At 46.1% G+C, this 144179-nt stretch overlaps 1 long non-coding RNA gene across 1 annotated transcript; it reads left to right on the top strand.

Annotated features, from left to right (window-relative positions):
* Window positions 1–8165: 8165 nt before the first annotated feature.
* On the top strand, window positions 8166–110683 carry LOC146857203 (uncharacterized). The gene is made up of 6 exons (XR_014979550.1): window positions 8166–8321; window positions 21383–21472; window positions 25576–25638; window positions 26898–27008; window positions 76658–76737; window positions 110436–110683. It is a non-coding gene; the product is annotated as an uncharacterized LOC146857203 (long non-coding RNA).
* The last annotated feature ends 33496 nt before the right edge of the window (window positions 110684–144179 follow it).

The following is a 144179-nucleotide window of genomic DNA, read 5'->3' on the forward strand; positions in this document are numbered from 1 at the left end:
CTTGGGGGAGGGATGAATGGATTGGCCACAGGCCCTGGATATTTGACGGGTGAGATCCTCCCAATAGATTCGTATATGGGGGCAGTCCCAGAGTATGTGAGTGAAGGTGCGAGTCTGGTTGCTGTGTCGTAGGCAGAGTGCATTCGTCCTCCTACCCAACCGAAACAACAGTGGAGCATCAAAGTAGACCCTGTGGAGTACCTTTAGCTGAATCAATCGGAGTCTCTGTGGAATCGCCACTTCCCTGGGGGAGGCGAGCACCTCCCTCCAATCATCCTCTTCCAATGTACCCAGGTCACGCTCCCAGCTCGCTCTGAGTTTTAGCATCGGGTCCATCCGGTTATTCACTAATTTTTTATAGGTGAGGGATTTTGCTTTGTGGCCCATAGGAGCTAGTAACAGTCGGTCCTCCAGGGGATAGGAGTCTGGAAGGGGGCAATCCCGGGGGAGGGCTGAGTCAATCGCATGGCTAATTTGTAAATATCTAAAGGTCTCCGTGGGGGCGAGGTGGTATTTCGCTTGGAAGTCTGTGAACGTGGCTTTCTTACCCTTAACCCAAAGGTCCCCAACCCTGGAAATCCCGATCAGGTCCAATTTGTCGAATCCCGGGCATGTGCTAATGCGTCCTAAGAGATCATTCTCCCACAGCAGAGTAGCCCTTGTGAGACAGTTGTGCCACCCCAACTTGTGCTGTACCGTGTGCCAAACCTCAACCGTAAGGGCCGTGGGGCCTGTCAGTCGCAGTTTATGATGATTGGTATAGAGAGCCCTGTTGTAACCCCCCTTCCCCATCAGCCAGTGGTCTGTGTGGAAATTCGGGTCGTCATGAGGTCCAAATGCCCATCTGTTGATGGATGCCAATTGCGACGCCTGGTAGTAAAGGCGTAGGTCTGGCAAACCTATACCCCCGTTATACCACCCCATGGTAAGTTTAGTTATGGCTATTCTTGGGGGCCGACCGTCCCAGAGCAACTCCCGCACCACCCCTTTGATTTGAGAGAAATAGGAGTCAGGGATCAGGTATGGAGCGTTTTCCAGGGCATAAAGAAAGCACAGGAGAGTGAGCATCTTGAACAGGGAGGCACGCCCCAACAGAGTTAGGGGCAGTGACCTCCAATGCACGACGTCCGATCTCAGACGTTCCAGGGGCTTCTTAAGGTTCCGTTCATAAAAAAGATTCTCGTCAAGCGTGAGGAATATGCCTAAGTATATAAAATCCCGGTCCACCACTGGGAAGTCATACCTCCTTGGGCTGGGTGGGGGTTCACCCCAGAGGGCATACATTTGCGATTTGGACCAGTTGATCCGATATCCAGAGTGCGCCCTGAATATATGGAAAATATGAAGAGCCCGACGTAGAGATCGTGCCGGTGAGGCTAGATATAATAATATATCGTCCGCATAGAGCGATATACGATCCTCATAATCCTGGGTCCATTTGAGGCCCCTGATCTCGGGGTCACCCCTCACCCAGACTGCCAGGGGCTCCAGCACCATGACAAAAAGGAGTGGCGACAGTGGGCAACCCTGTCTCGTGCCCCGCTGGAGGGGGAAAGAGGTAGAGCGTGGTTATTGACTGAGACATGTGTCATGGGTTGCCTGTATAACAACCTGATCAACCCAATCAATTTGGGACCCAACCCCAACGAGTGAGCACTGCAAAGAGATATTCCCATTCAACTGTGTCAAACGCCATAGTGGCATTGAGCGACAGTAAGATTGTGTCTTCTTCGAGAGTGTCGACCCTTCCCTGCACCCCATGCGCGCGACGGAGATTCCTGGCGGTATTCCTACCTGGCATGAAGCCTGACTGATCCGGATGGAACAGGTCGGTAGATAGCGGAGCAGGCGATTGGCCAACAGTTTGGCAAGGATTTTCATTCTACTGGCAACAGCGAGATAGGATGGTACGATTTGCATTCTTCCGACGGTTTTTCGGGCTTATGCATCACCACAATCGCCGCATCACGGATTTCAGTCGGCAGATGGCCCAATTCGTACCACTCGTTATGTAAGTTCAGCAAGTGGGGCGCCACCTTCACAGCCAAAGGTTTGAGGAGTTCGATGGGCAACCCATTAGGACCCATCGCTTTGCCCGATCGGACGTCCGATATTGCTTTTTGGACTTTTGCCTCGGAGAGGTCAGCGTCAAGTGATTCGCTATCTTGCGGCAATATGCATGCCACCTTAATAGTGGCTAGGAGGTCTGCAGCCCACTGGGCCTGAGAATTTTGTGGGACCCGGTAGACACCTTCAAAATGAGCAGCAAACATGTCAGCAATCCCCTGGGGGTCTGTGATAAGCGTGTCATCCGGGCCCGTTATCGCTTTAACCCTCCTTACGCTCATATTTACGGTGTCGCAGAGTAGCGTCCTCTAGCAGAAGTTGTTTATCGTTGTGTCTCTTAAGGCCAATACAATGCTGCGTCGCGGGATTCGGGTCCATGGCTAGGGCCCTCTCTAATTGTAAAATGTCCGTTTCCAACTCGACCACCCTCTTGTTGTGTTCTCGTTTATGGCCCACCATCTGTGACAAAGCGCTCCCTTTAATTACCGCACCATATGCCCCCCAAAGTGTGACCACCGACTCGACCGACTCCACATTTTCTGTGAAGTAAAAGTCAGTGTCTTGTCGAAGACCCTCCCTGATGTGGGGAACCTACAAAGCCCACGGCTGTATTCTAATAGTACCAGGGCGTCTGACCTGTCGTGCACCAAAGACTGCCATCACCGGGGAGTGATCGGATATACCACGTGCCAGAGTTATAGGGTCCACGAAATCTTGTATATCTTGTGCATGTGTGAACAAGTAGTCGAGCCGGGATTGACTGCCATGTACTCCCAACTGGAGTGTATAGTGTGTGTGCTGAGGGTTCAACCATCTCCACACATCCACTTTTCCCAAAGCATCAGCGAACCTCTGGAGTTGAGAGCCCCGTGGTGGATCTTGTCTAGGCGGAAGTCTATCTCGGAGGCCATCCATAACTAAGTTGAAGTCCCCCTCCAATATCAAGGAGCCCACCGGCAGTGCCAAAACAAACGTTCCAATCTCCTGCAGGGTAAGGCGCTGCAAACCAGGCGGTGCATATACTGAGACAATATTGACTACTCTACCTTCCCAAAGTCCCAAGGTTGCTGCGTACCTGCCCTGCACATCAGTCCAGGAGCGTTGTATGATGTATGGACAACCCTTACGAAGAAGTATCCCCACTCCCCTGGAGCCTGTTGTGAACCCAGAATGAACGCTCATGCGGTATCCCTTCTTATTCAACACCAAGCACTTATTGCCTATCAAATGGGTCTCCTGCAGCAATACTATGTCAAGGGCCTGACGGTGAATATATTGTAGGACTACATCTCGTTTAATTTTGTTCCCCAGGCCGTTCACATTCCAGGTAGACACTCTAAGTCCCTGTCTGGGAGCCATCAAGACACAAAAACCCCCCTATGAACCAGAGAAGCCGGGAGACTGCACCCCAAGCGCTGCCATCTTCCTCCAGGGGCAGCCCAAAACGCTCCTCAACTCTGTACCCAATTTGAGATAAAGTACCACTGACCATCATACTAATGCCACATAGGATATTCGCAATCAAGAAAATGAGGCTGCCTAGTGAACACACCCAACAAAGAAAACCCAAACTTACCCCAACCCATGAAAACATACCCCCCTCCCTGCCTCCCTGCTCAGCGGAACTAGAACCACCCGCCACCCCCAGCATGCAGAGTGCCAGTCGCCCACCCATACACAACTTCAAGGAACGTGCGCTACCCCCCTTCCCATCCTTCCACTGTAAAACAGGAAAAACGATTTCCCCTCGGCCCGATCCTCCCTCAAAACATTATGCTACACAGAGGCCCAAAGCGGCCCTGGAACAGTCTTTTTGCAGTGCCCATATTATGGAGCATCAGTCCAGCATGCCCCTGAATCCAAATTACAATCGACCTATATCGGATTCCAAGTGGGCTAATATAGCAATGGAGATCACAAGTATGTCCATCGTTCGCCTTGATCAGGCCCTTGGACCAAGGTCTACAAAACCCCCACACGGATCACAATTCACTCCTCATTTGCCACCTACAGCGGCGCCCCAGCGATCCCAGCATCTGGAGGCCAAGTCCATGCAAACCATGCATGGTAAAGTTCCAGAGAACCCCAGTCGGCCAGGGCCCATTTCATGCAACCATACCATATCGCAGCTTAGCGTCTGCCTGTCAGTATCAGAGTTTGGAGGAGAACGTCTCTGTTGGCACCAGTCCGCTGCATCAGAGGCCGCTGAGAGTCCTCTCCTTGACTTCTTTTCGACCGCTCACCAACCCTCCAGCCAGTCCCAAGCGTCTTTGGATGAGTGAAGAACCACGTTTTCCCATTGGCTTCCACATTCAGGTTGGCGGGAAACATCATTGCATATTTAACTTCTTTGTCAAGGAGGGCCCGCTTCATGTCCAGGAAGCTACGGCGCTGTTTCTGTACGCGCAGCGTGACATCCGGGAAGAACATGACTTTGCTATTCTCAAGAGTTAGTGGTGGGGCTGCGCGCGTTGTCTGGAGTATAACGTCACGATCACGAAAGTTGAACACTGGAGCCAGGAGGGGATGGGGGGCGCACCTGGCCTCGGACGGCCCACCAGTACTCGATGAGCTCTTTCAATCGTAAAGCATTTGGAGAGGCCTCTGGGTTGGAGGTGTTTGAGGACCAGCTCCTCAACAAAAAGGTCCGCGCCTGCCCCTCCGCGTTCTCCAGGACTCCAATAATTCAGATGTTATTGCACCACATTTTCCCCTCATAATCGTCCAGTTGTATGGCCATCGCCTCGTGAGAGGCGCGCAGTTCAGTGACCTGGGTCTTGAGCAAGGCAGTGTCACTGACCAGATCCTTTGTAGTGCTCTCGACTGTAGCCACCCTCTCTACCACTTTCTTCATGTCTTCCCAAATCAGTCCCACATCCGTGGAGACTGTCAATTCTCACCTCGAGGGAGGTTTGTATCGCTGTGATTGCCTCGAGGAGATCCCTGTTCGAGGGGTCCATCACTTCTCCCGGGGTCACCGAAACCGTCCGGTCTTCAGTCTGCTGTTTCTGCCAAGCAAATTTCTCCAGCTTGGACTGGGCCGTCGGCCGGTTAGTACGTCCTGTGGCCATGCACCCTATCACAACAGCCCCACCCGAAGTCAGGGTGCGATCGCTACTCCCTGCCGCCTGCAGTGAAGATTTCAGCCGGCCTGTCGGTTTACATGAAGGGCACCCCACTCTGAGGAGTATAGTACAGGACTCACCGCACCGGTTGACTAGCTATGGAGACCTCAGACACCCAGCTCGTTGTGGTAGAATTCCTGCCCAGGAGCTGGCCTCCGCAGCCAGGGTACCCACCTCCCTTGTCCAGCTCCCGTGTCCAGTCCAAGCCCCGAGGTACCACCGCTTCTCCGTCAATACTGTCTATACTCAATGGGAGGGAGGCAGCAGTGATATGGCGTAGTTACTTTCTATGAAGACCTCAGGCGGTAAAATGTCGTACCTGGCAGTGTGCTCCTCCAAGCAACAAGGGCTCCTTAAGGACTCTCCAATGGACTGAGTCTGCCAGGGATACACAGGCCATTTACTGTGTCTGCACCAGAGCTCGTTAGGGCAGTCGTAAGCAAGGTGTCGGTCACAGGAAGCAGTGGGTAGGGCTGAGGACACGCGGCCCTCACATTTGAAACAGCCGGCCGCAATCAATACGCCCTCCAGAAGCAGCACCGCACCTTCAGGGCCGCCTTTGCCCTTGGCCCTCTCTCACATGTCTCTCAGGCCACTGTGGTGATCAGTACTTACTCCCCAAATCACGAGGCACCAGCAGGGGCCAGGCCCGATGGCGTGCACTCCAGGCCTCAAACGCTTTTCCCCAGGGCAGCGCGGAGCGCAGACGACAAGGTGCCGGGTCACAGGGGCCACCGCAGATAACAACAATAAAGGCCCCCCTCACTCTGGCCCCAGGGGACCCGCACCAGTCTCGGGAAATCCTCCGGTCCGGACACCGGAGCTGCACTCTTCACAATGATGAGGCCGCCTCCGGGGGCCTACACAGCAATTCCTAGGCTCCCGATCTTCCAAAGCTGCCCCGGCGTTCTCCGCCGCCGCACCCAGGCTCCAAGCGATGCGCCGTCACAGCCAAGACCAAATGCGGTGTGGTGGAAGGTAACCACTGAAGCAGGCCAAAGCCGCGGCCTCGCGTGATGAGGGCCCGCCGCGTAATTGCACTCTCAGCGGAGGGCCTCCCGGTCAAAGTCCGGTCCGTGGAGCTCACCCGAGATAGTAGCAGTGATTCGCCCCAAACTTGGCCAGAATGCCGCTGGGTACTTCCTCAGCCCCCCGAGGGCACTAGGGCAGGAATCCAGCCGGTGAAAGGTTTGAATTACAGGATGGTTCGGGAGTGGCGCATTGGAGCTAAGCTACCGAGCAGCCATTCCCTTTGGTGGTTAGCCCCCCCCCCATCCAGGCAACCACACTTGGCAAGATCATATACATCCTGCTTGAGACACCTTCCTCCCTCCACCTGCTAGGAGGTGATTTTAATGATGTTATGAACCTATCGCTAGAACGCCCTGGGACTGGCGTTCATACCGCTGGCAGGATTTGATTGTACACTTGGGCTGACCGACCTGTGAAGATACTGCCATAGCTAAGCTATACAATACTCCTACCACCCAGGGGCACATAATGTTTACTCCAAGCTAGACTATGTTTTTGTTCCTGGGGATGAAATAGGTGAGGTAGGGCAAGTGGAATACCTTGTGAGGAGCTTATCAAATCACTCACCACTATTGGTGCGGCTAGGGATCCGAGACCACAGCCATCGCAAGGAGTGGCGCCTCAATGCATGGGACCTACGGGAGAGCAAGGTGCTGAGAGGTATATGGGCGGGTACAAGAAATCTATTTTCTTTAAAACGAGAACTTAGTCTCCTCCGGGGTAATGGAATGGGAGGCCCATAAGACTATCCTACAGGACAAAGCCAAAAATTGAATCACATGGGAGAGGAAGAACAACACTAAACTACTGGAAGAACAAGGGGCTCGAACAACAGACAATACAGGATAGAGACCCCAAGCTATCCCGACAGCTCGATACACTGAGTCAAGAATAAGGAGACCTGGCCACGGAAAAGGCTAGGAAGCAGAGATTGGCAACTTTACATCGGCTCTATGAGGTCGTGGACAAGGCCGGGAAGCTATTGGCCTCGCTTAGTAAAAAGGAGGCACAGGCTCGATGGGTGCAGGACATCGTGGATGCTAGGGAGACAACCCATGCCACGGATACCCAGATTGCCAAAGCGTTCACTGTCTATCATAGGAACTCTTACGAAGCATGTCTTCTAAGCAAAGATGTGGAAATGAAGAAAACCTGGCAGTCATCCTAACCCCAGTGTTAAGCGATGAGGGAGCAGCAGAATAAGAAGCCGACCTGACAGCAGAAATACATGCGGCAGAGGCCAAGTTGAGGTATGGAACCCCCCCTGGTCCCAATGATATACAGGCAGAGTTGCATAAGAGGAGCATAGACCTATTAGGCTCTCACCAAGTGCAGCTCTACCAAGATGGGCACAAAGAAGGTTTCTCACCCTTAGATTTGCGGTCTGCTACAATAGTAGTGATGCATAAAGTAGGCAAACCCCATGATTGCTGCGACTCTTACCACCTCCACGGTTTGCAGCTGAATTAAGAGGATATTCTGAAAGCAAAATGAATCATGAACGCACAGTTCCTTCACAGCTAAATAAACATGTTTAGAATCAAGATTACAGATTGATTGATTGATTGACTGACTGAGTGATTGATTGATTAAGTGGTTGTTGTATTATGGGTCCTCTTTAGATTTGCGCAACTAGGTTAGTTAGCATAACTAGGCCGCACTAGGCAACACTAGAAAGAAGAACGCAACATACCAAGACAACTATAAACGTCATAAACAATAAAGTGGCTAGACTTGTCTGTGAGGATCGTGTGAGGATCCTGGTGCCTTGAATACCGTGCATGCCACCAAACAAAACTGTGAGCAGCCGAGAAACTAAACCTACTGCTCTGGCGTGGCATGTAAGTGAAGGAATCCTTATGTGTGCTTCCGCAATGTGTGTGTGTGGGTGGGAGGGGGGGGGGGGGGGGGTTCTATAACAACACATCTACCCTCTCATAACATCCACTGCTTTGCCCGCTCTGACCAGAGCTTCTCTGTCCCTCTGCCGAGGTAGATCGTGCCTCCTGCCGCAAGACATCCACTTCAGCACTCTTGACAGCCGCCTAGGACGCCCCCTCACTGTCCGGCATCAAGTCAGGCTACGTCACAGCGCAGGTACTACGTACGTACTTTACAGGTCGTTTCTGAGGTAGGTGCGGGATCAGTGCGTTCAGGCTGGGAGTGACGCAAACCGGCCAGGCCCCTACCTCTCTCAGCCTTGCGAGTCTCCGAGGAGAGTGAGAGCCCACAGAATCAGCTATTGCGCACCCGGTGCGACAATCATTTTAGGCGCCCCCCCTCCCATGGCCTCTTCCTCGAACTCCCTCACTACCACAGGCCAAAAGTGCCCCTCATCTTTCCATAGCCCCTCTCTCACATACATTTCATATCTTTTGAAGCACTGGTAAAGACTGGCTTTACTAATAAGAATATATATCCACCCAAACACACCCTTTTCAGCAACATCAGGAATGGATAACAAAAGACTTGGGGGAAAAACGTAACGTCCTATCATAGTTTATGCAGTTCGCATGCAGCTCTTTGATGACAGCTCGTATTAGTCACTGTTCTATATTAGGACTGTATTTTATGAACTGCGGTGACAAAAGGATCTCTGTGACAACAGCAGTAATCCACTCATCTATCCACATAAAATACAGTTCTGTGATCTGCACGGTATATGTTCCTTGCAGCCGGCATGTTAGCCCTCTGCACTTCATGACGAGTCAAAGCTGCCACTAGACAAAACTCTGATCTCCCTCTCTAGCAGGAACATTAATCACAAGATTTATCTTAACCTTTTTATTGCTGCCTGAAAGCTGGATGCACAAGAAACTCTGCAGCAGGTGTTTTTAAATCATAAGTTATTGCTAAACACAGCGCCCCCCTGAGGTCAGCCCCCCCCCCCCTCCGACCCAGGACAGCACCCAATGTGGCAACACCGCCCTGAAGCCGGCCCTGCAAGGTTTTGAAGAGCAACTCATTTGAAATAAATGCAGATTAAATATTTTTATAGAGCGAGGAATGCTTTCAGAGAGTTTTTCCATGTAGTCCAAGCGCGGCATTTTGCCTGTTTGGTGTGTGAAATGTGAACATGGGTGGAAGGAGGATAGCACCGCCCAAATGGGGATGGTTTGCGAGGTAGGCAGTCTTTATTCACGAGTACCTGTAATCCTGGGCTGGGTCAGACACATGATTAAAAGAACAAAGGAGCATATTATCAAGCACGGCGTTAAAATTATCGCCACTTTGGCGGCTGAAAACTGCCGCTAAAGCGGCGATAATGGGCTTGATAATATGCCGCAGAGAATTCCCATAGAGGCCCATGTTGACACCCGAACATGGGCTTCTATGGGAATTCTCTGCGGCACATTATCAAGCCCATTATGACCGCTTTAGCGATAATTTTTAACGCCTTTTCTTGATAATATGCCCCAAAATATTCCATAACTCCTTTGGCCTTTCTCCTACAGGGAACTACAGTGATATAAAGCACACACCGTAACTTAAATAAAAAAAATGCAAGTTAAATTAATCTGTGTGAAATGTACTGTTCTGGTGGGAAAGCTCTCTTGGTTAATGTGATCGCTTCAGATGTCTCAGTGTATAACCGGAGCGTCACTGATTTGAATCCTGGCTGGTGCCCTCAGGAGTGATGTGCATGTTCCCTTCATTGTCTCAGCGATCAGGCTAACAGTAAATAAAAATTGCAATTAAAAGCATTATTCATAAACACTTAAAGCATATATAGTACAATCAAATAACAGCATGATGGTATAGAGCCCATTCGTGCTGACGCCGATATTCTTAACTGCTGCAAACAATATCATGATAAAACATGGACAAGAGAGGATAAACTGTGCACACAGAAGGAGGAGCCGCTCACAAGTACTGCTTGTTAAAAACAATTAATTGATACATCAGCACAGAACTAGGCTGCATTAAAATGCATGTGCAAGTGAGCCTTAGATGGAGACCACAGAGAGCAAAAGACCTCCACAAGGGTTGGGCACATTGAAGGCAATTGATACCTCAGTGCAAGACACAGAATAAACAAATCTATAAAATACAAACTAACGAACAGGTCTTCAACCTTCAATACGGATCAGTAGTGCCGAAGGGTTTTGCATTTATAAACCGATATCCTACCAAAGGCAGTCGGGCGTAGAAACATTAAAATAATACAATATATAAAAACACACCAGGAGGCACATTCAACAGGATCTCAGCCATAGTAGATGCTCCAGGAAAATCAGTCAAGTAAGGTATCCACACAGTAAGTTAGGCAGAAGCAACGTCCTACTAAAAGTGCACGTGCGTGGAAGCATAGAGAACAGTCCCCCAGCAGCACAGGACCATCCGCAGTGGGTCACTTAGTTGATGCAATGCCTAAAACAACAGGCAGCTCTTTCAGACATTGCCAAGCAGCTCATGAATACGATGCTTCAGAATTGAGGGCATACTCATCATCAGTTCTAAGGCAGAGCAACAGCGGCACTTTAGCGCAAGTGACCCGTACAGTCTAAGGAGGGGAAGGAGCCAACACCTGCATACGGTGTCATATTTTGTACAAACCAGCAAGAAGTGTGGTAAATTGTCCTTCCCTCCAAATTTGCAGCTTCTAGCTAGGTATACCCTGGTTGAAAAGATACTCAGCATGGATTTTACATGCAATGATTGTTTAAGCTCAGGAAAAATCACATCCAGGTAGAACATGCATGGTGAGCCGTGGACACTGCTAGAACGATTACCTAATATAGACCCTGGTTTCTGTGATGTACGCTGCCTCATCTGCTTGTATTCATGGTAGTGGTCCTTAATCAGATCTACAGTATCTTGCCTTAATCTGCTCAGATCAGTCCATAAGAAGCCCACCTGTAGCTTAACATGGAACAACCAAGTGTTCCTTTCGGGAAACAGCGTTTACAACGCTGCTATTGCCACAGAGGTAGGTAACAACGCGGTCGTTACAACGACTGTATTGTTACCACGCATGGCTTTACATCGCAAGTCGTTTCTACGACATGCACTAGGTGGCGTGCAACACCAGGAAATGTGTTGGATTTTAAATCCAACACCTTCCCTGCTGTTGCGCTAACAGGAGTAGGAATAGTAATTCATACTATTCCTAAGTCCAGCGCGCCACCTAGCGCAAGTCGTAGAAACGACTTGCATTGCAGAGCCACACGTGATAACAGCGTGGTCATTGTAACGACCGCGTTGTAACCTACTGCGTGGTAATAGCACGTGTTGTAACGTGCTATATTCGTTCATTTCACAGCCCTCATCAGAGGTTGCAGCTTCCAAAGAATGTAAATATAATGCTGCCTTTGGGTTTCTCACCAGTCGGACCCAATATAAATAAGAGCCACTGCCTCATATTGAGGTGAAATTGAACTCTGTATAAAGTGCCGATAAGGGGATGCCTGCCTCAATCTCAGCAGAGGTCTTAAAAAGCTGTTCTGAGCCACTTGCAACAGGTGTAAATTCACCCCCCCCCCCACAGCTCAGCCCAGGGGCCCTGCCTTTTGTCTGTATATTTGTAACAAATAACTAATACTTCGAGCACCTGCCTTTTGTCTAAACTTCAGGACTGCCCCGGCCATTTATCTCAGGACTTCTGTTGCCTTAAAGATATGGTTTCCCCTTTGTAATTTTTCGGCAAACTAAGGGGCATATCATCAAGACAATTATCGCCGCCTTAGCGGCCGTTTTTGGCCTGAAAGCGGAGATAATTGTAACGTGGTATCAATAAGGACACGCTAACAGGCTTTAGTATGTGTTTCCTTGTATTATCACCCATTTCACTAACGCCTTGCATCTCATCACTAATGAGATGCAAGGTAGGCGTTCCCGACTGAAATTCAGTGAAAATAGTGGCTAACACAGTTCCTCACTATCAACAAGGATATCGCTAACCCGCCTAGCGACATGAAAAGTTGCGCTAACCGCGTATATCGCCGGTTTCTAACACCTGCTAATTTTCTGACTTACCTATATGTATCATGGGAGGTGGATTGTGAAGCTAAGTCCACATCTCCCTATCAACAATGTTTTCCCTATCGCTGTTTTTTATCGCTGGAAATCCAACAATATTGCTGCTTTTCGCCGCTATTGCCAGGTTTTCTATCGCCTCGGCGATGCGCGTTGTTAATAGTGCGCTAACTGGGTGATAGAATCCGCCACTAGAAATGTTCACGCTACGCGCGGCCAGCGATAATTATCGCTGCCGCTTGATGATATGCCCCTAAATCCCCAGAAAGTCGTTCTGCTTAACAGTCTCAATGAGCACACCGTCTATCAGAAGGTTTCGCTTAAAACTAGGAGACGGTCTCAGTATCATGCTCTTTGCTTTACTTCCAATGATGATCAGGGAATTCTTGTCACAGTAGTCTACAAAACGCTTTAATAACCTTTGAATTGGATTGCCTGTTGGCGCCTTCATTACTGCATTGTCAGGAAATAGTTATATCGGGACCCTTCTTCCAGCTATAATAGGGACACTTAGGGGTTCATCCAATAGATAGAGATTGCATCATTTATAAAAAGGCTGAAGAGTAGAGGCACCAGCACACAGCCATACTATAGACCCTTTCCTACTGGGAAAGTTTTAGTGCACTCACCTTCCAGCCCATACCTAGCTCTAGCGGTGTTGTCAGAGTGAAGAGCCATTATTGCCTGTACCAAGGTGAGATCAGCCCCCTGTTCGACCAGTGAGTTCCACAACTTCTCCTGATCTACTCTGTCAATAGCTGCTTTTAGATCCACAAATATTGGAAACACTGAAGATTTCCTTATGACTGTAAACTTGAATGAAATCATACAATCGAACTGCTTGGTCAATCGTAACTACCTGTGAACTGAAACAAGCGTGTGCCTCTGTCATAATATTGTGGCTATCGACCCAACCCTGTAGCCAATTAACCAGGACTTTCCCAAGGACTCTGCCTGCCTTTTCCAGGAGGGAGATTGGGTGATAGTTACGGGGTCTGTCCTGATCACCCTTCTTGAATATAGGTACAAGAATGGCTGAGCACCAGGAAGAAGGAACAATGTTCCCAGCAACAGCTGAATTGATTATTTTGGTGAGGAAACAAGCCCTCAACAAGTAGGGCTCCTCCTGATAAATATCAATAGGCACTAGGTCGTGCATTCAATACTTTCTTCACTTCCGCTACTAAGATGTTAATTGCAGTGACCCTTACTAGCATCCTCACACACTAATGGGGAGCCAGAGTGGCCTTTGGGATCAGCACGGTGTAAAGCACTGAAATGTTGTATCCACACTGTCGGGCTGATATGACATTCTAGCGTATTAACTACCCCCGCCTCTACCCGCATGACAAGTTCCGAAAACCTCTTCATGTTTTTATCAAAAGAGATCCCCTCAGATCCACCTATATTGAGTTTGGAGCTGCAATTTATTGACACTTAAAAGTTGTTTATATTCTTGCTTAGTCTTCGAAATAACGCTTCGCTCTTGGGGTTACAGTGGCGCCATATCAAAGCTTGTGAGACAACTCTCTTCATGCAGAAGTGTTCGCCGTCATATCAGCTACACCTTTTATTCAGCCTCCAACTAGTGTGGCCTACGGTTTTGGCCACAATCGGCTCAGACCACAAAAACTTCAACCCTTCTACCATGTCATTAAAGGCTGCTAAGATCCTTCCACTATCCTCGACTGGGGTATTCATGATCATAGGTCCTTACTTTGCCATCATATATTCAAGAATTGGGAGTTCTTGATGGTATTTCTCACTACTCCGTCTTATTCTGCTCCTGCTGTTAATTGGAACAGTCGCGTGGTCTTAATTCACCATGCTCATGCTCGCATTGTTGATGCTAGCAATCCACACGGGGCTCAACTTCATGTGGAGAACCACAGGATGGTGGTCACCCTCCACTCTTCTAACACCAGTCAGATCGCACACACATTCTCAACCCTCAATAATAACTATAATTTAATTGATTAGTGACGATCTTCTCCAGTTATTATACATCGCTTTGGATGTACTGTCCGAGGCAGTACGACCATTAATGAAGCGCAGTTGAAAATCTATCAAGAATTCAGCGAATGCGGCATCCTTCTTAGTTAATTTAAAACAACTCATTGCTGTCTCAGGGATGCCTGACCAAGGATCTTCCATTAGAACTTCGCTATTGACATGGCATCAGACAGTTGTGTATTAAAATCACCATAAATCAATAACAGATGCTTCCTTCTTTTACCCTTCTCAAACAACTTGCGGTCTGCAGTATCCCCCACGATGCATCCAATGTAGTAAACAAAATTCCCCCAAATCGACTGGACCTCAGGCAACCAGCCAGGTGGGATATAAACATTCAAGATATCAATCACACCACCTTCAGGGCCAGTGGGCCAGCCATACCCTCACATGGAGTACATTGGGAGGTAGGTAAGCTGCTCCTAATTGCTCTATTTTGCAGTTTACACGACACCCATACCACAAGCCTCCCCAATGGGCGCCTCTTTCTAGGGCGCTTGGCCGGTATCCTCATATCTAAAAACACATTCATGCCAGTTTCACATCAGGCCCTGAAAGCTGCATATGTGATGTTAGTCAATGAATTTTAGCCAGTCCTCATCTTCCATTTTGTTATCCAAAACCGCAATATCCCAGGATAAGATGTACAAGCAATCTTTGCTGACGCAGCTCATTTTATTAACCCTCAGTACTCTACTTAAATTCATAGCAACAGGTAGGGGAGATAGTCTCCACAATACTGAATTAGACTCCCCTCTGGAAGCAACTCTACTGCTGGAAGCTAAGACCAATCTCTGCAGTCTGTGTTGGCAACTTTGGTTCCCGAGTTAGGGAACTTGATTATCCTAGTCCTGTTAATTGTAGTAATACACAAGTTGTCATTAGGTCCCCCATTACCAACCTGGTGGTCCCTCTTTGCTGCCCCCATAAATGGGTGATGAGTGGGATGATTAAGAAGACCACAGAGCTCTTTATATGGCCAGCATTGCTATATATACCAGAACATAGCAGGATGTCTACACCAAAAACACGAAAGTTATCAGCATGACTAAGAACCAATCTAAAGATTCCTGGTACTGTAAACTCAACTTTAGATGAGTGGGCATTTCTCCCACCTGATCCTAGTCCCGATTGCTGGCTAATCAACTTTGCTACCTTTATATCTCCTGAGGAGACAACCCTTAGCTCGGGAACCGCATTAAAAAGAGCTAGGAGCCTTGAGCTGTTTATGGGATTCGTCAAGACTACGTCTGGAAAAAGATCAGTAAACTCCAGACAAAAATTGACTGCTTTTTGATCGGTTACGGTGATAGTGTCTAAGCAGGTACTATTATGTACAAATTTGCTTCTACTTCTTCTCTTGTTCTTAAAAATATCAGGGCATAGGGATTAAGGCTGTAGGCAGCTCCTGACTCCTCTGGTGAACTAATACCTGAGCTGCCAGTCTGGGCAACACTGCGACATTCTGTAGGAGCCATCAAACTTCGTGGCTCAGGGAGGGAGTCCTATTGCAATCTCTTGGTAGTTCTTCTCATGAATTGAGGTTTCTTTTTGTGTAACCTTTTTGTTTGAGCTGCACTTGATACCTTATCACTTCTTTATGATCATCTATGTCTTGACCCCCATTGCACTGCATAGTTATGGTGTTCCTAGGACACTTTGTGTCATTTGCATCATTTGTACCATCTGAGCATCCAATGGGGAAGATAGGGATTGAATCTTGGGCAACATTATTCTCTATTGTGTCAAAACTGGCCAGATTGCTTCAGAACTGTTCATACCCCCTTTGAATGGGAGAGCAGCCACTTTATTGAGTATACTGGGACGGTTGGGTCCTTCCTTGGCTTTTTTCTTGGTTTACTCTTCTTACCTTTGTTTGCAGATTCTTCTGTAATGCTTGCACCTTTCACCAGGTGTTATTAACAATGCAATACTCTCCATGTTGCAAACTGGGTCACCAGTGATACCTATTGCACCTGTTGCTCGGTTTCGAATTCCTTTCTATAAAACAGAAGACAAGAGGTGTTTGGCAAAACAGGAACAGTTTGTTTAATTAAACAGTTTGGCCAGGAGAACAATTACAGGCACAAAGTCTGAGGAATGCATCAATTTGCATTGGATTTGTGCTCTTCTTATATACAAAATTACAACAAGCAATAAAAGTTTCCAGCGTACCTTATATGGTGAGGAATGTTGGTTGCTGCCTTAGATTCATACATTATTGGTCAAATGGTAAATGGTTACTACAAGTGGGTCTCGACCTTGCGTGGATACAGTGTGGCCAGTGATGAACGTGTCCAGATGTCCGTCATGGGGAACGCGTGATCACTACGTGTGCTAGGTCCTGATTGGCTATGTGTTCCCAACTTATGTGGCATCTGACTTTATGGTGTTTTCAGAAGTGTGTGTACCCCCTCTGGCCATGTGTGCTTTATTGGAGCAATTTCCCCAGACCATTGTAATGTTGCTGTGTCTATCTGGGGGATTGATCCAGGAGAGTTTCCTGCCTGATTGTTTGCTTGCCAGTTGCACACCCTCCCACGTGTGACCCATCAATCAGTAATCCTGGAAGTAGGTCACAGGGTCTGCCTGACTACATACTTGCGTGTCGAGGTAGACGTGGAGTTCAGATTGGGTGATTCTATTAATAAGGAGGATAGTTCATTTTTATCGATATCCAAATTAACACTCCTACCGGAGATTGTATCTCGTTCTTTCTCTCACTGCTAGTAGATTTTGCCTTTGAGCATTTGGGATCAGTATTATGGGGGTTATTAGTTGTATTGGCCATACTGCCCTCATTGTTTACATCTTCCAACAATTGGACGGAGGGCCGAGATGGACAAGTACAGACAGAACATATGCTAGGCGTTATGTCAGATGATATAGCAGAAGTTGCATTTTGAGCCACCAGGTCTTTTCACTCACTTTGGATAGTTGTCTGAGTGGCTGCATCTGTTCTTCGGCCTACTGGCACTAAGGCTTGGAGTATTGCTGTCAATAATAATCCTATTTGTTCAGCCCCGATTAAGGGCTTCTCCAGTAACGAGGGAATCGAAGACAGAACTCTGTTTAAGGAGTTCATGGCTTCTGAAATAATACATCCTTGCGAAGCCTCTGGTTTGAAAGAGGTAATTTCAGTAAAATTGTTAGCTGGGATGATCAGAAAGATCAAATTGTCTATTTGAGAGCCTCAATGGAATTTCTACTACTTTCCACAGGCGTCTTGACGGGCTCCCCTAAGAACTCCTTTGAGTTGTAGAGTGTAGAAGGGCCGTCTAATTGCCCAACCCCCTTCTTTAGTCTTCCTAATAATGGTTATAGTATTTGCTGGTTCTTCAGGGAGGGTATAATTGAGAAACATTAAGGAGCTGGTGCTCAAACAATCATTTCCTGGGCACTTGTTTTCTGGTTGACCACAAGTCACTACACGCTCTTTGCTGTCACAATCCCAAATGATTTGCTTAATGGGATCAGAACGAGAAAAGTCATTGACCTCTCTGGACTTCTTTAAAACACAAGTACCAGGCTTAGCTAACTCTGCTCTCTCAAACAATGACCTATCCATTGCTCTTTGAGTATTATTCATATTACCATGGCCTCCTGCTTGAGCTTGTGCCTGGGACATTTGGTCAGCTGACTCAGCCTCCTACTTTCAGGCGTCTCCTTTTAAAACCTTTGCTCCCAGTTTATATACATTAAATAGCATGACAACATCACCTTGGGATATCACCATTCCTAAACCTTTAGTAGAACGTCTAACCTGGATTTCTTCCAGGATGCTAGTACTCAGAACTGTATGGGTACTTGGGATAGTTGCTGGCTTCTTCTCAACCTTCTCGATCTCCTTGAAGAAATATGGTATTAGATAGGGGGCGATGCTATTAGCAGTATTAGAAGCAGAGAGCACCACTGCAGATTCATCTGCTAGTTCTAAGGAACCCAATGGCAGAGTTATTGCATTCTTCTATAGAATCCTTTTTCCCTTTAGATGGGTAATGAGTAGTTTGTAGTACTCTCTTAATGAGTATCTCAGCACCACCTTCTGCCCATTAGTGCGCCTACTCGTTAACATCATGGCGCTACAGTGATGCTAAAGTAATAAATTTGTTCATGGTACTGTTTATTCCACAACAAGTAATGGTTCTCACCTTTATTCAAATACAATGTCTCCAGTTAATGCAGCCAATAATAATGTCAGACAGCTGCAGTATGGACAAACTGTATAAGATGATTAATAGGATGATGCGGGGAGATCAATAACTGTAGCGTCGCTTGACTTCCCAGCCCCTAGCACCTGTGTCCAATGCACTCACAAGGAAAACAGCACGAGCATGCTACATGGGGTGTAGCCTTCCACGATACAGGCAACAGACTATTCAGCAAACAAGCCGTACCAGCCTAACCCTGGCCACCTCCACTTGCATAGAGTGTCTGGCCTAGTGCCTATGCCCTTACTGCTGACTTGCTCCTACCCCTAAAACTCTAGATCCTTCCTTTTCTACAGCAAGCTCTACCCGCTATTCCATTCCGACTGACTGTCTATTTCCGTCGCTCCGTACAGCCACTTCCACGCCCCCAGACCCCTCGACCTCCTCCTTCCATACAACAGTAGCGAGGACTAATATAGGGGCATATTATCAAGGACGGCGTTAAAATTATCTCCGGTTTAGCGGCAGAAAACTGCCGCTAAAGCGGCGATAATGGGCTTGATAATATGCCGCAGAGAATCCAATAGAAGCCTATGTTGACACCAGAACATGGGCTTCTATGGGAATTCTCAAGGGCCGTCCTTGATAATATGCCCCATAGTACTTCTGGGACCTTCTGAGTCCTTCTGGCTGCTCAAACTGTGGCTTTGTCTGTTGCCTTGTCCATATCGTGCAAAAAGCACAGGCACAAGCGCTTGGGAGTGTACGGGAGGGGGCAGGTGAAGCAACGCAAAACGCAATGTATCCTCACTAAGTGCCACTAAGTGACACCAGGGGGCATATTATCAAGAACGGCGTTAGTTCTTTGGATATTAGCAGCATTGACTCCTGGCAGGCATTCAAGCGTGACGGCATATTTATCGGTTAAATAAATGTGGAAATATACACATTTTAGCTTCATTTTTCTATAAAACCCAAAATAAATATGGATAAATACAGATAAAATTAGCAAAAAATAAATATGGATAAATACAGATGGAAATGTCAAAACAGTAAATACCATAAAACCAGGAGCCCTAGTTAAAATGTGCAGTTATAGTGCTCTTAGATACCATCCTGTGACAAAAGCACTGGGAATATGTTATGTTATGAGTCTAAAAAATACAAATAGTTTGCACAATAAAATAAGCAATCATAGTTTTAAATTGTACTACACGCAGAATAAGAAATGCTTGATCCAGTCGAGAGAAGCTGCCACAAAATATGCAAAAAGATTATGTTCAAGTGTTTACACTGCTTTCAGCAGTCATATCTGTTCTTCAGCTGTCTATCCCTCCTCTCGCTTCTCAGTACAGGACCCGAGGCAACTCGAGGTCACATTCATTGTTCTGGGATGGATGTGTTTTTTAGCAAAATGTATGGGAACTGTTTTGAATTATTATATCCTGACCATTTCTACCTGTGTATAGGGGCAACTATGCCATTGTGCAAGGCTTACCCCATGCCACTGGTAATCACTTAATTCCTATAGGTCTAGTAACAGCAGTTACCTAGGATCCTGGTAGTTCTAAGGGCTGGAAATAACAGGGATTACACATTGTTGGGGCATATCATGCGGAAATCGTTTTATTCTGTGCATATGTTTGTGTGTTTTCCAACAGAAAGCAGCTGGAAACATAAGGTCAGATGTACTAAATTCTAACACAAAGCAGCACAGCACTGTTGCGTGGGAAGAAGAGAGCGGGAAAGTGCTATATCTACAGAGATATGGCTCTCTCTTCCCTTCTCCCCAGCGCCGGTGGAGAAATTTGCTGCCGAGCGGCACGCAAACACCTTTGCGCTACAGTGCAAGGGTGTGTTTGTGACGCACGCTGACACACATGGCAGCCCTATCATAGTACCCATAGTCACAGTATTTTGATCAAGCCATAGTATCAGACTCCACATGGACATTAGGTTTAAAGTCAATGAAGCCGGCAGTGGGGGTGTCTAGTAACAATGCGCAAGTTACACGGCCTTCAGTAGCTCACAACGATTTTCACTGATCAGAAGTAGCTCTCATTACAGAAAAGGTTGGAGTCCCCTGTTCTAACCTGAGGAGTCACTACTACACTCTAGAATCGGAGTGAGATTATACTGTGGGAATTAATCTTTACCTTTTCTGGAATCTAAAGCTGCATAAAATCTTTTAGTACCCAGATCTCTTGGCGCACAGCTCTCACAAAGCTGACGCGTTAGATTCAGAAATGGCTGCATGGGAGCGTATGATTCTACTTCCTTGAGGAGGTACTGAAGAGGAGGCTAGTATTCAGAGCATGGTGATGATCTGATGGGAGGAAAGGTTTGACCTGAGAGCCATTCTGTACTATTTTCCAACCAGGAGTAAAAGGCTTTGGCAAAAGGAGACAGCTGTCTGTTGCAGAGGGGCGCAACTAAGGATTTACTTTTTCGTTGTAGAGGGGCAGCAGAGGTTGATAGTCTGTACTTTTGCTCTTGGAGAGAGATGGGAATGATCAGTTTTATGACACTTTATCACGGTTGAAATTGTTGGCTAAAAATATTGCTTCCACTACATCACCTACCCCTCTATAGTCAAGGTAAGTGCATATTTACTATTAATACCTCCACATCTGTTTATACTTGCCTTTATATGTAGTAGTTAGTTGATGTAATGATTGCAATATTTTTGTCATGTGACATACTCTATGTGATACAGCAGGAGGGTACCAAATGATCAATATTCCTTTGAGTGTTTCGTTCCCCCTCAAGTGCCCAAGTTCCACTCGCTGCTTCTCAATTGCCTAGAGAGGAGCTGCCCCCAGCCTACGACAGAGTGAAGGACCACAGGCTTTGTCCCTCCAGGGTGCCGGAAGCTCTCCCAAGTCTATTGTTCCTTCAGGAAAATGGTGCCTTTTTCCTTTGTAGGGCTATTTATAGGGCATTGTGGTCAGACAGCAGATTGGAAGGCTCTGTTGGGTTCATCTGGAGATCTTGAGGGCTCTTTCTTTTTCTGCACAGGTTGTGGAGCGCGGCCAACACTCACCATGTGGAACCAGTGGAAGACCATTGTGATGCTGTTTCTCGTCTCTTCCAGCTCCCTTGTGGTCGGTAGGTGCCACTCACACACTTGCATAATTGGTCCAATTGTTAGTGGGTGAGATCCGTTTTACTGCGGTTAAACCTGAACATATCCTTTTCCTCTAGCATTTGTACTTGAGACTTACACCTATCCCAGTTATTTTTCAGGTCTAAGGTAGAATAGATATTTTGAAAAAAGGTTTGATAGATATTTTAAAAACAGTTTGGTAGAAATAATACAACAATGCCAGATATCCATACAGCAACTTGCAAATATTTTACCTCATAATGTTCTTGAATAGATTGCCATTTTAACTACAGGCCTTAATCATTTGTAGAAAATATCTTGAAGCTGTGTCTTTGCCACTTTGTGAGACACTTAGGAACTCTGGGATCCTCGTTCATCTGTATGCTGACGATACCCAGATCTACCTGAATGTCTCATCCCTGGAAGATACTACCCTTTCTCCAACACCTCGGCAAGAATTCAAGCCTGGATGTCAATGAAAACCTTAAACTTAACACTGCGAAAACAGAATTCCTTCTTTAGCTCTAAAGAAATCCAACCCACCTGCAGACGAATGAAAAGAATCCCTTTCTGCCCTGAAGTGCTAACTCACCACTGCTCGGAACACCAAAGCACTTGGCTACATCCTCGACAACCGGCTCAACCGCTAGAGTCAAATCACACCATTGCCAGGAGTGCCGGGTTCCACCTAAGGTTGTTCTGGGCATCAGGCAGCACAACTGTGACAGAACTTGAAATCAGTTGATCAGGAGTTGGTTCTCTCTAGACTAGAGTATGTGAACTCACTCCTCTCAGGCATCCCCAAAGGATAGTTAGCTCCACTCAGAAGAGTTCTACATGCTGTGGCCTGCTTTATTACTGGTCACAAGGAATTTGACCACATCATACTTATCGTGCTGTTCCTTCAATAGTTTCCTACTGAGGTGAGAGCTCAATTTAAAATTGCCTGCACCACACACAATGGCCCTGAATTCCTCTTTTCCAATCTACTTAGCTGGAAAATTGTATGTTTTAGGTGCTAAACGAGATTCAAGAAGCACACAATATCGTTTCTTTGCCCTTTCCACCTTCAAATGAGAATGGCATATGAACTAATCATTCTCGAGAAGCGGCACAAGAATCTGGAACTCCCTTCCTCTGACCCTTTGTATAGCAATCTATCTATCTATCTATCTATCTATCTATCTATCTATCTATCTATCTATCTATCTATCTATCTATCTATCTATCTATCTATCTATCTATCTATCTATCTATCTATCTATCTATCTATCTATCTATCTATCTATCTCTCATCTCTCTCTCTCTCTCTCTCTCTCTCTCTCTACATATATATATATTCACTGAAAAAACCATAGGTTTCAGGGGTGTTATAGTTAGCTGGACATTTCCCTCGTACAAAACCCTAAAAATTCCCCCGTTATAGTTAGTTCAGGCAACTATAACTCGTGCGCCCCCGCAATGCACTGCTGATGACGTCACATATTACATCATTCATGACATGGTCAGTGACATCAGTGATGACATCACTCTTGACATCTCAAATGACATCATTGATGACATCACTGAGTGATGTAATATGTGACATCATCAGCAGTGCATTGCGGGGGCGCACGAGTTATAGTTGCCTGAACTAACTATAACGGGGGAATTTCTAGGTTTTTGTACAAGGGAAATGTCCAGCTAACTATAACACCCCTGAAACCTATGGTTTTTTCAGTGAATTGCTAAGGTTTTTTAAATGCCAATTCCTAACTATAACGTGCATGAAACCTATGGTTTTTTCAGTGAATTTCAAAGGTTTTTTAAATGCTAATTCCTATCTATAATTTATCTCTAAACCTATGATGTTTAATAATTTTCATTGAATTTCTAAATTTTTCAATTCCTTCAATTATATTTTTTTAAAATACTTTTTAATCACCATTTTTTTAACTTATATTTTCAATTAATTATTTTAAAAATTAAAAACAAATGTAATTTTTTAAAATATTTTTTATATTTTTAAAATATTCTGTAAAGTATATTTTCAAAACGTTATTTTTTTTTTTTTCTATTTTTTTGGGATCCGCGCACCCTTTGCGCACCGTTCTTGTTCCGAACGCGATAGGATCCGCGCACCCAAAGCGCGAGGAACCGCATACCCTGGGCGCATTTCGCTGTTTTTTTTTTTTAAAAAAGGAGGCCCCAGAGGGTCCTTCTGGGACCCCCTAAGCAGATGTAGAGGGTCAGAGTATTTCCACTCTGCCCCCTTTATATGTTTCACACCCTTATTCCCCTTGCTTCTTCAGACTCGCTTCTACCGAGGCAGAAAATGGCCGCCAACAGTTCCTGGTTTCGAATGTAGAGAGACGCTCGACAGCCAATTAGCATTTAGCGCGTGATCGGGAGGGTGCGCGCTCGGTTTTGGGAGGGTGCGCTTACTATGCGGGTAGGGTGCGCGGATCCTCCCCGGCCATAGATACCACTAACTTTTTACCCTAATTTTCTCAGGAACTACTGAACAGATTTACACCATTTATGCAAAAGACATGAGTCTGAACTGAGGACTACCTCTGTGCCAAATTTGGTGTAATTCCGTTCAGCGGTTCGGGCTGTAGCTGCGACAACAGATCCTATGGGAAATTGCATGGAGAAAACGCGTTTTGGGACCCCCCTTTTTTCTCGGCCCCCGCTTGACGAATCACCACGAAACTTTCAGGGTAGGAGCAGAGCAGAGCTGGCCAAAGGTTTGGAAAATTTCGCGAAGATTCGTCAATCAGCGCCAAAGATATTCCCAATAGAATGTTGCGGATTTCCTATGGAAAATAGGTCCTAACTATAACTATCTACTGGCGACCGCCAGTAGATAATATATATATATATATATATATATATATTATCTACTGGCGGTCGCCAGTAGATAGTTATAGTTATGATCGTGTTTCCATAGGAAATCTGCAACATTCTATTTGGAATAACTTTTGCGCCGATTGATGAATCCTCGCGAAATTTTCAAAATAGGTGGGGCGCTCCGCTCCTACCGTGAAAGTCTCGGGGGGATTCGTCAAGCGGGGGCTGAGAAAAAAGGGGGGTCCCAAAACACGTTTTTCCCATGCAATTTTCCATAGGGACCTTTAGTCCAAGGTACAGCTCAAACGGCTGAACAGAATTACTTGAAATTTGGCAGAGAGGTAGTCCTTAGGTCGGGGATGTGCCTTTTGCAGGTCTGGTGTAAATCTGTTCAGTAGTTCCTGAGAAAATTGCAGTTAAAAGTACATATATATCTATAGGCGTGCACCGTGCTCGTACGGTAAGCATACCGTACGCGCACGGTGCCGTGCGCACGCAATTCTGATTGGTTGTTAGATGCCAGTAATCGGTCGAAATCAGGAAGTGTCGGACGCCATTTTCTCTCTCGTAGTCTGAGGCAGTGAAAAAAAGGTGGAAAACGTGAAAAGGGAGCAGGATGGACAGTTCCTGACCCCCTTGCCTTTGTCAGGGGGTCACTGAAGGACCCCCAAGGGTAAAAAAAAAATATTTTTTTTTTCGAAAAATCGCAGAGTGCATGCACCGTACGCGCACGGCAAGCTCCACTCATCGTGGGTGCTTGGTGCGCGCACGGTGAAAAACCTGAAAAAAATATTAATAAATACATAACTTAGCATTTAAAAAACCGTACAAATTCACTTAAAAAACCATAGGTTTCACCTCTGTTTCAAAAATAATCTTTAAGGCCCTGGACACGATAGAGTCCATATTATCATTTTGGGAGCACATTTTCATTTGCTTCTAAAACAGGATTACAGTGGAGGGTCGTTAATAGGTGGTAGTTGGTTCCGCGATTTGCGGCAGATGAAAACTAGAGCTAACCGCAGAAGTCACACTGGTATGTGGAATAACATGCACAGTTAGCATGTTATTCTCCATTCCAAGGTGGCCAACATGCAACTAGGCACACGCTGTGCACTCACCTAATTGAGAACCTAACTATTCTCAAATTAGCAGGTGTGTGCAATTTTGCCCATATTTTAGCAGGCCAACTGTGAAAAGGCCTTGAGTGGACTGTGATGGTAAAAGTGCAATTTTCAGTCACAAGCAGGTCTTTTTCTGTGTTCCTTTATAGCATCGGAGGAGGAGGAAGTCAGTTGGTTTTGGGATGTGTTTCCCACCATCATTGTGGGTGCAGGTAAGGTATTACCTCTATATTCTTTCTGCAAGTTCCCTTTATGACGTTCTTGCCAATGGCATAGGGCAACAAGTTGGTGGTTTTGTAGCATTTTAATATTAATATGGTCATCTGCATTTTGAGAGTCAAAGGCAGTTCATTTACTTTCAGGATCCTAGCCATGTTTATAAGGTGCATGGCCTAAGGAGTCAGGTAACCAGAGTGTAAGACCAGTGGGTGTAGCTGTAGGTGCCTAAAGGGGGGTTATATGTAAGGAAGACTCAGCTACTGAAGGGCTAGATGATAAAACTTTCTGCAGTCGTTGAAATGAGACAACAAGGCAAATGGTGGAACTTTGAGACAAAGACCACAGGGTGGGCAAGAGTCTGTATTTTGTGCCAAAGCTTTATCCTTAGAACAAAGCTAATGAACACTTATAGCAATAAATATTTAAACATAATTTCACTCTAACTTTCACTTTTCCAGCACAGGTTCGGCAGAGGAAGACTGCAGTGCATTGTCAGCTCTAAAGGGCAGATTTAAATGCCCCTTGCGTGACTTTTGCAGCGCCGTTGCGCCACTTTTGTGACGCAGCTGAGGCGGAAATGTTGCGCCCCTTTTACAACGTGACGCATCTAGGGAGATGCGTCACAGTGTAAAGCTCTGCGTCACATTATACCTGCGTCATGTATATTGTATGCAGGGTGGGCGTCCCACGCAAAAAGCCATGTAGAACGGACGCAGTGAAATTTACAAGATTTCACTGCGTCACTCTACACCTTCACTGCGTCAAAATCCCTACGCTTGCTCAGACCAGGCGTAAGGAATGGCGCATGGCTTTTTAAATGGGACTCACCCATCTATTGTGGCGCATTGCTGGAGTTGCTTCACTTTCATGAGCAACACCAGCAATGTGTCACTTTTGCACCAACAGATGCGTCAGAATTTCTGACGCATCTGTTAATCCTTGCGCTATGGAGCACTGTATTGTAAATACAGCGCATCCATAGTGGCGCAAGGACATTCGGCGCTGTTGCAAGGAAACTGACGCATCTATGCAGATGCGTCAGTTCCTTGTAAATCTGCCCCTATGTTTGTTGGTATCATTAGTGGAACGAATGTGAAGAGGGGCTGTAGGTCAGAGTTGAGCTAGGTTGACAAGTAGTTATATGTTTAGCCTGGAATAATGGAGAATTTGGGCACTTTGGCATAGTTCATTGTAAATGAGAGTGATGCTGAATGCTCGTGTATCATTCACCTCTGTCTCTTTTTCTGCGCAGGGATGGGTGGTGTTATTTGCCATTTCGCAATGATTGCAGCTGGTTTTCGGTCTGTTTTAAGACCTGTGGCCTTGGCAGGAACAATCATAAGGTCAACTCTCCTCATCTATGGTGAGTGCCAGCTGGATCAGTAGTCGCCATCCTGCGGAGCATGTGTAAGAGAAGCACGGGGTGAACTGGTGGAATGTCTAAGTGTATGAGGCACCCTTAGTCAGATTTGAGAGTCTTAAGGCAGCCTAATTCAAGAGGAAGTGTCTCACTACATGGAGCAAGTTGCCATTAAAGAAGGGATAGCACAGCGTTTATTTGTTTAATGATAATCTGCTGGCTGACTGGTTGTAAACCATGGTTATCACAATCTGGCATAAGGTAGGATGACCAGATTCTCAAAACAAAAAACCGGGACAGTTCAAAAACATAGAAGTAGGACTATAGTTTGCAGTAACAGTCGACATAAAAGTAGGACTATTCGACAGCTGTCATAGACATAGAAAAGGGACTAAAATGACAGCCGCCTCCACAGACACAGATGAAGAATTACAGACAAATCATATGTGTGACACAGACTTAGACGAGAGAGACGTTGAGGTTTTAGTGACCGTCACCCGGGAGACCCGCTAATTGCACGCTGTGGTATCCTTAATTGGTGACACTCATGGCACCATGTGGATTGCAAAGTATGACTCACTGCACAGCCTGGACAACACGGCCTGGAGGCGCGGATTGAGCAGCAAACCCGAATTGCCAGGGCCTGCCAGTACCTGCAGCCTGGCCAGCCTTAGCAGAGTGTGTTACAGCCCAAGTAAGTTTAACTTTTAAGCCTGGGTGCCAATGGCAGCGTGCAATCAGGCAGCTGCAGTGCCTGCGGTGTTACTCAAAATGGGGAAATGGGTTGCAAGACTGGCGCAGCGTGAAGTGTGTTTTATGTTGTTGGGGCCTCTCTGACATAGGTTCCCTGTTGGGCCGGGTCACTCACATGATGTCAGAGAGTGGCCCCGAGTCCTGATGTTCTCCTGACTTTAGTTTGCAGGGAAGGAGGGGGGCCACCACAAAGGCTGGCAATCTTTATGTTGTTTCTCTGCTGGCCTATCCAACAACAGTAGCCACCAGAGTGTTGTCAGCAGGGCCTCGCACATCCTGTTTGGGCTGGGTCCCAACTTGGAGAGAGGCCCTGGACTGAGTGATGCTCTATGCGCAGCATCATTAATTACGAGGGAGGAACCAGAGGGTCCATTATTAGTCATTAAAGGCTGAAGGTACAAGCCTCAAAAAACAAACAACCACAAAAAAAAAAACCAGCTCCTGTATTTGTACGATTTTAAGTATATTTACTTAGACATGAGTATAAATGAAAGTTGTTTAACCATTATTTCTTATGCTTTGCAGCAGCTAATGTAGGGTTTCTTTAAGTTCAAGAAAAGGTTTATTGAAAAGATTAATATGATCATAAGAACAATACTTTGTATATGCGGTTATTTGTTAATATATAGATACATAAAGGTACAATAAAGAATAATAATAATACATAATATCCGCTAAAATGGTAAAAGGATAATATATAAGATGATATGAAAACAAAGGTTCACAGAAATCTTAAATAACAATATATGTCAAAAATACACAATTAAAAATAAAATATTATAGAAGATGAAAAATCAAGCATAATTATAGACAAACAATAGGAGGTCAAGGAGGCTTGATAACTTCTTGTTGTGAGGGAGCGGGTAAAGAAGTTTTCTTCACGGTATCGTCTAGAAATAGTATGAATGGGCCCCAAAGGTGAGAACGTTTAGTAGCAAGAGAGATAGGATGAACGAGTGCTGTATGAAGGCGAGGATTGTGACATACAGCATACCACCAAGCTAGATAGGACAATTTAGAGGAATCCTTCCAGTTTTTTGATATTTGCTGAAAAGCTACAACTATTAACAAATCAATAAGTGGTAGCTGGGATTGACTCATTTTCCAATCTAATGTTAAACTTCCTAGGAAAATGTTTGTGGTGGAGAGGGAAATTGTGGTATGAAATATAGTGTTGATTTGGTGCCAGTCCTGTTTCCAAAATGTAAGAACATGTGTACATGTGAAAAGCATATGATGGAGATCGGCGTCAACCTGGGAACATGTCCAGCAAGTGTTGAGATTTGTGTTGTGTATTTTATATAAGTGTGTGGGGGTAAGAAATAATCTATTATAAATAAAGAAGAGTGTTTGTGTTGTGCTGGCGGCTCTGGATGGTTTCCTAAGTGTTGTCCAAATTCTATTCCAAAAAGAGATAGGCCAATTCATTCCCAAATCAGCTTCCCATGAGAGTTCCACTTTTGTTTTGTCTCGGATCACTGGGGGTATCATTATACGCCCAATAAATGGTGGACGCTTTGGGGTTTATGTGTAAAAGGTTATGCCATGGGAAAAGGGGGTGGGAGGGTGAGGAAGGTGAAGATTTGAGTTTAGCATAAGTATCAAGTATTGCGTTCTGCAAGGTCAAAAATTTATGTTTAATGGAAGAAGGCAAATGATAAAAGTTTGTAATTGCGTACATTGAATGGGTGTGCCCTGATCAAAAAATTGATGAACCCAGAGTAGGCTTTTGTTTCTCCAAACCTTCCAATATATAGGTTTCCTGCTGAGAATGATTTGTTTATTATGCCAAATTGTGGAGTTGAGAAAAGTGTCTAAATTATGTACCACTAAGTGAGGTGCAGTGGACAGTAGTCTAAAAGGAATGCTTGATTATGGTGGTAGAGAGCTTTTGTGGTTTGCGAGTAAAGGAAAGATATTCCTGAAATGAAAAAGGAGCTAAAAATGAGGTCTAAAGATCCACCCAAAGAGGTTTATCCTCAGATTGATTAGCAGTCCAATTCGATAGTTGTCGTAGCTGAAAGGCTTTGTGATAATTAGAAAAATGAGGGAAGTTGACACCACCTTCAGATTTTGGTCTTGTTAATTTCTGTAACGCCATTCTTGATTTTTTAGCATTCCATAGAAAAGAAGTCAGAATAGAATTAATCTTTTGAAAGAATTTAGACAGAATGGCAAGTGGAATGTTAGAAAGGGTACACAAAACTATCGGGGTCAACATCAGTTTGATTGTGTCCAGACGGCCCCACCAGGAAAGATAAAGGGGATGCTATCTTGCGACCAATGTTTTAAGTTTGGCAGAACATTTGTCTATGTTTAAAGAGATAGATGTCTTTATAGAGGGAGAAAACCAAATGCCAAGATATTTTATATGTTTAGGGTTCCAAGTAAAGTTGGAGATCCTAAAATTGTCCTTAAAGGTGTATTTGGTTATGGGTAAAATCTCACATTTTCCTCTGTTCAGTTTATAGCTAGATACCAATCCATAGGCCTCCACCTCTGCCATGAAAGCAGTGAGTGAAGATTGTGGTTGGGAAAGAAAAACTAAAATGTTGTAAGAATATGTTGCCAACTTAATTTGTTGGGGGTCTGAAACAAAGCCTGTGATTGAGTTATTCTGGCATATTCTTGAGAGAAAGGGTTCTAAGGCCAGATTGAAAAGAAAAGGGGATAAGGGGCATCCTTGGCATACTCCTCGTTTACGATTAAAGTAAGGGGAGATGAGGCCATTGGTAGATATGGCTGCCTTGGGCTTGGAGTAAAGTAGGGATATTAAAGAAATGATTTTAGGTCCAAAACCAAACCACTTGAGAGCGTGGAAGATAAAAGGCCAGTAAACCCTATCAAAAGCCATTTCTGCATCTAACGCAATTGCCGCCAAGGAGTCTGGATAATGTGATGATTTAGATAAAATGTCAAAAAATAAACGTGTATTGTCAGTGATGTTGCGACCTTTGACAAAACCCAATTGTTCTTTTCCGAGCAGCATAGGAAGATGTGGTTCTAATCTTAATGCTCGGGCTTTCGATTTTTTTTTATAATCCAAGTTAACTAAGGATATAGGTCTATAATTCTTACAGTAACGTGAATCCTTATCTGTCTTTGGTATTAGACAGATCAAGGCTACAGAAAAAGAGCCAGTGGAATTGCGAAAAGTAATAAAGGAAGAAAGAAGAGTGTGCAAGTGTGGGAGTAAAAGATGAACAAAATGTAAATAAAATTCTACTGTGAAGCCGTCTGGGCCAGGGGCCTTGTCTTTTTTAAGAGTTTTTAAAGCATTTAATAATTCTGTCTTTGTAAGTTCATCTTCCAAAGCGGATAAATCTAATTGGGGATTGATATGTTTTTGAATCGTAGAGAAATATTGGGATATGTCTGTATCTGAGGGTGTGTTTTCTGGTGTGTAAAGAGATTGGTAGAAATGTACAAATTCTTGGAGTATTTCAGTATCTTTGAATTTCGATATTTGGCTGTCATCTATAATGGAATCAATATGAAGTTTCTGTTGTTTGATCTTTAGATACTTGGCCAAAAATGTGCCTGATTTGTTTTGGCCACCATAATACTTCGCGGAGGATTTCAGTAAGTATAAGGAGGCCTGTTCGGTAGTGGATTCGTTAAAAGCGATTTTTGCATTGATGAGATCCTTAAGGGAATCCTTTGACTTGGAGGTGTGAAAGGAGTGCTCACGTTTTTTAATCTTAGCAAGAAGTGTATTATGTAATATGCGGGATACTTTACGTTTATTTGTCACGAATCTCATGATGAAGTCCTGAGCGGTGGCCTTAAAGGCGCCCCACACTGTATGAAAGGAAACATAATTCGTTAAATTAATGTGAAAAAATTCTTTAGCGAAAGAGGTAAAAGATGAATTGAAATAAGGGTCAAGGAGTAGGGAGTTATTGAAACACCATTTTTTTGGTACTGTGGATTGATTTTAAAAGTCCAATTGAATTGAAACAGGTGCAATCATTGCTTTTTGGGGCAAGATGGCGGCCGTCTCCCTGGCCGAGTAAGCCGGTACCAGCTCCCTCTCTGGATGGACCACTAGAACCACTAGAACTAACAGCGATGCAGCCTGATTTAGCCTGATTATACCCCCGAAAACCGAAGCGGGAGCCTGCGATGATTCGGTGGCTGCTGTGCAAGACTGCATTACGGCGTGTATTCTTAGGCCACGGCTTTTCGGGACACAGCTTGGCGGTGCTAGATTGAACTAACAAATCCCCTCAACGGCTCCAGCATTACAAATTGGTTACCTGTTTTGGGAGTTACAACGCCAAAATGCCGCCGAAAATCAGAAATCTTCCTAAAGTTGGAAGAGCCACAGTACCGTCAGCATCAGTGCCTCTCACAGCGAAACAAACTTCTCCGCTCTCAAAAGGCAAACGCTCGGATGGCGTGACACCCCGGACGCTGAACGCAGGCTTACCTCCGGTTCCTCCGGTTCCTGCGATGTTCAAACCACGGCAAGCCACCTCTCGTGAAACTCCGCGGAGTCCTGCTGATGCTGCGATACTATTACCAGCTGCTGTTGCGGCGAGGCAATCCGGTAATGATCAGATTGCACCAATTGTTTCTCCATCAGTGGGTGAATCCCTGTGTCCCAAGGGGGGCAGCAATAATGTGAATTCTACAGATCTTTTGCCCCAGATCAATACAGGGAATAACCCTGAGAACGTGTGCGGGGGTCTCACTGAGGAAATATGAATTTTGTGATCAGTTATGTCCCCTATCGTAGACCCCAACGGCTCCATGTACATGCTATAAGTACATGTATGTTCCCTCCTGCTCCAGTTTTGAAGACGCAAATATATGTGCGTCCACCGTCAACATGTCCTCTTTCAGATCCACCATGAATGGGTCAGATATTCCTTTCCTAAGTATGAAAGGCCACCGACTTTATGTGGTTCACTTTCCACATTTTACAGATTCAGGCGAGTAGGCCCGAATCCTGTCATCAAGCCTTTTCCTGTCTTCTCTCTCTGAAAGCTCCAGTCTGAGCCTGCATCTGTGACCATGAACTTTGTCTCACTCCCTGCGCGGCTAACGGTGCCTGATCCAGCCCGTCGCCTGCCAAAAACTGTATTTCACCTTCAAGATTATCTCCTCCGCCCCTCATCCAATGCATTCCTGTCTAGTAGTTTAGGTAAACATTCCTCCAGCTACCGTGCAAAGGGCCAGGCCTCGCTGTCCTCATGCAAGTAATTCATGCCCTGTTACCATGGAATATTCCTACCCCCTCGCATCTAGTGTAGACACTTAGACGCTTGTACACGCACTAACAGTCAGTATAGTCAGTATAGAATAAGATTCTATCCTAAGAGACCTCTCTTTTGGATAACACAGTTCTTTAAACATAGGATATTAGATATGATTTGGGATTAGGTTGACATAACCCCAGACTTTTGTCTCCACAAGTAGAGCTAAATGTCAAGTCCCTTTCTCCCTCTAGTTGCACGTCAATCACACGTCATGCGGCTGCGCACGCATCTCTGCCAAATATTTCTGCTGACATTGCCGGATTCTCTTATGGATCCACCCACTTATGACATCATGTATAAATGACGTTTTCTAGTTACGCCTATTCTAGTTACGCATGCATAGTTCATTTTGTCTTATCAGTTGATACGTCTACTGCATCTGTTTTACTGTAATGCCTTTTCTATAAAAATGATTACCTGTCAATAATATATGCCCTTCCTTCCTGAACTTTCGTGGTGATGGAATAGAACGCCAACAATTCGAATTGTATTCCTTTGTATAGGAATAAAGCCTTTTTAAACCTCTAATACCACGGATTCTGTCTCTCATTTTACTGAGTTATTCTTAATAGACTTTACCGCATAAAAAATAGTACCGGTAACGAAATATTTACCACATAAATTGGCGCCCGAATAGGGACACTTTCTCATCTCACGCGCCGGCGGTGCGTTGCAGGCCCGGTCTCCTGCCACAGCTGAACGGACAAAAACGCGTATCTGCAGGATTTCCTGTATCTCCCTCCGGCCAAGCGGGGACGACTGAGGCTGCGATCAACACCCAGACGAGGCGGTGAGAAGTGCGAAGTATCCCGACCAGAGCCTAGCTGAGAGAGCAAGATCCGAGGTATACAGAGACCCGCCAGGTTCCGAAGTTCCGAGTCCAGTCCGGTCCAGTCCAGTTTCGATTCCGTTCCGAGGCCTTCCGTTCCGAGCTACCCGGTGAGTACCATTACCGGGGAGGCATTTAACGTGCACATAGTCTGTGCCGGTCAAGACGGGTTTGGGTACACAAATCCGGTCTGCACTGTCTTAGCAGTGTATCTGTACTGTTTAGCAGTATATAAAGTATGTTTTGCATATAAATAAGTATAAATAAGTATTATCTAGTGTCAGTATAATGTCAGTAACTAGTTTTCTATTAGTTATCATTGTTCGTAAAACTGTTAAGTGTTAAATGTTTTAAATACGTTCTATATATTGTGGTGTGAATGACTGTTCATTATTGTGTTTTTCTTGTATAAAGTGTGTTCTAGTAATAAGGTCTAAAAATGCCGCTCTTCTCGAAACTAAGACAGATCAAAACTAGAAAAGGTGTACTCGAAGAAGCTGTTCCCATCCCACCTAGGGACACTCCAGGGTACTTTATGTATCATAAGCATGGCCTAGATGCCGTATTATTTCTTGATTTATTACAATGACGATGTACTTGCACACACGTTTCTGAATTTAGACCCATATGAACAGCGTTTAGCTAGTATATACATGATTCAACACCTCCTTATATTATATAAAGGCCAACACTCCGATCCAGGACCCTTACCTGACATATTGACAGAACTGCTCACGAATATATGGAGAGGGTCAGGTACTGATTTGATTAAGGAAATTCTAGAATCCCGAAACCAATATTTAAATTTCGTATGCCCAGAACACGTTCCAGTTCCCATCATGGGAAGAAAAATGTATCACATAGATAGACAGAATCCGTTACGCGAAGTACACCCAATTAGAGGTGCCGGTGATAATTTTACACGCGTGTTTGTGTACACGCCTATAACTAAACTGGAATTATTAGAAATGAAGAAAGTAGTACCCAGCCATGACAAGGACCCAGCAGGTTTCCACCGTGAGATAAAAGACATGTTACTCATGGGAGAGTATACCTACCCCGATATTATGAAAATATTAAAAGTCCTATTACCTGCCGGTGTTTATGAGAAACTCAAAGAAAAAGAATGGGAGGTGGGAGACCAAAAGATAGATTGGACAGCATTAGAAAACGAAGAAAAGGCCCGAGCTGCAGGAGCAGGGCTTGGGGAAAAGACTACAGCACTAGCAGGATTACTAATACAGGTACTGCCACGTTTATTAACTACGAAAAAGGAAGACTGGGGTGCAATCTCAGCCTGTAAACAAAAACCAGATGAAGACACTAGTGATTTCTATTCCCGATTTGAAAAATGTTTTAGTATAAATAGTGGCATAAAAGCCAGTAGTGAGTCATATCCACATCTGTTTGTGACAAAATTAGTTGAAAATTCTCTGCTACAAGTCAAGAATAGAGTATTGAAATTCGAAAGTACCTGGCAAGGTAATACCCCATCACAGATGCTACAGATGTTACAATATCACCACAATAGAATTAGAGAAGAACAAGAACACGAACAAAGACGTATGAAAGATACGAAAATGAAAATGCTTGTTGCACAATCAGTTCCAGCCGATAGTCACCAAAAGGGTGATTCCGCAAGTCCTGCGAAAGGGACATGCAACTATTGTAAACAACCAGGTCATTATATACACGATTGTCCAGTCCTGAAACATAATATTGCCACAGGTAGAACACATGAGAGACCACGTCCACCTAGACAGGATCAGAATCAACAACAGATCCCTCAGAATGCACAACCTAGGTTAGCTCCGCAACAATTAGCTCCGCAACAGGCAGCTCCACAACAGATCGTAGCACCACCACAAGCGCAGCCTGTCGCTGCAACTCAAGCAACAACACAACAGATGTATCAGTACGCACAAACAGATTATCCCGATTATCAACGATACTCATGAGATAGCCTAGAGAGGGAAGTTGGCTTACCCCTTATTGAGGTTCCTGTAGACCAAGAGGGACCTTATGTACATAGTGAACTATTAGGGGAAGACAGAAAGTTTTTACTTGATACAGGGGCAAGCAGAACAACTATAAGACGCAGTGAAGTTCCAGGGGCACCCCTCTCAGGCTCACAAAATATTTCCCTTGGATTCTCAGGAAAACCGATAATAAATGACGTAACACAACCTCTTCCACTTACAATCGGTCCATTAACACGTACTACAGATTTATTGCTTACTAAATCATGTCCAGAAAACTTGTTAGGTATAAAAACATTGAAAGCTCTAGGAGCCATAATATGTTGCTCTCCGGAAGGAGTACGACTATTTTTACGTGACTTTAAAGGTCATTACGTATCCAGAGACATGGATCACCGACTGCAGAATTTACCTACACATTTATGGGCACAAGGCCCCACTGATGTTGGTTGCATGAACATTACACCATATCGAGTTACACTGAAATCAGGAATAGTACTACCACGAATGCGACAATACAAGTTACCCCCAGATGCTGTAGTGGCTTTACTGCAAATCATTGACGAGCTCATTGCACAAGGAGTGGTTGTCGAAACTGACTCCAATGTATGTAATTCCCCGATAATTCCGACTCTTAAAAGAACGGATCCAAAAGCTCCGCCAGTATACCGATTAGTTATTGATCTGCGCGAATTAAATAAATGCATTGTACCACAATACCCTGTGGTCCCAGATATCTCCTCATTACTCACAGCTATTGATTCAGAAGCAACATTTTTCACTGTAATTGATCTCAAGAATGCTTTCTTTAGTGTCCCAATTGATCCAGAAAGTCAATATTTATTCGGTTTTAGTTTAAATGGACGAAGTTTTAAATTCACACGCTCACCTCAAGGATTTACAGAAAGCCCCAGCATCTATAGCCAAGCACTGAAACGAGAACTTGACAGTATCCACATGCCAGTTAACACTGCCTTGCTTCAATATGTCGATGATCTGCTGATCACCGCCCGAAGCGAACCTGAATGTGAAATAGCGTCACTGACGGTTTTGAAATTTCTGGCTGACAAGGGGCACAAGGTGTCCCCTTCTAAGCTGCAATTTTGTGTCCCGCGAGTTGTTTATCTTGGGCACTCGCTGTCCAAGGAGGGAAGGCAGCTTACACCCGATCGCATCCAGTTAATTGCTAACATGCCACCACCCAAGACACAAAAGGAGGTACGGGCTTTTATAGGCCTCACTTCATACTGTAGGCAGTGGATCCCTCAATATGCATTTCTAGCAAAACCACTCATCCAGTTGACAACACAGGAGGCAGCCACATCGACTGTCCTCCCTTGGACTCCAGAACATACACATGCCTTTGAAAGCTTAAAGAAAGCTTTATGCCAAGCACCTGTCCTAGCAACACCATGTTACAATAAACAGTTTACACTCTTTGTTTCAGAACGCGAAGGTACTGCTTTGTCAGTACTCACTCAGGAACAAGCAGGATCACACAAACCATGTGCTTATTTCTCTAGTACATTAGATCCAGTAGCTCAGGCACTTCCAGCGTGCCTAAAATCAGTGGCAGCAACAGCTTTAGCAATCAGACAAAGCGATGCCATAGTGTTAGGACATCAATTGACAGTACAAGTACCACACGCAGTAGAGGTTCTCTTGAACCGCACACAAACACAACACTTGACTATAGCGAGACTCACCGGTTACGAATTTACATTGTTTCAACCACACATAGAAATCAGACGCTGTAATACGTTAAATCCTGCCACACTGTTACCAGTAGGCGGAACAGATCCATTGGCACATGATTGTGTCGAAGTCATTACTATCACGACGAAACCCAGACAAGACTTGACAGACATCCCTTTGTCAGATCCAGACTTGACATTATATGTAGATGGGTCATGTATGAGAACAAGTACAGGAGAGTTAGTGGCCGCTTACGCAGTCACAACAGACACTGAAGTCATTGAAACAAATTGTATTAACACTTTGTCAGCTCAAGCAGCAGAGCTCATCGCTCTGACACAAGCCTGTATTCAAGCCACAAATAAAAAAGTCAACATATACACAGATTCACGTTATGCATTCGGAGTCGTCCATGACTTCGGCGTACTGTGGCGAGAGAGAGGTTATTTAACTTCTCACGGTGCCCACATCCAACACGGACCCCTCATTCAAGCCTTATTAGATGCGATTCATTTACCTACTGCAATATCGATTATGAAATGCAAAGCCCACACAAAAGTTACCAATATCATTTCTCAGGGTAATGACCTAGCTGACAGAACAGCTAAACAGACTGCTCAGAATCAGACTCACACAACTGACATGACAAAGACAATAGTCCTGACACCAACACATTGCATGACAGTTAAGGATCCCGCCCTTGATGTAATTGACATACAGACACATGCGACACCAGAAGAAATAAAGAAATGGACTGAATTAGGAGGGATCCAAACAGATCAAGGATGGATGACGAAGGAAAAATCTATATGGTTTCTTCCCGACTCAATGGTCCAAGTCATCATTAACACTATACATAGTCCAGCGCACCTAGGAGAAAAAGCTATGCTAGACAGCATTCAACACATTTGGTTCAACAAACACTTGCGAGCCGCAGCTAAACAAAAAGTTCGTACCTGTATGATATGTTGTCAGTTTAATCCAGGTAAAAGCATCCCCGTAGAACAGGGTGGATTCCAAACTCCCGATCATGCTTTTGAAGTCCTCCAGATGGATTATATCCAGATGGAACGATGTTGAGGATTCAAATATGTTCTCGTAGTTGTCTGTGCTCTTTCCCGTTGGACAGAAGCATACCCGGTTTCAGATTACACTGCCCCGACTACTGCCAAACAGTTAGTTCGAGAATTCTTCCCACGGTACGGTTTACCACGTGTTGTCTACTCAGATAACGGCCAGCCGTTCTCATCCGAACTAATGAAACACGTTTCCCTTCTATTAGGATACCAATGGAAATTCCACTGTGTCCGACATCCCGAGGCAGCAGGTCTCGTGGAACGCCATAATCAAACCCTGAAAATTAGATTGTCCAAAATATGTAGAGAGAAAGGAGTCGATTGGATAGTAGCCTTACCAGTTGCGCTCTTTTACATGAGAATGGTAGCACATTCTCGAACCGGGCTATCCCCGTATGAGGTGATCTTCGGTAGACCACCAAATATGTGGGGGACGCCTATACCTCGTAAAATAACTGACGTTGACTGTAATATGCTGACAGATTACCTGGCTTCCTTGATGTCTGCACTACAATCTTGTCGTTCACAGGTATCCGCAGCTTTTCCCGACAATACTGAGGTGAAGCCCCATGACGTGGTTCCTGGTGACCTGGTTTTGGTCAGGAATTTCGATCGAAAGACCCAACTGGATCCGAGGTGGAAGTCACCGAAGTTGGTTCTACTTACCACAAGGACAGCTGTGAAAATCGAGGGAAGGAAAGGGTGGTTGCACTCGAGTCATATCAAGAAATTTTATGGACTACCATCCAGCGTAGAGACTCAACCCTGTATTCCCTCACAAACAGACTCAAAGCTCCCTTTGGCTGAATTAACGAAACCAGAACTGTATAAACTAAAATTGAGGTCCAGTAAGTCAGACAATTTGATTGTTTAAGTCCTCTCCAAGGTGAATCGGTTGAATTTGTCTCTGACATGTATCCTCTGGACCGGAATAGAGAAAGAAATAATCAAATGCTGCTCAAAAAGCATGCGTATTGTAAATCATTTCGTAGTCATTGTACAGTAACATTATTAATTTTGTTTTTTCTAAGTCTTCTGATCATCATTGTCAGCATCCTATTGCACATGTATTATCCTATTCCTAAGCGTGCTTATAATATAACTGCAGAACATTCTTTTAGTGAATTACCTCCACATGAATTGTCCTATAGATTTGCGCTGCGCAATAACACTTTCATTAGTATGCTACATCATTCCCATCAAACCAGCAATGCCACAAATTGTTGGATATGTGGCCGACTCCCTCCCTATCAGAACTATAAGGGAGTTTTGCCCCTCTTTCCCTATCCGTTCACACACAATGGCTCCTGTGGAGCATGGTTTAGTTTGATTAATTCCCTAGATTCAAATTCCGCAGTTTATCAAGACAACTGGGTATGGGGAAACCTGAACTTAGTTTTGCTTAAAGTCTGCTACCCTAACAAGGAGGGACTTCCCAAAAGAACAGGAACTGATCTAGAAAATGAAGTATATGGATTAGGTAATTTTACACTTAACCTCATGATCCTGAACGTTGAATCTGAAGCTACACCAATCTTGCCCGCCATGTCCGTATTCCCAGTAAAAGGGGAACTATGTATAAGAAAGAATGGCTCCATACACATGGGCCATAGTAAATGCACCATTGTAATAAAATTCAGTGATCAAGGCAAGTCTACATTTAGAGCTTCTCGTCATTCATACTTTATATGTGGCCAGACCGCATATATACGCCTACCTTTAGATTGGGATGGTACCTGTTACATAGCATTCCTTCTACCCCCTGTTTTCCTAGCTCCTCCTGATTATCACAGAAATACCCATTTAGTACACAATAGACAGCAGAGAGATCTCCCAATTGTTGATTACACTGAAACAGCATGGGAAAAATACACAGATTTCAATAAAGGTTTCTTTCCCTATATAGGTACAGTCACTAATAGTAAGCTGATACGTAGACTAACCAGAACTCTTGAAGCAGTAGTGAACGAAACTATTTCCGCCTTAGGCAATTTAACAGAAGAGCAGTCTGCTATGCGGATTGTTGTGCTTCAAAATCGTCTTGTCCTTGACGTCATCCTGGCCGATAGGGGCGGAGCTTGTAGGGTCATCGGATCAAGTTGTTGCATTTTCATACCAGAAAATTCGCCGTCAGTATATAAAGCCATAACCCGCCTTCATAAGATCGTAAGCCAGATACACCAGAGTCCAGGCACCTGGACTTGGTCCGGTTGGTTCTGGGGCGTGTTGTCAGCCTGGGGATGGAGAATGCTCTCCTTCCTAGGTATTGGCTTTCTCATACTATTCAGTTGCTGCTTATGTCTACAATGTGGGCCAGCGATTTGTGGTCTGTGTGCCACCTCGTGTATCCCACATCCAAGTTTTCGTTCGAGATCCCGGAAGAAGAAAGAAGAACAAATGATGTTATATGAACAGATCGATGGATTGATGAAGATCGATATCTCCTAAGGGTCCGAAGGGGACAAGGAGGGAATGAGGAAATATGAATTTTGTGATCAGTTATGTCCCCTATCGTAGACCCCAACGGCTCCATGTACATGCTATAAGTACATGTATGTTCCCTCCTGCTCCAGTTTTGAAGACGCAAATATATGTGCGTCCACCGTCAACATGTCCTCTTTCAGATCCACCATGAATGGGTCAGATATTCCTTTCCTAAGTATGAAAGGCCACCGACTTTATGTGGTTCACTTTCCACATTTTACAGATTCAGGCGAGTAGGCCCGAATCCTGTCATCAAGCCTTTTCCTGTCTTCTCTCTCTGAAAGCTCCAGTCTGAGCCTGCATCTGTGACCATGAACTTTGTCTCACTCCCTGCGCGGCTAACGGTGCCTGATCCAGCCCGTCGCCTGCCAAAAACTGTATTTCACCTTCAAGATTATCTCCTCCGCCCCTCATCCAATGCATTCCTGTCTAGTAGTTTAGGTAAACATTCCTCCAGCTACCGTGCAAAGGGCCAGGCCTCGCTGTCCTCATGCAAGTAATTCATGCCCTGTTACCATGGAATATTCCTACCCCCTCGCATCTAGTGTAGACACTTAGACGCTTGTACACGCACTAACAGTCAGTATAGTCAGTATAGAATAAGATTCTATCCTAAGAGACCTCTCTTTTTGGATAACACAGTTCTTTAAACATAGGATATTAGATATGATTTGGGATTAGGTTGACATAACCCCAGACTTTTGTCTCCACAAGTAGAGCTAAATGTCAAGTCCCTTTCTCCCTCTAGTTGCACGTCAATCACACGTCATGCGGCTGCGCACGCATCTCTGCCAAATATTTCTGCTGACATTGCCGGATTCTCTTATGGATCCACCCACTTATGACATCATGTATAAATGACGTTTTCTAGTTACGCCTATTCTAGTTACGCATGCATAGTTCATTTTGTCTTATCAGTTGATACGCCTACTGCATCTGTTTTACTGTAATGCCTTTTCTATAAAAATGATTACCTGTCAATAATATATGCCCTTCCTTCCTGAACTTTCGTGGTGATGGAATAGAACGCCAACAATTCGAATTGTATTCCTTTGTATAGGAATAAAGCCTTTTTAAACCTCTAATACCACGGATTCTGTCTCTCATTTTACTGAGTTATTCTTAATAGACTTTACCGCATAAAAAATAGTACCGGTAACGAAATATTTACCACATCACAAGCGCTCAAATTTTGCCTGGTGTAAACTTGCAGCCAAGCAGCATTCTGGGAGATGCAGTCTCTATGGATCTATCTGTAACTGCACCTTTGATCATCACGCAGTCGCTCCCTATAGTCCAACAGGGTGACACTATTTCCTCCAAGCTTTCAAATAAAGAGGCTGACACAGATGGCGATAATTTTTATTCGTTGTCTGACCGCACAGGATCTTCGGTTACTGATGATGCACTGGATAAAGACTGGACTGATGATGAGGATAGTGTTTCAGGGGATTGGCGCCTCAACGAAGTTTTGAATCCTGCTGACGGAATAACGGATCTTTACACAGTACGCAAGGTGCCGCAAGAGTCAGGCAGTAATACAGGCTCCTTGACATGGGACTATTCATTTTCAGGACAGCCGAAGGACCAATCTAACGCCCAAGATTTCGCCATACAGGGCTCGGGCTCGGGCCCTAGTTCTGATAATAATCTACACCCTCCGTCTGGTGAGATGACTTTGGCAATAATTTACCAAACGATTGTGGCACATCGCGAAGAAACCAGACAAGAGAGTGCAAGGGCACAAGGGGCATGTCGCAGGGTCCAAAACTCGCTACGAAGAGTGATTAAATCGTGTGCAGATATTGCTGCTAGGGTTACCGAGGCGGAGACCCGGATCTCGTCGATCGAAGATGATCTAGTAAACCAAAAATCTAGTCTAGATGCAATTAAATCTCAGCGGGATGACATTCAGTGGAAGTTGTCGGATATCGAAAATCGTGCCCGAAGAAACAACTTAAGAGTTTTGGGGGTTCCCGAGGGTAAGGAAGGGACGGATGTCCGACAATTTGTGATCGAACTATTCACCGAGGCATTTCCTGAGGTTAAAGAGTGGGATTGGCGCATAGAGATCCAGCGCGCTCATCGTTTCCCATTTAAGCCGAAGAAGAGCGCAGGCCAAACACCAGATAGACCTCGTGCTATCCTGATATGTTTGCATAATTTTCTAGCTAGACAGCAGATTTTTGACCTGGCCAGACCGGACAAACAAAGGTCAGCGAAGGGATGTCAGTTTTTTGTACGCCCGGACTTCTGTCCAGCCACAGTAGAACGGAGGTGGCAGCTCCGCCAGCTTATTGCTCCATTTCAAGTGAAAGGAGCACAGGTCTTCTTGCTTTTTCCTGCCAAACTCAAGGTCACTTATCAAGCTCAGACAAAATATTTTGAATCAGAAGTGCTGGCTAGAACTTTCCTTGATTCAATTTAGAGTCAATTCAGTCGCGCAATAATATTCAGGTTGTAAAGCTATTAGTTTTGACATACTTGCATGTGCATGCGCGGTGGTTTGTTGGCTATGTTTGAAGGCAATGCACCATATTTTCTGGAGTGATGCAGTGATGTAGTGATGCAGTACTTAAGGTTGTCGTATTTTTTTGAACTTTTTCTGTACTGCCTCTTTAATTAATTATGCAGTAGTTGTGGTATCATTTGGGGGGGGGGGGCCTCACGGCCTATACCGGCTTCTCCATCAACCGGACTACGGTCCTGCTGCCCTGTTTGGGGGGTCCTTGTGGGTGTTGGGAGTGTGTTGGGGATAGGGGTGAGGGTTGGGGTTGGGGAGGTACTGTGGGGGGGCAAGGGGGGTGGAGGGTGTCACAGGATAAAAAAAAAAAACAAGCTTGGAAAACAAAATATCTTGGGTTTTCATTTTGTTCTCATTATGTTAAATCTTATTCTATTACAGCTATGATTTTGGGCCATATAACTGTGTGTCAAAATGGTGTTGGCTAGCATACGAATAGCATCTTGGAATATCTGTGGCCTCAACAATGGCAAGAAAAGAGCTTTATTTGCAAGCATTATTCATCAATTGCATTTAGAAGTAATATGTTTACAGGAAACTCATGTGCCCTGGAACAGTCGTGACTGCTTAAAAATTCCTGGGTTTGATTTGATTGGATGCTCTCGACAGTCCTCGACGATAAGAGGCGTGGCAATTTTATTGAAGCGTGGGGTGGGATCTTGTGTTAGAACATCACAAGATAATGGGGGTCGTTGGGTTATTGCTGAGCTGTCAATTAGTGGTATTTCATTCACTATCTGTTCAGTTTACAGTTCTAATTTTGATGACCCGGAAGTCCTAGACTATCTAAATGTTGAGTTAGCACTGTGGCCTCATCCTCTATGCCGTTGTGGTGACTTCAATATCAACCTTGCAGCTGATTTTAATATCTGTGATAGCCAGGAAAGGTATGTAGGCAAGAAACCGAGAGTGTTTAGGTCACTACAAGCATTAGCCCAAGAACATTTCTTGACTGACCTTTGGTACCATCATTTTAGAGACTTAGGGCCTCATGTAGGTAGCCAAATACCGGTCGGTAACGGCCGATTTTCGGTAAATATGCCGTTACCGACCGGTATTCAGACAAGTGAGATGTAGGAGTCCAAAAACCACTTTTCGGTAAATATGAGGCGGTAAATACCGATTCATAGTTACCGAATTCTAAAATACCGATTCATATTTACCGAATACATTATTAACGAATCGGTAAATATGAAGTGGTAAATATGAAGTGGTAAAAATTTAAAATGACATGTAGGAGCAGTCGGTAATTAAGAAATCCAGGAAAATCGGTAAATAAGAGTCGGTAATTAACACGGATGGAAAGCAGGTGGTAACCATCAACAATGCACATAAGCAATCCCAAAATGCAACAGCGTGGACAACATGGCCGCCATGTACGTCATTGCAAGGCGCCTACGTCTACAGGCAGCAGGACTGAGGGTGTGGCGACGGGAGGAACAAATCTACAGACAGCGCATTACACTATTCCAGCTGACTGATGCAGAGATACATGAGAGGTACAGGCTACACCCCGAAACCATCATGGACTTAATCAGGGACCTTCACCCACTCCTGGACCAGCCAATAAGAAGGGCGCACGCCATACCCCCACATGTGCAGGTGCTCTGCAGCCTACATCTGTTGGCATCCGGCAGTTATCAGGTGGTGATAGCTGCGGTGGGTGGGGTATCCCAGAGTTGCCTGTCACGTTTCTTCAGGAAGTTCCTGGATGCCATGATGCAGAGAATGCACCACTACATAAACTTCCCAAACACACAGGCTGCACTGCAGAAAACAAAAACAGACTTTTATCACATGGCACAGTTCCCCCATGTCATCGGCTGTATTGATGGTACACACATCCCAATCTGTCCACCAGCTGAGACAGAGCACATCTACAGGAACAGGAAGTCCACCCACTCCATCAATGTGCAGGTGATCTGTGATGCAGGGAACATCATCACAGATATTGTTGCAAAGTTTCCTGGGAGCACCCACGACTCTTACATCTTCCAGAATAGTGGGATCTACACACGACTGAGAGCCGGAGAATTCGGAGAGGGATACCTGCTGGGTAAGTAACAGTGACGCCCCTTGAAACCTGCAAATCAGAGTGTATAGAGGCATGTAACTGATGGTTCCCTTTTACTCATCCAGGCGACAGTGCATATGCATGCCGTTCATTCATCCTCACTCCCTACCTACACCCAGCAACCCAGAGTGAGAGACGATACAACGTGGCCCACAAATCTACACGCAATGTGGTGGAGCGCACGTTTGGACTGCTGAAGAGCAGGTTCCGCTGCCTCCACAAGAGCGGAGGCGCACGCCAGTACAAACCCATCACCTGCTGCAAGATAATTGCCACTTGTGCAATGCTGCACAACCTTGCCACGAAAAAAGGTACAGATGTGGAACTAACATATATTGAGGACAACGAGGATGAGTCAGGCCAGCCAGAGGGCAGCGCAGCTAGAGTGCCAACTGCAATCGATGGGAGAGAGAGACGGGCAGAGATCACATGCAACTATTTCTGAGTAAGTGAGGGGACACAGCGAGTTGTGAGAAGTCATGACGTAGTTTAATGTGGCACCACGCCATGAACACATGAACAGGCCAATCTGGCAATATGCCATCTATACAATGAGTATGTCCAGGGTTACGTCACCCAATGGCAAGTGGATAAGCAGGGCCACATCAATGTTTGCGCATACGCGCTGCAGTGGTGGATTGCACGGCCTGTGCATCCTCACTAGAGCCAACCCCAAGCCGCCTGCTGCTCCTGCGTGCTTCTGGGACGGGGGGTGTGATGCTGCTGCTGGTGTCGATGCTCTCCGCAGCATCCCCTGCAGCAGTTGTCGACGCCTGACTTGTCAATAGCACCCCTAGTGCACTTGTCACCTGCACCATCCCCCGAGACAGGTCGCTGCAGCACTGTGTTAGGCCCTCCTGCATCGTCACAGAGCGCCGGCAAAGTAGGGAAGTCACAGTTGCCAGACGGTTGAGTGCCCTGCTGGTAGTGTCCCTTCTCTGGCGTTCCCGGCGCCGTGCTTCGATGTCAGCATCTAATTTGCTGCACAACTGCTGGATTGACTGGGACATGTCCCGAATGCCCGCAGCAATGCCGCCAATGTTTGTGTCCATGTTGACTAAGCTTGTCCTCATCACCCGCATGTGCCTCTGGACTGACATTACTGCCTTTGATTGCAGGCGCTGTTGCTTCAACATTTGGCCCTCGAGCCCCAAGAAGACACCATGGCCGTCAGTGGGTGCTGGTGGACTCTGGACACGCGACCTGCGGCGCCCTCTTGCTCCCGTCTGTGCTGCCTGTGAGGTGTGGGGCACAGTGGGATGGCTCCCTTCCTGGGGCCCGGTGCGGTCTTCTGGGCCCATGCTGTCGTCTGACGAGGTGTCAAAGGCTCGTAGCCTGGCTGCTGGACGCCTCCTCATTCTCACACCTGCAAGCGGAGATGTGGCCGGTGAATCGAACATGAGTGGCGATGCTGGCTCTGGTGGTGGTGATGCTGGCTCTCGGTGAGGTGATGCTGGCTCTGTGTGCGGCGAGGCTGGCTGCGTAGGTGGTGCGGCTGCAAGTGGGCCTGCTCCCTGGTCTGAACTCGTGCTGGCTAGAGGTGATTTTTGTGGCCGGTGTGCCGTCTCCCCTGCAGCATGCCCTGTACTGCATGATGTCACATCTGTGGACAGAAAAACAACATTGGCTCAGTGTCCCCGAAGGGCTGCATTGCAAGCGTCACAATAAATCATTTCACATTCCAATCTGTCCTCTGTCTCCTTGTGCCTCGAGTGCGTGACATGCCTTGTTGCCCTGTGACATTTACGTCATGGTTAGTGTTGCCCTGACTACATCTCCCGGAATGCATTGCCTGTCTGCACTGACACGTGTGGACTGCAGTGTGATTCTCGTTTCACAATGGGGGATGTGGGATAGGGGTAGGGGCGGCTACATTGCTGTGCTTTCGTCTTACCTTGCTGTGTTGCGGCTCTGGCAGAGCTGTCGGCGTCCCCAAGACCCACGACGCTCTCTTGCTCGAGTGTGGCCGCCACCAGCTCCTCCAGTTCGGTGAGGGCAGGTGCCCTGTTGGTTCCACCTCCGGTCTGGCTGGCCTCCTTCTGGATGTCGCCCATCTTCCTCTTGGTCACAATCCTCAGGTCATACCAGCGCTTTTTGAGGACCTCAATGTCCCTGTGGGTCACTCCCACAGCATTGACCTGCGCCTGGATGGCCAGCCATATGTTGCGCTTTTCGGCCTCAGGCACTTGCAGGGATTGCCTCCCAAACAGCTTCTGGTGCTGCTTCACCACCTCCTCCACCAGCACCTGGAGTTCCTTGGGGCTGAATTTCTCTGGCTGGACATGCTGTTCGTTTCCCGCTCGCACATGCAACTGCTCCCTGCCTCTCCTCTGCACTCCGAGCCTCTCCAGGGTCGGCTAATTATGTACACCTGCCTGGGTGTGGCCACTTCGGCTAATTGTGTACACCTGCCTGGGTGTGGGCAGTTCCTGGTTGGGTGGGCTGTCGTTGCACAGGATTAGCTGTTTCGTCAAGTCATGTGCTGTTATTTACCGAATCCGTACGTACCGATTCGGTATTTTCCGATTCGGTAGATACCACCTCGGTATTTTCCGATTCGGTATATACCACCTCGGTATTTTCCGATTCGGTAATTATCACCTCGGTATTTACCGATTCGGTGAATTCCGATTCGTATTTACCGAATGTTACCGAATCGGTAACTGTTACCGAATTTTTACCTACATATAACTTACCGATTCTAATTTACCGATTCGGTACGGCTCGGTATTTAAGAACCGGTAAAATTTATTTACCTACATGAGGCCCTTAGATGGCTACACCTTTTTCTCAGCTCCACATAGGAAAATGGTGCGGCTCGATTATTTTTTCTTTTCTGATCAGTATCAAGATCGCACCTCGATTTCAATCCTACCCCGTATTATCTCAGACCACAATGCGGTGCTCATTACTTTCACTTTGAATGGAATTGTCAAACCTGTTAAAGTGTGGACCTTCGAGAGAAAGCTCTTGACAGATCAGACATATTTAGATCATATGAGGCCTTGGCTGTACGAATTCTTAAATATTAATAGGGATTCAGCCACCAGCAGCATTGTTTGGGACACATTGAAAGCTGCAACTCGGGGCAAAACTAAGAGCTTTTCATTTTTTCGTCAAAAAAAAGCTCAAGATCAGACTAAGTCCAGGATACAAGCTTTATCTGCTGCAGAAATTCAGCTTGTCAATGCGATTAGGGAAGGTCGTGATCTATCCTATAGTCAAACTCAGGTAGCCATCATTAGAGCGTCTTTGCTTGAATTCTTTGGACAAGACCTTGCAGCCAAATACTTTCAGTATCGCTCAACGATGTTCGAGTTTGGTGAACAATCAGGTAAGGTCCTTGCCAAACGATTACAGCAACGAGCTACAGCTAACCGCATTATTAAGATACAGGATAGTCGCGGAAACATCCAGGATAATCCAGAATCTGTCCTATCAGTTTTCTTTGAGTTTTATAAATCTTTATATACGGAAGAAATTAGGGACCGAGATATAGATCATGACGTTACCACCTTTCTATCAGATCTCAACACTCTTAGAGTTTCAGACCAAGAGAATGCTGTCCTGGCGGCACCCATGGAGTGGGTTGAGGTTGAAGCCGCACTGAAAGCACTGGCAAATGGCAAAGCCGCAGGACCGGACGGGATTCCGCTGGAATTTTATAAAATATTCCGGCTGGAGATCCGCGAGGATTTCTTGAAAGTATTAAGAGGGGCACAACTAGGTCATATACCAGATTCTTGGTGCAATACAACTATAATTCTTTTCAAGAAGAAGGACAAACCAGAGCTGGATCCTGCTTCGTTTCGTCCGATCTCATTAATCAACACTGATAACAAAATATTTGCAAAAATTCTGGCAACAAGGTTAGCACGGGTGATAACTCCACTAGTCTCCATTCGGCAACATGGATTTATCCCTGGTAGGGACACGACGGATCACGTCCGCCGGGTTATTGCACTATTAGACTGGGCCCAGGCCTCGGGCTCCCCTTTTGGGGCAATCCTGCTGGACGCCGAAAAGGCGTTCGACAGGGTTGCCTGGGGGTTCCTCTGGCGGGTCCTACATTGGAAGGGGGTCTGTCCCAATTTTATTCATGCTTTGCAGTCTTTATATATAACGCCTCGTGCAACAATATCCATATCTGGAAAGAGCTCAAGTTCTTTCTCAATCAGTAGGGGTACTTGACAGGGTTGCCCCTGCTCCCCCCTCCTGTTTGCTCCATATATAGACCCATTTCTGAGTAAACTTGAACTCTGTCCAAACATAGCTCGTGTTAAAAATCATACAGTTGATTTTAAAGCTCTAGCATATGCAGACGACATTTTAGTGGTTACGTCAGATGTGTCCACTTCATTCTTAGCAATAAAAACGATAGCACAATACTACGGTCAGTACTCGGGCTACAAACTTAACGCCCAGAAAACTCAGGTAGTTCAAACGACTGCAATGGGCCCCTCTACTGCACCGGTAGTTCACAGTGCTCGTTATTTAGGGATAGAAATAACAGCCGCAATTGATAGTCTGCCTGATAAGAATATCTCACCCATTATTGACAAAGTCAATCTTACGTTATGCAGACTAGATAAGCTGCATCTGTCCTTGTTTGGTAGGCGCAATGTTTTAAAGATGCTGATACTTCCGAAATTTTTGTATTTATTTAGGACTATTCCCCTAGAATTTGCTCAGCTCAGCATTGTTCGGGCAGAAAGATGCTGTAACAGGTTTTTATGGGGTTATCGTCAGCCTCGCAGGGCCGCAAAATGGATGCAGCTCCCAATGGATAGAGGGGGGTGGTCTGTTCCTAACTTGCTTTTATACAGTTGGTCAGCGTTTATTCAATATCTTGCCGTTCCACTGTTTGGGGACAGAGCAAAACTTCCTCCATGTAGGTCACCATCTATTTTTGAGATCGGGCTAGGACATGCTGCCAAGGGGACACTAACGTCAATACTTGAGCCCAGCTACTACAAAAAGACTAAGTTTAAAGTTATTATCTCCATGTACTCAATATGGAGGAAGGTTCGACGTAGTTGGCCAATTACTAATATAAACTTTTATACCCCCTTGTCAGCAGCCAGAATGCTTCCATCAATCTTTCAAGATAACGTTACAATAAGGTGGCAGGCCTCAGGTATTAAGATAATAGGGGATTTGGCATACGAAGGTAATATGGCCACTTTTCTTTCTTTGAAAGAAAAATTTTCATTAGATACTCATCACTTTTTCAAATACCTGCAGGTCCGCAGCTGCCTTTTTAAACTGTTATCAAATACCCCAACATTATTCTGTAGGAACACACTTATGGATTTAATTCTTAAAAACTCAAGAATTGGACCAATTTACAGAAACTTACTCTCAGTCTTTCCTGATGATTTATTGAAATCTAAAGCTAAACTGGAGGCCAAATTTTGTAAGCCGGATATTGATATAGCTCTGGCCTTAGAACTCTCGGCCAACGTTCTAATCTCTGGGAGTTTACGTTCCCAAAGTTATATGGCCCTTTACGACCTTTATTACACCCCAGCCAAAATATACAAATGGGGTGGTAGGGGTGGCCACAGTTGCCCTAGATGCGGCTTAATAGCGGCTGATGATGTCCATTTGTTTTTTTCCTGCTCCAAATTGGCCCAATTCGTTCAAGAAGTTCAAACATTTATTACTGTTAGCCTTAAAATCCCCTTGGTTTTATCAGCTGAATTAGTTATCATGGGTTGTGAAACTGATACATCAATGAATAGAACGAGTCATGTCATTGCTTTTATATATATTGCTATGTCTCAAATCAGACTATGTATCTCATCAGAATGGAAAAATTCTGCCGCCCCAACCTTTATGATTTGGAAAGCAAGGATCTTAGCCCTCCACAGGTTGGAGTCAGCCGTTTTTTCACCGGGGGGCAGAAGAAGGCGGGAAAGGGGCACATTAATATGGGCCCCATTTACACAGTGGTTGGAAGGTTAAGTGAAATTTAACTGGCCCATGTAACGTCAATTTGATTTTGTTCTATTCTTGGTAATACTGCCAATGTTAAAAAAAAATGAAATGTATTGTTTGTCTTTTTTGCTTTTTAAGTACTGTTAAATAAAGGGGGACTGCTTGACCCAAATATCTGTAATAGATTTCAATGTTATCTAACAAGATTATATTAATCCTTTGTGTTTTCAAGCAAATAATAAAAAAATTTAAAAAAAAAAAAATGAATTGAAACAGGTGTATGATCCGAGATGAGTATAGGGCCTATGTCAGCAGAACGTGAGGATTGGGAGATGTTGCGTGAAATAAAAATATGGTCAATTCGAGATTGTGGTAGTATATACTTTATTTAGATATAAAAATATCCTTAAAAGAGCACCTCAAAGTTACAACAACAATACACATTATAAAAAAAGGGAACAACAAAAAACTTTGCATAAGAGCAGTGGTTGTTAAAAACTTCAAATTGCAATAAAAGCTTCACTAATATATAAATGGTAAAAGGACTTGGTGTGCAAAATGCAATGACAAGCATAACGTTTAAAATACATTTGATATCGGGTGTTTGACAGACAACCGTAAGTGCAAACCAATATTTCATAAAATGACAACCGATTGTGCAAAGCATCAATCAAGTAAAAGTTATATTAGCAGCATTTGAGAAATTACAGGATGAAATGGAGTAGCTCTTGAAAAAGGCATAATAGCAAACCAAACCCATTACTGCCTAAGAGTGCGGTATGCATGTCGTAAAAAAGTTGTAAAAGCAATATTTAGACCTGTGTTTTCTGGCGTTAGAGCTGCAATAATTGCTTGTCTACACGTCCGGATTCCCAGCCTATTCCACTCAATTTTCAATTTACGTCTGCGTTGTGACATAAAAGAGGGACAAAGGCATACTATATGCTCCAGGGTTTCAGGAGACATACCGCACCCTCTGCACATTACATCCTCTGACGGACGGCGCCAGACGGGCAGTTCTTTTAGAAATTGCCAATCGCCCAGTCTGGCAGCCATAAAACTAATTTTTAGGTGCAAGGAGTAAGTGCAAGATAGATAGGATGCGGGGGATAACCGACCATACGAGGTCATTATTGCCCAGGCATGTCTGCGTTTGGCAAATTGGGCTTTATCAATAATCAGGGACCTCATTCGAGTGCATTTCTTAATGCTAGTTTTAAATACTGATTTACTGGGGTTGAGGTTCCATAATGCACCCGCAGACATTTCTTGGATCGAATCCTTGAAAAGACGACTGTAAGAGCCGCATGGGTTTTTCTGGGAGATATCCAACCAAATTAAGGACTCCAATGAGCCTATGTTTGCTTGTCTCAATTTGTGGCACAGGTTTAAATACGTTCCAGTGGCAGAAATTTCATAATTTAATAAACCCAATTCGAGTCTGATCTGTGCGGCAGAGGCAGTTTTGGGCAAGTGGAGAATTTGTTTGTAGAGTTTCGTCACGTGTTGGTTAAAAGAGGAGTTTAATTTACCCCTAAAAATCTCAACACCATATGTCAGTGTTGGCCCTATTTTTGCTCTCATAACTTCCAATAATGGGGACAGACTTGGGCCAGACAGATTTCTTGAGAGCTTGCAAAAGTTCACCTGTATGTTCATAGCTTTTACCGAAATGACCTTACGCTGTTTGTTAAAGTTACCCCTGGAGTCAAAGTTGACCCCAAGATATTTATAAGCGTTACCTATTGTAAGACTCATGTTGTTAAACCGCCAACCTCCTCCACGGTAGCATTTTCTACCAAAAGTAACCACTTGGGTTTTCTTTAAATTAACCTCTAACCCATTCGTGGTGGTGTAAATTTCTAGTTTGTTTAGTAGCCTTTGCAGCCCTACCCGTGTCAAACTGAAAAGGACCAGGTCATCGGCATATAAAAGATTACTTATTGGAACACCTCCCATCTTAGGCGAGTGGCTGTTTGTTTCTTCGAGGGAGGATTGCAGATCAGCTATGAACAAATTTAAAAAAAGGGGGGCCAGCACACATCCCTGTTTGACCCCTCTGGTTGTCATGATTTTCCGAGCGAGATGTGTGCTGGTCCCCAACTTCACTTGTACCCACGTGCCCGAATGAAGTTGGATGATCGCATCCAGAAGTTTGTCTGGGATCCCCCATTTTTTTAGCTTCTCCCATAGAGCAGCCCTTGGTACCCGATCAAATGCGGCTTTAAAATCAATAAAACAACAAAAAAAAACCCTAGATGTGACTAATGCTTTGTCGACAATAATAGACAGTGTCATTAGGTTGGTCACAGTACCGGAGTTAGCGGTGAAGCCAGTTTGATTCATTGGAATCAGATTATTCTGCTCGGCCCAAGATCTCAGTTCCTCCAGTAGTGTTCCTGCAAAAAACTTGGCTTCAATATCTAATAGGGCTATCAATCTGTAATTATTTGGGGAGGCATGCGAGCCTGACTTATAGATCGGATGGATTATTGCCCCTCGCCATGAATCCAGTATAGTTGAGCTTGTCAATGCACAGTTGAAAAGATTGGTTAGGTATCTCGACCATAGGTCAATATTTGTTTTGAACAAGGAATGTGGTAGGCCATTTGGACCCGGAGCACCATCTGATCTTGCTTTTAATAGTACTTTAGTGACCATTTCTTGGGTGACCTGTAGGTCTTCACTTTGTGGGTCCATACAGACCATGGACCTACTCCTGATCAAATATGGGTTTGTTGTCGGTGGGTTAGAGGCACATAAAACTATAGACGCAGAGACTTCTGCGGCCCTAAAATGGTCTGTCAAATAGGCGGACCAGGCAGCTTCTGCAATATTTGCTGACCCAAATTTAGATGCACTAGAATTTTGCCGATTAATTAGGGCCCAGAATCTTTTAGAGTTGCAGCTTTTGCTCTCCCATAAAAGTTTGCACCAAAATTGGCATAGATGGCGCCGTTTATCAATTTTAATAGCCTCCCTGAGTAATTTTTGGTTGGTTTTATACCCGTTAAAGAACTCATTGTTTCCTGGGAACAACTTGAGAATCCGCAGAGCTTTGTCTCTAGATTTCTTCAATACCCTTGTTTGACTGGAGATTTGGAACTGGCGGCTAAAATGAGCCTTGTGAACATGTTGTCTAGATGGAAAACGGCTTATCAATTGGGAGCAGAAGGACGACCACGCGCCAGTGGAGGAAACCACTGCATCAGTGCTTTCTGTTATAAATACCAAGCATGCTTCCATGATGTTTCGACTAATGTCGTCATTCCATCTCAACCGTTTTAGGTTTTCTGTGTAGATTCCTGGGCATGTTGTTGAAGCAGGTTTATGGTACTCTGGCTGTATATTAAGGGAGACCACTTGAGGGCGATGATCACTTTCTGATCGAGGAAGAATGCTATAGTTGCTCAGGTGGTGGAACAGCGCTAAATTACAGATGGTATAATCTAAGTAGGAGCATTTGCGGCCATTTGTCCAGGACCAGTTGGGAGGAGTATCATTCATAGATCTGCCATTCATTACCAGAAAACCAATACTTAAAAATTGCAGCACACAAAGCTCACCAAGGCCACAATACACTTGGTTTGGGGGTTTGGACTGTGCCTTGATTTCCGTGGTTGTGAATGTAAAAAGCCCTTCATAATCGATAGGATTACCCTGGAAAAAGTTAGTGTTAAAGTCTCCAGTAATAATGTAATCTGAATGGGGATAGTCCACCACCAGGTCACACATGATTTTCATTAAACGCGTTAGATGGGCCTTTTTTGAACGAGTGTTAGGATTAATATACACATTTAGGAGTAAAAGAGATCGCTGTTTGTTCCATGCACTAATTTTAACACCAAGTAACCAGTCTTCATCAAGGTTCAGTAACTCGATCGGGCCTTTTACATTATTTGAAACATAGATCGACAGTCCACCTTTAGGGTGGCCATAGAGACAAGTTCTGATTGCCGGTTTCCAAAATTTAATGAAACCAATAACCGGACTGGTTTGGGAGGCCCAGGTTTCCTGAAGGGCAATTAAATCATGACCAAAAATAAAAGAATGGGTCTCTAAATTCGTGATTTTCTGAGAGAGACCACTAATGTTCCATGAACAAAGGGTGAGCAAAGACTGCGACTGGGGGGACGGAATAGTTGTAAAAGGAGATAAGTGGCGTCTTGATTGAACCTGTGCTACACGATTTTCATCACATGGTCAATCTGATATATTACGAGACAGGGCGGCTGGTAGCCAGCCCCAGTCAAAATTTTTATCAGAATTCAGGAGATTAGTCCGTCCATCTTCAGTCGATTGTATTGATCCTAAGGCGTTTTTAAGGATTGAGTATGGCCTATTTTTCCCCCCAGGTCTATGGCTGACCGGACTTAGCGAGGTAGGGGACTGTTGAGATAACACTGTAGGGTAGCCTGGCATGGAATAGGGGTAGATTTTGATGCCCCATTTCCAAAATGTGACCTTTTGATCTAAGAATAGTCGTACCCAAGTGGGAGACTTAAAAGACACCACGGTGACCTCTGAGAGTTGGGTACCCCTTGGAGGGAGAAATTCAATTGACTCGATATCATCCGAAATCAAAGCCTCAAAACCCGGAACACCGTTTACCAATTTAATTATATTTGATCTGTTAAGTATATCCTGCCGACCTTTTGATTTATATTCGGGGGCAAGGAGAATTTTTAAGTGCTGTATGTCACTATTAGCAATATCGGTGATCCAGATTAAGTTGGGCTGTGTGGATTTGGGAATTGGGGAGTCTAAGTGTGCTCTCTGATGAGGTTGGAGAAGGTCCCGTGTGCCTTGCCCGGATGTCCGAGAATCTTTCAATAAAATTGATGTGTTATTGAGGATTGTATTATGGAAAATGGGTCTATGTCGAGATGGACTTAGCGGTACTGCTAATTGGGATTGGGGTATTGTGACTAGTGACCTCGTTGTAATTATCTCATTGGAGTTGCCTCTTGGTTTATTTATGTCCGGCTGAGACTCTAATAGCCCGTTTTCCCCTAGTGGGGCGCTTCCCTCAAGACTGCTCAGAGGAATCTGTTGGTTGGCAGTTGAGGTTATATCTGCCTTATGAGGGCTTCGAGAACAGCTTATTGGCGTTGCTGGAGATTGTAAAGTACTTGGGGTGTTTTTGTTGGTGGCGATTGAAAACAACGGGAATAATTTAGGAAGGTCAACTTTTGTATTAAGTCTTGATTTGTTCCTTTGTTTTCGCTGACGTTTACGCTCTCTCTTACTACAAGGTAGCAAAGGAGGGTGGTGCATTTCCGGAATGGTGGGGGCAACGACAGCTGGATTGACACTTGACCCTGCCACATTGCTATCAATAAAATTGGAAAGCCCATTTGCTGTCTGAGGGCTTGTAACGGCTTGTACCAACGGTACCGCCAGACATGAAGAACCTTGGGCTTGATAAGAGTCATCTTGATGGTCAGTCTGTGTCGTAGAAGGTTTTCGTTCCCCTCTCGTCTGTAACCCAATGGTCGTTGGTAACGGGGTATTCACCATTTCTGATTTGTGAATTGGGAGCGATCGAGGGGGTTGATCTGGCCGAGACAGAACACCACCACCCTTCAGCAATTTTACTTCGTTTAGGATGCTAGTTAGAAAATCTGGGAGCTAGGAAAGGGAATCAATAATAGGCGAGCAACAACAGACTGACTGTACTAATTTTGAAGATGCTTGCGCACTCATTATTAGATTGTTCAGTTTGTCCAGCTTACTATCGATCCCTGCTGTAAACAAAGCTAAAGTGTTCAATAGATCCACCTGGGTGTCCAATTTGTCCGAGTGATAATTTAGGGCCGTGACTGTAGATTGAAAAGTCTGAAGTAATTGAGGCCAGATGGTCGTGATTGAAGCGGCATCATGATGAAGCTCCGTTTTAGATCTAGAATTAGGTGTGTTATTAAGTGAATTGGAGGTGTTCATAAAAGAAAAAGACAGATCTACTAGCCGTTGATCTTTTAATTCTGTTTTTTGTAAAACCTTTAGAAAGGCTGGAGTTGCTGCTTGAGGTGGGAGTGGGCACTGTTGAGGTTTAACTTGATCTGGGCTCCCCTCCAGAAAACTTGAGACCTGTGGTGAACAGGGACTGAGTGTATCAAAAACGGGGATAAAGTCTTTTTGACTGTAAATTTGTGGAAAAATTAAATGAGAATGAGGCGCTATAGGGGCCATCTCAAACTCCTGGGGGTTATGTAGTGACAAAACCAAAAGATTCTCTGATTGAGATACATGCGGAGCTTGAAAACTTAAATTATGAGTTGGACTCACAAAAGATTGCTGATTAGAGCTGAACTCTTGATTGACGGTGTCAAGGGGGGGGGGGAGAGACTGACTTGGTGAAGGTTGATGGTGACTTAAAACCGGTGTTTGAGTTGCAATCATAGAACAATCTGAAACAGTTTTCCGAACGTCGGGTGCTGACCCAAAGATGAAAACTTCCGGATTGTGGGCCGGAGAGATAGATGATTTGGAAAACAGATGAGACAATTGCGTATTTGGCTCAGAGACTTGGTGTGGATCACAAGACTTAGTTGCCTCGGGTGCTTTTTTAAAATAGTCCAGTAACTAATAGGATTTTGAGGTGCTCACAGAGTATATATAGGATGGTAGCATGTTGCTTTTATTGGTATGTTGCCGTCCCTTTGGTGACAGATTGGAGGCCTTCGATGAAGCCAAGGGGTCCGGTACGATCGCCGGATTGGCTAGAGCAGACTCCACGACTGCAGCCAACCATTTTGATTTCTTTCGTTTTAAAGCAGGAGATGTTTTTCTCACATTACCGGATCTCATCGCTTTTGTTGTTGGGCGAGGCTTATTAAAATCTGTAGGTTAATAGACTGGCTCACTCGAGCCCTTTATCAGTCACACCCTTGATTGCCAGCTGTGCCAACCAAGCTGGGATGTATTTGCAGGAACAAGAGGGGGCGTGAGAGACCAAATTACCTCCAGGACAGGGTTACTGGGTTTATCCGAGCTAGTCCTGGATGAAAAGAGCAGACTCAGCTGGCTATAGCAGCATGCGCAAAGACACCCCCCCCAGCTTACTAGGTCCCTACACAACCACTTGCTGTTCCCTTACTCGCGGCCTCCCATCAGTTGCTCCCAACTGCTCCAGAGGGAAGACCCCAAAGCCTAAGACCCCCGCTAGACTCCCAGTACCCTATCCCCCCCAAGACTCCGCGTCCACAACTGTCCGGCAGGCAAACCAGTTAGGATCGCCGGTAAAAATGCAGCGCGGCGGCGGCGAGGGGATGGGGACCGGGCCAGCGGAAGCGGGCCAAATTCCCCCTGGGCAGTAGGAGCAACGTTGGTGGCGACGGGCTGGGGGGGTTGGAGAGTGCGGGGGGTGCAGAACCAAGGCCGACAGAGCTACTGACTGACGAGCAATCAGGTGACCAGGGCAGCTGACTAACTGCCAAACTGGCAGGCCGAGGTGGGGGGAGCCGAGCAGGGGCCCGGAGCGGTGCGGAGCGGTTAAAGTGCGATCTAAAAGTCCAAGGCCGACCGGGGCCAGGCGAGATGAGGAACCAGAGAGACCGGACCCGGAGGCAGCCAGCAAGAGTAAACCGAGAGCGGAAAGAGACCACAAGCGGGGGTGAGAGGGGGGGCTAAGGCAAGGGCAAAGGGGGCGAGGAAGGGCAAGAGCACAATGCAACATATGGGAGAGCTTGACGTCTTAGGGCAGTTGAGACCACGCACCCCGACACTCCCCAAGTCGACTTACTTGATTGTTGCTCTGCCAAAGATCCTTGCCTTCCTTGGGACTAACAGCAGATGCTGCCTATCCGCCCTCTGCCCTCTGCCGCCGCCGATCTCACCCACAAGATCTTTTGAGTTTTAGTGATTTGACTTCAGTGAGATGTGATTCTTGCAGTGACGCAATATTAACATCTAATTTGGAGAGGTGAGATAAGACCCTCTGTCTCTTAATGGGGGAGTTAAAGCCTTTGACATTCCATGTAACAATTTTCAAAAACATGTGTGAGATGAAAGTAATAAAAACAAAAGTGAACCAATAAAATCTTGTATATTGTGAACAATATTGCTTGTGGGAAATTCAACAATAAGAACTATAAAAAACAATGAAATAAGCCTTATAATAGGTACGAAGATATTAAAAGTTAAAACCAAATGAGAGAAGCTGAAAGAATAGAAAAGATGAAGAAAAGGAAGAAGCGAGATTAGAGAAAGAGGAAAATGATAGAAACATGTATGATAAGAAGAAAGGAGTAAGAATAAAGAAGAAGTAGGAGCTGTAAAGAAGAATATAAGAAAAAGAATCATATCCACAAAGAGGTCAAAACAATGGAAGGATGAGGGGGGGAGAGACCACATGGAACGAGGACGTACCCAGACTCCATGAGGTAAGGCGGGGAAGGCTTTGGGATGTAAACAACATTCAAAACTAAAAGGTCACGCACATGAGGTTAGGATCTGTGTAATAAAAAAGAAATGATTAATATAAACAGAATGAAATATATCATGACACACTATGACATAAGACATTATAAGGTTATAACCTGAAATGGAAGAAAATAAAGAGAGTCAACAAACTATTAAACCATGGCAAAATCCATTTTTAAAGTCCTGTAAGTAAAACAACATACTAAAACACTAAACCCTTTTCCATTATATAACGGAAGAAGAGCTATTTAGAGGGTAATGAGAACAGAAAAAGACATTATACCATGACAAAAAACTATACTAAACTTCTATAGTTGAAACAACACATTAAGGATTTAATCCCTATTCAAATATACTCCAGAAGAAAAGCTATTTAAAGCGAGTGCTGGAAAAGTCCATCTTTTCTGGGCATTGTGCACTGAGGAAACTCTTTAACTTTGTTGGGTCCTCATAAGTTGTGGTGTTATTATTGAGAGTGACTTTAAACAAGCAAGGATGAAGTAAACGGAAACGTGCTCCAATTGAGCACAATGCTGGACGCATATCGAGGAATTCTTTGCGTCTATCTGCTGTGGAGTTGGCATAGTCCTGCGAGAAGAATAGTTGTTGACCTGAAAATGAAATACGCTTTAGGAGCCTAACTGCAGAAAGCACTTTGAGAAGGTCCATATACTCAAGGAAAAACAATATAACTCCCCTTGGTCTTTTCGTGCTTGAGGCTAACATAGAGTTTCTAGTTGCTCAAATGGGTGTCATATCTGATATTTATAAGTTTCCCTCGTTTTCATATCTTGATTTTGCTTGCAAGAAAGTGCCACTCATAGTACTTAAAATGTCACTCATAATTACTCTGAAATTATGAAAATGTCACACATAGAAATCTGAAACCTTGGCAGCTATGCATGTAACATTACACCTACAACAAGGTTGGACTATTCGCTTTTTCAGTTGTTCTTAGCTGCATAAGATAAATAAGCAACAAACTTGGGCTTCGTTGAGGCACCTGTGCACATTGTAATTTGTGTGCTTCCAAGGTAAATAAATGGAGAAAAAAATACGACGGCTGCCCACTTTTTAAAATCTATTTATTTACTTTTGTAGCAATGGCAGCATGCCACGCTTTAGCTTAATATGTTTAAAGCTAAAGCACGGCATGCCGCAATTGTAACAAAAGTAAATAGCTTTTTTTTTAAAGTGTACAGTCGCAACTTTTATTTTTATTTATTTACTTTTGAAGCAATCATAACCCGCCACCCATTAGCTGAAATGTTTAAAGCTAAAGTGCAGCGTGCCGCGATTGCTACAAAAGTAAAGAAATGGAAAACAAATGTAGCAGCCGCACACCTTTATTTCTATTTATTTACTTTTGAAGCAATCGTGACATGCTGCGCTTTAGCTTTAAACGGGTGAAGCTAAAGCATTGCGTGCCACAAATGCTAATTAAATAAATAGTTAAAAAAAAATAACTTTTTAAAATTTCACAGGAAAGCTCACTTTAAACAAATTACCTCCTCTGCAGTTTCACGAGTTGAACATGTGCCTCGTCCACCAACTACAAAGAAGGGCGGGTTGCAAAAGCCAAACAGCATGTCGTGGCTGGTTCAGCACAACATTAATTAACTAAATAGTGCTCACTAACTGTTAATAAAACCTAGAGAGTAAGGACACATGTAAGAGGGGCTGTCCTCATGGGAGGTAACAACAGAAGAGAGGAAGGTACTAAGGAGGGTCTACTAAGCCTATTTTTAAATCAAAAGACTACCAAACTGCGTTCTTATATGTACAGTATTTACATTCTAATATGTTTAGGACTATTTCTTTTCAAATTAGAAGCTGCTCCTCAGAAGCAAAGAAGCCTTGGAAGCCAAACATTCTCCAGTGCACAGCACCCTCGCAGCGAGAACGTGCAGCCGCACATTTTGATAGGGCTAATAGGTGCCTAAACCTCGAAGGATATGGGAAAGACCACACACAATTACTAGTATGTGGCACAAGTCAGCAGTTTGGAGGAGCAATTCTTCTTCACATCAGTAAATATATAAAGGAGATAAATTATGTTGTGGTTGAGTTTCACACAATGTTCTCTATTGGTGGACTGATCTGTAAGAAACCTTGCCATTAAAACACTCGATACAAGAGACGGCTGCTATGAATGATAGAAAATATTCTGGTGGTGGACAGGATCAAATCTGGTCATTAACTAAGGTAATATTAGGTTAATAAAATACATGGAAGCCTGCAATCTCTATATAAAGACCTGTCTTTCATTGCCTTATTACAGTTGCATTGTAACGTCTCTAGCCATCTGTAATTGGAAAATTATGTAGCTGCTCAACTATAAGAACTTATTACAGTTACGTTGCAACGTCATAATGCTTGCTAGCAGAGCCAAGCCGAAAAGCAGTTCCAGGAGCTTAGTTATAGCTGAAGCCTAAGCAAGAAAAACAAGAACTATCTTTTCCATTTTATAGTCTGTTTTCTTAAATGAGCAGTGATTAGAATAAAGGAGATATTCATAGCAACATGTTTATTTTTTCCACACTGTAGATCATAACAGTATATCTAATATCTGTTTGTTTCTATACATACTCAGACGCTGCATTTTTAAAGTGACCTTTTTTAAACTGATTCTGATGTCCTTTTGCATCAAGTTAGTAACGTATGTTTTATGTGTTTAATTTCGCACTGCAGAGTCTACTTGTCTGAAAACATACTATCTCCTTCATATGAAAGAGCAATACACCGAGGGCAGATTTATCATTATTTGAGGCAGAGCAATGCAGCAACACAACTTGCTGCACTGCGTCAAATGGAGAGGGCAGGAATACGCCATGTGTACATGTGCCTGTGCTGCAGGCAGGATTGGTTTTGTGCAGGAAGGGACCGCTCCTTGTTGTTCCTCTATCAAGACGGCATACAGTGTTGAAGCATTCCCAGGTTTACTTGTATCGGCAAGTCTAGGAATCCTTTAAAATACATCGGTGGATAAATGGGAACGTCCATTGTGCACCCATGTAATGCCTTCCTGGTGCAGAGTAACGCAAGGCAGCGACTTGCACTCCCTTGCATTACTCCAGCTGTACCAAGCCATGCAGGGCCACACAAGGTGATCCTGCGTGGTTTGGTAAATCTGACTTAAGGATTGCATTGCCCATCCTTTGATAAATCTGGGCCCAAGTATTTAAATAGTTTGTGTGAACGGTCATGGTTTGAACATGAAGTATAAGGAATAAAATACCCTCTGTTTTACATTTAAAGGATATTGCAAGGCACATGATTTTTTTTTAAAGTATCTCGGCCTTTGGCCTTGTTCCCGTATATGGTTGCAGAACTCCTTGGTGACTTGCAATATTCTTACAGTGTATGGCAAGGGGTACTTTATCCCAAATATTAAGGCAATCATTTCTGAAAGCACAAAAAAAATATATCTGTATTTTCAATGGTTCTGGATTTAAGAAACTGTTTTCCGTGGGATATTATCAAATAAACAGGTGTATCAAAAAACCCTAAGCTATGTCTTCAGATGAGTTTGTGAAGAAAATAGCATTCCACCAGTGGGAAATAAAAAGTAGATGAACTCCTTTTGTCTTGTTTTTTAGGTTGGGCATACCAGGTAGAGTAAGCTGTGTGTTTGCATTAGACTTATTATGAATTTACAGGGGTTTACTCATTGTTTACCATTGGATGAGTCCATTGCCACACTCATATGATTTCTTTTCATTCGATGTGTTGCCTTCCTTTTCTTGTGTCTCCTCCTCCCCTGAAAAATAGCCTCTTTACAATCCTTTTGATTGGCGACTTTTATCCTTTCACTGCTCTCATTTAGGGAATTCAATGAGTCCATGTGTTTCTCTCAAGTGTTGCTTTACCCCTGCCAATACGCGCCTGACGCTCTGTGTTGCTCTGCACTTCTCCAAGCTGTCTATGAAAGCATAGAACAGGGATATTTTTGATGAGCTATACCTTAAGAGTAGACTTTGTTCCATTTTCTGCATTACACATATTGCATGAAAGTACAAGATTTGGCAGACAAAGGCTTTTATGGCGCTTGGAGAAGGGGCGTCTGCTGCATTCATTCAACTGGCATGTAAGGCAGAAGGTTTACGTAACAAGACACTTCTCCCAGTGGCGGCTGATAGGGAACGGTGGTGGGGGGGGTTAGAAAATGTTTTAAAACTTACCTGCTGTTAATGCCGCAAGCCTCTGCCTCTGCCTCTCTGCAGCCTCTACTCGTCTCAGGGGAAGCCCCCGGGTTCCCAGGCTCCCTAAGCCAATGACAACACTGCAATGCAGCGTTGTGATTGGTTCCCCTAAGGCAAACACAACACTGCATTACAGTGTTGTGATTGGTCTAAGTGCTGTGGTTCGACACTAAGACGGGGTCAGGGAGCCTGTGCATGATCCCTGTAGTGTCCTGCGAGACACGTTCTAGTGTCCCGCAGGAAGCTGTACTTCCAGCCACTCCCTTGAGGGCTGGACACACTGCACCCTACACCCATCCATCACGGGTGTCACGAGTGACGTGGCCCCGCTAATAAAAAGGCCCGGGTGCACGTGCTCGTGGCGAGTTACTGCTGTACAGACCCTGGCGTCCGTGTCCATCTTTGCCATGATGTGGGCCTGAGGCCCAACTTTACACTGGCGACGAGGCGGGTCGATAACCCCGCGTGCACCGTTCTCATCAACTGCCCAAGGCCCGGGGGAGAACACGATAGCCCTGCAACAACCGTGTGGTGCCCGCAGTCGCACCGAGGAAGCTGCCTCACAGATCCCCCAAGGAGCAACGGTCGAGAGACACCTCCGGACACATCCGTACAGCCCCAAAGCGCCGAACATCATGCCGCAGTGACCGGGCACGACACCGCTCCCTACAGCCCACGGAGCGTCGTCCGGAGTGCAGCCGTGCCTCACTCCCTACCAATTCCTGAAGGACGGACTGGCAATTGCGGTGAGTGTGGCCACCCCCGTTCACCAGCATGCCTGCAGAGCCCAGTAATCCCCAAGAGATTGCCCATGTCGCCCTACGTGCCAGTTCACCAGTTAGCGAGACAAGCCCGAATCCAGGGAGGGCGCTGACCTCCGTAGGGCTAGGAAGACCTCCGCGCCACCTCACACGCAGCGAAGAGGGCCGCCCCCGTCAACCCCACCCGGAGGGAGCAGCTGGTGAGCCGCAGCGGAGCAAGGACAGGGAGCCAGGGCATATCTACGCCACCAGCTTACTGACCCCCCTACTGAAGCGGGAGCCCACCCCGCATAGGAGGAGACCAATGTATGCCATCCTGGGGCGACGCTTCACCACAGCGACCCTGGCCACCCCAGCATGACGCGCACGTCCAGCGCAGCCTGACAAAATAAAATTGTATGCGAGAGGTACGAGTGGCCGCACGTGCAGGGAGGCACCGGCAACAACAAAAGGAGCGGGAGCGGCAATTTTACCAACACCCAAGAGACGCTGCACTAAAGGGACTCCACACCAGCGCGCAGCCCTACCCCACCGCAGCAGTGCCATCCTGTTTCTTCGGCGCCCACCTGCCCACCTGCATGAGCCACGGGACCTCCAGCACCCGGGGACAACCGAGCAGTCCCCAGCACCGGCGAAGTGCAGAACCTTCCAGGAAAACTGCCTTCAGCGCCACCTAGTGGCCGTTGCAATCACCGCGCTGGAAGAAAACGCTATGCTGCCATCTAGTGGCCAGTGGGACATGGCGCACCTGCCTGTTCGGCCCTCCGTAGCCTGCAGCAAACTGGCTAAGCAACTGCAGCCTAGAAGCAGATGACCGGAACCCAGCACCTGGGACATAGTGCTGCCACCAGATGAATGTAAGGGAAACACACCCTCCTGCAGCTACGCTGAGCAGGCCCAGACAGGAGCTCCCAGCCCAGGTCTTCACACAAAAGAAGCAGACACACACACAAGTTAAGCCCAGGTAGAACGTACCTAACACTGCGACAGCCCCCATCAAGAGCCTCAGTTCATGCTGCTACAGGTCACTGAGAGATAGCGCATATACAGCAAAAGAACCATAGCACAGGTGACTGCAGCACCATCTAACGGCTGCTCAGGAGCGTTTTTCAAAATCCATGCCCAAGTGATGCTGCCAACAGGTGGAAGAGGGGAGATTCCAAACCCGCACCTAGCAAGAGAATACCAAGGCCCCAGGACTGCCTCAACACAGCGGCCTCAGCACAAGAAAGTGCCAAAGAGCAGCAAAACCCAGCAGAACGGCAAACCCCAAAAGAAGCACATAGAGAGATGGAGTGCATTGCGCCACATCAAAGAAGGCTGCACATCACCAAAAGCTCCCCAAAGCCCAAATCTGCAGAACCCAGAACAAACCAGCTGTGCCCCACGACCGTCAGCCCAGATTGCGCCGGAGGCGAGGCCCGGACACTCTGCCACCCTGAGGGAAGTGGCTAGATCAGCGACAGGAGGTTGCTAGCTGATCCCAGCAAGGGGATCCACACCAGCGCATCCAAAGAGCGGTCCAACACACTGGCTGCTCACCGCTACCGATGTCAGCATATCATAGCACAGCGTCCAGCTAACCAGCCTACAACAGTAGCCAGCAGATCCAAGAGTGCACACCGACACCACCAGGAGGACGGCCTGCTCACACCCAGGGCGCTGACGGACCGTTCCAGGCACAGCAAGACGCGCCCTAGGAGGAGAATGCTCGAGGAGTGAACCTCTGCACCCTGCAAGTAAGGACAGCCAAGATGCCCGTAAAGACAGCAAAGCCCTAGGCCTCTGCCGCACTCAAGAGCCCCAAGGTGCCCCAAGCTGCACCAGCACAAACCAGCATCACCTATGCAAGAGCACAGCCTGCCACCTCTGCAAAGTATAGGGAGAAGCTGACAAACCCCGCCAAGAGCTGCAAGTAGTTTGGAGCTACACACAGACAACCACCAACAAGAGTGGGCAGCCAAAACAGCAACGTCTCACAGGAGCTGCCCCCCAGAAAGCTCGAAGCTCCTCCAGCCTAAGCAAGCACTGACCAAACTCAAGCAGCAACACCAAATACAACCCCCACTAGCAAGAGTGGAGGACCAGCCGAACAGCAAGCACAAGTAAGACTGGTACAGAACACGCGCCACATGCGGCTGCCCAACGCCAGTGAAGAGTTTGCATCACCCACCCCTACTTGTGAACAGGCACAACCACCAACCACACCACGGGCACCCCAAGTGCCAGAAGACAGCGTCCAAGAACGAGACATCTCCGCAAAAGAAACATAGCTGAACGCAGCACAGAGAGCGACCACGTCCCCACTTCACCAGCGAAGCCCCGCAGTGGGCCGAAAGCAACACAGGGTCCTCCTCAACACAGCCTCAAGATGGAGTTGGCGGTGACCCTCGGCAGGCAAGGAAGGAGTCGCACCCGCAGCGGCCCGGAAGCGTCACAGTGTCCGCGACACAGTGTCCTCCTCAGCACTGCCTCAAGATGGAGTCGGCGGTGACCCACGACAGGCAAGAGAGGAGTCGCACACTCCACGTGGTGGCCGCCACAGCAACAGGCGCTCCAACACCAGCGGAACGCGACTGGACGTCACGCCGCCCAGCAAGCAGGAAGCGCGCCGGAGCGAAGGCAGAAGCCGGCGCCATGACAGCGCCGCCTCGAGGTCCAAGCGCAACGTCCTCGAAGAAAGAAGAGTGACAGCCCTGTCACCCTGAAAAACCGGAAGACACAGGTAGACTGAACAGACCAGCAAAAGGAGAAGACCAGAGACTCACAGCAAGCCAAGAGCTCACCCTGACACATCCGACAGCCACCAAGGCGGACCACCGTCCCTGGACACAGCCTTACAGGAGAACCGAATGTAAGCCGCAGCAGTCGCGAACCGCGTCTCTCCACAACGCGTCCCCAGGTGATCGGCCACTCCCCAAGTGTCGGCAGTCCAAGTCAAGTGGCATCCCTGCCCCTGTCCACAGATGCCACAGGTGAAGATCTGCTCTGAGTGTCCGTCCTCACACCGCCTCAAGATGGAGTCGGCAGTGGCCCCAAGCCAGGCAAGAGAGGATCAACACACTCTACGTGTTAAACCGCCACGGACACTCAACATCGGCAAGGCGGAGGCACGTGGCTGCCCAGGTCTATCCTGACATCCGCACTATACCAGCAAGTCACCATCACCTGTCATTCCGACTCGCCACATGGCTGGCAACCATCACCGCGCCAGCCATCAGCACATGTGTCAAACACCACTCCCCGAGTACCGATGGACTGGAGTCCGAAACCGTTGCCACACAAGCCGACTAAATGGAACCAGAAACCACCTGTGAACCTGGCCTACACCTGAACCGCGGCAGCGAGTGCAAGTCTTGACCAACAATCATCCACCCGTGAGGGTTGTGCGTGTGACCAAGCAACGGCTCCTCGGCGATCCTGCAGCTGCCACCAGATGGCACACAAGCAGCGGCTCCAGTGCAGCCTTCCTACAGTCCCGCAGCAACCCCGATGACGGGCCTCCCCAGGCGGGAGAGCGAGGAGAGACATTGCCCCACCGACATGGTACCGGTCACCGCCAAGTAGTTCAACAGGGACAGTCAGTCCAGCAACACCCCCGTGAAATCTCACTTGAGACTCCATCCATGGTCACGACGCAGCATACTAAAAGAACTGTTAGAACTCACCACAGACCATCACCGACGTCAGCAAAAGGGAAGCCATACAAGACATGTCATTATCAGCGAATTGTCGGTATGCAGCGGACGTCTCCAAGCCAGCAGTCGTGGCCTGAGTCCTTCAGGTTAAAGTACGGGTGTCCGCTGAGAAGATCCTGCTGCTAGCCAAGTTCACCCGCCCATGTCTGATATCGTCCTGCCACCTGACTCGAGAGACTGATGGACCCTGTGGTATTTAGTTAACCGTTTGTTTCTTCCCCACAGGTTGGACTGACACTTTGTTTGTCCTTCAATAAAGTTGGGGAGGAATGTAGTGTCCTGCGAGACACGTTCTAGTGTCCCGCAGGAAGCTGTACTTCCAGCCACTCCCTTGAGGGCTGGACACACTGCACCCCACACCCATCCATCACGGGTGTCACGAGTGACGTGGCCCCGCTAATAAAAAGGCCCGGGTGCACATGCTCGTGGCGAGTTACTGCTGTACAGATCCTGACGTCCGTGTCCATCTTTGCCATGATGTGGGCCTGAGACCCAACTTTACAATCCCCACCAGGCTGTGCAGTGGGGAACATGCCAAGTGCGCATAATTGTTTGGCTGGCCCAAGACGGCCGGTCCAACATTCATTTGCACTTTGAGTGGGCAAACCACTCCTCCCCTGGCCCCTGCTCTGGCCAGCCCCAGCACTCCTCGCACCTGGGAACAGAAAAAAAAATGATAATAACACGTTTCGTCATTATCATTTTCTTTTTTCTCTGCACTGTGACTGCCTTAAAGCAGTGGGGCGACGCTCCTCCGCCTTAGTGGAGGACTCGCCCCTGACTTCTCCAGCAAACCGATAAATCCACTCTCTGGGCTACTGCTGGCGACCAAATGTTTGAAGCCTGAGTAGAGAAAATTAGGCATTGGCACACGTTCTTCTATACATTCGCAAATAGTTTCTGCAAGTTCAGTTCACGACCGGAGCAGTTCTTGGCTACAGGAGTAGCCCCACGGGACCATTCAGCACCGCTGCCCGGCTAGGAGGCCCCAGCACATCCCGTGGCCGCAGAGGAGGGAGAGGCGCTGGCCCCGGGACTGCGAGGACCAGCACACAACAGCTCCAGCTGGTCCTCTTCCCGTGCGAGCCGCGCCCCCTCCCAGTGCCACGCCCCCACCTGAGCACAATAACTTCTCGCGGCACCCGCTTCGCGGGTGCCACTCGCAAATAGTTTCTGCAAGTTCAGTTCACGACCGGAGCAGTTCTTGGCTACAGGAGTAGCCCCACGGGACCATTCAGCACCGCTGCCCGGCTAGGAGGCCCCAGCACATCCCGTGGCCGCAGAGGAGGGAGAGGCGCTGGCCCCGGGACTGCGAGGACCAGCACACAACAGCTCCAGCTGGTCCTCTTCCCGTGCAAGCCGCGCCCCCTCCCAGTGCCACGCCCCCACCTGAGCACAATAACTTCTCGCGGCACCCGCTTCGCGGGTGCCACTCGCAAATAGTTTCTGCAAGTTCAGATCACGACCGGAGCAGTTCTTGGCTACAGGAGTAGCCCCACGGGACCATTCAGCACCGCTGCCCGGCTAGGAGGCCCCAGCACATCCCGTGGCCGCAGAGGAGGGAGAGGCGCTGGCCCCGGGACTGCGAGGACCAGCACACAACAGCTCCAGCTGGTCCTCTTCCCGTGCGAGCCGCGCCCCCTCCCAGTGCCACGCCCCCACCTGAGCACAATAACTTCTCGCGGCACCCGCTTCGCGGGTGCCACTCGCAAATAGTTTCTGCAAGTTCAGTTCACGACCGGAGCAGTTCTTGGCTACAGGAGTAGCCCCACGGGACCATTCAGCACCGCTGCCCGGCTAGGAGGCCCCAGCACATCCCGTGGCCGCAGAGGAGGGAGAGGCGCTGGCCCCGGGACTGCGAGGACCAGCACACAACAGCTCCAGCTGGTCCTCTTCCCGTGCGAGCCGCGCCCCCTCCCAGTACCACGCCCCTATTACCAATCACAGCGTAAAGGCGGCCCCCGTAACGCGCATCGCGGGACGCGTGCGGGGCGCAGTCCGGGGCGAAGACCGGGCAAAGAGCGGGCCGTTTGAGGCCGTTCGAGAACGTGAGAGTCCGGTCCGGCCCACCCCCCCAAGCCCTACACCAAGGACATCCAATACACAGGTATTTACCACTGCTTTCGACCTGTCTTAATAACTAACCGTCGCCGTACAAAATTCCACTTGGAATCATTCCCAGGAAAATGAACACGAGATCAAATAAGCATAAGAAACTCAAAAAAAATGGGATAGGCGAAAAAGTACTAGGCCCAATGGATGACTTTCTTGCAAAAGCTAATACTTTTATTGACCAAAGTCTAAGCCTAATTGAGGGGAGGGTTTCAACTGAACTTGCAATAGCACGCCGATCCTCAATGGGAATATTGGCATCCGCAAGATCCCCACCCGTACAGCCATTGCCATCTCAAAGGGATGCAGTTATAAACAGACCCAGCCTCCCAAATAACGTAGACCTCTCAGCTTCCCAGCTTAGTATAACCTCTACTGAAAGCGACCTAGAAAAAACCCCAAATATTTTTCTAGATACAACCTCTGAAGAATTGAGGCAAAAGAGAGGGAGACGGGAGGGGGCTGTAAAGAAAAGGAATGTTAGGAAAACACGAAATCAATCTGAGAATATCATATCAACCGAGAACCCAGTACTGGTTGGTGATACAGACTTATCTGTACTCCCTCTCCACTCTGTCCCTCCAAAAAACAACGTGATTGAACTACATCAGCCATCATCTGCTCTTCAAGATATCTCTACCTCAGATACCTTAAACCTTCTACAACTAGGCAAAAATAGAGAATTATCACGATTAATTAAAGAAATTGCTTCCCTCCTAAATTCCCAAATTCGCCCTCTAGAAATTAGACTCATCAACATCGAGAGACAGCTAACAAAAATCTCAGCGTCCATTAAACCTTTACCCTCTCAAGCTCTCACAAAACTTACCCCAAACCCTACGCTTACACTCCCTACTTCGAAGCAATTCGCAACAGTATCGCTTTCACGCACAAAAAAACAACCCTTCTTAAAATCATCGACAGTACCAAACACTCTCACCGCACAAAACCAAACTCCTAATCCCCAGATCATTCCCTCACAACCCAACCCCCTACTTACACCACTAGAAATTACCCCAATCACTGGCACTTCAGTCCCTAAAAACCTAGCTGCAATAAACACGCATCCACCAAAAACAAAAGGACCCCTGAAAGGGACCACTGAGCAAAGACCTCCCCTAAATATGCCACCTGAGGCATGCCCTTATGTGGCAGTCTTGACGGGGGTCCCGGAACTTACATCAGAGGGGACGGAACCAAATTGGTCATTGAAGAATAAAGTTCGGTACTGGCTGAACACAAACCGACCGGTTCCGCCACCCTGTATAACTAGAATAGTTTCAGTCAGTAGGACCCCGTGGGTGGGCCATACGGAGAAAACTATTCGGGGAGATTGCGTCGTAATCACTTTTGAGGACCCCACTATCGCTGAGTATATCTGCTCCTGGGAACAAAACAACATCACAGGGGGGATTGCCACTAGACCACTGTCATATTTTTACCCAAAAAGATTCAGTAACAATAACATCTCATACGATACTGATAACTTTTGGCGGAAACCTATTCCACAGCCGTGGGAGTTAGATGTGGCTGGCTTAAAACCACCGCTACGACACAGTGACTTCTATAACCCTTGGCGCCCCGCAAATCAGAACTACCAGCAAAGAGAACTTCCATGGCAGATCATGGGCCCACAAAATAGACCTAGAAAACGGGAGCAATGGGAGCGACCATCTTACCAACCATACGAAGTCAATCATAGAGAATCCATCAAAGGGCCAAATTGGTTAGGTATAACGACTATGAATAGGTTTAGTGGCCTGGAAATGGTCGATTGACTAACAAGTAAATCCCCGGAGCCCGTACAGACCGCCCTGGCCCCATCCATCCTCATTTCATCCGCTGCACAAATAAAAACCATAGCTGTAGACCATACTTATTTACATCTGTCCGTGATCTTTTGGAACGTGGCAGGTCTTCGAAACAAAATAGTAGATGGTTCTGTAGCCGACTTCTTGAAGGAGGCTCAAATCATCTGTCTACAAGAAACCTGGACAACGACGCCCCTACACCTTGAGGGTTATAGAACATTTACATCTCCTGCCCTCCCTAGTACCTCAGGTAGACCAAAAGGGGGATTAGCTATCTACCTAGCAAACACAATCTCCGACATGAAGATCATTAAGGTAGATCTCCTGCCCTACTTCCAAATTCTTACACTTAAATTAGGGAAAAAACTTGTCATCACACTAATTAACATCTATAATAATTTAGCGGATGAGACTTTCCTGAACGTTCTTTCCCTAATACAAGCAAATATAAATGAACATAGGCGCCCTAACCAAATAATCGAAAACGCCAACATAATTTGGGGTGGAGACTTCAACCTTCATCCCTGCCCCAAAAATGACATCTGTGGAATGGTGGACGAATTCGAGAACCCTTTAGTCCACTTTATCCATTCTAGTGTGGGCCTAGCCATGAACAAATTACTTGCTGATCTGGATTTGCTAATTGTAAACCCCATCCAAAAACCTAATGACAGACTAGAATTCACTTACAGAGGAAGGGGCCACAAGACCACTGTTGACTACATAATGATTACAGAAGGTCTTAAAGATACAATTTCCAACTTTAAAATCCTGGAAAATAACTTGAGTGATCATTCTGCCCTACAAATAACCCTCCAAACAGATCATCCAAGAACACACACGGCAATCATAGCAAAAACTTTAGCACAGAACAGGATAGAATTGGGGAAAAACAATGGATACACCATAAAATGGGAAAAACTGGACCCCAACATTCTTACCAAGCATCTAGTAGACTCTACCTATGATAACATCCTGATCTGTCTCGACCCCCATGCAGAGGCGAATCAAATCGTGGAAAATTACAAGAAAATAATAGAACAAGTCAGAAGTCTTCTAACTAAAACACCAAAACAAAATAATCTATGCTCCACAGGCTGGTTTAATCATGATTGCACTAAGGCACATTCCAAGCTGAAAAAAGCTCTCGGAAATCCAAACAGAGATAAAACAAATATTCAATCTCTTCGACGAGAGTATAACATCGCCAGAGCCACAAGGAAAAAAGAACTGAAAGAATCTCTGTGGAAGGCCTTGCACGAAAGTGCACTCCAGAAAAATAGTCAGGCATTCTGGAAAATAGTCAAAACACCACTGTTAACGGACAATACTGGTCCAAAAATAGATGTGGCCATCGATGAGGATACGTGGGTGAATCATTTCTCAAAAATCTTTAAACTAACAGATACGACTGAAGAACATCACCCCAATATCAATCCAGTAACCTACCCAATCCTACTGGAGATTGACCTGCAGGATGTCAATACGGCGGTAACATTAAGTAAGAGTGGGAAAGCTCCAGGTCCCGACGGGGTCCCAGTCGACCTATTTAAACATCTCCCAGACCTATGGGTTCCAATACTCACCAGAGTCTGCCTAGCAACAATGAAGCTTGGGCTGTTAGAATCTTGGTCATCCTCAATCATGGTCCCAATCTTTAAGAAGGGGGACCGACAAGACACCAAGTGCTACAGACCAATTTCGCTCCTCGACTCCCTGGGTAAACTTGTTGGTAGAGTCCTCCTCGAAAAGTTACAGCAATGGGTAGAAGACAAAAACATCCTATCAGATTTACAGTTTGGATTCAGGGAGGGATTCGGAACTGTTGAACAGGCACTAAACTTAAGTCTGTTAATTTCAAAATACATCCATGCAAAACCTGGCGCTACTTACATGGTTTATGTAGATCTGTCCTCTGCATTCGACTGCGTTTCGCATGCAAGACTCTGGTCACTGTTGAGTGCAATGGGGGTAGATCCCCCTCTTCTGGACTTCCTGAGGGAGCTATACAGCGAAGCCACGGCGAGAGTAAGGTACGGGACAAAAGGAGAACTGACGTCGCCATTCAGGGTAGAGCGGGGAGTGAGGCAAGGTTGCGTCCTAGCCCCCTTCCTCTTCTCTTTGTACACCAACGGCCTAGAAAAGGCTATGTTGAGAGGAGGGAGAGACCTCCCAAGAGCTAACGGTCGCTTGATCCCCGCTCTCCTTTATGCGGACGACGCAGTTATCCTAGCCCGCACCCCCATTGAACTGCAGAAATCTCTATCTAAATACGCAGATTTCATGGGCGCTCTGGACCTCCATATAAACATCAAAAAAACCTATGTTATGGTAGCCGGTGGCTCAAGAAAGACATCCAAGTCCATTTTTCTGAAACAACAAAAAATTGAAATGACCTCACAGTATCCCTACTTAGGCATTATGATTGACGATGCCCTGAACTGGAAAGCGGCAGTCGAGAATAGGAGACATCTCTTCAGACGAGCCATCATGGCACTAATGAAATTCTCCAAAAAACTCGGCAAAAAGCCAACAGCAGAGCTACTACAGATTTATGCCGCGAAATGCCAAGCCATCGCCTTATATGGTGCAGGGATATGGGGCCACACACCTATCGACTCTATTCAAAAAGAGGAGAATTTCTTCATGAGGTTCCTTTTAACAACCCCAAGAGGCACTTCCACCTATGCCTCACATATAGAACTAGGAATCACATATATTGAAGATCTAATAAAAATCCAACCTCTTTTGCTTTGGAGGCGAGTATGGATCTCTGGAAAAAACACCTTGACTAAAACCATCCTTCGCGACACCATGGATCTGGACCATGCCTACAAAATATCCTGGCTCTCCTATGTAAGACTTTTCTTCTCTGACCTGGGCCTAGAAAAATATTACCATATGCCAGAAGAACTGAAGGAAATATCTAAAAAGGAACTGAAATTAGTTGCCCTAAGCCACCTGGAATCCCTTAGACTGACATCACTGAATGCGAAAAAATCGGTCATCCACGCAATTATGACACAGCAGTCGCTGAATATCCAGCAATATTTGACACTGGAGCTTACAACTTATGAAAAAATGCTCCTAACAAGGTTCAGAATGAACCTCTTTTTTAGACTAGTGTCATTCCCCGAAAAAAATAACTGGAAAACGCAGATGGAACTGTGCCCATGTGATGATCGTTCACAACAGTCCAATATGCACACAGTATTGTTCTGTAAGTTCTTCCATACCCATCGTAAAGTCTGGCTAATCCCTTTATTAAAAAGATGGGGCCACAGACAATGTCGACCAGCCATGCTGGCACTTCAAACTTTGGATTCTGAACGAACAGTTTATCACGTACTGAATTTTCTAAAGTGTATTATGAGGCACAGAAATAATTTGTAATATAGTGAATTAATTTCTGTATTACCTAATTTACGCATACTTTCTCTTTTTAACTATACATATAACTACATTTTTAAGTAAATTTTATTATGAATATGTGTATGTTATGATATCTTTTATGGTTTTACTCTGTTATAAACCGAATAAAGATTACTATTACTATTACTATACATTCGAACACTACATTATTCTTTTAAAATTCTGTTCAGATTTTCATGAGTGAAAAATATTTGAAAAATAAACCATGTAATTTACAGAGACTGAAAACATTGAATTCCATGACCAGTTTTGAGATATCATAAGGTATGTGTCTGCGTTTCCTCCAGTATTTTGAAATGTTTTTATTTTTACTTTTTTAATCAATACTTTACAAATATTGGCAAGCCCAATAGATCGTCACTCACAGTTATAAAGGTGAGACCTATTGGCTTTACCAAAGCTTGTTCTAATAAGGTTCATGATTCATGATTTGTCTGAACCCTAAACAAATGTGTAGGTGCGGTGACAAACAGCTGCCTTTGCTCCAGTGCCGTTCACCCCATCCCTTTATGCTGGTGCGTGTACGGCATCACCAGCGCGAGTCACTGCTCTTTCCTGACTCTTTCTTTGATGAGAGAATCTATTTATTTGCAGGAGCAACATCTTATATAAAGTACACAAGAAAGTCGGACAAGAAGGAGGAAAACTAAGATGCCTATCTCAATCTTCACAAGGTAACTGTGCTGTGGGACAACATGTGTGGGAATCCGAAGCATGCCAGTGGGCTGTGTGGCTCTGCATCTTTTACTCTTGCTTTCTAGTCATTTGCAATCAGAAGCTGTGAGATCTTTCTTAAGGGCAGAGTCTGGATAGCGTTGTAAATTGCTCACCATTCGAACATGTACGGGCAGAGATCATTGTAACACAACTATTTACACGTTTGTGTAATGATAATGTTTTTAATTACAGTAAAATGACCTCTTGCACTCATTTCCCCGATAGTTACTCACCACCCAGGAGCATGGTATTGTGGCATCGGCTTTAAAGATGATAGTCTTAGAAAGTTGGGCCTGAAGAAGGTCTAAACACTTGGACACAGTGGCGTTCTTTGCAGCCTGTGATGGAGGAAGCTCAAGGATTGGTGGCTTACCAAAGGCTCACCACTGACCACCTCCATGGATACAGGGCAGAGCTCTTCAAAGTATGGGTCACGGCAAAGCCATATTGAGGGTCCGCTAAAGCTTCCTGTCGAATGACATGTAGAGGTTGGTCAGGTGAATGCGGAGACTTGGTCAAGGTGTGGCTTTAGGTATGAGGAAGGTTATTGAACTGTGTATGCTCCGGTTGGCCCCCTTCGGTGTTAGTGTTACACACCGCTTAATAGGGGCCTAAACACTGGAAGTTTCCGTGGCGACCAGTGATTTGATGCAGGTGTTCAGTGGGGTTTTTGGAAGCTAAGTGTCTGCTGGAAAGAAAGATGACATGGCGGCTGGAGCTATAGCCTCCTTGCAGCAGTATTTATGGGAAGTCCATGCCGGCGAAGGTTCATGATAGGGAGGGGACAGGACATTGACGGAAAGGTAGCCAAAGAGCTGGGATTAAACATCTCAACACCATTCTGAGTCACTGGCTAGTGTTCCCTTTGGGGGCCTTAACCCTTCACCCCTCACTGGATGGTCCCTGGATTCGGGTCAGATACACACAAGGAAAAGAGGGGTGAGAGGATAGAAAACCCTCTTCGACCTCCCACTCAGTAATTTAAACTCACAAATAGAAGAGGGATAATAACAGCACGTGAAGGTGAGTGAGTGAGTGGGAATACACTGAATTGATTAAAACTGCCCTCACACACAGCAAGGTGTGTCATGCTTCATCATAGGGTTGCTAACACACCTCCGCGCTAATCCAACGCTGGAGGTGGAGCAATAGGGAGGGGAAAACAATACAACATATAGTGTAGGATCATAGGTGAGGAATGGTGCAGAAATAGTGATGTAAATCTGGTAGCAGGGAGTCCTTCTCAAAATTTTTAATACTCGGTACCCTGTCCAGATTTAAAGCAAAAATGGATGATAGGTTGGGAAGCTTATGATGAGACAACAACCCCACCACTCTGCAGAAGTGTCGACATGTTTCAGCCGGCTAAAACTAATCCCCCGGCTTTACTCAGGACTCTCACCACTGTGATCCCTGGGTGCTCACCCTCCCTTCTTTAAATTAGAAGTAAAGGGGATGTCACCTTTAGTAGAGCCCCTCTCTCTTGGAGAGGAACCGAGTTTATGAAATTTATAAACTTGCACTGGCGGGGGAGTGAGAACAGCTCCCTATTAACACTCTTGCTTGCGAGGTAAGCTGTCACCACACGAAATCCGTCTCTTCCTCACCGCCGTGTAGAACACAGACCTGGATTTGGGTGTCAGAGTAAATGGGCAAACATGTTGTGTCACCACGTTAAGACCACAAACCCGGCAGATAGGTCTGAACACCAGTCAGTTCCCAGCTTCATGCTGTGTGGATGCTGGTGTGAAGACGACATTAATCCTAGGCCTTTTCTTTGCAAAGGAGTTGTGGCTGTCTATTTCAGCTCTGTACAAAACTACACAATGCATACATTCAATAGTACGTACCCTAATGTGGTGACGAAGGAGGGAAAGTTGTCTTCAATGGCATAAATTGTCCAGCCAGCGATGTTGCTGTTACTCTGGTAGGATAAGAGCCATGAGGAAAGCCTCTAAGACTAGGACTAGGACAGTTTGTGTCACCGACTGTGAGTAGATCTCAAGGAACAAGGAATTATGATCTAATCCCATTCTCCGTAACCTCACAGGTGACGAAGCTGGCAGAGCCTCGTTTGCCTGCAAATCACCAAATAAGGGCTTATGCATGTGTAAAGAAGGTTGGTTCTAGAAGTTCAAGGTGGCCCCCATGTCTTTGGAAATAATTTCTTTGATTTGCCCTCTTCGAAGTGGCACTCATGCCCTTTATGTTTACCCACAATAAAGCAGCTTGCACATAGAATGTTAGTATGTGCTTATTTGTAAATGACTGACATCGACTCTGCACTGCCCACAAAATCTAGGTGGAAACAAACACTGCATGCACCACACATTACCCTTTGATGGATGTCAATTCACCATAATGCCAGAGGAAGCAGAAGTGACATCATGTGCCCTTTGACTCTGAATTATATCACAGGAAGTGACACCACAAGACATTAACCAATCACAGCAAGTGACGTCATGGTAGTGGATGGAAAGTTATTACTAAAACAAATTTGAAACTAAAACGAAATACCTCAACTCCTGCTAAAAATGCTTCATAGATGTTGCCAGTGTCAAATAGTATTCTCATTGTTGCGTTGTCGTATGCGCAGGCCTAGCAGCAGCGGCGCGGTGCAATAACGAGACCACACACAGTTACGGTGTCTCGGCGCCAATGCCCCGCGAGGCACGCCCCCCTTTATTTATCTGGACGCGTACGCCACCGTCGCGGCGTACGCATAACGTTGTTTACATAAGCGCTCTAGCGTCGGACGCTAGAGCGCTAACTGCAACATCCCTCTCCAACTTGGATGATGAAACTCAGACTCGAACTCCCCACTCAGTCACTTACTTGGCAGGCAAAGTCTCTGAGGCGGCTGCTCGGTGGAGGATTCCCTCTCAGCCCATACCTGGTCGTCGCTCGGGTGTTGGCGTTTGGCGGGCAGTCGCGTTCCACCCTGTCGGCTTCGGAGCTGGGCCCATCCGGGTCTGTTGTCGACTCGGGCCGGGTCAGAGGTGATGAAAGTTCTCTTTCGGGAATCCCGGCGTCCTCCTCCACCTCCTCCGCGGTCTCTTGCCGGTGGTCTGTAGCCGCAGGGATTCGTTTGAACCACGAGATGTTCCGTGTGGCTGATTCAGCTCCCCTTCGGGCCGTGACCATTGTCCCTTGGCGGCGTTCCACTGTCCATCTCCCGGGCTCGTACCGTGGCTTGAACTTCCCCCCGGGTCTCCGGTTCTTTATGAGGACATTGTCCCCCGGCCCCAGGGCGCGCTCCCGGCTTCCTCTGGCCCGGCTCGCTTGCTGGTTCCGCCGCTCTCGTCGTTGCAGTGTCTGCTCCGCTTCAAATGGTGGGGGGGCCCACCCGGGGACTGTGGGTAGACCATCACGGCGTGTCCCTTTCAGCATGAGGGCCCATGGGGCTTGTTTGGTGGAGCAGTGTGGTGTGCTGCGATACTCCCCTAGGAACCGTTGGATCTCTCGTTCCGGGTCCAGATGTTCGGCGCCGGCTATTTGCAGGATTTTATTTAGTGTCCGCATGAAGCGTTCGACCTCGCCGTTGGCTTGGGGCCACTGTGGAGTGATCCATCTGTGGCGTATGCCTTGACGTGCGAGGAATTCTCGAAATTCGTGGACTTGGAACGGTGGCCCGTTGTCGCTCTTCAGTTCTGAGGGGCGCCCGAACATGTGGAATATCTTTTCTAATGCTGGCCCTACAAACGTGAAGGCTGTGGATGGCAGCGCCTCCACCATGGGGTATTTGGAGAAATTGTCCACGACTACCAGCGTTACTCTCCCGTCGGGGAGGGTCCCAAAGTCCACGCTGATTTTGTCCCAGGGGTGTCTCCCGGGCTCTTCAGTCATGATGGGGGCTGGAGGTTCAGGTCGGCTAGTCATCTGACACGCCGGGCAGTTTCTTACGATGTCTTCCACCAAGGCGTCCATTCCCGGAAACCACACCTTTTCTCTCATTCTGGCCTTCATCCTCTCCGTCCCTTGATGACCTCTGTGGGCCAGGAGGGTGGCTTGGTGGCGAAGCGCTGCTGGCATGATGATTCTAGCTCCTCTCAGGACTCTTCCATCTCTGGTGGCGCTGAGCTCATTCCGTACGTGCCAGATCTGTTGCAGGTCTGCCCTCTCATCCTCTGTCCACGTGTTGGCAGACTGTAGGAAGTTGGTCCACGACCCCTGTTGGAGGGCTTCCCTGGTTTTGGTCATTACGGTGTCACGCTCCGCAGCTCGTAAAATCTCTTGGAGTGTCAGTACCTGAGGGCAGGTTAGGGCCGCGATGAAGTCTAAGTGTGCTTCAGCCGCGTCTTCTTCGTCCTTCCCGGCCTGTGGGGGCTCTCTTTTGTCCGGGTGCCTGGACAGGAAGTCAGCCGGGTTCTTGGCGCCAGGCCGGTAGGTTATGTCCATATGGTACTGTTGGAGTCCAATGGCCCATCGTTCTATTCGCGGCGGGGGGTGTGGTGCTGTCCCTTTAAAAAGGGGTACCAGTGGCTGGTGGTCTGTCACGACCGTGAACGGATGTCCACAGACGTATAGGTGGAAGTGTCGACAGCCCCATCTTATGGCCAGCGCCTCCCGCTCGATCTGGGAATACCTTTGTTCGGTTGCTGTGAGCGCTTTGCTCGCGTAGGCCAGTGTGGCCCACCACCCCGGCTCTTGTTCCTGTGTGAGGACTGCCCCGAGTCCCACCGGGCTGGCGTCGACTAGTAGCTCAGTCCTTCGTGTGGGGTCGAAGTAGACCAGAGTGGCTTGGTCGAGGAGCACTGTCTTGATGGCTTGGAACGCGGTGTCTTCCTGGGGCCCCCACTGCCACGGTACGTCCTTCTTCGTCAGTTGTCTGAGAGGCTCGGCAATCGTCGCTAGGTTCGGAATGAACCGGCCGCAGTACGTGGCCATTCCCAGAAAGCTGCGCACCTCCGAGGCGGATGTGGGTGCTGGGGCGTCTTTGATGGCTTGGGATTTCCGAGGGTCCACCTGAATGCCGTTGTTGGTGAACTTGTACCCGAAGAATTCAATCTGCTGCTGGAATAGCTGGCACTTGTCCTTGTGGAGTGTGACTCCGTAGTCCTTGAGGCGTGTCAGTGTGGCTCTGACTCTCCGATAGTGCTCATCTATGGTAGTGGAGTGGATCAGTATGTCATCACTCACATTCATAACTCCCGGCAGGCCTTGTAATATGGCCCTGATCGTGTTCTGGAAAATCTCCGCCGCGGATGATATCCCGAAATTGAGCCGCTGGTATCTTCTCAGCCCAAGGTGTGTACTGAAGGTGGTGATGTACCTACTCTCTCTGGCTAGTGTTACCTGGTGGTAGCCGGCGTTTAAGTCCAACTTGGAAAACCACCGTGCCCCGTTGAGGTCCGCAATGATGTCGTCCATGGTGGGTGTAATGTGTCTCTCCCTCTTGATGGCTTTATTGGGGAGCCGCATATCAATGCACACCCGGATCTTGCCTGGTTGACGGGGCTTTTCCGTGATCACCATTGGGGACACCCATGGGGTGGGGCCAGTGACTGTTTCTATGACCCCTTGTTCTTCCAATTTCTTGAGTTCTTCTTCCACCAGAGGGCGTAGATGAAAGGGGATCCGTCTGTGCTTCAGTGCCGTGGGTGTGATAGAGTGGTCGATGTGGAGTTTGACCGGCGGGTGCTTGATTTTCCCTAGGCCCGTGAATAGTTCCGGGAACTGGTCCAGCAGGTTGGCCGTTTGATTATCTTGAACTTTCCGGATGAACACTAGGAGCCCTAGGTCCTCGGCGGCGTGTCCACTTAGGAGCGTGTCTACCTCTTGGTTGATGATGTGTACATCAATGGTGATCTCGGCGTCCTCTGTTCCCACCGGTACTGTCATTTTTCCCAGAAGGGGTAGTGGGACATCGCTGCCATATGCATATATGCGGGCCTTCGATGCCTTGAGTTCTGGCTTCGGTCGGAGTCGGTTGTATTGCTGCACCCCCATGACGGTGACTGATGCCCCCGTGTCGATCACCGCGTTCACCTTTGATCCTGCGACCCTGACGTCGCACCGGGGTTATGGTCGTCTTGTGCTTTTTAGGGCTCTGGTGAACGAGATCACGTATGTCTCCTCTCCATCGTCAGACTCCGAGTCGTCCTCCTGCAGGGCTCGCGTGTGTCTGGGCTCAGCGTCAGTGCGTGAGGAGAGGGACAGCTGGGATAGTTGTCTCACCATGCCTTTCGCAGGCCTCTTGCCCCTGTGATCCTTCCGCGGAGCGCGCTTCCGGCAGACGGAGGCAAATTATTATTATTATTATTATTACTTTATTTCGGCCATTTTGGCCATAAAAGTCACATACATACATTAAAAAAAATCAAACTGTAAACATAGCAGCAATTTAAGAGAATAGTGCACAAAAAATGAATACCTTTTACAATTCATCTCATTTCAAATTTTTAAAAATATATAAAAATATTAAAAATGTAAGAGATTTGTAAACATATACACATTTCCAACTCAAAGTACCTGTCCTTGTTTCTTACGAGTTATGTAGGCAGAGTATAGAAATTTACTTATGCTAAATACAATGTACTGGGTTGAGTTACTTTTCATGATCCTAAAGGCTATAACGCAGGACCTGGTTCCCAAAAGGTTACACATTGGTTTTAGCCATTTCTTTCTAGCATTCATGTAGGCGCTACAAACAAAAAACATATGAGCCTCATTCTCAGAACAGACATTGGAACACATAGGGCAACACCCCTTTTTAACATTCACTTCTCCCAATCTTTTTTGTGCCCATCTTTCGGTGTTGTAATTAAGCATAAGTATCCCATATCTGAACTTTAAATAAAGGGTTTTTGCAATAGGAGGCTCTATCTCATCCAGGAATGGTTCAAAACGAAACTCATCCTTAAATGACAAAAAGAACTGGACTGCGGAGCCTACACTAATTCCATCCACTAAATTTCTGTTCATGTGGGTCCAAAAAGCTCGCTTAACTATTAGTTTAGAAGAGGTGGGCAATTTGTCGGGAGCCTCCCACATGGAATATAAACCCAGGAGTGTAAACCATTTTTTAATATGCACTAGCCATTGGATGGAATTAAAAGAATCAAGGGTCATCAGTTCATGTAGACCATTTCTATATTCTATCAATTCCGGGGTGGACCAAAGCCTAACCCAGAATATTAATGGTCTTAAGATAGCTAGATGGTCTGTTCTCTTAAAGTTCAGGTCAAGTTGGAGAGGTAAAAGAGGTGTACTATTAGGGACCCTTACAGAAGCACGCATGAATTTGTTGTCCAGATTTTGAAAGCTATTCTTGGCCCATGCGCCCCATATCTCTGCTCCATATAGCACAGCAGATTGTATTTTAAATTTAAAAAGTTCTAAAACCGGGGTTACACTTTTACTCGTGCTAGTATTCATTTTACATAAAATTGGCTTAGCATTTTGGACATATGTTATCTTGCTTTTCTCGATTTGGGCTTTCCAACTTAGTTTGGAATCAAGCACAACACCCAGATAGGAAAAGTTTTCCACAATATCTAGTTTTTGGCTATTCAGGGTTAAAGACCCTCTATCTGGCATACTGGGATTTAATGACATGCATTTTGTTTTGTCAGCATTGATTTCCAGGCCCTTTATCTGACAATAGCGACTGAAGGAATTAAGGAGTGCCTGGAGGCCCTTTTTTGTTTGAGATATAAGTAATGTATCATCTGCGAAGAGCAACGCAGGCACCCTTTCACCATTGAGCCGCGGCGAATCGTTAACACAGACATTCAGATAAGCAGGAGCATCATTAATAAACAGCGAAAACAAGGTAGGGGCCACGACACATCCCTGGCGAACCCCGCGTTCAATGGGAATATTACGTGTCAACTCGCCATTAGGGCCCCACCTGATGTTTGCAAAGTTATCAGCATGTAGCTCAACTATTTGGGCTAGGAGGCATCCCGGTAGACCCATTTCTCTTAGAGTTTTCCAAAGTAGACTGCGTGGGACAAGATCGAATGCAGCCCTCAGGTCAACGAAGGCAACATACAGGTGACCTTTTTTAATGTGCACATACTTCCAAATCAGACAACAAAATCGAAAAATTTGGTCAATAGTGCTGGTCCTACTCCTAAAACCAGCTTGAAATTTGGAAATTATGTTCGAGTCTTCCAGCCAATCGTTGATCCTGAATAGCAAGTGTTTAGCATATAATTTTTGGAGCGTGTCCATCAGACTAATGGGTCTGTAGTTAGAGGGTGTCAATCTATCCCCCTTTTTAAATATTAACACAATCTCCGCTGCACGCCAACTATCAGGAAAGTTGCAGTTTGATGATAAAGCATTAAAAAGGCGGTTCACATATGGGGCCCAGACGTCAACTTCATGTTTGTAAAGATCCCCCGGTATTTTATCAGGACCAGGGGCTTTGATGTTTTTAAGTTCGTTGATCGCCCTTACTGTCTCATCCAGTGTAAAATTGAGGGGTTCAATAATGGGAGAATCAATAAAGGGGGGGCACCTTAAACTCCCTTTACTGTCGCCATCGTATTGTTTATAAAGATTTGTAAAGTGAGTTACCCAGGTCATCTCGTCCAGGAATACATCTTTCACAACTCTCCCAGCATGCCCCCCATTAGCCACCAGCCTCCAGAAGCCAACATTATCATTAATTTTTGCTGCAGCTAACATTTCAGCCCAAATTGATTCTTCCCATAGTCTTTTAGATGTTTTAAGTATACGTTTGTATTCAACCCTTGCAAGATTAACTTCTTCTTTTGCCTTGTTTTTAATGGCAAGCAATAGGTTTCTTTTAGCAATCCTACACGAGTGGTCATACCATAACTTTCCGTGATTAGCCACTCTTATAGTTTGTTGTTTTTTTCTCGGCATATCTGATAGATACGTTTTTAGTTCTGAAAAGAAGATTTTGTGGAGATCAACAAAATGATCAAAATGTTCAGGTAAGAAGGCATGGTCAACTGTGTGTACAAACGTTTGCTCAAAAAGAGAGTATACCAATGCTAAGGCCTTACCATCCGCCAGAACACGTGACCATCTTACTGCACGTCTGTTGTTGTTTATATGGACGTCCTCACACGTGCTTACAGTTGATGTTGTGGTAGTATCACTAACCAAATTCATATTGATGTAAAGTTCCAAAGGATAGTGATCGCTTTCCCCCCTGCTTACTACTTTCAGATCGATCAAAAAATGCCAGATGCTAAGAGAAACAAGAACAAAATCTAGATTGCTTTTAGCTTTAGAGAAGGTTGGTTGTTTTTGCAAATTGGTTCAGGGTGCCACAGCTGGTGCACGTTTTACCTTTCGCAGGGCACGTCTTGCCTTGGTGTTCTTCGTACCCGCAGTAGTCACACTGCGCTGGGGGCGACCTCCTGGGTGCTGGTCGGCGCGTCTTCTCGCGCGTCCTCACTGCGTCTGCGCGCTCTGTCTTGACGGTCACTCCCGGCCCGTGCTCCATGTGAGCGCTTGTTCCATCTCTTCCGCACGTGCGTCGGACAGATCGTGGGACCGTGCCAGCACCAGGATGTCAGCCATCGGGATGTTTGGTTGGCGGAGGATGAGGCTCCGCAGCTTCTTGCTTCGGATGCCATAGATGAGCTGCGCCCTGATCTCTTCTTTAGCTCGGTCGCCAGCCAGATGAGTGTCCGCGAGCACCCTCAGCCGTGCATGAAAGGTATCCACTGACTCCCCCTCTTTCTGCTTCGCCTGACGCATCTTGAAGTTCTCGAAATGTGGGTTCATTTGGGGTTCAAAGTGAGTGTTGAGGGCTGTCACGGCTGCGTCGTAGTCGTCTGCATTACCGGTGTTGGGAAGGTGCTTAAACAACAGGTATACTTCCTCCCCCGCGTAGTGAAGAAGGAGCGATCGCTTCACCGCCCCGTCCGTCTCCCGAGAACCGATGAAGTAGTTGTTGAGCCTACCGATCCACGTCTGCCAGCGTGGGGCGGCTGTGGCGGGGTCAGCCGTCTCGCTGAAAGGTGGCAGGACACCGGTTGATGGGTGAAACGGGTGGGCAGGTGCTTGGGCTCCGTCATCTCCCATGGTGCAGCTGTGAAGGCGTGGCGCTGGGATGCAGGGCAGCTGCTAGAGGACCAGCGTAGCGAAGGGCACCGAGGGCCACGTGGAGGTATGCCTAGGCGACTTCGGGGCCTATGTAGGGCTGGCGCAGAGGATGTGGCACGAGGAACCAGATGGGACGCAACGCTGAGGCGAGACAAGCGGGAATCTTCATCCACTTGTTGCAGGCATTGGTGGTTGGTGCACATACGCTCACCGTGTGGAGTGGGCTGCAGTAAGGTCCAGGCCCCGACAGCAGCAGCAGCAGAGTCAGTCACGCGTTGTCCCAGGCTCGGGCGAGCAGCGTGACAGGCCGGAGGGGGCTGGAGCAAGGCCAGAGCAGAATCGCGGGACTGCCGCGATCTGAGTAGCAGGAGGCAGCGCTGGGTGTGATACATGCGGCAGGTCCGGCCGCCTCGTCGCCAATGTTGCGTTGTCGTATGCGCAGGACTAGCAGCAGCGGCGCGGTGCAATAACGAGACCACACACAGTTACGGTGTCTCGGCGCCAATGCCCCGGGAGGCACGCCCCCCTTTATTTATCTGGACGCGTACGCCACCGTCGCGGCGTACGCATAACGTTGTTTACATACGCGCTCTAGCGTCGGACGCTAGAGCGCTAACTGCAACACTCATATAGAGGTCTGCACTGAAATGAAATGGTGTGGAGACTCTAGACAAATACCCTTCAATGAGTTATGTATCCGCTCATATCAAAATGCATAGCGTTTTTTGACTGCTCATCACGTGAAAAATAGCAAAAATTTAGACTTATCCAGAGTAGCTGCTGGTAATGACTGCCAATTATAAAAACTTGTTTTATAAAATGTTTCATACTAAATTTCTGCCATTTCTAAGTACTGTAAATAACAAGTGTTGTTAACACCAGATGTAATGGTACTCGATTTTCTGACCTCAGGAGGATAGATGGCTGTATCTCACTGCTAAGATTCTGAGGGGCATATCAGCAACAACAGGCGATAATTATCGCTCAGCGCTCTTAGCGTGAGGATAATTATCGCCGGGTAACGTGGATTTTTATCGTTGAGATAGCGTGCTATTAGCAACGCTTATCTCCTCAGCGGTAAAAATCCTCACGCTAACTGCCTAACGTGAGATTATCGCTGGAAACCCAGTGATAATCTCACGTAGTGTGGCGTTAGCTTGCTGATAGGGACTCACAAACTTAGCCATGATATCCACCTTCCATAGGATATCATGGCTAAGTCAGTCCTGAAGCAGGCGTAGGGAAAGTAGTGATAACAGAGGTTATCGCTACTTTTCTTGACGCTATGCTTCATAGCGTGGGGCTTGATGATAGGAGGAATGTCGCTTAGCGACATTTCTCCTGTCATGTTAGGTCAGGAACGCCCACTTTGCATCTCATTAGAGATGCAAAGCTGGGTGTTAGGAATCCCCACGCTAAAGCAAGGTTTCACACGTTAGTGTGGCCTTGCTAATTAGGTGATAAAATTATCGCCGCTTTTCGGCCAAAAACGGCCGCAAAAGCGGCGATAATTTTTTAGCGACAGGTTGTAAATATGCCCCAAACTTCTTTAAAATTGTGATATGACAATTAAGCATGGCTCACTGCAAACATTCAATTCGTTGAGCTATGCTTCTAGCTGAATTAATATGAACATGAGGCAGTGAAAAAGCAAGTTTGCATTCTTCACTTAAAGACTCAGTTGACCTGTTATAACTTTGACAAGCGAGCTACAATTAAGGCAGAGGGTATTATTATTATTATTTATTTTTTTGTGTCCTCCTACAGCCAAACCTCTAGATGGGATTCCTCTAACCTCTCCATGCCTATCTTTACCGACCCTTTGGGAGGGGCAGATGGAGAGAGACGAGCTTTCCCTCCTAGATCACACCATTACCTTGTCCCACTTCCGTTCACATATCAGTGGAGGCCCTTGGGTGTTACTTAGGAGGCCAGGTCCGATGGTGTAATGGCTTAATCATAGGACCTTGTTTTACTTCTCCATCCAATTTACTAGAGCCGCCCAAGTCTTGCTTTTACTTCGTTGATCACAGGCCATATCTGATTTGCTGGTATAAATAATATTTTTCAAACATTCGGTAAAGGTCGGGGGATGTTCTGATTCCCAAGCCCTACAGATTTCTCTCCTTGCCAAAATTATCACATAGAATGTAAAATTAGACCCCATTGAATTTACATGGTAGTTATTCATTAAACCGAAGAAAATCAGACTGGTACTTACTTCTATCGGCTTTTCCAGGACAGCTTCATGAAATTGACATACCTCCATCCAGTAGGTCTTAATTTTTGGACATTCCATCAATATATGAATATCATCCGCAGCCGGATGCTTGCACCTGGGACAACTATATACTTTCCCAGTCACCTTAGTTAACTTTTTTGGAGACCAATACACTCTGTGGGCAGTGTAGAGATGATTCCTCCTCAGTGCAGCTGGTTTAACTATGGCCTGCAATATAACAAAAGAGTCAGACCATAATTTGTATACATCCAGTTCACTATCACCATATTCTTTGCCCCATACTCTTATGACTTCGGTTTCCCCCTCACCCTCTCCTTCCAACAAGGCTCCGTACCAAAAAGAAACTTCCTTTTTCCATATGCCTGTTCTAGTGATTAGACCCACTTTCGAGTTTACCTCCTCCTCCTCCTGCCAATTCTGCGTCGTCCACCAAGATGAGATCTGATAGAACTTAAACCTCGACAGGGTTCCTCGGGTTAACCTGCAGAATGCCTCCCAACTCATAAGCTTACCGTCCTATTGCGGGTCGCCCCAAGATTTTATACCCCCATTTTAAGAGGCAGACTCAATTGGTCTTGTAGGCATTCCGGTGTACCGGGGGAGTCCCAGACGGGGGCTTGTAGCGCATAGTATGGGATTTTCATCCTTCTTCTTATGTACATCCAAGTCTTTAGAGCCGCCCCCAAGATCTTTAACCTAACTTTTTTGTAAAACTTCGGATTTCCATACTTAAATAAGAAGAATTCCTGGCCTTGCACCGCATCTTTTAACAAGGCCTGAAACAGTAAGCCTAAAGAAGATGAATCAGTTTTATTGGCCAACATCCTGAAGTTTTTGAAGTGGAAAGAATAGCAGTATTTGAGTAGGTCTGGTAGTGCTAACCCACCCACTGTAAGGCCTTTTCTAAGTTTTTTCCAAGCTATTCTAGGACTATTCGTTGCCCAAATAAAGGTACCTATTTTGCCTTGTAGCTTAGCTATATCTTCTGTCCCGAATAGCAGTGGGATTGAATTGTATAGAAAAGTAATTTTTGGCAGGATTATAATTTTCACGAGGGTAACCCTCCCATAGATGTTAAGAGGGAGGTTTACCCAACGTGTAGAGGCAGAGGGTATTATTAGGAAATTCTCTGACCTAATCATCTAGAACAAAAATGCGCTTTGCATTTGTGACTGCCACAGAAAACTAGTATCATTCATTATGCATCAGTAAAGTAACATGTACACTGCAGTATATGCATTTCCTCCTAATAAACTGGGACTCACCCCTCAAACGCTGCATTTCAATGGACAGGTATGGTTCAAATGGATTCAAAGCACCAATTTCTTTAATACTTCCCCCAGGAGCTATGATTCATTTCAGATGCAGTTTGAGAATGAGAGTGATATATGTAATTCTTTTGTAAGGTGGAGTGATGGTAATAGCTATCATGACTAAAGCAGAATTTTTGTATTTAAGTCACACATTGGGGGCTGCACTGAATCCACACGTCTGCACTGGTTTGCAAAACACATGCTGTCACTTGCCAAGAGTTCTGCTTCGTATAATATTTGTTCTGGAACCTCATGTCATGACTCATTCAAATCTACACTGTAATCTTCCTTTTCATGCCCATTGACAGCTACACTAAATGTTTTTCATAATTACGCAGCAGTGAAGCTTATGTGCAGCTTTTAAAGCTAAACTTTCGTAATGACTCATGCACCCCTCTGCATATTGTTTGCAGTCCGCAGACATTCAAACCCACCTTTTACCTTAAATCACGGTAACTGTTTTACAGACAGACCGGATGATCTGTCTTTAGCTGCTCCGGTCTTTTCCTGTCCTTGGAACTGACGCTCATGTTCCAACGACTCATGCAGCAGGTTGGTGGTACAAACAACAACAAAATCAATAAAGGTCAGTGTTAGGGTTGCAGGGTTACCTTTGTGTAACATTCAGTGCTTTAAATGGGAAAAAATAGTGCAGATTCTCATTAAAATGAGGCGAGTGGGCGGGGCTAGGGGCGGGACTAAGAGCAAGACATCCTGTTACTTATTGACTTCAGTACTAGTTGCAGCACGTACCAAAACACACGAGAAATGCGTTTCTATAAACAAAATAGGTTAACGCCTAACACAAGCCAAACGCGGTGATGTTTTAACATTTCCTTGTTTTATAATATTTGAAGTTTCCATACTGTTATTTGGTGTTGCTTGGCACAATACTATATATTCTAGAGTGTGCACGCACACACACGCGCACGTGCACACACACACAAACAAACAAGCAGACGTGCACACACAAAGCATTCCCCACATTTCCTTTAATATACCTCCTAAGAGTGTCTCGAATCTCCCTCCCCGTCTCTCACTGTTTTACTCACACAAAAACCGCCCACAGGGAAACAGACAAACATAAGCAGACACTCAACCAAAAGAATCAGGAAAGATTAAAAGCCCTTTTAACCTTGTTACCCTCTTTGGATTTCTTAATTGCGCCGTCACCTGGTTGCCTCACAGCCGCGGCCCGTGGAGGGAGTTCCGTGGGGTGGTAAGGCGGGGCGGGGGAGGGGCAGGGTGGGGGGTTCTAAAAAAGGGAATATGGATAATTGCAGGTAAGTAAACAATTAAATAAATAAAACGAATTTCGTAGCGCGCGCTACGAAATTCGTTTTATTTATTTAATTGTTTACTTACCTGCAATTATCCATATTCCCTTTTTTAGAACCCCCCACCCTGCCCCTCCCCCGCCCCGCCTTACCACCCCACGGAACTCCCTCCACGGGCCGCGGCTGCTGCCTCAATCCTGTGTTTGAAATACAGCAGGATGTGAACACCGGACGTTATGCAAATGAGCCCACGCTGAATAGTTCAGCGGGGGCTCAGCTCACCAGTCACTGCTACAGAAGTGCCTTGGCTGTCAGACAGGTCACCAGCACTAACAGCTAAGGCGCTTACTGTTTATGAGTACCGGTACTCTCCTTGGCAGCAGAGAAGTGCCGGTACTCAGAGTGGTAAAAATAAGAAGTGCCGGTGAGTACCGGCCCATTTAAAGCACTGGTAACAGTACTTTGCTAACGAGAACGTGCAAGGTCTGTAAGCATCGCAGCTTCCGTCCTCCTGGGACAATACAAGGCCCGAGCATGTGTGGAAAGAATATGCACTTCCACCATTTATGCTAAGTAGCAGGGCACAAGTCCTATCAAAAGAAGTGGGGGGACTGACAATATGCAAATGACCTCTTGACGTCACGTGCTGAACATTTCCCGGTGTCTGAAAATTACACCGGGACACATTCAGCTTATTTCTGTGGGGCCCAGCTTCTTGGCAGGGGGGACGGCGTCCACCCTGTGAAAAGAGTGGGGGGACGCCGTGTACCTGCGTGCACCCCAGACTCGAGCCCTGCTAAGCAGCCACCTTTGAGGAGGTACAGCAAACTTCAAGTGTGACTGACTGATAGACCCCACTCTCAGCGCGAGCACGTCTCTAGCAGAAATGTATCAAAATAAACTTGGGAAATAATTGTACGCCATACCACCATGAAGCGTAAAAGGCCATTTTATTAGGACAGGGTTGTAAAACAGTCAACCTCAAATAACATTAACAAAGAGTCAACACATATTGATAACTCATCCCCTTCTTCACACAACAGTTCTCACCTCGCACCAAGCTTTCACCCTAATGCCCCATACCTTGCCTCATTTTTTTCCTTTCACTCACTGACCTCCTTCCATTCCCCAATCTCTCGCTTAGTTTCCCTGCCAAACATCCTGAAATGAAGCCTCTTTGTCTTGTTCCAAGACTCCTGCACCCCGTTATACTTCGCCTGTGCTCCCCTCATCTCCCCCAAGGGGTGGATACACCCGCATCTGACCCTCCACCCCCCAAATACCAATGATGCCCCCACAATCTGTCCTATTATGGCAATTACTGGTGAGCAACAGCCTCCCACCACTTGCCCAAATTCTGAAAGGTGGGTGGTGGTCTTCAATTTCCTCCCTCTCGCCTGGTGGTGCACGAAATCAGAAAAAGGCCTCCATGCCCTTCCTGCCTCCCAAAATACTAACTCTAACTCATTCCCCTTAAACCTATCAATCCCCTGTCCTGGCCAAACCCATTGACGAATATCCCCAAAGGGAGACTGACTGTGCCTGGCGCTCCACTTCTTCATGCACCAATTCTCACCTTGCACCTAGCTTTCATCCCGAAGCCCCATACCCTGTCTTATTCGTTCCCCTTTCACTCACTTACCACCTTCCATTCCCCAATCTCTCTCTCAGTTTCCCTACCAAACATCCTCTAATGAAGCCTCCTTAACTTTTTCAAAGAAAACAGCACACCGTTTTCCTTCGCATGTGCTCCCCTCATCCATCCCAAGGGGTGGATATGCCCACATCTGACTCCTCAACCCTCCCTTCCCCAGCTACCGCCATCCAGGAAAACCCCACAGGGTGTTTCACTGTCCCCCTGCTGCTTTGCTGTGAAAGCTTCACTGGTACACTCGTTTGCACAAAATCCTCTCATTCCATAGTTTGCTGGTCACATCCCTCTTTTCCAGGAGTGGCTTCTCCACTAGAGCGAAGGAGCGTCGCCCCACTAACAAAAATGCCCATAGAAAAGCCCCAGAGATGAAAAATAAAATTGTAATTAAGTTTATCTATTACCATTTTATTTTTCATCGACCCTTCCCGAACCGAGTGTAAAGATGGGGCGGGGCCATTGCTGGAGTAGGGAGGAGTGGTGGGCTGGCTGTGCACTCTAGTGTAAAGTGCGCATGTCACTTTGACCATCTGTCTTGCAGCAGCCAGCCAGACATGCGTATTTTAAACTGCTCTAACCCAGCTGTCTTAGACAGCTGGGTTAGAGAAAGAACAGGCCTCCAGTGTTCTTGAGAGCACTGACAGAGATTACTCACTCCAATCCTGGCGCTTCTCTCAAGCTGGTTATCAGCATGAGAGCAGCACCAGTATTGGATAGGGGAAATGGCTGGAGCCCCATGGAGCCTGAAGGAGACAGAAGCAGAAGACGGACCAGAGGGAGTTGGACATCGTACATCGTGCAATAAGCAAGGTAAGTGGCTATTTCTTTTTATTTATAGTCACCATTCACATGGCATGCATGCACCCACCCACCACCCATTTGCCCACCCCCAATCTTCCAAGTTGCCAGCAGCTGCAGCTGATTTCCATCATATAATAGGCATTTCCAAACTGTGAAATGTGTACCCCATCCATCCTAAACAGAAACTGCTCCTCCTCGTTGACGTCCCCGTGAGCTATCACCTTAATGTCCTCAGACATGCAAAACACCATCATCGCTTTGTTGAGCTTCCTCTTGGCCATGTTAATGGGAGCATGTTGATCGCTCCTCTCCACTGATGCTTAGGCATGAACTCAGTACATACCATACATCTCCCCACAAAATTCCTTTTGATCAACTGCAAGTCCTGTTGCATGTGTTGCAATAATGTACGCCCCGACAACGGCACCACTTTTTTTTCTCCCAAATGCACCAGGAGCGTGTCCTGGCAACCCCTACGTGTAACCAGTTTTGCAAGAAATGGCAACAAATTACACCAGTGCATTCCACTTCTACCCCACCATAGCACCTTGTGCCTGCGAGTGGAAAATCCAAGGCTGCGTTCATAAATCTGCTAGTCTGCATACTTAACTGTCCAATGCACAAAAGAGTGTTCAACTAGCCAAGTCATCTGCATACTCCTCCCAGGACTGCTCACATACCCTATGGTAAAAAGAATGTGTTAGTAACAGACACACTCTCAGCCCACCTTTGCTCCACTATCCCCTATTTTTGTACGTAGCGCTCACAACACTTAGATCTCCACCTGCTGACTCTCTGTATCCGGTTCCAGTCCCACCCCAGATGTGCTGCTGCCATCACTGACTCGCTCCTAAAAGAGGGAGTCCCAAAGTCGTCTGGAACCCGCCCCAGTGTTCGCACTGCCTTGCTCAGCACTGACAGCAGTTGAAAAGCAGTAACCCTTGCCCTGCATTCGTAACAAACAATTGCCCCCTGCCTGTACCCCGGCCAAACCTGAAACTTGCTCCACTCAGCTACCAGGCACTCCTCCGCTCTAACCCAGCCTGTAACCCTACCCACTTGCCCCTCTCTGCCAGGTCCATCTTCGACCTTCTCAACCATATCCTCAATTGGCCAGGCTCTAACTATATCTCACTGTGCAAAACACCCAACTCCAGTGCAGACCCCAGCAACTCAGACATCCATATCATGCACAGTCTAAAAATAGCCTCTTCATAACAGCAATCTGGCAAAACGGCCATGATCTCTTTCAACAAATCAAATGTTATTGCCTCCCATAAACTAGATCAACCCGACCCCTCTCTATACCCCATCCTTTCAAAATCTTCGCCAGAATCTCATCCCTTGCTAGGTCAAAACCCCAGAACAACTTCCCATAAAACAAACCTCCAGCTAACTTGCCCGCAAAAGTAGTGGGCAATAAACCCTTGTCAATTAATAACAAAAACATATCACTCTCCCTTACCTGTCACTGTGATCCTGTGTCCTTGGCCTCTGTGTGCTTCCTTTAAAACTCTCAAATTCAGTCCATGCCAGTCAGTAGCTTCTCCTCATGGAATCTGCTAAAGACCTCTCCACCAGCCCAATCACCCTCACTCCCCCACGCCCAAATGCCTGCAGGTGCAGGCTTCTTGTTGTCTTCCGCTCCTGGTGCAAGGCTGTGGAAACTATGCCACTGTGAAAGAGATAATAAATATGCTATATCATTGTTGACTTCTGGCACGTGCTTTGCACTGAAAACAATGTTCAATTGCATACAACCCAGTGTAAACTGTCTCAACAAACGCAGCACTCCCAGGCCTTCAAACGGTTCACCAAGTCCACTACTGTCATGTTGTCAACATTGAACATCACCGTCCTGTTAGCTAACTCACTACCCCACACTCACAAGGCCACCAATAGTGGGAACAATTCCAAGAAGGCAGTGTGGTGGCCACTGCTCTGCACACCACCTCCCATCCCAAAACAGGCCAAAACCATGTGCACCCGCCGCATCCGAGAACATTTGCACCTGCCATCCGAGAACATTTGTACCTGCCAAACCGTGTTATCCTTCAGAAACAACATTGACACTCCATTGAAATCAGCCAGAAAAGTCCCCTAGATACAAAGATCCACATGCACTGCCAAAGAAACACACAGTTTGTGATGAGGTAACGCTGCCACAAACATTGCCATGCCCAATCTCCTGTAAAGAGCCATATCACCCCTCACCACCCTACATGCGAAATTCAATAACCCAGCAACTTCTGCACCTTTCTCAACCCCAGTCTCCTTTCTCTAATCACCGCACTTTCTTACTGGGGAACCTCACCACCAACACCTCTGAGTCTAATTCAATGCCCAGAAACGTTAACACCTTGCTGGGGCCTTCTGTCTAGGAACCCCTAGTTTGCTGTCATCAGTTCCAACTGTATATGGAAAAGAACTGGGGCCCCTGTATCTAGGATATATAAGCCATGACAGGGAATAAACAATGACATGTAAAGATGCACCTGGGCACGGTGAATAACAGTGCGGGCAAAGAAACTCAAGAACTGAAACATTATTAATCACAATAATTGTCGTGACTGATATCAAAATACATTTGTTTATTTTTTTTATTTTTTATCAAATTATATCAACAATTCTTTTTATAAATAAATATATTTGATACATATTATGAAATATTCATGTATAAAATATTATCAACATCAGTCTATGTTGTCATACTCCACATTAAATGTATAAAGGACAACAGTATGGGCATGAATATACTGCTAGTGATTCGATGCATCAGAGATTATAATATGCATCAAATATATTTATTTATAAAAAAGAATTGTTGGTAACATTTGATAATAAAAGAAAAAAGAAACAAATGTTGTTTTGATATCAGTCACGTCAATTATTGTGATTATTAATGTTTCAGTTCTAGAGTTTCTTTGTGCGCACTAACTGTTATTCACCATGCCCAGGTGTATCTTTACATGTCATCAGTTCAAACTGTCACAGAGCCCTATGACACTCCTCTGACCCCTGTCTTCCCAAAAATAGAAAATCATCAAGGTTATCTAACACCTCACGGTGCCCACTCCTCTTAAAAAGCCACTGCAGAAAGGTACTGAAAGCTTCAAACAAAGCACATGAGATGGCACTTCCCATTGGCAACACTCTGTCCACATAAATGGCACCTACAAATTGCATGCCCAATAATGGAAAGTCCTCCCGGTTTATCGTCAACAACTGAAAAGCTGAATTGATATCACATTTTGCGAGTTCCGCCCCTCTGCCACACAACCTCACCAAACGTATTGCATCATCCACTGATGCATACACCACTTTCATGTCTCCTGTAGCAATGAAATCATTCATCGAGGCTCCGGACAAGTGGTGTATCATCCTGAACTTCCCGTCCACTTTCTTGGGCACCACCCCCAGCAGGGAGACAATCAAGTCCTAGTCACAGAAATCCTCAGATCCTTAGTGTCCTTCTTCAATTTCCCTGCTACCACATCTGATGTTTCTTTTGCTGACTGTAAGTTGTCCGCTCACCTCCGTCCCCTAGAACGCTAGTAATCCACCTGAAAACCTTCGTGATAACCCCATTCCATCTTCAAAGCCACCTCCCTGTCCAGGTAGACCGCCAGCCATGGGAGCAAAGCATCAACCCTAACTGGCGTAGGAGCCCTTTGGCCTAGCCAAACCCTGATGCCCCCTCCCTCTGTATGCCCTCCACTGTTCAACAGGGCTGGCCAGCGTGAAATACTGCTTGATAGGTTGCCTCCCCCACATTTGGAACACCCATGCTTGAACTTGCATGGGTGTCTGGAGTAGAAGCCTTTATTAAAGTTCCAACATGCCTCCACATTGAGTCTCATACTTTTTGGTGCATATCCCGCCCCCTGTTGAGCAGGACTTGGCTGAAAGGGCCGGTACGTGACTAGAAGTAAGTAGTGGCTGTTGGCTGTGTACACTACAGCCATAACTCCAAATCAACCTTCCCCCATAGTTTGTCTGGGTTAATACTGATTAGGGCCCTGAACTGCTTATCATAACTCAGCCATGCATAGCCCCCAAAATGCATTTGCGCCTTCTTGACAACATCCATATATTCAAATAGTGCAATCGCCCTCTCTGTATGCTTCTCTCAATAAATGCTGATGTAGATTAAAACCTGGCAAGTGTCCAGTTTTCCATGTTAAATGACACCCTGGGTCGCCTCGCCAGCTCCCGTTCTTTCTCCTTAGACCCCTCCTTAGCCTGAATGTCCCCATGTAATACCTTGAAAACATCTACATGCACATGTTTCCAAAGTCTGTTCTTTGTCTTCCCAGATATGTGTCCCCAAAGGCATTGCCAAGCCCACATAAGGGAGACTCTTTTTATGCACCTCCTCCTCCTTGTTTTCATCTCCCCTTACCACCCATCTCCATCTCGTCTTTTCCCCTGACTTGTCCTCCTACATATCTTTGTCTTTACCGCTCACTGCTACCTTATGATCAGACCGCACCTGTCACGTCTCCTTCGCCTTCTCTCCCGCTTCCTCAGTGATACTATTCTCAACCCATACCGACTTTCAAGCCTTTGAACCTGACCCTCTGTCTTTAGGTTCCAATACTGACCACCGTTCTTTATTACTTGCAGGTAATCCACCAACGTTCCATCTGTCCTTGGCACATCTGCCGCTGGAACCGGACTGCGGTCCAACGGTGCCTCCACCGTCCGCTCTTGACTTATGAAAGACACCAACTGTACTTTTTGACGCCACACACCTATTATCTTTACATGTTGCTTGCTCCACCATTTCATCATCATCTTACAGTTCACCGTCCTCCCATTCATCACTGCCTTCGTCGTAATCCAGCACCCGCTCATCCTCTTCATGATCCACATCACATCCATCCCTTCTTGCATTCTCAGCACACCTTTTCATAGGCATCTCATGGTCTCGTATACAATGTGTATCCATGTGTGTCCCTTGTGACAGTGCCTGCTGCGTAGATAGGGCTGATGCAGACCTCATCACCTCTTCAGGCCAACATCCAGGGGCTGTTGTGTGCCCCGTCGGCATCATCAACAGACTGCCAATCTCACCTGAGGGTAGTGCCGCATCCACACCCTGCAAGCTGCACCAACCTAGCGGGCCCCTTGCAACACCAGCCCTTTCAGCCACACCAGCTTCCTGAGTCGCTGACACCCTTTGATCCCCCCTTCGGTACCCCCAATCGATGAACGAACCCTTCGGGCCTGTCCCCGGATCCCCTGTCCCGGGCATGTCTTTAGCTTTTTTTCATTGTGTGCCCCTGTTCCTGTGCAGCTTCTCTTTTCTGACATAAGTGCTCACATCTCTCTTCTGTGCCCCTTAACAACTGGTGCTGTTCTTTTATCTTTGCCTCCAAATCTACCCCTTACAATCGAGGCTGTTTTAGTGCACCAGGGGCCAAACGGGCAGGACAGAATGCCTATGGAACTTGGCACAGGGGTACAACTAACAGGGAGGCCTACAGCATGCAGGACACAGGTAAGGACACACGACCACACTGTAGCTTGGTCTGTGCCACCAGCCAAGAGCGCTAACATCATACTTTATTTATACTCCCCGGCCCAAGCCCGGCCCAGGGAGTTGAATCTGCAACAATGTAGTGTGGAGGCCGTGTGGCTCACTACATTTCATCTAACCAATGGGTGTTCAAACAACAAACTAAAATAAAAGATCAACATAACAGACTAAGATAACAAACTGAGCATCGTCCATAACATCCACAGTGCAGCTCACAGTCCTTTTCAAATTAGCACAGAAAGTCTTTCAGTCGAGTGCTAGGCTGGGGGTTGGCTCAAAGCCGGTACTGGTGGCCTCCTCGGGGAGCATGGGTCTCATCCAGACTTGGGCTTGCCTCTTTGGGTACCCCTGGGTCCTCGGTCTCTGGGGTTTCGCCAAGCTCCACCATGGGTAGTGTCCCCGGAACATCCACTTCTTCCAGAAGCTGGCTGCCTACCGGGTCTCCTGCCTCCTCCTCCGGGATAGCGATTGGCATGACTGCTTTCTTGAACCAAGAGGCGGTCCGAGTTATTTGGTGGGTGCCTCTTTTCGCAGTGACCATTGACCCTTTTACTTGAATCACCTCCCACAACTCTCGCTCAAATGGTGTTCGAAACTTGGATCCGGGGTGTCTGTCTTTCACCACCACATAATCATCCCTGCAGATTTCAGATGGCCTGGCCCTCCTTCGCTGACTTGCCTTGTCATTGTTGTGTTGCCTCGTAGCCTGGCTACGCACTGGGTCCAATACCGCTGGCGACCATCTTTCACTGGTGGGGAGTACATCTCTCACAGCTCACTGCATGAGCAGGTCACTGGGTGCGCACCAGGTGGTGCAGTGCGGGGTCTGGCGATAGGCCCGTAGGAATCGATGTAAGCACCCTTCCAGATCCTCGGCCTGGTCAACTCAAATCCGTAATGCTTTGTTCAGAGTCCTCATGAACCTTTAAACATCCCCATTGGCTTGAGGCCATTGGGTGTTACTCTGTGGTGTCGGATGTTGTGTAGATTCAGATACTCCCGGATCTCTTGTCCTTGGAAAGGCGGTCCATTGTCGGTGCGTACCTCCACAGGCATTCTGAGATGTGCAAATGTTTTTTCCATTACTGGTTTTATGCCTTCAAACGCCGTCAAGGTCACCACCTCCACCACCGGGAACTTGGAGTGACTGTCCACCATGACCACCGTATGCCTCCCATCCGGGAAGCTTCCAAAGTCCATGCTTACGTTTGCCCAGGGCGTATTACTGGGTGCTTCGGTAATAGCTGGGGGCGTGGGAGGTTCAGCCCCCGTTATCAGACATGCATGGCAACCCCTAACCTTTTCTTCGACCATGCGGTCCACACCCGGGAACCATACATTTGACCTCAAACGGGCTTTGGTCTTTTCGATCCCTTGGTGTCCCTGGTGGGCAAGGTCCACTGTTCTTCTCCATAGCTTAGCGGGTATCACCATGCGCGTGCCCCTCAGGATTTCTCCCTTGCACCCTTCGCTCAGCTCCTTGCGTCATCTCCACAACCCCAGGTGTGCCTCCCTCTCTTCGTCTGTCAGATCACTGGAGCCTTGAAGGAACAACTTTCACTGAGGGTTGTGCAGTGTTTGTTTGACACACGCGCCTGTGCCGATAGGCTGCGCTCTTCTCTCGGCGTCTCGCGCCTCACGGGGCGCTCGTCCCACTCCTGCTGCAGCCCTCAGGGCCCTCCACACCATGCGGTCGCCTTACCGTGGTCTTCCTCTATCGCCTGCACCTCCACAGGGCCGTGCTCCGGCCATGTGCCTGCTGCAATACTCCGGCACCACCACTCAGCACGCGGCTCGCCCCAGCACACCCCAACCTGCGTTGTGAAAGGCGCGAGCGCGCGTGCTGGTCAATCACCACCCTCGTCGCCAATGTTGTAGTGCACCAGGGGCCAAACGGACAGGACAGAATGCCTATGGAATTTGGCACAGGGGTACAACTAACAGGGTGGCCTACAGCATTCAGGACACAGAGAAGGACACACGACCACACTGTAGCTCGGTCTCTGCCACCAGCCACGAGCGCTGACATCACACTTTATTTATACTCCCCGGCCTGAGCCCGGCCCAGGGAGTTGAATGTGCAACAATGTAGTGTGGAGGCCGGGTGACTCACTACAGAGGCCGCTGATCCGTTCCCAACCTCAACGGCCTCTGTAGTATCTCCCAACCCGAGCCTGGAACTGGGGCCTATTCAGTCCCCTCCCTTCCTCCACCTCATGGAGCTTATTTATTGAATCTCCCCTCTTCTGTTTCCTAGCATTTTGGCCATCCCTGGGACCCTCTATCTACCCAAGCCCCACCTGAACTTGCCTCGCTAGATAGGTCAAGGGGCATGCTGCCACCTCTGCAGCCCAATCCTCAGTGTTATCGCCTGCATGTGCGCCTTTAATCCTGCCTGTGACCACCCCATTGTTGGAAATCAGGCCCTGGGAAGGCCCCACTCCATTAAGGTGGTTCGTGAGTGCCAAGAGGCTGTGTCTCCTTCTGGGCGCCTTTGACTTTGGTGCTGCTGGCGGCCACTTACCCCGCCCCTCCCTTCCCTCTCCCTCTCTTGAGCCTCCACAGAGGAGGCAAAAATGCCGCAACTGCAGCCGCCACTCCACCCGAAGCTGCTCACATCGGGTGGCTCATGCCGACCCAGGCCTAGTCCAAAATGCCAGGCCTGCGGAGATTTGCACGCCCGCCCCACCTAGAGTGCGAAGGGCCGCCTGCACCACCTTGTGATTAACCCTGGGCGTAGTTCGCGAAGTAGCACTACGCGAAGCTACGCGTAGCACTTCGCGAACTGCGTAGTACCCTGTTCGCACTATGCAAGATGCCGTTTTCAATGATTGCACAGTGCGCACAAGCATCCGGCACTGTGCAATCATTGAAAACGGCATCTTGCACAGTGCGAGCTGTAGTTTTCTGCTGCTCGAGTAGATTTTTACTCGAGCGGCAGATTTCTCAACGCGGACTGGTAGTTTCTCATCGCGAGCGGTCGCGATCATACGCGACCACTCGCAATGAGAAACCTGACCTCCTCGCGTTGAGAATCTCGCCGGGATGTTTATTTTCCACGCTCGCGATCGGCAACTTGATGTTGCTGATCACGAACAAGGAAAAAGTCTCGCCGGGATGTCATTTTGCTTGCTCGCGGTCGCCAACTTGATGTTGAGGACCGCGAGTAAGCAAAAAATGACCGCTGCACTACGCAATGCTACGCTACGCATGTTTGCACTGTGCTACGTACAATTCGCGTACTGCGAAGTAGCGCAAACTTCGCAAACTACGCGAGCATAGCGTAGTGCTTTGCCCAGGCTTACTTGTGATCCGGCATCAAAATTTACTGAAGGCTCGATCCTCTACTCTTTAATTTTTTCCCTCCCGCCCAGTGGTGTACAGAGTTGGGAAGAGGCCGCCATGCCCTTCTTGACTCCCTAAACTCTAATCCTGTCTTCCGTCCCTTCCCCCTAAACCTACCTATTCCCTGCCCTGGCCTGCCCTAACCGGTTTACGAATGTCCCCCGGGGGAAACTGGCTGTTCCTGTTGCTCCTCACGGGGCACTTCAATTTAACCATATCAACAAGGAATCCAAGTGCCACTTTGGAACTGCAGAAAGTTTAACTAATGGGATTTGGATAGTCATAAATCCAGGGGTTGCAAGCAACATGCCAGGTGTCGCAAACTTGACAATCAACGGTTGCAGCTGCGACCTCTGGCGCCCTTTAAATGACGTCTATGCGACCTTTCATCCATTGCTCATATTTTGCTTTACAGCTTACCGGTCCCCATGTCCCTCAGATTGACAGGGAACAGCACTCTAACCTGGAGACCTCGTGGCTCCCAGGAGGGACATGGACAGGCATTGTTACATTACGTGTTTTAGAAGGCATGAGATATGCTTACATCTAACGCTGTGCGGTTAATATTAGTCCCCTTGAGGTCGCTGTTACACTATATAAATCTGCAATTTATACATTCAAAGAGTTAGTTGAATTCAGAATTTGTATATTTTACCTATCCCTGTTGTTTTTTGGAAGGAAGAGCTATTTGACTCTCAACAATCATATACTCAGTACTATTAAAAAATATATGCAAATCGTATTATTTAAACTAAATAAGTATTTATGGTAGCATTGACAAATGTTTAAGTTATGTTATCGAGGGGGGCGTGGCTTGACGCCCAAGGAGTATGGACGCGTCTCCGTGAGGCTCCCGGTCCCGGAGCGGAGAAGTGCAACTTTGTGATGATTTCTAAGGAGGCAGCTGGCAGCAGTTAGCATAGGAAGTGCTCCTGCATCGCGTACCATGGTTTTCGAACAGTTTTGAGACGATTACTTTGCCTTTATCAGGTAATTTGTGTCGGCTCGTCTCAGCAGCAGCGCGACCGCCATTTTGTTTTTTCGGCGGAATGGCTTCTCCTTTTGCGAGTTTCCATCACAAGGCGACCTAAGGACATAATTCCAGTGGCAATCGGAATCTCCTCCATTCACGATGTTCGAATGACCGTATCTCCTGTTTTTTTTTTCTTTTCTGGTGCTGTTTCTACCTCAGCCTGCATGGATACCAGCAGTGGCCGCCATCTTAGGTAACGACTCGTCTCAGTGCTGACTGGGTCTGCACAATTTTGCTCGGAGCCTGCGAAGTTTCCTGCTGTCACTCTTCAGGACCTTTTTTATGACGGAATGTATCTCTGACAACCGCCTTGGCAAATGACTCCTGATCTTCAGCCTCGCCCTGCTCGCTGATTCGCGACCAGCTACTGCGCACCACAGCCGGTGGCTCTTTTTTCTTCTTTCCTTTTTTTCTTTTTTTTGTGTGGCGTGCCCTGCTACTGGCCCTGATAGTTGATGGGTAGGACACGGGGCGCTCATACCAGCCCGTCCCTGCCGCCACGTTCCTTTATCAAAAACTCTACTTTATTCTCACAACTCTCCAAATTGGAAGATTCGCTGTTAGCTGAGGAGGTAGACAAGCATTCAAAGATGGATTCTGCACCCGCTACAACCGCCAAGTCGAACGTGAAGAGGCTAAAGAAAGACCCTCCCTCGCCTCCCAAAGCATCCTCGGACATCTCCATGGAACTTTTGCTACATGAGATAAGGGCTCTTAGACCCTTTATGGAGGAAACAAATTCCACACTACAAGCTCTCTCTGATAAGTGGGGGCAACTTGATACAAGGCTTACAGTGGTTGAACGCGATGTTGCCACTTTCATCGACACTACTAAAACGGTTCCTGTCATACACTCGCAAATCACCACCCTCCAGAAACAGGTCGAAGACCTCGAAAACCGTAATCGGAGGAACAACCTTCGTATTTTTGGTCTGGGGGAGGGACTTGAAGGAAGCGACCCCATTGCGTTCTTTAAGACTTTCCTCCCTAAAGTCCTTCACTTGCCAGACGGAACTTTGCTTAACATCCAGCGAGCCCACAGGCTGGGGCGCGCTCCTTTGGCGGGCTCCTCTCCCCAGCGACCGAGGGGGGTCATTATCTATTTCCTAGAGTACACGGATCTGCTAATGGTGTTGGCGGCAGCCAAAGCCCTCCAGCGCGTCACATGGTCAGGTTCCACACTATTTTTTGCGCAGGATTACTCCAAGGCCACCGCTGACCGACGCAAAGCCTTTCTGAATCTTCGACCTGATCTTCGTTCTATGGGGGCCAGATTTGGCCTCTTTCACCCTTGTCTTTTCAAGGTCACGTACAATAATAGAACCACGACTTACGAAGACCCCGGACGTCTGCAGAGCTTCATTGACTCACACAGGATGGATGCCACCACCTCTGCTGGAGCATCCTCCTCACATAGTGTTTAATTGTCATTCAACATTTGTGCTTTTCTATTATTCTCCTTGCTCCACAGTTTTCTCCATTCGCTAGGCGAAGATGTTTCCGTTTTATTATATACAATAGTACCAGTTTTTTGTGCTGAGTTCCACTGCATTGATGATTATGCATTGTTACAGTAATGTTCTTCATTATTCCCTTCTTTTCTAGGTCCGTATTTTCTTGGTTCCTGTTTTTATTTCTCTTACAGTTGCTTCCTGAGATTAACTCTTATCACATGTTCTTGTTTCACAGTTATGGTGTTTCCTCATACGGTCTTCCCCGTTCCCCATCGGATCCTCCCTGGACGTGTGTCTGCTCCATGTGGCTTCACCCACCCTCCCACTCATTCTCTCCTTTTGTAGGTATGTTTTACATTTTGTTTTGCGTCCTCGTTATTGTAGTGTTTTTGTTTTGTTGCTGTGTTCTTTCATTTGTATCTCATTGCCTTTATGGTATCCCTACTGCTTCGATTCCCTCTCTCTTATTTACCTTTATTCTCTTCTCAATCCTTGCTCTGTCTCTCTCCTCTGTCCCTCTCTTTAAACAGAAGTTCTCTTTTGTGCCATACATTTTTTCCATTTCTTACGGATCTTGTACTGCATTGACTTCTCGCTTTTCAACTGCATTTTGTTTTACCTATGAGTGCTCATGTCTTTGAAACTTGTCACTTGGAACGTTAGGGGTTTACATTCCCCTATTAAACGGCAAAGGATCTTGACCCATCTGGCCAAATTAAATGCGGACATTGTCTTTTTACAAGAGACTCATCTCTCCGCTGATGAATCGTTAAAGCTGAAAAGGGGCTGGGTGGGGGAGGTCTTTTTCTCTCCTGGGGATGGCAAACGGAACGGTGTCATGATTCTTTGCCGTAAGTCTCTTTCGTTTACATTATTGTCCCAGAACTCAGATGTTAATGGGCGGTGGTTAAATGTCAAATTATCCTTTAAGGGGGTTCCTATATCTCTGTTTAACGTGTACGCCCCAACGTGTGGAGAACCTTCCTTTTGGTCCACCTTAGCAGCTCAGATTGCCCTTGGTTTGGAAGAAAATTTTATATTTGCTGGTGATTGTAATCAGGTTTTTGACCCCTTTATAGATAGGAGTTCCAAAGTCCCTTATATCCCCAATAAACCCCACAAATCATTTGTGCGAGTTATCTCCCAACACCAACTCTTTGACGCCTGGCGTCTCTGCAACCCAACCACCAGGGAGTATACCTTTTACTCCCCCTCTCATCATACCCAGTCAAGAATCGACTATATTTTTGTTTCTCACTCCATCTCACAAACCCTTACGCAAGCAGAAATTGGCCCTATCCTGTTATCAGATCATGCCCCCGTGTCAATCGTATTCGAAATTCTCCCTCGAGCCACAGGTCCTAAGAGGTGGCGATTTAACAACACCCTCCTTCTGGACCCGAAATTCACCGCTGCTTTTACGACCTTTTTTGAAGAATTTTTTGAGTTTAATACCGACCAATCCATGCCCTTCTCCACCATTTGGGACGCTTTCAAGGCCTCAGCGAGAGATTTCGTGATTGGCTTTGTTGCAAAGAGGCGGAAACTTTCCCGCAAATTTACTGCTGACCTTCTACGGGACATCAAGACACTGGAACACTCCTTTTACATCTCGCACTCGAGCCAGTCCCTCACGGCCCTCATCAACGCCAAATTAGCATTTAACAAAAAGTCTACGGAGGATGCTTCTTTGTACTTATTAAAGTCCAGTGCTAAATTTTATGGGGGCAAAAACAAGGCAGGAAAGATTCTGGCTAACTATCTGAAAGTCAAACAGAACAGACTCAATATTGAGTCTATTTATGATGAGTGCCTGGATCTAAAATTTAAAGATTCGGATATTCTGACCGAATTCTCCCTATTTTATAAATCCCTATATGCCTCCGAATCGCAGCCCTCTGACGACTCTCTCTCCCAGTTTTTTTCAACACTTCAGGCTCCTTCCTGTCATCAGTCGGATCTCACTCTCCTGGAATCCGATCTAACGCACCGAGAATTGTCAGCGGCACTCCAGCTGCTCAAGAAAGATAAGGCGCCGGGGCCGGATGGCTTTACAGTAGAGTTCTTCCAACACTTTTCTAAGCTTTTACTACCCAAGATGCACTCCCTCATAACTTCTTTTAACACACTGGGGCGTTCCTCAGGCACCTTTTCGGAAGCACACATATGTTTGATACCGAAGGAAGGGAAAGACCATAGACACTGCAAGAATTATAGGCCTATTTCTTTGGTTAATATAGATTATAAGATTTTCTCAAAAGCCCTAGCCATACGTCTTGACTCCTACCTGCCTGACTTACTAGAAGCGGAACAATCGGGCTTTGTTAAAGGCAGATTTATCACGGACAATACGAGACTTCTCTTTGACGTCTTGACCAAAACCTCGGCCTTGAAACACCCCCTAGCGGCAATAGCGCTTGACGCCGAGAAGGCGTTTGATCGAGTCGAGTGGAAGTACTTGTTTCATACTCTTCGTTGGTTCGGCTTTGGCCCCAAGTTTGTGTCCCTGATCTCTCTCCTTTATTCTAACCCCCGTGCGGCTATCTGTGCTAATGGTCTGATATCCCCATATTTCGATTTGGGCAGAGGAGTTCGTCAGGGTTGTCCTCTCTCCCCTTTTCTTTTTAATCTAGCTTTGGAGCCCTTTCTCTCTAAGCTTCGCCAAAATCCGAATGTATTCGGCTTTCAATCAGCGAACATTCACCTTAAATTAGCTGCCTATGCAGACGACATTTTGCTTTTCATGTCCAATCCCAATGTTTCTGTTCCTGCCTTTTTGACAGATGTACAGGCATATTCCAAAATCTCTGGCTACAAATTGAATAGCGATAAGTGTGAGATTCTCCCCCTGACCAAGTACACTTTTAAAGCAGATTTTAGTGCCTCAAATTTTACATGGAGCCCCTCCCATATTAGATATTTAGGCATGCATATTACTCCCTCAGTATCTGACACAGTAGAGCTATGTCTAAATAAATGCCTACAAAAAATCACTGATTTAACGGCCAGGTGGCATCCATTGTACCTCTCGTGGTGGGGTCGGCTAGACACCATAAAGATGATGCTTGCACCCATTGTACTATACACTATATCCAACATTCCAGTCCCTATTCCGGCCAAATTCTTCAAAAAAATTAATTCCGCCCTCTCTTCCTTCTTGTGGAATTCAAAGCGATCTCGTATGTCACTAGCTAAGCTGATTCGCCCAAAAACTGAGGGGGGAGTTAATTTTCCTGATTTTCAGGTTTATCAAAAAGCTTTCCTTCTACGACAAGCCTCACTTTGGCTGCTTGATCCTTCGGAGAACTGCCCTCTATGGCTTAGAATAGAACGTCTTTACCTCTCTCCTTTCTCCTTCCCTGAATACCTCTCATTCTCACGTAAACCGCAGGCGGTGTCCTCTCCTATAATCAAACTGACTTCCAAGCTCCTGTTACCCTCTCCTCCTTCGCCTCCAGATTCGATCGACCACTTCCTAAGTTCAACAATCTGGCATAATACTGACTTGACTATCCGCGGCAAACCATTCTTTTGGAAATCCTGGCGTCGAAAGGGTTTAATATGGGTGCGCCAGCTTTTCTCAGATTCAGAGTTTATGTCCTTTCACCTGCTTAAACAATGCTTTGATCTGCCTGCCTCATTCGCGCATAAACACTCTTTGCTCAAATCGGCTGTGATGGATAAGTTTGATCACCTATCTGCTTTGCCTCAGGTCCCCGCTTCTCAGACTTCTACCTCGCAACTCTCCTCCCTACTTAAGTCTAAACCCTCGGCTTCTAGTATATATAAACATCTGCTAGGAGCAGGTGCTCCTAGACAGAAATCTAAGGTAGAGGAAGCTTGGGAGCGCGATTTTCAACTTTCATGGCCACTTTCTCTCTGGAACAATATCTGGCTCAAGTTGCGCAAATCCTCCAGGGCAGCAAACCTCACGCAAACGTTATTTTTTGTGTATAATCGTATTCTACTTACACCGAGTGCTTTGAGCAAAAGATTTGCATCCACTCCAGACACATGCTGGTCATGTTCGTCCCCAAACGCTGACATATTTCACGCGCTGTTTTTATGTCCACTCGTGCAGAGCTTTTGGGAGCGAGTTTGGTCCCAAATAAACCTGATTTTTGACACTGCATTCCCTTTTTCTATCCCTCATATTTTCTTGGGGAGTCTCGCACCATGCTGGGAGAATGTCCCAGGTAAAACTAAAATTGTTGATCTGTTGTTAGCAGCGGCGTTTCAGCAGATCACGGTTAATTGGAAGGACTCCACAAAAATTTCCTATAAGGCGTGGTGGTATGTAATCTGCCATAATCATAGATTGGACACCTCTTTCGTATATCCCGTAAAACTGGCGACGAAACGTCTAGAACTGTGGTCCCCTGTTACATTGTTCCTTGACAAGTGTGCCAAAAAATCCTCTCAGATAAAGCCGTCCCAACCTGAGGTCTTGAAGCCCCCATGAACCCCTTACACGTTCCCAGATTTACTTCCAAATTTTAAATACTGTTTTGGTTCATTTTCTATGCATTACTGGCACATCTTCTACTCATGAGTTTGTCTCTTATTTTTTCACGCAGTATAAGTCGTTTATAATGTGAAGGCATGAAATTGTCGTTTTCTTTTTGCTCTTTGTCAATGAATTACCTTGATATGTATTTACTGTTATTGCCTGTAACATGGATACCTTTATTTGTCTCAATAAAACTTTTCTTTCAAACTTAAAAAAAAGTTATGTTATCGAAAAGGGAGGGTAGTAGCAGATAGTTATTGACAGGCGCTGAGTCAGAGTCTGTGGCAAAAATGCGCAAGGATATGCTGCATCCTGCAGGTGGGTTTTGAGCCTGGCAATGTTAACATTGCAGTAGTATAAAATATCTTCCTACATGAGGAGTATAAATTACATATTATTGCTCCTAGTGTACTATCTATTGGATGATTGTCCTCACTGACTTCCATTTTTTCTAGGTTGGTTGAGCAATCACACAACAAACCTTGGCGCCCTAAAGCGAAACTCTGACAGAACAAACGTCACAGCAGGAATCAGCTGGACAATCAGTCACTGAAGCAATGAACTCAGTTACTTCATAGCCTTGGAATCTCTTAACATGGGTCTACTTTGGAATCATAGTAATATGAAAATCTTTGAAATGTCTCCATCATAACAGTAATATTGTTAAGGAAATTGTGCCTGTACTTTCTCTTCTGAAGTTTGCCCTTCCTCTAGAGATTGGAGGACTTTCCATTACCACTGACTTTAAATCTGTAGTCTTTAAGCTTAAGTGTGTCTTTACTTAATGTAATAATTTTATGACATTTTCAATTAAATCATTAGAACCACCAATAAACGTCATGTCTTTTGTTGCAAATGAAACACAAGTATAAAAAAAACCAACACAGAACCATTAACTCACACGAAATATGAAAAGTCAGGTCAGCTGCCAATGGAGACCACCATTTTTACAAAGACTTTTCTGTATATTACATCTTACAAGAGGTCTCAATTACAATCTCCCTGCTATTTTAGGATCCCCACACATACTCCTGTTTCAGCAGGTATCTGGATTACACATGCAAAGTTTACCACACCGAATAAAAGCCACCTGCGAACAAGTCTGCATCTCCCACATAAATGTTGGCGGGTCTAATCTGCCAGAATTTAACGGGTGGAAAAAACATGATAAATACCAGAACATGTGGATTTGGTGCTATAAGTACCAAAACCTATATGTTATGCCCCATTTTAGGGCAAATCATGGGATATGTGTCATTTATGGCACCCACTAAATTCCGAACCCTTGCGGTGTCAGATTTTATCGGGTGTTAGGAATACAGCAGACATTTGTGAGGCACTTGTAATCGAAGCTCACTATAAAACTAACTCCTTACTTGATCCTCCTTCTCAGATTATCAACAGTTGTGACAATCCTCTCCTGCCATTGAAAACATACAGTCAATGCATCAGTGACATATCTCTCATCACTACCTTTTCAATTCTGATGGGTACTTTTCACCACCAATTACACACCTTTAAAATAGACACAGAATGGATCCACAGAATTCTACAGCAATGCTCAAGAGATCAGGTAGATGGCGCTGTGTGGCTCTTTGATGACTCCCTTCTGCCCCGGAAGTGACAAGAGAAGTGCCATATATAAGCACCACCCCTGCGTACTAGTCAGTTCTTTCTTTCCACGCCCTTTGATGATGATCCAGAGCTCTGCTTCCAACTTCTTCAGTTTTTTCAACAACTACAAAAGTTTTGCAGTGTGGTTGCTAACAGTGTCCACACTGAAAACAATAGGATTCGAATCATCATGAGACTGAAGAAAGCAGACATTGCACCGACCTGTATGAGCAGTGTCTATGCTGCTTCGGCTCCTGGCAGGACTGTAAGTCATGTGACAAGTGTGCCCTCAGACATTCTAAAGCGATTTTGGACTGAGAGGTGAAACTCTATGTTGTCAAGCACAATTAGAGGTCACAGTCGAAGCATAAGTGCTGCTCATGGTCCAAGTTGTGTTCTAGGTTTTGAGGCCGCGCATGCAAAAACTCCAATTCTAGGTCAAAGACTTCCAGTAATTCCAAATCGAAATCTTGACACAAGAACGCCAAGCGGGACTCAACGCTATCATCCACACTCAAAGCCTAGCAAGAAGGCAAAAGACCACCATTATAAAAATCGCTGTCTCTCAAAGGCCCCTGAGTGCCATCTGAACCCAGGCTGTTGTCAACCACACAGCAAACAGTTGTGTTTAAAATGGCAATGGCGAAGATATTTATTGTTATTTCTGCTCCTTCTGGCATGCTTTCAGTCCCAGTGAACCAGAGAGGTCTTCAGTCAGACAATATTGAAGTATCTGCTCTGAGCAGGACACTAACCACTCAGAGAGTCAGACACGTCCGTGCTGTTTCTAGAACTGCAACGCCATCGTGTGGAGCCGTGGACCCCCCCTGCCCTTTTTTAATCTGATAAGGTGTTTGAATTGTAGGCTGGCTGGCCCTCCTGCTGTGCAGAATAACAATTTATCACACTTTAGGACACTTGTGTATAATATAGAAAGTCTGTTACTACATCTATTCCATTCATAAAAACTCTCTCTCTGTCTCTTAAGTAAAGGGGCAGTGTGTAATACCTCTGACGAAGGTCCTACCAAAAATTTTCCATAATGGACCAGACATATTGGACCTTCAGATTCTCTCAAAAGATTCTCCCCAAGCTCCTATAGAAACACAGAACATATAATGCTCAACAGCCGAGTGCAGGAGATCCTCACAGAAACTCTGGGCAATGGAAAGGAATAAGGGACAATGTGGTCAACACCCCCTATCTGAAGAAAACAAGATTGACTGCTGGGATGTGTCTGGGTGACCATCAGTGGTAGAAATACCTCTTAGAGCTTCATCGTCTGTCTATAACAGTCTGTTGTGGCACCTTATCTATGGCCAGGGGGCTACCTTGAATACTGTTCCTGAGGCCAAATGGTGCACTGTGGATCAGGGGGCCAGGGGCAGTCATGAACCAGAAAAGACTTCAGGATTCAGAGATTGGAAGCTGAGAAACATGGCGCAAGGATTTATAGATGCTGCTTGAGCGTGGTAGTTTTAGAAATTGAGTATTGGGGCGATTTGTGTGATTCGTGTGCAAGGTAAAGTCGCACAAATCCCTCCAACACTCTATTCATTCCACTCCCCCCATGTCCTATGTTAGTGTGACCATTTACTCAGTTTGACCTGTGCTAACGGTTTATTTAATTATAGTAGTGAAATTATATCTTTAGACATTTTGCAGACTTGAGGGATCCTGTACTACAGCTCCAAGACTGCAGGATGGATTATCTTTGCCTGTTCCCATTAGCATGTAGTTTCCATTGGATAAACAGGTTGTCCCAAACAGCTATTGTTGTGAAGTTCATTTACACTCACTGCCAGTTCTAAGGGAATTTCTAAAGCATTGTAAGACCAAGATACAGTTGTCCACCCTCTGAAGAAATGAACAGAGGTACTTGGCATACCAAACCCTCTGATATCTTGGATTAATGCAGTAATTTTCCTGCAGAACTGATGTACTCTTGCAGACAGACGCTGGGAGGGGTCACCATCCCTTAGATCCAGTAAGCCTTACAGTCACTTTAAGCCAAAGGACAAAGTCCTGAACATCATCAGGAAAAAGGAACTGTATGAATCTGTGATCGTGGACGCTCTAGTGCTGTGAGTACCTCAGGTGGTCAGAATGTGGCACAACTGTACATAGCATTTTTTTTTTGTTCTCATGTATGACATAAGCCAAAAATCTAAGCTGGAAGCAACCTGGGAGTGCAACAGTGCCAATGATAGCTTAGTTTCCTTTTAGAGCCTCCTTCAAACCATTTGTGGAAGATATTGTCTCAGATATTATCAACCTCTTCAACTGTTGAAGTTTGTCCTAATCCTTGGACTGTTCTAGAATAATCAGTTCCATAACCATAAAGGATGGCTACAGGGCTAGCCACCTGGCAGTGCCAATCCGCCCCATCATGCTGCGTTTTAACATCGCCTAATATTTACAAGCAATGGATCCCACATTTTTATCCTTTTAGCTGAACCATTTGAGCAGTACAGGCTATCGATTTACTTAGCATGGTCCACCCATTCGGAGATAGAGGGTGGTATGAGAGAGACCTACTTTATACATATTTCCCTTCGTGCAATTATTATCAAAGTAAAAAGCAATTGGGCCCGAACTTTCTCCAGTTCATGATAGTTCCCATTACCAACTAGAATCCCCAAAATAACCAATTCAAGGCTTACCTATATCGTTCCCCCAAAGAATCTCGACAGAATTGTACCCACATCTTGCAGAAGAGTTTGATAGCTGGACACTTCCATAGCAGATAAAGATCATCTGCGTTTTCTAGCGTGCACTTAGGGCAAAGCCTCTTCTTGCTTCCTCCCATCTTTGAAAGCTTCGTAGGGGACCAGCATGCCCTTTATAGAGTGAACAAATGGTTCCTCCTCAGGGGTGCAGATCTCACCGTAACCCAGACATAGATACTTGCCATAAATGTAGAATGTCATGCTCTCGTACCAACATCCAATACCACTTGGACACTTCTTTCATATAACCCTGGTCCCTCGTTATCTCTTCCTCCCATTCTGTTTTGAGCCCGAAGTCAGATTGTTTACGGGGCCAACTTGCCAGTTGGTAATATTTGAACCTAGATAAAGTGAAGTTAGTGCTTATTGCTAAGGAATCCCATGATGCCAAGGAACCTTGTTCAAATAGCTGACCACATCTTGCCAAGCCTACTGTTAATAATGGAATGGCTAAGGCATCTTGAAGACACTGAGGGGTCCTAGGCGATTTCCATTATGGGGCATTACAACTATAATAAGGAATTCCAAGAATCCGTTTAACTTAGGTCCACAGTTTACAAGCTGCAGATAGAACCTTAAATTGAATCGTCTTAAAGTACTTAGGGTGAGCTAATTTAAAAAGAAAATAGTTGCCTTCATCCGGAAGGTTTTTTGATAGAACCATACGTCAAGGTGGAATACTTCGTTTGTTATCCAATAGCAGCTGTCTTACATTTTTCAAAGGGAAAGCCCAATAATATAGCTGGAAGTCCCGGAGTGCTATCCCTCCATCTATTTTCCTTCAATGAAGTTTTTTCCAGGCTATTCGTACACTTTTATTCTTCCAAATGAAACTAACCAAATTACCTTGTAACTTTCTAAACTACTCAGTTTTAAAATGTAGCGGAAGAACATTCAATATGAAGGTGAATTTAGGGAGGATCATCATTTGGACTATGTTTGCTCTCCCTAAAATAGATAGAGGTAGATGCACCCATGAGTGTAGCAACTTCTTAGTTTCCAACCTAATTCTTTTAAAATGAATGAGTGCCATCTTATCCAAGTCTATGACTACTCTTAAACCTAGATATCTAATTTCTGAAATTTCTAGTAGGGAGTCAGATGGACCGTTCCAAGTCATGATCTCAGTCTTATCCTCATTAACTAAATTTCCAGAGACTCTCCCAAAGGCCCCCATTAGTTCCATTATGACTGGTAGTGATGCTTCCCGATTGCATGTGTGGATTGTAAGGTCATCTGCATATAGTGCTTCTTTTTTAATCCAGTCCAAATATTGAAAAGGCAGAATTTTCTTTTTTGCCCCTACTCTTCTTGCCAAGGGTTCTACGTATAAATTGAAAAGAAGGGGTGACAATGGGCATCCTTGTCGTGTACCCCGACTTATAACAATGTTTGATGTAAGGGACCCATTTATCACTATCCTTGCTGTGGGGGCACTATATATTGATTTTATATCACTGAGGAAGTTGTTACCAAATCCATTCTATTCAATAACTTCATGTAAGTAGGGCCAGTTAACTCTGTCAAAAGCTTTGGCAGGGTCGACCATTATAACGATTAAGTAGCATTGTCAATTGCACTCACCGAATCATGAGTCATGTCATGAAGCTGCCTGTGCTTCATAAGACCCTTTTGACTATCATGTACAATATTTGTTAGCACACTATCTAGCCTTTTGGCGAGTATTTGCGTAAATATTTTATAATCACTATTGAGCAGAGACATTGGTCTGTATGACTCACATTTCTTTGGATCCTTACTAGGTTTTAGAATTAACATTATAACTACCTCATTTGAGAGGTTGGGGAAGGTAAATGATTGATATAGATGTTGTTCACTAATTTAGTAAAGTACGGCACAAGCACTTCCTTTAGGACCTTATAGCTCATTCGGAATGCCATCTGGGCCTGCTGTTTTCCCTCTCTTTAAATGTCTGCTTGTTTTTTCTACATCTAAAGCAGTGATTTCCTTATTGAGAGATATTTGTTGCCTAGTATCTAATCTTGGGAGACTATCCTGTTGAAGCCACTCATTCACTTCTATCTGAGTATATTTTGTATCATCAGAATATAGGTCTTAAAAGAAGTCCCTAAATGCCCTCCCAATACTGTGATCTTCCAAACAACGTTCTTGAGTAGAGCCAATCTGTACCTCTTTAATCTTGTTTCAGAATAGGTCTTGCTGTGTCTTCCAGGCTAATAATTTCCCACATCCTTCCCCATACTCATAAGGAGCCAGTTTACTGGCATCCCTCCTCTCCCTTCTTTTTAAAAAATTAAGCTAAGCATTCCTAAGCCTCTTCCAATTTCCTTTGGAGCTCAGTTTTTAAATTAACATATTTACAGTCTGCAAGGTCTTTCTGAGGCTTATCAATTCAAAACTCGTATTCTCTAAGTTCCCTTTTCCTTCTTTTCTTTTGTACGCTGCATAGCTTATTATCCTTCCACGAATATATGCCTTAAAAGTATCTCACACAATATGTGCGGGGCAGAGGTTCCATTGATCTCACAGAAGTCTACCGTACCCTTTTAAAAAGTATTTACAACCTCGATTCCCTAGGAGACTTCTGTCTAGGGTCCACCTAGACTCAATTTGGTGGCTCTCAACAGATATTACTATTTTTACCTCTGTGTGATCCGAAAGATGTTCTGGTTGGTGCCTGACTGTAGAAATGTGTTTGCTTAACCTTATTTAGACCAGCAAGAAATATATCCTGGAGGCATGAGAGTATTTTTTATTCTGGTGGATAAACTCTTTTCCAAGACCTGCCTATAATCTCCAAATGTCTATTAGACTCAGATTCTTGATTAGCTGCTGTGCAGCCTCCCTCATTTTAGGGACATTTACTGTTGGTGTTACTGTGGATTTATCAAAAGCAGGATTCAACAATATATTGAAATCCCCCCTATGATAATATGGTACCTCGTGTCAAGTAAGTTCCCTAAGTGAAGGGGGATCATCTACGATTGGTCCATAATAACCCATCAATGTATATCCTATACTGTCTATTTTGACATTGGTTCTTACCCATCTACCCCCTATATCCACAATGGAACTTTCTAGCTTAACTTGTGCAGATCTTTTGAATAATATAGCTACCCCTTTCACGTTGCACGATTGATTAGTGCATACCAGTTGCACTATCCATCGATTTGTCTTATGAATTTTATCCCATTCCTCACAGCGCAGGTGCGTTTCTTGTAATATTATTATGTCATTATTGGAGAGTTTTAATAATTCCAAAATCTTACTCCTTTTACTATGCACCCTACGGCCATTCACGTTCCAGGATGGTATTCTTATTTTGTGCGGGTTATGTGCCTCCTTTGTCATACTCCCTCTTTTTTCCATCAGGGTCACCTCCTTTTAGCGTACCACCTAAAGTCACATGTGAGGACCGTTTTTTTTCATTTTTCCCCTAATACTCCCCACCTAGTGCTCATAATCGCAGATACATGTGTGTGGCCCCACTTTCCACCACCCTCCACAACCCACCCTGGGGAACCCTCCCTTTGTCCAGATGGGGTAGTACATTTTATCCCTAGAGCTCTGACTCTCCGGCCTATCTTCCTACAAACTCTTTTGCACTTTAATCTGGCTAATTAAACCCTCAACCTTAGAGACCTCCTTCATATTATACATTTTGTTGTTCCACATGGCCCTCAATGTCGCGGGGAACTTCGGCTGTGTATTTGACCCCAGCGATTTCAAGGTTTGGATATGTTTCCCTAGCTCCCAATGGCGATCTTGTGTAATCTTTGCAATGTCTGACCTCATAGTATAAGACCAGTCACCTTTCTGAAAATGTTTAACTTTAAGAGCTTCTGAGAGAATTGCTTCTTTAATTACATAGGTGTGAAAATTTACAAATTTTTTCCTTGGTTTGTCCCTTTTTGGGTTTCTCCTAAATGGGTCCCTATGTACTCTTTAAATATCCTATTCAAGGTCCCACACAAGAATTTCTGGCATAGATTCTTTGAGCAAATCTATTATGAGGCCTTTCAAAGCTCCCCCTTGCACTCCCTCAGGAACATTCAAAAGCCTTGGCTTATACCTCCTGGAAATATTCCCTAGCGACTCTAATTTGTCCCTGATCTCTCTTTCACCAGTTTTTAGGGATTGAATTTCCACATGATTAGACTTGACCTCCTCCTGTAATACTCCAAGCGACGTTTCCATCGTTGATAATCTTGCTGTAATATCCGCCATTTTGGCTTTAAGGTTCTCGCAGGTCTCCTGGACTTTTGCTTGGTTTGTTTCACAGCTAGAACATTTTTCCCTAATATCTCTTGAAAGTGGTATTAAAATGAGCAATAAGGTACTCGTTTCTGGGACCTCTGTGCTGTTAACTGAGGTTGCACCTTCCTGCAAGAGCACGTTTGCATATTATATTCAAGTAATGCAAAGAATATATTGGAAGTAAGGAAATCTATCACTGTGGCTGACTGTGGATGTGAGACCTGAGGAAGTTTAGTTGCAGCTACCTTCTCAGTGGGGGTTATAGCATTGGACGAAAGCATGTTGCCCTGGAGTTCTGTCTCTGTTACTTTAAAGTAGGACCTCAGGGATGGTGTAACTTTGATTTTGCCCCCTAGAATTCTAATATTCCTCATGGCCCCCCGTCTCTCAGCTTGATTTGCCGACTGTATGGGAATCTTTGTCTATACTGATAAGGGTGGAGAAATAACTGTTGTGTTCGTGGTTCGATCTTTGTTGGACTCCCCCACCCCCTGGCCTTGCAAATGCCCAAACTCAGCATTCCTTAGAGAATATCTGTCATGTGACAGTTGCAGCTTCTACTGTAGTTGTATCTGGCAAATTGATCAGCGTCGCCTTCTTCTTCCTGCCTCCAACGATCTTTCCTGAAGTAGCTGTATTCCCTGCAATTTGGGTGCTATGCTTCTTCTTGGCGCCACCCCCCTAGTACCTCTCTTAGGGGTCATAAGTTTGCAGCACGTTTCCACTGCTTCAGTGTGCAGGAGTATGGCAGAACTGACCTGTCTGTTTGAATGTATGCTGATATGATACGCAAGGGGCTTGTTTTTCGTGTTATCCACTACCTCCTCCTCACCTACAGGCATAAACTGCAGGTCCCGTTGACTTGTGCCGACCCTGCCTGCTGCCGAAGCTGTCGAAACCCAGAAGTCAATGCGGGCCTCCGCCTGGTGATTCCACCACAGCTGCCTAGCTGCGAGGAGCACTGGAGAGCCCGAAGAGCACGAAACGTCTGGGGTTGCCAGCACAGGAATTTCGGAAGCGTCCACGGTATCAAAGCCAGGGGCCATACACGCAGTTATGCTTCGCTGATGTGCTTCACTGAGAGGTTGAGAGATATTCCAACCAAAATGCGCTCGTGGTAGGAGCCATGCAATCCCCTACCGTGCATGCCGCAGAGAGCGGCCAACGTGCTAGCTGGCCGCCATGTTCCCCCGTGAATGCCAACTGTATATTGAATTTTATACAACTGCCTATGGTAGGCATACACCTGGTGGACTTTTGGTGTGGTCATTGAATAAGTGTGTTTATGGTCCTCTAGCCCACGGGTACTCATAGTACGGCCCGCGGGCCGCCTGCGGCCCGGCAAGCCTTTCCTGGCGGCCCGCGGACCTTGCAGACGTCCTACCTGTGCAAGCACCGCCGGTTACAGCAGCGCGGACCGGGCGGGCGTTTCTTTTAAAGGCCAAGTCACTTGTTAATGAGGCTTTGTTCTATTTACCTCTTCTTAGCGCCCCTGCATCTCCCCTCTGAATGAGGGGAGATGCAGGGGCGCTAAGAAGAGATGAAATACAACACAGTCCCACCTATGCTTTGAGATCTGTGCCTGGCTGTGAGATATGTGCACACATCCAGCAATGCGCTGAGATATGTTCCTGACTCTGAGGCATGTGTATGCAGCCCAGCCATGCGGTGAAATCTGTGCCTGGCTGTGAAGCCCGTGTATGCAGCCCCAGCCATGCGGGGGCATCCGTGCCTGACTGTGAGATGTGTGCACAAAGCCCCAGGAATGCGCTGATATCTGTGCCTGACTGAGATGTGTGCACACAGCCCAAGTAATGCGCTGAGATCAGTGCCTGGCTGTGAGGCCCGTGCATGCAGCCCCTGCCAGGTGCTGCCAGTCTGCAGATTCCTGTGTACCTAAAAGTGACACTACCTACTGAAGGAGGAGGGGCGCTAGGATGAGGGAGTCTGTAATGCTCAGATTGTGGTCATTAAAGCAGTGTCATAGCCAGCGTATCATGACCCCTATTGCAAGGAAGGCGGTGGGCCCCCTATGTTCTCTGTTTGAACTGTAAAATACAGCAATATTCATGGTTCCGTAGACCTTTGAAGTTGGAGCGGCTGAACCTGCTGCACAAATGGAAGCTCCACCCCTGAATTAAAGAAGGATGCTTAGCAGAAAGAGAGTGGCATGAGAGGTAAGATGGTGGAGAAAGGGAGAGGGGAAAGGAGAGGGAAAGAAGAGGATAAGGAGAGCGGAAGATGGAGAAACACAATTGGGATGGGCTGAGGAAGGTTTTGGGAGGAGATATGATATAACAAGCATTTGCAAGGCAATAGGTCTCGCATTTACGCAAGTTTGAGCTATTGACATTGAAAATAACAAAGCCTTTTATTTTTGTTTTAGTTTTCAAAACCGAAATAAAAGGCATTGTCGTTTACAGTGCCAATAGCTTAAACTCTCGTAAATGCGAGACCTATTGCATTGCGAAGGCGTCTGCTGCAGGGGCCTGTGTTCAACCTCATCTTCACAGTTTTTTTTTTGCTCTAGCCCCGCCCCCTCCCCCACTGACCCCACCCCCACCGGTGCGGCCCTCTGCCACAAACCACACTGTAAATTTGGCCCCCGAGAGAAAGTTTATGAGTACCCCTGCGTCTAGCCCAAAGAAATTCCACAAAACTTCCCAAGAATGAAATGTTGCCTGTCCGTTACACACTGGTGAGAGCATGTATTTTTGGTTTTCATTATGTACCCAGGTCCCTGTTATTAAAGTATTAAAACAGTCCCTTGAGCACATTTTGAATTTTACTGTCGTGACACCTTGCCAGTAGAGAACATTACCTAACAATGGGGTCCAGCAAAATTAGCAGCAGGGATGGGTACAGAAATCTACACTATATCCCCGGGCCGCATAACTCTAAATGCACTTTGTGTGCCCTTCATGCATAGGAGTGCACCAGTGATGAGAAGCCTTGTCAGTTGGAACTGCTAAACAACAGGCACAAGAGACATTCCTATAATAGCATGGTCTACAAAACTCCTCTGTTTATAGGTTTGATCTTTCCCATTCAGCCATCATACATAGTGGTGCTGCCTGGAAGTTTGCTCTTTGGCTCCCTGTAAAGATTGAGGCCTTTGGCTGCTACTCTTGGTTTCCATCCCTTCCATATGAAACTATTGAGAGTCTCAAGGAGAGGCTTGAGCAGTGACATTGGCAATGGAAGGGCTATAGTTTCAAACAGATGGTCCTTGCGGACGACTGTCATTTTTGCAGCATGAACCCTATGCAGCCAAGAGAAAAGTCACTTGCCATAACCGTAAAATCCTCCATATATCAGACAAAAGTGGAGAGTAGATCAAAGTAATGATTTCTTTGGTGGATGAGTTCATCCTCAGTGGGACACTGCTTTCGATGCCCAGTGTATCGGAAGAGGTTTTGAAGAGTGAGTATCTGCTCTGGAAATGCGTGAACGGTTTCAGTTTTTGTGATATTAACCTTAAAGTCCAAGATTCTCCAAAAGGTTTCTGGACAGTATTATGACTGCACATATAGTTTATTAAATGGCGTGTTCACCAGTCTACACTCTGTTAATATTGTTTCCTGTTTGCAGTCAGTCTGCAAATGGTTCCAAAGTAGGGGCACAAAGCACTGGTGACAGAAGGCTTGTATCTTTTTTGATGTTGATATTCTGAGTGGTCATTACATTCACTCAAATATGCATCCTCGGTTTGATATTTAGCCATCTGCCATTACTAGAACTGCTGGCCAAGAAGGATGTGTTGCATCAAGCATTTCAAAGAATTCCATTTGAACATGTCAAACATCTTTTCCTCTGCTAGTGACTGAAGCAAGGCATTCTTTTTTATTTTAATTTTTTTATTAATCTGTTTATTAAATATGACAGGGTACATTACAAATTGGACAATTACATTCAGGGGAGGCTGGTGGATTTTCAAAGTGGTGAAGCGAAATGTTTTGTACCCGAGTAGAAAGAGCGAGCCCGAAGTACAAAAGGAGGGTGCAGGGGGATGCTATCCTGCAAGAAAATTTTGAAACATAATAGATTGAAATGGTGGCTTTTACGCCACATATTTTTGAAAAAAAGAGATCCAAATATAGCATTTTTTTAAAGCACAAGTGTGAGGAAACATAGTTTTAGTGACATAAAATATTTGCATAAGATAACACAATTTACACTGGAAAGCATTGATTTATCCAGGTTTTCTTGTTTCAATTTGCATAAATCAGCCAGTATATGGGCATCTCTTTGTCTTTCCTAATGTTAAGGCTTTGTTCTTATCTTTAAGTGCATGTTTCTTCAGTTTTTATACATAGCATGAAGCCGACCTGAAGGCAGAGCACTTTACATGAGCACTGTTTACATCACATAAGATCACACTCACACACATTGTTTGTAGGTATGGGGTGATTAAGTGATTTGCCCAGAATCACAGAATTTTGAGCCGATGCCGAGACCCAAAACTAGTTCCCTAGACAGCAGCTCTGACCATAAAGCCAGATCCTGGGTGGAGGAAGGCAGACAGGCAGAAGCCACATGAAAGCAGCAGGTGTTTTTAAACCTATAATACACTTGCACACACTGTGCCCCCCGAAATTAGCACCCGGTGCCCTGGCACTGGTCGCAGTTGGTTGCGTGCATGTCTACTTGCTACCTGTGACATTTTTGTGCTGTTCCATAATTGACCGGCTTGAGGCACCTTCCATCTCTCTGCAGTGTGTCTGTTAACTGCCTGATCTGTAGCTGCTTGTGGTCGTGCCAGTGATATGCTATGATGTGCTTGTTGTATCTGCCATCTGCAATGTGGACGATGTTAATGTGGAAAGTGTAGAGGTTCAGAGTGTTAGAGAAGTGGGCCATTTAGAAAGTTTGGGCATGGGAATCGTTGTCCTAATAAAATAGCTCTTTTCTAGGGCTTGCAATTGCACTTGCTATCAATAAAATGCATTCAAATTAGTAAACTCTGAATACTCATTTTATTTTAGGAAGGATGAAAGGCTGAGCCAGCCTGATTTAGGAGCTGGCTTTGAGGGGGTGGGGGGCGGGGTGAGCCAGTTACCCTGAAGTTCTACATGGACTCAGCAACAAGTGCCTAATTCAGTGCACTGGCTGGGAAACGTGGAGCATTCTTTCCCCTGTTCACATTCCTTTCTTTCTGCCCTTTCTCTTGCCCCTTGATCCCTCGCGCCTCTCCTCACCTAAACTAGTATTGCGCCCCATTTCCCTTCTCAGGAATAGTTCCTCGCTCCCAGAAATCAACTCTGAGGCCCTTTCGAATCCTCTCACACTTCAGTATCTGTCCGCCCTAGAGCCGGCCATGCTCTTTAGACGCCAGTCATGAATACACGGCAGCTTTGCCGGAACCCTGTTCTACTCACCACCATAGCAGCACACAATCCCCGGTCCACCACCGATCATTCGGGTTGAGTGGAGGGATTTACGTGCAACAGGAAGGAACCAGCACTTTCGGTAAGCCCTCCAATCAGCTGCCTGCAAACCTACTCAAAAGCCAGATGGCACTCGCTACGCGCAGCGGACGCGTTTAATGTGAGAGAGGTGAGAGAGAGAATTATATTTGCTTGAAGAGGAGCGCCTGGATAAGGGTTCCTGCCACATCCTTCCACAAGTGATCGATTGAGGGAGCGCCTGGTAAAGGGTTCCTATCATGCTGTGTAATATCGCTGTATAAATCGTTAATTCACCTGTAAATCTTTTAAAAATTGCACTGATACATTTACTGTTTTTAAAAAAAAATTACATTGCGCCTGTTTTACTCACCGCCATAGCAGCACACAATCCCAGGTCCACCACCGATCATTCGGGTTGAGTGGAGGGATTTACGTGCAACAGGAAGGAACCAGCACTTCCGGTAAGCCCTCCAATCAGCTGCCTGCAAACCTACTCAAAAGCCAGATGGCACTCGCTACGCGCAGCGGACGCGTTTAATGTGAGAGAGGTGAGAGAGAGAATTATATTTACTTGAAGAGGAGCGCCTGGATAAGGGTTCCTGCCACATCCTTGTTCAAGTGATCGATTAAGGGAGCGCCTGGTAAAGGGTTCCTATCACGCTGTGTAATATCGCTGTGTAAATCGTTAATTCACCTGTAAATCTTTTAAAAATTGCACTGATCCATTTACTGTTTTTAAAAAAAAACTACATTGCGCCTGTTTTACTCACCGCCATAGCAGCACACAATCCCCGGTCCACCACCGATCATTCGGGTTGAGTGGAGGGATTTACGTGCAACAGGAAGGAACCGGCACTTCCGGTAAGCCCTCCAATCAGCTGCCTGCAAACCTACTCAAAAGCCAGATGGCACTCACTACGCGCAGCGGACGATCGCAGCGGGCGCGCCGCCAGCGCGCCAAAGGCACGCTAAAGGCAAGCCCGTCTCCGCCCGTCCGCGCCTGGACCGCGCCCAGGGCCTTGCCCCCTGATCCATGTAACCCTGCTATGCTACCTCTTTCTCGTACCTACACCAGGAGACATTTACTACATATTGCTGCTACCTCCAAGGAGGCACAATCATGTCCCTGCTTTACTTCTGCTATAACACAAACTCATATCTTAATACCATGCAATAATTGTATACACATGTCCAGCTCTAGTAAACAGCCCGTTTCCACTAATGCTCGCTCACTTATTCCTAAAAATAACATCGCCATTGCCGCACTTATCAATGTTCGCTCCTTACCAAAGCATAAATACGAAATACTCGCTTTCCTTGAAAATCACAACCTCGACCTTTTATTTCTAACTGAGACTTGGGCTGATCCTTCTTCAGGGCCTGATTTTGCCACCACAACCCCGGATGATTTCTCTGTTAAAAGATTAGATAGAAACAACAAAAGAGGCGGTGGTCTAGCTCTTATTCATCGTAACTACTACACTATTAAAATAGAAACTATCCCTATCACAGACTGCAAAGCTTTTTCTTTCTCTATATCACCTACCAAATCGTACACATTTAAAGGTATTCTACTATATCGCCCTCCTGGAACTCGGACAGATTTTCTCTCTTCCCTATCTCTCCTAGCAGAACCTTCAGCAGGAGAAGCCAACTTTACCATCCTGGGCGATTTCAATTTCCATCTCGAATCTAATAACGATGAAAACACATCAGTTTTACTCTCAGAATTTGAGTCCATAGGACTCTCTCAACTTGTAAACAAACCCACTCATTTAGCTGGCCATACTCTCAACGGATTATTTACTAACAATAAACATATCTCACTAGGAAATATTCTCCCTTTAACATGGACAGACCACTCCGCAGTCCTTTTTAACATCAATACTGAACATAATATACACAATCATGTCAACTCCCCTTCGCCCTCCCACTTCAAAGCCTGGAATAGCATCTCCCCTGAAGACATAAAATCACATTTGAAATCTACCCACCAAAATCTCCCTGACAATCCCGAACAAGCAGCCATGCACTACACACAATGGCTCCACTCAGGATTTGACATTCTGGTACCAATAAAAAATACCTCTAAAAATAGAAAGACACCATCCACCCCCTGGTTCTCAGAGGAATTAAGACTGGAAAGGCAGAAATGCAGAAACTTAGAACGTCACTGGCGACAAAATTATAGCAACACAATGAAAACATGTATAAGGAAGCACTATCCAATTATAAAACCCTCTTAATAACTGAAAAAAACAAATTTTACACGAATCAAATTGAATCCTCTCAGAACTCCATGAAACAACTACACAGAGTCGTTACCAAGCTTTCAGGACCCGATACTACCCCGTCGATAACACCTACACAAACCTTTTGTGATGATCTTGCTAGTTTTTTTCAAAATAAAGTCATGCATATCTATTCCAATTTCGCAGCACAATCTATTACTTCCAACATAGACTCCTCTTCTAACAATCGTGCAACATCGCAAATCAATAACCACGACCCCTCCCCCTCCTTCCCAGAATTTAAAAAGATCACAACAGAACACATAATCGATCTTATCTCTATTTCCAAATCCAGATCCCCTAACGACCCTTGCCCGCCTAACATAATAAAACTCATACCTGAAATCATAGGTCCTGAACTTACCAACATCTGCAACTCTATGTTCTCAACAGGAATATACCCTTCCATCTGGAAAGAGACAGTGATCAAACCATTACTCAAAAAACACAATCTCAATCCCACAGACTGTAACAACTATAGACCCATAGCAGGTCTTCCTCTCCCCGCAAAAATCATAGAAAAGGTGATGAATACCCAGCTGGCTGACTACATCGAAAACAACAATTTCTTAGACGACACCCAATTTGGCTTCAGAAAAGGGCATGGGACAGAGGCAGCTCTCATTAAAACAGCTGACGAAATACGGACAACCATGGACAAGGGAGGCAGCGCAGTCTTGGTGCTGCTGGATCTTTCAGCAGCATTTGATACGGTCGACCATTCCATCTTAATCAATCGTCTCTCAGCCATAGGGATCAAAGACAAAGCCAAGGCCCTATTAACATCCTTTCTGGCCAACCGGTCCCAACAGGTAAAACTTGGCAGCTTTCTCTCCCCTTCTTTTTCTCAACCATGTGTCCCTCAGGGATCCTCATTAAGCCCTACTTTATTTAATCTATATGTAGCAGACCTCGCCAAAATCATCAAGACTCACGATCTGCGGCTCACATCTTATGCCGATGATACCCAGATTGTGCTAGAAATATATATGAACGGCAACTCAGTCGCAAACAACTTTAAGAAGGGAATGTCTACTATTAGCACTTGGATGACAAACAATTGTTTGAAATTAAATTCCGAGAAAACGGAAGTGATGATTTTTGGAAACCTACTACCCAGCTGGTCTACCTCTTGGTGGCCAGAGGAACTGGGCCCCCCCCCCCCGGTCCCGGTCACCAAGGTCAGAAACCTCGGAATCGTATTTGTCGATAAGTTATAATTCATTCCTCATGTCAACTCTGTCACCTCATCCTCATTCTACACGATTAGAATGATAAAGAAACTTCTACCCTTCCTTCCTCTAACTCAGGTAAAACCCTCATCAGCACCCTTGTTATGACAAAAATAGATTATTGTAATGGCCTACTCATCAACGCACAAGGAAGAGTCTTACACAAACTACAGATGGTACAAAATGCCGCAGCTAGGATTCTCTCAGGTACACCCAAATTTAAATCCATCTCAGGAGTCATTCCACAATTACATTAGCTACCCATTAAAAGCAGGACAAAATTTAAGACATTGTGTATAGCCTACAAAGCAATTCACAACTCAGGTCCCGAATTTTTTTTTAAAAACCTATGCCTCTACAGACAAAACAGGACCTTACGATCCTGCTCAGATCAGCTGCTAATGGTTCCCAGAACTAAGAAAGTCACTTGAGGTGACAGAAGATTTATTGTGACCACGACCAAACTCTGGAACACACTCCCTATACACATCAAAAACTCCCCCACCTTGTTATCTTTCCGAAAAAATATAAAAACATGGCTATTTCAGTAAATAAATCCCACCTCTCTTTTTACCTTTTTTACCTTAACAATGCTGTCCTCAAGCGCCGAGACACCTCAGGGTATTTGCGCGCTCAATAAATCCCTTAAATAAATAAATAAATAAATAAATAAATAAATAAATAAAGAGACAGGCTCCTACCACTCGAGAGTACTGCTCTGCTTCGTGAGATGTGTACCTGCCCCCATAGAATAATACCGTGCCCCATGAGACGTGCACTGCCCCCCAGAGAGCCTCGCTGACTCTACGGGCTTTGTCTCGGCTCCAGAGGTGTTTTGCTCTGTTCCTACTCTATGAGATCACCAAGCCCTTTAGGGGGCCTTGCACCAGTCACCTTTGTGCTCTACGCTAATCCCCAGAGACCACTCCCTACCCCCGACCTCCAGCCAGTTTTGTCCTACTTCCATGGACGCTGCCTTTTCCCTGGGGAGATTTGAACCTAATCTGGGGGATCTTTGCTCTTACCCAGGATGGCCCTGCCCTACTTCACTATTCAGATGACTGCCCAGAGCTCTGTTTCTACTCCTCACCGCTGAAGTGCCCTTCACCCCTGTCACCACGGCGTGCACACCCAGAGCTCTCATGCTCAGCACACTGCAGTCTCGTGCGTGCAGACGGTTGTTTCCAGCAGGGAGAGGGGAGTGTTGTAAATCTGGTCTGACACACGGCCCTCCTTGCCTCCCGTGCTCAGCTCTCCACCTCGCACACCCTGCTAGCCTGACTCTGTGGAAAAATCCTCACTGGTTAATTTGGGGCCCTTTTGATTCTGGCATGTCGATGTCCTAGATTATTTTTTTCAAAGCATCAACAAGGCAGGTGCGGACAGAACTAAAACCGTAGGGAGGCAACACAGAAACGCGAATGGTTTTTAATAACGTAGTTTTAACTCACCAACGCAACGTTCTCGACTCGCGCCGGGCTCCTTATGATTTGGACTGCAGACAGTGACGCGTGAAATGTACCTAAGACTGGAATGGGAAACTGCTGGATTTCGACTCCTCCCCCAAACCCCAGCCCACCAATCATTTTAAAAATAAACGGTTGCTCCCTAGGTCTCAGTCGGACTGCCCTGCCCCTTGCCATTGAAATGAATGGAGGGCTTCCGACTCCTCCCTGGGCCATGCGTTTAACGCCCAAACTCAAACACGATTCCTGCAGTAATACACAGGCAGCGCCCATCAGTTTGTCGTCACTGCCCTGCTTTTTTGCACTAGGTCGAAGAATTCTTCGCCCAGCCGGGAGGCATGCACAGAGCTAATGTACATTCACCCCACCCCCTCAAGGAAAAACCCAGATTTACACATGGCTGTTCACCGAGCAGGCAGCTGCTCTGTGTTCCACCTCACATTTCTTTTACTCCCGCCCCTATACACCAGCCGCCACTGATGTTAACCCTCTGCACGTTTTCATGACAAGTCCAAACTGCTCCTAGACAAAACTCTGATCTCCCTCTCTAGCAGGAACATTAATTACAAGAGTTATCTTGACATGTTTACTGCTGCCTGAAAGCTGGATGCACAAGGAACTTTGCAGCAGGTGTTTTTAAATCATACGTTATTGCTAAATACAGCGCCCCTCTCCTTCAGGTCAGGCCCTCCTCCCCAGGTCAGTGTCTGCTGCGTGAGCACTGGTCGCACCGCCCTAATGCCGGCCATGAGAGAATGAGTGGTTTTGGAGTGCGAGCAATTTGAAATAAATGCAGATTAAATATTTTTAAAGGGCAAGGTGTGCTTTTAGAGAGGTTATCTCCACTGAAGTTCATGGGAGGCCTTTTGCAAGTTTGGTGTGTGAACATAAGTGAAAGGAGGGTAGCACCGTACAGATGAGGATGGTTTGCGAGGTAGGCAGTCTTAATGCACGGGTACCTGTAATCCTGGGCTGAGTCATATACGTGATTAAAAGAACAAAATATTCCATAACTATTTTCTTGGCCTTTCTCTTATAGGGAACTGCATTAATATAAAGCACGCATCTTAAATGAAAACAAGCATTTGCAATGCAATAGGTCTCGCATTTCCGAGAGTTTGAGCTATTGGCATTGTAAATGAAAATGCCTTTTATTTATGTGTTGTTTTTAAAACAGATAAATAAAATGCATGGTTATTGACAATGCCAATAGCTTAAACTCTCACAAATGCGAGAACTATGTCATTGCAAATGTGTGTTGTGCTATAATTTATTTTTTAAAGCATTAGGAGAGAGAGTGTCCTGCCACAGGCAGGACAAAGGTATTTGAGAAAATAGTGCTCTGAAGTTGTAAATAAAGCCTACGGAGTAACAGCACACGTAACAGGGGGTGTCGCCATGAGATGTCACAAAATGAGACAAGGCAGAACTAAGGAGGGACTGCTAAGTCTACTGAGCAATGAACAGCCACAGTTTACAGTGGACAATGACACAAGCCAATGAAAAATATGGGCGTAGAGTGGGGGGAGCTTCAAGTCCCTACCTGAATACCTCATGCTTTGCAGAGCAGCGCATGAGCTGCCCAGGCTCGACCTAAAAACAAGTTATTGTAAATGTAACCCCTTCGATGCTCATGACGGAGCGGTTCCGTCATGAGCATCGGTTGGGCTGTGCTTATGACGAAACCGCTCCGTCATGAGCACAGCCCCTGGGGGAAGCACTGGCGCTCCCCCCATGGGGCATCGATCTTGCCCCCACAGAGGGGGATGGCTGCCACCCCAACCCCCCTCACGCTTTCCCATGACATCACCGCGCACAGCGTCATCAGGAAGCGCTGGGACGCCTGGAAGTCACTTTCAGGCGTCCGGAGGAGGTAGGTGTGTTTCCTCGTCTCCGGTGGGGCGGGGCGGGCATTTGGGGACGCATTGAGGCATCGGGGGAGAAAAAAGAGTATTTCCTCTCCCCTGATGTCTCAATGCAGGGCATTCCTGCTTCAGGATCGCGCACAGCGTCGCCATAGTGTAGCAGGAATGCCCCACTAGTCACCAGGGATGTCCTTTTTTTGCCATTTCAAATAAAGACTTTTCTGCCCCCCCCGGGCCAGATCAGATGTTTTTTGGGCCGTTTCTGGACCCGGGGGGGGGGGGGGTGCAGAAAAGCCCACTAGACGTAGGGATTACCTATAAATTTAAATCTTAATTCTTCGGCCTTTCTGCCCCCATTAGACACCAGGGCATTTATTTAAATTGTGATGGAAGTGACCCCTTGGGCAAGGGTCACTTCCAGGGGGCCATTTTTTTTTGTAATGGGAATTCTGCCCCCCAGGGGGCAGATCGGCCCGTTGTTTGGCAGAAACCCCCACTAGACACCAGGGAATTATTTTAAATAAAAATGGAAGCGACCCCTCGGGCAAGGGTAACTTCCAGGGGGCCTTTCTGCCTCCGGGGGGGGGGCAGAAAACCCCACTAGACACCAGGGACTCATTTTAAAAATGAAATGGGAGTGACCCCTTGGGCAAGGGTCGCTGCTAGGGGGCATATTGTTTTTGTATGCGTATTCTGCCCCCATGGGGGCAGATTAGCCTGTTTCTTTTGCCTCTCTGCCTGGGGGGGGGGGGGGCAGAAAACCCTACTAGACACCAGGGACTTCTTTTAAGTTAAAATGGAAAAATGGAAGCAACCCCTTGGCCAAGGGTCGCTTCCAGGGGGCAGATTTTTTTATATGTGTATTCTGCCCCCCCCCCGGGGGCAGATCAGCCTATTTTTTTGCCCTTTCTGCCCCCGGGGGGGGGGGGGAAACAGAAAACCCCACTAGGCACCAGGGATTTTTTTTGTGAGTAATGGAAGCAACATGGTTGCTTTCTGGGGACAGGTCTGCCCCTTTTTTGGCCTTTCGGCCCTAGGCAGGAGGGGGGAGGCAGAAAAGCCTACTAGGCACTAGGGATTTATTACTTTTGCAAGGGGGGCAAATTTCTGTCTGCTGTTTTCTGCCCCACCTGGGGGGCAGATTGGCCTGGCAGACAACCTCACCCGATCCCTTGGGCAAGATCACCCCCTATTTTTCTCAGCCCTATTTGAAGGCCCATCTGGCCGATTTACCATTTGGGTAGTAACTTAGCGTGTTATAATGTTAATTGTTTTATTTTTTGTGAATTGCAATTGTAATGCTTTATTTCTCCTTTTTTGTTCTAGTTGAAGACTTTTGCTCTTTAGACTGTTCCAGGTTGCGGTTTCGTTACTGGTGGTTCTGCTGTTTGTGTAGTTGCATGTGTTTGGTAAGAGACTTTTTTTGTACAATGTAAATGAGTTTCATTTCTCTGTATGAATTTGTTTTTTGCAAATGGCGTAATAATAGCAGTATGTTTGGCTTCTGTTTTGTGAGTATCAAACGTTTTGCATTTGTGCTTGATGTGTATTTTGTTGTCTTGTGGGTAATTGGTTTTGTTTTTTTCTTTCTAGTGGGATATCGTTGGTTTTTGCTGTGCCTCTGCAGAGTAGGTGCTGGTGAGTGTAGCTGTCTCTTGTAAGTGAATTGTATAGTTTTTGAGTATACAGATGTTTGTGATAAAGGCCCACATGTTTTGCACAGTGTTGGTTGTTGTTGACTTGTTTGTGCAGTCTCCTTTCTTAGTAAGGATAATGGCTAGCCGCAGGATTACTGCTCAGCAGGTTGTTGGTATGCTTTCTGAGTCTTCCTCTGACCATGGTTCAGAGACTGACTCTGCATCTGAGTCAGAGGAGGCAGGAGACGATTCAGGCAGTGAGTTTTCTCTCCACATGGAATCATCGGATGATGAAGATACTCTTAGTGTGGATGAAGTGCCTGTGTTACAGAAGGAGATTGATGTGCCGATAGTGCGGCAAGAGGCATCTGGGCTGCAGCCTGGGGCTGCAACGCTTCCCATTGGTGCAGAGCAGCAAGAGGCATCTGGGCTGCAGCCTTCGGCTGCAAAGCTTCCCGTTGGTGTAGTGCGGCAAGAGGCATCTGGGCTGCAGCCTGGGGCTGTAAGGCTTCCCGTTGAAAATGCTGACCCACTTGTTTATGGACGATGTCTTTTTGGCATAGATTGTTGAGCAGACTAATTTGTATGCCGAACAGTTTTTGCGGGACAACAGTTCCAGTCTTAAGACCCACTCTAGAGCTACCCGGTGGACTCCCACAAATCTGGAAGAGATGAGAAGTTCTTGGGTTTAACTTTTTTGATGGGCTTGCTAAGGAAGCCATCAATGTCTTCATATTGGTCTACTAGTCCCTTGATGGCAACTGCTATTTTTCCGGCAGTCATGAGTTGTGATAGGTATTTGCTTCTGCTTTGGATGATGCATTTTGCCGATAATGGTTTAGCGTTGCCACAAGATCACCCTGATTGTGACCGTCTTTTTAAGATTTGGCCTGTCATTGATCACTTTGTTAATCGATTTTCTGAGATCTATGCTCCATGGAAAGAAATTGCAGTGGATGAATCTTTAGTGTTGTTCAAGGGCAGCTTGGCAATACATTCCTAGTAAGAGGGCATGCTATGGAATTAAGCTGTATATGCTGTGTGACAGTAGGACTGGATATGTCTCTAATGTCAGGGTGTACACTGGTAAGGAATCCAGGATTAACCCCCCTGGTTGTCCGTCCACTTTTGGAGTGACTGAGAAAATTGTGTGGGAACTTGGTAGAGGATTTTTTAACAAAGGCCACCATTTATATGTAGATAACTTCTACACTGATGTGCGGTTGTTCAGGGAATAGGACAAAGTGGACACTGTTGCTTGTGGCACAATCCACTCTAACCGTAAAGGTTTTCCAAAAGAACTTGTTTGCCAAAAGCTTGTGCGGGGACAGTGCTGTGCGTTGCGAGGAGCTTCTAGCTGTGAAGTTTTCAGACAGGAGAGATGTCTACATGATGACTACCATCCATGATCAAATCACTGCCCCTGTGACTGTTTGGGGTCAGGTTGCTGAAGCGCGCAAACCTGTGTGCATTTTAGACTATAATAAGCACATGGGTGGTGTTGACAGAGTAGATCAGAGGTTGGAACCTTATGCTGCTCTTCGTAAGGCTTACATTTGGTAAAAGACGTTGGCTATCCACCTTTTCCACTTGGCAACCTTTAATGCTTTTGTTGTGTTCCAGGACTCTTGTCCTGAGTCAAAGATGACTTTTGCTAAGTTTCAGGAGTCTGTAATAGGGAGCCTTGTTTTAGTGGAACAGGCAAGTGTTCCTAGAGTTGGAGTGGTGGAGGATGTTGCTAGATTGAAAGATCGCCACTTTCCTGATCACATTCCTCCCACACCCTCAAAAAACTTTCCCAGTAGGAGATGTAGAGTCTGATGGCGAAGAGGTATGCAGAAGGAGACTCGTAGGTATTGGCCCGAGTGTCCTTCCTGGATTGGCGCTTGGCTGGCGGTGTGCGTGGACTGGCGCTTGGCTGGCGGTGTGCATGGACTGGCGCTTGGCTGGCGGTGTGTTTTGATTGGCGCTTGGCTGGCGGTGTGTTTTGATTTGCGCTTGGCTGGCGATGTGTTTGTACTGGCGCATGGCTGGCAGTGTGTTTGTACTTGCGCTTGGCTGGTGGTGTGTTTGCACTGGCGCTTGGCAGGTGGTGTGCGTGGACTGGCGCTTGGCTGGCAGTGTGCGTGGACTGGTGCTCCGCTGGCGGTGTACGTGGACTGGCGCTTGGCTGGCGGTGTCTGAGTAATAACTAGCTGCTGGTCTCTACACACACTGCTAGCCAAACTCCACTCAATGCAATCCGTGAGCTGGTGTGGTTGCTACGTCAGGAATGTGGGCGTGTGAAAGTGATGGGCCCTTGAATGGCGCTGTCTGCTGGTGTGAGTGTTGTAATGTGCTGGGCCTGTAGCTGGCGTTGTGAATGGTTTTGTATGTGTCACACATATGAAAGGTGTATGAATGGCCTGTAAAGAGGTTGGTGCCTTGTCGTGGCTTTACAGCTCACGAGCTGTGAGTCAATGGTTCAGTTTCTCGTCCTTTCAATTAACAGTACATTTCATTTTTGTGAAATCTCTGGTTAATACAACTGTATATACTGAACCATCACTCACCCTCGTGCCAAATCCAACAAGTATGTGTGTGTCCCTGAGGAATAGGTGGTTGTGCTTAAAAATGTGTCTTTTCTGTTTTTGTCAAGCAGGGTGTACCTTGTCCTTTTTTGTGAATGCTGTAATGTGTTGGTTTTGTGCCTAGTGGTGTGAATGGTCTTGTGTGTATCATGTATTAAAGGTGTGTGAATGGCCTGTAAAGCGGTTGGTGCCTTGATGTGGCTTTACAGCTCACAAGCTGCGAGTCACTGATTCAGTTTTTTGTCCATTCAATTGACAGTGCATTTCATTTTTGTGAAATCTCTTGTTAATACAATTTTATATACTGAACCATCACTCACCCTTGTGCCAACTACAGCTAGGCACTTTGACTAAAAAGGGTCATTTTTCACTGCGAAATTGAGGTGTGTCCACATTGCGTTTTGCGCCATTTCCTGTCGTGGGCACTAGGCCTACCCACACAAGTGGGGTACCATTTTTCTCGGAAGACTTTGGGGAACGTGGGGTGGGTCGAAATTTGTGGATCCACGCAGATTCCAGAACTTTCCACCACAAAAATGTGGGGAAAATGTGGTTTTTTTTGACAATTTTGTAGGTTTGCAAGGGATTCTGGGTAACAGAACCTGGTGGGAGGCAGTCAAGTCACCCCATCCTGGATTCCCCGGCGTGTCTAGCTTTAAAAAATGTATAGGTTTGCTAGGTTTCCCTAGGTGCTGGCAGAGCTAGGGTTACAAAACTACAGCTAGGCACTTTGCCAAAAAAGGGTCATTTATCACTGCGAAATTGAGGTCTGTCCACGTTGGGTTTTGAGCCATTTCCTGTCGTGGGCACTATGCCTAAACAAACAAGTGAGGTACCATTTCTATCGGGAGACTTAGGGTAATTCAGATTTGTAAAGCAACTGTTATTACCTATTGACTTTTGATGCATTTCTGCCTTCCAAATGAAAGACATTGTGTAAAAAAAAGTCAATTTTAAAAATGACCGATAATTCTCATGCTAGTATGAGTATTCCCAATTTTGGAAATGTGCAAATATCTACTGTTTCTAAACTCTATATTTTGTTCCCATTTCAGAAATACATAGGTGTCTTTCATACCGATTTTTCCATGTATACATTTTCCCACAATAATTGCTATATACCCAGTACATAATAAAAAGCCATTGCAAATTGCTGCTCAGTTTTTGACTCTGGGTTCGTCGGGTTCTTGGTGAACCTACAAGTCCTATATATCCCCACAACCAGTAAGGTCCAGAGGATGTAACGGTATATTGCTTTCAAAGAGCTGTCATAATTAGAAAAAGTTACCGCTGAAAACGTTGACACAAAAGGCTGTTTTTTTCAACTAATTTTCAATTTTTCCTATATTTAACTGTTAGTTTCTATAAAAAAACCTTGATGGATCTACACAAATGACCCTTGCTGAATCCAGAATTTTTTCTACTTTTCTAAAATGTATAGCTTTCGAGGATCCATTATTGCTTTCTTATCCATTTCGACCATTAACTGGAAGGAGGTTGAAAGCACAACAAAACAGCAAAAATAGGTACTGTCCCAGAAAATGCCAAAACTGTAAAAAATGTTGGTTTTCTGACAAAAGTCTGTCATTCCCTAAAAGCTGGGAAAATGGTGATTTCAGCCCCACAAACCCTTTTTTGATACCATTTGCAGGGAAAAACCGAGACGCTTTCATTTGCAGCTCTTTTTTCCAATTTTTCCCCAAAAAACGAAACTTTTGCTGTATTTTGGCTAATTTCTGGGAACCCTCCAGGGGAATCTACAAACCCAGGGTACCTTTACAATCCCCATGATGTTGGAAGAAAAGGACGCAGATTTGGCATGGATACCTTATGTGGTCAAAAAGTTACAAGGGCTTAAGCACGCACTACCGCAAATAGCCAAAAAAAGTCTTAGCACAGGGGGGAAAAGGTCTAGCAACAAAGGGGTTAAAGAATGATGTGCTCTACCCAGCTTAGACACTGCTACTCACTGTCAAACTGTCCAGAATATTTATGATATTTAGTTTAGGAATAGTGTGCAACCTGCTGTATATAGGAGCTTGGTTGAATAAGTCCTTTTCGAAAGGTATTAACAAAACTCCTGTAAACATCTGGGGCCGTATTACAGAAAGTGCCCCAGGGTCACCATGGGCATGTGTGCCTGATTTGTCCACCCCCTGGGCACTTTGGTATTATAAAAAGGTCACAGATGCTTGTACAACCCCTTCTACAATACAGATAACGCTGGTGCACATGTTGCACCAGCGCTTTCTCAAGAGGGCATTCCCTCATATGCATGGGGGCGTGCCCCACGCAAATGAGGGGATCTCTTTGCGTCTGCACCCGTGCTGTATTATGGACGCAGGAACAAAAGCAAAGAAACTGTCAGGAGGTGCACTGAAACCGCGCCACAAAAAGGTGGCGCACCCTCAGTAAGCCCCCTGAGGGCAGCCCTCTCGAGGGATGAAAAGGGGTCCCATGGACCCCCAGACATCCCTCTTGCAGGTGGGTGCAGTCACTCTCTCAACCCGCTGACAAGGGAATCTCTAATACCTTTTGAAAGTTCAGGAGGGTACCGCCTGCACTATGAATCATGGAGCAGCTTTGAAGTAGTCACTCAGTATCTTGAATGTGCTGCCCTGAGGGCAACACATTAAACATAATAGGGCACACTTTCCCTGACTATGCACGGCACACCAGTTTGAAGGTGCGCCATGGACAGGAAAAGTGTACCATATATGTGATAGGGCCCCTGGTGTTAATGAGCTCATTGTTTTCCTATTGGAGAGCATGTTTTATTACTTCCCCCTGCATAACACATCAACTGTCCAGTCCCAGTTTAGTAATTTTTATACAAATAAAAGACCAGAGCTGGACAAACTATTAACTTTTTAAAATGTACTAGTAAAAATACATTATAATCTTATATGTTAATTGTCATTTGTGTTATTTTTTATTTCTGTTTTGTATTGCAAGTGCTTTAACCCCTTGCATGCTGAGGACGGAACCGTTCCGTCCTCGTACCTATCTATGAGGGAAGCGCTAGAGCTCCCCCCATGGGACCCACTTTTTTACCCCCCACCAGGGATGGCAGCGGAAGCACTTCTGCTGCCTTCCCCAACCCCATCCAGTGATCTGATGATGGCGCACTTGTGAGGAAAAGTTGATTTTTAAGCTAAATTGGAGGTTTGCAAGGGATTCTGGGTAAGAGACCATTGGAGGATCATGCAAGCCACACCTCCCTAGACTCTCCCAGGTGTCTAGTTTTCAGAAATGTCTGGGTTTGGTAGTTTTCCCTAGATGGCACCCGAGCCCAGAACCAAAAAAAAGCAAGTTCCCCCTTTGCAAAAACAGTCTGTTTTGTGGTAGATAATTTTTGATGTCTCCACAATGCGTTTTGGGCCCTTCCCTGTCGCAGGCCCTTCGCCCACCCACACAACTGAGGTAGGTTTGTTATCGGCAGACCTGGGGGAATGCTGGGTGGTAGGAAATTTGTGCCGGCCTGATGATACCACAACTTTACCACACAGAAATGTGAGGAAAATATGATTTTTTTAAGCTAAAGAGATTCTGGGTAAGATAACTTTGGGGAATCCATGCAAGCCACACCTCTCTGGACTCCACCGGGTATCTAGATTTCGAAAATGTGCTGGTTTGGTAGGTTTCCCTAGGTGTCAGCTGAGCTGGGGCCCAAAATCCACATCTACCCACATTATTGTTCAGTGGGATAATTCGATGAGTCCATGTTGTGTTTTGGGCAGTTTTCTGTTGTGGCGACTAGGCCTACCCACACAACCGAGGAACCATTTTTATCGGAAGACTTGGGGTTATGCCGGGTAGATTGAAGTTGATGGATCCCTGCAGATTCCATAACTTTCTATCACAGAAATGTGAGGAAAATGTTTGAGGTTAGCAAGGGATTATAGGTAACAACATGTGGTGAGAGCCATGAAAGTCAGCCCACCCTGGATACACCTAGCAGTTTTTTTATAAATGTACAGTTTGGCTAGTTTTCCATGGGTGCCAGCTGAGCTAGGGTCCAAAACTTAGAGCTGCCCACATTGGAAAAAGGCTCAGTTTTCGGTGGAAAAATGTGATGCACCCATGTTGCGTTTTGGGCTGTTTCCTGCCACGGGCACTAGGCCTACCCGCACAAGTGAGTGACGATTTTTATCGGGAGACTTGTGGAAATGCTGGGTGGATGGAAATTTGGGGCTCTTCTCAGATTTCAGAACTTTCCATCACAGAATTGTGAGGAAAATGTGTTTTTTTACACAAATGTTGAGAATTGCAAGATATTCTGAGTAACAGACCCTTGTGAGAGCCACACAAATCACCCAATCTTGGATTTTGTTAAGTGTCTAGTTTTCAAATATGTACAGGGTTGCTAGGTTTCCGGCTGGGCTAGGGCCCAAAATCCACAGCTAGGCACATTGCAACAAAAGGGTCAGTTTTCAGTGGAAAATTCTTATGTATCCATGGTGCGTCTTGGGACCATCTCTGTCTCGGGAACTAGGCCTACCCACACAAGTGAGGTACCACATTTATTGGGAGACTTAGGGGAATACAGAATAGCAAAACAAGTGTTATTACCAATCGTATTTCTCTGCATGTAACCTTTCAAATATAAGACAGTATGTAAGAAAGAAGTAATTTGGAGAAATCCCTGTAATTGACATGTTAGTATGGGTACCCACATTTCAAAGATGTGCAAATAACCACTGCTTCTAAATTCTATATCTTGTGCCCATTTTGGAAATACATAGGTTTTCTTGATACCTATTGTTCATTCTTTATAATTTACCCAATGAATTGCTGTTTACCCTTTAGACAACGAAAAACCATTGCAAGGTGCAGCTGGGTATTGGCTCTGGGTACCTCTGCTTCTTGGAGAACCTACAAGCCCTATATGTCCCCGCAACCAGAAGGGTCCAGCAAACATAATGGTATATTGCTTTTGAAAATCTGTCATACTAAGAAGAAGTTGCAGAAGAAAACGTATGCACAAATGGCTGTCTTTTAACTCAAATTGAATGTGTTTTTATTTCAACTGTTACTGTCTATAGGAACACCTTGAAGGATGTACATAAATGACCCCTTGCTGAATTTAAAATGTCTACTTTTTATAAAAGTGTAACTTTCCAGGATCCACCATTGGTTCCACATCCATTTCTACCACTAACTGGAAGGAGGTTGAAAGCACAAAAAATAGGAAAAATGGGCTATGTCCCAGTAAAATGCCAAAACTGTGTTTAATATTTGTTTTCTGATTCAAGACTGCCGGCTCCTGAAAGCTGGGAAGATGGTGATTTTAGAATCGCAAACCCTTTGTTGATGCCATTTGCAGAAAAAATGAGACGCTTTCTTCTGTGGCACCTTTTCCCCAAAATAAAAAACAAATTTCGCTGTATTTTGGGTAATTTCTCGGTCCCTTCCAGGGGAATCCACAAACCCTGGGTACTTTAGAATCCCAAGGATGTTGGAAAAAGGGAATCAAAATTTGGTGTGCATACCTTGGATACCTTTGTGTACAAAAAGGGCCCAGGCGCGAACTACCCCAAATAGCCAAAAAAAGGCTTAGCACATGGGGAGGGGGGCTAGGAGCGAGGAGTTTAAGCAAAAACCAACAAAAAAAGATGAAACATGGGAAGTAGAAAGAGAGGCAGTGAAAAGGTGAGAGGATAAAAGAAGGGCAGAATAAAAGAGCTATTGAAGGGGAGTGAGGGATAAATCAAGCAGAGAAAAAGATTGAGTAGAGAAAATTAAAGAGAAACCCAATTTGAGAGGGAGTCAAAAACAGCAAAAGTGCTAGCGCCATAAAAAGACAAGGGAGACTGCAAAATGAAGACGTTGAGTGGGATGGAAGAGAGGAAGATAAGAAAGTGCAGGAGAAAAGAAGAGAAACAAATTGAAAGGCAGATTCAAGAGAGAGAAAGAAAGAGTGAAAAAGAGAGGCTTAGAGAAGAGGAAAGAAAAAAGATGTGGCTAAATGGAAACGATTAGACTGAGCTAAAAGAAGAAGTCAATAAGAGTGAAAGGAGAGGGGAGGTAAGGGTCAAAGACAAAAAAGAGTGATGGGCAGAGGACAATAGACAGTGAGAGACAGAGAAAAAGCAGGAAGTAGAAAGGAAGAAAGTGATGGGGAGAAAAACAAGAAGGAGGGAAAAGGTAAGAGATAAACACAAGGTACATGGGGTGGAAGGAAAGAGGAGGTATGAGCACGGCCACTGGAATTATGTTTTTTCCATAATTACCATATAATCCATCATCTGCCACATAATCTGCAGATTTTAGCAAAAAAGAAATGTGTTTAGCCCAAACGAGTCAAAAGTTAGAAAAAACACGGCAACATATGTAACTGCACCGTGGAAGGCCCTTCCATGGGTGAAACCTTTGCCCAGATAGTGTTAGCTAGTAAAAATGTCAAAATGATAAAGTAATACTATCATATAGTGTGACACATTATTGCACCTAATTTGTCTTTCCTTGCTGCATAATTTAGTAAACCCTGCCACATAATTTGGTCCTCCACACAATACATGCCAATGTTATCCGAGTCCGGCGGGAGACTCCCGATTTTAAAGCCCAAAATGGGTTTATTTTAGCTGTCTCCCACCTGAAATAAAATTTTCTTCAATAGAAGTCAATGGGGAAATTACAGTCTCCCTATTTATGTTACAAAATCACCCACTTCCCGGTCCTAAAATGTTGGCATGTATGCTCCACAGTGGCATGATTCCAGTGGCTCTGGGTATGCGATAAACAGATAAGAATTACCACTAGCAAGGAGCGAAAAGTTGGAAAGAGAAATGCTCATTTACATTAGATAAGAAGAGCGCTGTCAGAAAACAACATGTTGTTTTTCTGTGCAAACGCTGCTTCAGTGCTCAGTGCCCATGGTTTGGTGGGGGGGCTTGTTTGGGTGACTTGTTTGCTGCTTACTTCTTCTATCCATACAGCACAATGAATATGTAATTTAAGTGGGAAAAGCCCACTTAGCTCCAAGGTCTCCGTGATATATACTTTGTTGTCGTGTGGAACAAGCCACCCTTGACCAATCTGCATTCGAAGTGCAAGGCCTCACATTCCGGCGGTGTTGCCATTGCATGACGGCAGAGCGTGTGCAGTGGCATGGAATATGAAACAGTTAAGAGGTCAGGAAAGCCACTCTGCTTTCCCGTACAGAAGTAAACAGAATTACAAATATTGGTAAGTAAATATTGCTGGCAGACAGAGGCCCAGCGAAAGTGCATGGCAGGGGCGTCACACAGGCCCCTTCAGCGCAGGAGGCTCTCCGACCCTTTAGAGGAGACCTCAGCCCTTCGAGGGGGAAGGGATGGGGGCTTCGAGCCAAAGACAAATTAATAGCTGTCCGGTTTGGGAGACTCCGGGACCCCACTTCACATTCTGCAGAGAGACCCCTTCATTTTGCGTTACCCCACTGTTGTATACAGCTTAGGTACAAACACAACATGCATTTGCAATGCAATAGGTCTTGCATTATTAAAGTTTGAGCTATTGGCATTGCTAAATAATGCAACACCAATAGCTCAAACTTTAATAATGCTAGCCCTATTGCATTGCAAATGCTCGTTTAAAGGAGGCCTCGAAACGGGTCTCTAGCGGGCTCTGTTTTGTGCCCTGGCACAGGCGGTCTGTTTTTTCCCCGGACTGCAGTGACATGCTGCCATGGTGGAAAAAATTGCTGCAGGTTTATTAGCATACCAAATATGCCAACATGGTGGGTTATCTTACAGACGATCCAAAGGCAAGCCGCCCGTCGCGGCCTACCACCTGATGGGCCGACTTGCATCGTGGCCTTAGCCAATCGGTGCTTAGCGGTTGTGGTGAGGGGATAGCCCCTCCCACCTCGGGTGAACCATCAGTCCACCCTATTACTCACGCCCCCCCTACGAGGGGCGTAATGTTCAAGCGACCCCCGGTTGTACAGGTTTTCAACCGCCCGTAGGACAGACGGGGCGCCGTCGAACCCCAGGGACCACCGCACAGACTTCCTGGGGATATTAGGCCTCAGCACCCTTTGTGCTCCTGAAGAGGGTACCCCTGAGTACCTTTCCGTCTCTGGATCGCCCTGTAACTCTGCCTGCAACACAAATAAAGAGGATTAGAAGAACCTTCCCCCCCCCCGATAAAGCCGGGTAAGCGGTATGGAGGGAGACAGCATCAGGGTGTGGACAAAGAGGCCGACAGGTGGGTGGGGGAGGCATATATACCTCTCCCCTTCCCCCACCATGGCCGGAAATGACACGCAGGACCCTGAAGGGGTCCCTGAACACTAGGATGTCCAGTGTGCCATCTTGTGGCAGTAAAGGGGCCCCCTCTGATGAGGGTCCCCTCTGGGGACGTGTCGGTCAGCCCCCATAGTGCCAATATCGGCCACACTCACCAGCCCTCCCGCAACAACATACATGTCACATAAATAAGCAGACAAGACAACTTTTTGGTGGAAAAATTGCTGCAGGTTTATTAGCATACCAAATATGCCAACATGGTGGGTTATCTTACAGACGATCCAAAGGCAAGCCGCCCCTTGTGGCCTACCACCTGATAGCCAACTTGCATTGTGGCCTTAGCCAATCGATGCTTAGCGTTTGTGGTGAGGGGATAGCCCCTTCTACCTCCGGTGAACCATCGGTCCACCCTATTACTCACGCCCCCCCTACGAGGGGCGGAGCGTTCAAACGACCCCCGGTTGTACAGGTTTCCAACCGCCCGTAGGACAGACGGGGCGCCATCGCACCCCAGGGTCCACCGCACAGACTTCCTGGGGATATTAGGCCTCAGCACCCTTTGTGCTCCTGAAGAGGGTACCCCTGAGTACCTTTCCACCTCTGGATCGCCCTGTAACTCCGCCACAGCCCTGGGTGTGGTGACCGTCGCAGCCAGGGCCCCCCACCAAGGCCGGCGCTCCTACTTACATCCCGCTACTTCCAGGGCCTCCCCTAGATCCAGGAGGAACAAGTCCATGCCTACTCTGGAGAGATGTACCCCATTGTCCTCGAAACACCCTGTGGATTTGGCATGAAGCAGCCCGTGTCTTATGAAGCCAAACCCCATTTGTTTGGTGAATTTACGCATTGCGCTGTTCACTCTCCTCCACGCAGCCTCCATTGCTTGCCCAGATCGGGCTCCCTGCCACAGGAGTCGT

Source organism: Triturus cristatus, chromosome 3_2 (genome assembly GCF_964204655.1).
Source record: "Triturus cristatus chromosome 3_2, aTriCri1.1, whole genome shotgun sequence".
Classification (NCBI taxonomy): domain Eukaryota; kingdom Metazoa; phylum Chordata; class Amphibia; order Caudata; family Salamandridae; genus Triturus; species Triturus cristatus.